A 136860-nucleotide genomic window follows, 5' to 3' on the forward strand; every position below is an offset into this window, starting at 1 on the left:
AACAAGTAAAGTGCTGCGACGAAATTCTTATTTTCTATCGGAAGCCGCAATTTCAAGAAAAATGTATACTTACTTTCTTTACCAAATCTAAAAAGGAGTATAAAGATCCTCCTAAAAGGTTCAGTTTTACCCGTTATAATATCCATTATATATATACTTCCCTCAACAGACACTGACAGTTGAAATTTCGCTTCTTCTTTGATAAGTTTCTTAAAACAGCTGTTTAATAAGAAAAATATTTTATGAATGTTAGATTTTATTTAAACAGAAATGACTGACAATCGACATTTTCGCAGCTGTTCGTACGACGCTTCAATTCAATTTCTGACAAAATATCAAATCTGTTGCCTCAACATGGAAAAACATGCATGATAGGATTCATATGAAAACATTTAAGAACATCTGCACAGTGAAGCAGAATATTTATCATTATTCTTGAATATTATTGATAAAAAAAGAACAATGAATTATGTTACGCACTCAAACAGGAATTCCTTTTTGACATCCAGTTAATTTATATCCTCTTGAAGCCACACCTCAAATATATTGAACAGTTTGTATAATTTTATCACTTAAAAAATATTTATGATTTTTTTTGTATACTTTTATAAAGTGATTGTCTATGCAAAAGTATAATTGATTTTACTCAAAATCTGAGAAGCCTATGCTTAGAGCTCGCTAAATGTAAAAATATTTTTTTTCTTTCTTTATTGTTAGATAGGGGGCATTTTCCTAAACAATTATCTGTTATTAACAAAAGTTGAATGAAATATAAGTTCAAATTTACTATTATATCATTATTTATTTATATTGTGTGTAATTTAAGAGCATTTTGTTAGTAAACAATTGGTAATTTGGTTTAAAGTTTCGTTCATGGGCCCTTGCCAGTTGTGTGCCTACAATTGCCAGTTGTGTTATTCTGGTTAAAATTTTCAATTATAAAGAAAAACATTTTTTTTAAAAATCAGGAAATTTGATTCAAGAAAACTTTTGGGCAGTTTAATGGCAAATAAAATATCTTATTATTTTAATCCAGCCAATTCTGTTTCATGACCAAAACGTGAAGAAACATGAAACATAAAATAAAATTGTCCTAAGACACATTTAAGAAAATGCTAAATATTAAAATTTATTGCAAAAGTAAAAAATAATAAAATTAATTAATTTTTTAATTAACATTTTTATTGCAATTATGGTTACTTCTTTTTAATCTACATATTTCTAAGTAAAAGTCGCATTTTCAGTTATTATTTAAATCTCAGATTTGAAGAAAATAACAAAAGGGATTTTATACCATTCACTCGTATACTATCGATAATTGGGCACTTGCACTTCAAGAAGACAACCTACATCCACGCATGTGACGTTAGCACCAGCTATTCTTTATCAGCAATATGGAGTATTAAAGTTGAGCTAAGTTTCTCTCCATAACTTAAAATATTAATTAACGTTAATTTAATTAAATTTAGAACCGTATAGTACTTCGAATTAGTTGAAATATAATTCATTTTGGTCTTCTTCTTTTACGTGACTTAAATTTATCATTTGTTTACGTGTTTTATTGTAACCGTGATATGTTTTGTGTACCTGGCAACTTCGATGCATAATAAGTTTATGTTCTGCGTGGCTTCATGCCTTTATGTAAAAATATAGTGCTAGAATTAAGATCTTTGTGAAAAAATCTTTGTAAAAGAATAGTGAATGTGTCACATAAGAGAATTGATACTTGACAGGCTTGGCTTACTCAAAATGGAATGAAAAGAACAGTTGCTAACGTAAATAAATGCCACGGTTCAAGAGCCAATCAGAATTAAGATACCCACACTCCGTCACTTGCAGGTATCCCATTAGCAAAAATTTCCTGTTTGGTATTAGCTAACTTATAAAAAATTTTAAAAATTGTCGGCGCTCAACCCTGACAGAAACGAACCATTTAGTTTATTCACTCAGTTTTGGACTGAGTATAAAAACTGAAGATAAAGTTGATATGAGAAAAATTGTGTTTTTAAATATGAAAAAAACTTTTCACAATTTCGAATCAAAACAAGATAGCGAGTTTCCGCACGAAGACATCAAAACTAATAAAGAGTGGAAAACTCTTTAGCCGATGATATAGCTCATACTTCTTCACTTTTTTATCCCGATCTGGACGGGCAATCCACATTTCTCAACAAAAAATATGTCTCATCTTTCTCCGTAACGTGCTTCACTATACTTCTTCACATAAACCAGGCCTGAATTCCAAGAAAATTCCAAAAATGTCGTCTGCTTTTTTTTTATAATCTGCCGTGGGGGTTATAAGTGTCGCAAAAAATTAAAGAAAAAGATTATAAAACTATATAAATTTCATTTGCGAAGTACTAAGAATGTATTTCGTAGACAGAGACATTCTACTTGGAACGGCATAATAATTATCAATTGGGTACTTGCAAATTGGGAAAAGAAAATGAGTGATTAGACCCAACCATGACCATGATGAGATTTAAATCCCATGCTTGGGCCTACTCACGTGGTTGTATCAATAGTATATAAGTAATAACATTCCATAGATGACGGTCCGTTCGGCTTAATCAATATTCATTCATCAATTCATCATTTGAAGAAGATGATATTATTTTAGAAAAAAAGCTCAACAAATTGTTTTAGCTATGAAAAAAGCACAGAAAAGCATAGTTGAAATCATGGGGAAAACCTCTGGCGTAAGATCTATTTAGGCGCGGTAAAATAAAATTCATAAATCAATCAACACATTGCATGCAGACACTACCTCTTACTTCAGGTAGCCTCCACACGATTTTCTATAAGTAGTCTGCGCAGACTATTTAAAAAGTGAACCAGTTGTGCGCATGAATCCAAATTCTTTTTTAAAAGTGATGGAGAGAAATTTATCATAGATATTTGAGAATTGAATCTGTAGTGTGGTTGACAAGTAAATAAGACAAACCAATCATATTCAAAAATTAAAAAAAGAAAATTGACATATATTTCCTACCACGATCTTATTTTTACTAGATTTTCTATTAAATGCTTCTTTCATAAACTTGTTTACGTTCAGAATGGTCTGATCGGGCTACCTACAAAAAGTAGCGTGAAGACTTTCAGTTATAGCAGGCATCTTTTTCGAAAAATTTATTACAGTTGTTAAAGATTAAAATTTCAAAAAATTGGTAGGCAAGATTTTATAAAAGTTGAAGCAAATTTCTCACTATAGCTACAACTCTAATTTTTATAAAAAATTATGACGAGCGATTGTAGAACTGATTACAGTTATGTTATCAGTTCTACAATCTCAATACAGTATTAATGTTTATGGCAATCACGAATGGATAGTTTTTTGAAAAACACAGCGGAAACGAATTAGCTCTGCTACCACTTATTAAGTATTTTTTCGTGACCCGCTTGCAATCGGTTAAGTATTCCAATCCGAATCCGAAACCACAGATGAGCTTCGTTCAAAGAAAACCAGAACGAAAGAATTTCTGTTCGGTTTATTTGGGTGATCATAATAAATTCATTGGTAGATGCAGTTTTGCAAGAAATTTGTAGGCATTTTTAAGGAAATGATATGCATAAATATTCCTCTTTACTTTCAAATAAAGCATAGGACCTCTATAACTGCATCTATCACTATTTGTGGTTGGCCTCCATCCCTGCCTTGATATTGCTTTTGATTCATGTATGAACGTTCTTCGCCACGTTGAAATAACATAATAATATCAAGTAGAACAATTTTTCCTATAAATTGTGAGGCACCGAATATAGCATATATATATATATATATATATATATATATATATATATATATATATATATATATATATATATATATATATATATATATATATATATATATATATATATATATATATATATATATATATATATATATATATATATATATATATATATATATATATATACCCTCCAATCTTCTTTTCAGACGGTAGCAAAATTAATGTCTTAATATTTAGAAAAAATTAATTTTAGCGTAACTTTTTTTTTTTTTTTTTTTTTTTTTTTTTTTTTTAACAAACAAATATAACTTTATTGAGAACAAAAACACATAAATACAAAGAATATATATTCGTCGTCAAGAGGAAAATCCTGTCCAGGCGACAAAGAAAAGTAATACAATAAATTTAAAATAGAAATTTAAAAAAAAAAAAAAAAAAAAAAAAAAAAAAAAATACAATCATAAATTATTTTGCTCATCAAAAGACGTCATATATTGTTGAACACTGTAATAATAGAAAACAAAAAAAAATGCATGAAACTATATATATAAAAAAATAAATAAATAAATAAAAAAAATAACAAAGGTAACATAAGAAATTCGTTTGGATTGGCACAAGACTGGTATAAAAAATCAAATGCTTCCTTTAAAGTGAAAAATAGAGATCTAAATCGTCAATGTTCATCACAAATTGAAATAAAGCACGCTTAAAAGAAGAATATATTTTGATGTTTTGCAACTGAAATGGTAATTTATTATATAATTTAGGTGCTAAGTAAAAAAACTGTTTTCGTGAAATTTCTTTTGTAAAGAAGGGAATCTCATACATTTCAGTTGGTCTCCTTTCAGACACATTAGTTTTTAATTTGCATATTAATTTATTGTTGTGTAAATAGAGTAAAATACGAAAAAATACATTATGGCGAAATGGTAATAGGTTAATTCTTGTATATATATTGGTAGTAGTTACACTTGAATTATTTATATTTAGAGAATTAATAATCTTGAAGCATTTATTCTGAACTGAGATTAAGGGAAGTAAATTAGTTTTATATTCACCGCCATATATTATCGCACCATAATTAATTAAAGAATAAAACCAGGAGTAATAGAGTGCTTTCACAAAATTAAAATGAATTTTATTCTTAAGGTGATAAAATTTAACTAAAACGAAACGCAATTTTTTAACTAAATTGTTAATATGTGTTTTCCATTTTAAATTAGAATCGATATATAGTCCTAAATATTTGATATTGTTTACAGATTGTAGAATATAGCATTGACAATTTTCATTAGTACTTTTGCAGGAGAGAGAGTGAAATTTTAAATTTAAGTTAAATTCTGATTTTCTTAAACTGAAATAAATATATTTAGTTTTATTTAGATTTAAATTTAAGTCATTTATTGTAAACCATTTTGAAATTATGCGCAAATCAGATTGAATTTGAAAAATTAGTTGATTTAAATCAGTGCAAGAATACAAAATTACGGAATCATCAGCATACGTTATTATCTTACCAAAAAGTTTGAGTTGACAAAAGTCATTGATGAATATAATAAACAATAAGGGTCCTAGAATAGATCCTTGAGGAACACCACGGTTTGAAAAAATATAATTACTAAAATTACTTCGGATTTTAACTCTATGTTCTCTGTTTGAAAGATATGAAACAAACCAATTTAACATAATTCCTCTGAAACCAGCAAATTCTAATTTTTTAATTAAAAGATTGTGATTGACATTATCGAAAGCTTTTGATATATCAAGAAATATAGCTACTGTTGTCTTATTTTCGGCAATACTATTATGAATAAATTTTGAAAATTCCAAAAGAGCTTTTTCTGTACTTTTGCCTTTAATAAATCCATGTTGATTAACAGAGAAAAAATTTGTATGTTTTAAATAATTGTACATTTTATCAGCTAGAGCTTTTTCAATGATTTTGGAAAAAACAGGCAATATTGAAATTGGTCTATAGTTTGATAGGCAGTTTTTATCGCCGGTTTTAAAAATAGGAGTTATGGTTGCTCTTTTTAAAGAAGTTGGAAATATGGATGACTTGATTGAGGTATTGATGAAATTAGTTATAAAATTTATATTATTGAGAGCAAATAGTTTAATTAATTTTACATTAATACCGTCATAGTCAAAGGAGTTTTTATTAGAAAGAGAATTTATTAAGTGAAGTACTTCACAATCATTCAATTCTAGGAAAACAAACGAGGTTAAACTTGGTGAAATATATATTTGCAAACTGTTTAAATTTGGGTTTGAGGTATTGTAGGCATTTGCAAATGATTTATTGAATTGATCAGAAGATTCATAGTCGTTTAAAATATCAGGTAAAGTAAGTGATTTTCTCTGATTACCAATAATACCATTTACAAGATCCCATTTTTGTTTATTTGAATCACAATTTAAAAATTTGAATTTGAAATATTCTGATTTTGCTGTTTTAATTAAGTTCTTAAGCTCAGAAACTATAGTGTTATATGCTGTTTTGTAAATAATATCCCATGGATATTTTCTAGTTTTTTTGAATAGTTTTTCCTTTCTTCGAATTAAAATCAAGATATTATTAGTCATCCAGTTATTTTTGGCTTTTTTGTTTGATTTATGCTTATATTTAAAATTATTTTTTAAATTATTGAGTTTGAAAACAAAACTTCGATATTGTTGATCAAGAGAATCTTGAGGATTGTAATTAAATTTGTAATTTGACAGATAATTATTGAGCTTATTATAGTTGATTTAAATTTTATTTTCAGCTTCCTTAATTTTATTTACCTCATCGTAATGAACACTGCAAAAGGTTGGATAGTGATCGCTTATGTCATTTATGAATATTCCGGATTTGATTGAAAATTTATTTGTTTTTACGAAGACATGATCAATGCAAGTTGATGAGGAATTTACTCTAGTTGGTTTGTCTATGTAATTTTGAAATCCAAATTGGCATAATAAATTAATATATTCATGAGTAATAAAATCATCACTTAGAATATCAATATTTATATCACCCATCAGTATTATATTAGGATATTTAAGCTTAGAGATTATTACTTTAAGTTCAGTATTAAAAAAATCAACAGTAAAATCATGAGATCTATATAAAGATAGAAATAATAAATCTAAAGATTTGCAATAAAGTAATATAGATTCTGCGGAAACAAAATGTATAGCTAACTCTGAAATATCAAGACATTTTTTAATAAAAACACAAACACCTCCAGAGCGATTATTATTTCTGCAATTAAAGAATGAATTATAACCATCTATTGAGTAAAAATTAGTTTCATTTTGGTAAATCCAAATTTCCGACATAATTATGACACTTATATTTTCAATCATGCTAGAAATATGTGAAATAAAATTATCAAAGTTGGCTCTTAAACTTCTAATATTTATATGTAAAATATTAATGTTTAACTTACAGGTTGAGGTAATAAAAAACTTTAAATCGTCCAAATTTTCAATTTTTAGGCAGTCCGGCACAGATAAAAATGTTTCTTCAGTTGGATGGAGTATTAAGGTCTTGAGATGATTTCACACGTATTATTTTGGACGATTCATCTTTTCTCAGGAATATTTTACCATCACGAACCCAACAAAACTTGAATCCCTTTTCAGATTTAGCCTTACGTGAAAGATAAAATAGATGCTTCAGTTCGGGAGTCAAATGTTCATTGAAGTAAACAGGCATTTCAGTGAATCTGGAGTTGACTTCGCAGGTTGAAAGTTTACGATTTCTCAGTTTCTTTAGGAGCTCATCACGTACAGATTTGGATTTAACTTGAACGATGATGGGTTTAGGTTTATCTTTATTAAAGCTGGGGACTCTGTGAGCGGTGATCAGATTTTCGGATATATTAGTATTCGCAACATTATCAATCTGGGATATTACTTGTTGTATGTCTTCATTTTCACATTCGGGTAAGTTACTTATTTCAAAGTTGGATCTTCGGGAATATTGCTTGAGTTCAATAACTGCTTCTTTTAGTTCATTCAGTTCCTTCTTTATTTCTGTGCTTTCTCTAGTTAGCTGATCATTTTTTGCTTGTAAAGTTTTGTTTACGTTCTGTAGCTCTGTGATAGAATTTTTCAACTCTTGAATTACTTCACTGTTGAATTCAATTGAACGGGTTAAGTCATTGAATTTGTTAGTTATTAACTCTTTTAGGTCTTTATTTTGCTGTAAGATATCCTCGAGAATGTCTGGGCTAGTTGCACTTTTTATTTTCGTTGGATTTTCCTGTGATTTTGAACATTGTGCGCAGGTCCACTTTTGTTTTTTATCAACAGTAAGTCTTCTAAAAGCTCTTTCAGCGAAACCACCACATTGAAAATGAAAAACAGAATTGCATTCACCTTTGCATGTTAATCCATCTGAGTCTTCCAGAATTGGTTCGGCACATGCTTTACACAAAATTTTTGACGAAGACATTGTTTGAAGCAATATTTATGTATAGAAAGCTTGCTTACTAAAACATTAAATTGATATTTTCAAATTTTTATAATTATAAGTGAAATTAGACTTAAAACAATGGGTAAAATCAAAATATTCAAGGAGCGAGAAAAAGCGTATGCAACAGAGGCTACCAGTTGTTGCCAAAAAAAAAAAAAAAAAAAAAAAAAAAAAAAAAAAAAAAAAAAAAAAACTTGTCCACTATTACTTATAAAAGTGCAGGCCATATGGCTAGATTCTTAAGTTCTGATAAAAGTTTTATGAGAGATCCATTTGCTTTAAAAATTTCTACTTTGGTTCGCTACCACTAGAAAGAATTATTTCCAAAATCCTCATAAGTTGGAGGGTATGCATATATATATCATGTTTATACTAACCGATTTGCATAAAAAATTGAGTTACTATACACTAATTACCGTTTATATATGTAGTAAGAACTCTCGCTTTTCAACGAGGATTGAATTGAGGGTGTGACTGACAAAAACGTGCGAAAAAATTTTAGTTTTGCGCAATGACAGTTTGGTCCTAAATGTGGGCTCTAAAGAAGCTAAAGGCAGTGCAATTTGTATCTCCCGTCATATTTAAAATGGTGACGAAAAACCCCTCATTTCTTACTCGACAATTTTTTTCGGAGCTTTTCGTGGTTTTCCATTTCATGTTTCATCAAAAAGTTCTTCATGCTGGCAGATTTCTCCCAATACTTGATCCAGAAGTTCCCTAGTCTTCTGGGCGGGGTTTAAAATTACAAGTCATTGGTAGTCGCAAACTGAAAATTGGGTCTGCGGTAGCGAAATTCATAATTTAGCATTCTATATTAAAGCATTTTGATCATCACAGAAATCTATAGAAATCTATTGGGTTGTTCGGAAAGTAATTTCGTTTTTTTTTTTTTTTTTTTTTTGAAAATGAACGCCAATTTTCGTATAATGAATAAATATTTTATTAAATTATATATTGTCCATTCTGGTCCAGCATCTTTCGCCATCTTTCTGGTAGTAGCATGATTCCACGCTCATAAAATTTTTGGTCTTTGGTGACAAAAAACTGATCCAGGTGATTTTTGACCTCTTCATTTGAAGTAAAGGTTTTACAGTTCAAAAAATTTTGCAGTAACCGGAACGAAGGCACCAGATCTGGAGAATATGGTGGGTGTGGCAGTGTATCCCATTCAAGCTGTGAAAGCTTTTAGCTAGTGACCAAATATGTAGGAGGTCTCGTATTATCGTGATGGAACACTATACGTTTTCTGTTGATTAATTCAGTTTATCCAGCTGACAACAGTAGACTTCCGAATTAATTGCTGTGTTGTCCGGTAAAAGCTCCAAAAAAAAAACTATTCCTTTAAAATCCCACCAAACAGACAGCATCGCCTTTTTTGATGGATATTGGCTTTAGAAATGCTTTGAACCGGTTCATCTTTTTTGCTCCATGATCTCTTGCGGTTGACATTGTTATAGACAACCCATTTTTCGACCCCAGTAATGATGCGCTTCAAAAATGGATCATTTTCGTGACGTTTGAGAAGTGAATCACAGACGTCAACGCGACGACGCAAATTTCTCTCCGTGAGAACATGGGGAACAAATGTATCGAGATTCGAGGTTAAATCCAGGCCTTTCAAGTGGTCATAAACAGTTGAATTCGATAAATTTAACCTATCACCGATCTCACATGTTGTTATTCGTCGATATGCATCAACTAATGCCTTTATCAGCCTCATCCGGCTTTCCAGAATGTGGTGCATCTTTGACATCGAAATTGCCTGATCGCAATTTTGCAAACCAGTTCTATCACTGGCGTACTGTCAACACATCTTCTCCATACACATCGGATGATTTTTTTCTGGCATGAACAGCATTTTTACCTTTTCTATAGTAAAAAAAGTAAAATATGACGAAAATGCTGCTTATTGCTCTCTATATATAAAAGAGCACCAACAAAAAACTACTGCATAGAATTAATTGAACTTTTTCACGCACAAGCCTTACTGTAAGCTCTCAAAACATATAATGATAATGCGGCTTAAGTGTGAAGTTGGGTTCGAAAAAATACAATTAAATCCACTGTCTGAAAAAAGAAATTACTTTCCGGAAAACCCGATACATATTCTTAATGAATAAAGTCATGATAACTTATTTGTTGTCAGTTTGAAGCCTCTTCAGATCCTGTTGTATACGTATTGTATATTAGTTTTATTTTAATCGTCTGTTGTTCTTTCCTATGCTTGTGTAGTGTGTACAGTCCGCAAAAAAAAAAAAAAAAAACGAATCACCCTGAATAACTTTCGTTCTAATGATCGGATTTTCACGAACTAAGTGTCAATCTTAATGGTTTCTGGGGGTGACCTTAAATATGCTAATTAATTAGTGCTAACTATTAATTAAGTTACGAAATCAGACACAAAAACGTACTTTCTCTGAATAAACATGCCTTTTTTTTTACATATTTGGATTTCTTATCTTCAAAATATAGGGGGTAGCCGCAATCTGGGAAATGTGGTCCTCATAGTTTGGTCAGGAGAGCGATTCAAAGTTCGTACCCCGTAATGTTAATTTCGCTTTTTGCGTTTTCAGTCATATTTTTAAAACTAATGAAGCAATTCAAAAAAAAATTGCACCCACTCATAAAACTCATTTACCCAAAGATAATTTCATGCAAAAAATAATTTTTAATAATTATTTATTATTTTTTATTATTTAATTAAAGTAAGGATGAAAAAATATTGAATTATAAGGTATGAATTTTTTTATACCATATTAATCTACATATTTTTCAATTGAAAAATCTAAAGTTTCAACTGTTTTTATTTATTAGAAGCTGAGAAAAATTAAAATTAATTATTTTTAAAAAAATAATTTGGCGACAATAAAGAAATGATTAAATGGGACGATTAATATTAAAATGTTAATATTAAATGTAACTTAAGAGGAACTTGACTTCGCGCGTGTAGTGTAAAATTTCATTCATACTTTTTTCGATAATAACCGTTTGCTAATCTTTTTATTTTTATTTCTTTCACACTATAAAATACGATGTTTCTTTTTTAGTCATTTAATAATTTATTTGCAATTTAGTAAAGAATTTTGAATAAAAAACACTTTATTCCACAAATGTCTAGTTTTAAAAAAGCGTGCTTCTGATAGAATACACCAGATTGTGCTTATTTAATGTGATTATTTTTTATTTTTTTTATTTTGTTTTTCAATAACTGATACAATTTCAATAATATACATATGTATGCATAGATTTGGAATAATATATTTATCAATTTCTTGAATATATATTTTATAAATATTAATAAAAATACGTAGTCAACATTTTTAGACATCTCTCACAACATCGCAAATTTCTCAACATCTTATAGGGTGAACTAAACAATGAAGGAACACTTAAGCTTAGCTTGCCTTTAAAAAAAATTCATAAAAATTTCAAAATTTGTAATTTTAGCTAAATGATGGTGTCGACATATTTGTTATTAAATGCAAATTATGTAAAAAAAAGTTAGATAACTTGCATAGTATTGTTTTAAGCTTTTGGTGGTTTAAATAATAAGTAGTAAGATGACCAAGTGAAGGAACAGTTCTTACCAGTGAATAAACACTAAATTTTCCAGTGAATGAACACTTAATTTTGAGAATGTTTGATGCTCGTTAGGCATCCATAGGCCACACAAATGTCTAAAAACAAGATTTTTCTTGGAATTACGACATATAACCATAGTTAATGTGGAAAATATTACCTTTTTTTTCAGTCATGGAATGGAAAGTAAAATATGTTTGAATACATAATTAAAAAAAAATGTTTTTCATTTTTTTCTCACAGTTTAATAGTCCGTTCTAAATTATGAATGTTTATCATTGTGTAATCCGATGATGTTTTTATTATTATTATAATTCGATCATTTTTTGTTTACTCTTTTCCCCATATTTTTTAAGCTTTTTTTTAAAATCTTTTTAAGTATTTTTTTTCTCTTCGTCATGAGTAATTTATTTCTTTTTCTTTTGATTTAACCTTCCTCTTTTTTCCAAATTTTTGGAAGCGTAAATGTATCTTCGAAATTTCTTTTGATTTTCCAGTTCCATTTCCAGAATTCCTCACTGGATAATAAATGAGAAAAAGGAGTTTCGATGTTTGAGTAAAACCAATCTCTCATTGACTTATATCTAGTAGTTACTTATGAAACCAATTGTTTTTGCAACTAACAATGCCTCAAGAGGACTTATCTCAAAATCAGTTTTCAAGATACTTTCATTATTAATGTTAGTTGTCTCAGCTTCAGAGCCAAAATTTGATTATACAATTGTTCTTTTTGAAATAAATTCATCAATATTGAGAAAAGCACAGGCTATTGGATAATTGGGAGATTAAACTTTTCTGTCAATGTTCCTTTAAAAATTTGCAACATAGCTTGTGAGATTTCCTTTTCAAGCTTCTGAAGAAATAGCGCATCGTTACTCTCGAAGCATGTGTTTTGTTGATAAGTTGTCTTGCTCATTAACTCTTGGTGTCTGTTTTGCATGCATTTGTTACAATCAACGTTTTCTACATCGAATGAAAAAATATCGCATTTCATAAAAGCATTTTAACTTCATCAGTTGATGCCTCAAATCTTATTTAAAAATGGATGTAAAATTTTCTAGACATATTGTTTTACAATTCTTTTGTTTTCAAGATCTAACGAGAGATTTCCAAGAATTAGGTAGAAAACTAAACCAGAAAATTTGTTTTAAGGAACAAAATTTGCTCAGTTTCAAATTAATATTAGATTTATGCCTATCCAGAAGAAGCAAAATATGGAATTTGATTGCATTTTTAATTAGCCATGGGTAGAAACATTTGCAATATGTTTGTAAAATGTTGCTGTGGTCATCGTTTCATTTCATGAATAGCTTTTTCCAATGAAGTATGTAGCAGGGACTGATTCTGTAATATCTCAACGAATTATTTTGTAAGGAAAAACTATCAATGGAGGTACTTTTTCTTTCCTAGGTACTTTAGAATATAAATCCTTATAATTTTAAATGCCGAAGATTTTCCCCGTTTAAGGGCAGTATTCAACTCTTGTTTCATTAGCATTGTAAATGCAATCACTTTATAAAAGGATGCCAGGGCTACTTGCCTCCTAAAGATTCTTCTGAAGTTCTTAAAACCAGTATTTCGAATATTATTCTCTAAGGGAAGTTTTGCCTTTTGAAATTATCTTCGCATTGCACTGAGTTATCGGTGGATGTCGCCTTAAAAAAACTTCACCCATTTTTCACCTAGATAATTGTCTTTAAATGGATTTTTCCTACCAGTTCCCGTTAGGACATTAAAGACGGCAATAAGATAATAATTTAGCTAATTATTGGCACAAAATCCTGCAAAGAAATTTTCCATTCAAGCTTTTATTATTATATTTAGTTGTTATATTTAGTTAATAAACATAGTTTATTAAGGTGTCTAAGGTATGATGTAATAACTAATCACTACATTTATAAAGATAAATAATAAATTAATTACTATTATAATTCTTTAAATAAATTTAGCAATTAAATTTGCATATTTAAATGAAATTGTTATAGGAACTATTCATACAACATTTAACTGGATTTTAGGAGTCCTCTATGTCGCTGAATGCTTTTCCAGTGAGGAACAGTGAAGAAGCATGCCTGTTCCTTCACTGTTTTTTTTTTTTTTAACATAATTTTGATTTATAATATGACAAAAGATACAAGAAAATTAAAATTTTTCTTTTATTTTCATTAACTTGAAAAAATCCCAGTAAAGGAACACTTGTTTATTCATTGGTTTTTCATCGTTCGGTAATCCAGCTAATAAACACCCCCTAATCTCAGTACTTGCTTATGTTATGATGCTTAAAATAAATAAAACGTAACTTCAATGACCATATTTTGAATTCTCTTTTTCACAATGAGAAAAAAAGCATTATTATATGCAATTAATTGTAGTTTAAACGGATAACAACAAACACTGACCTTATAATTTTGTCAAAGAAACAATGCGTTGAACAGATACTAACAAATTCAAAACTTTTTCCAGAGAAAACTCAAAGACCAGGTAATTAAATTAGATGAATTCCTATTATTAGGTAGTAAGCTACTGTTACCAATCAATCTAAATTAAAACGTTTAAAATCTTATTTCTAAAAAATATCTATGAAATGCTCCTTCATTTGTTGGTTTACCCTGTATCATCCTAATCTTAAAAGAAATTTCCGGAAGTGTATCGCAGAACTATTTTACCAACTACTTAATTAAATTTTAACATTGTAAAAATGTTATTCTTTACCATTTTACGTTTATTATTTCTTCATTAATATACTAATAAATTTTTTTAGAACTTTAATTTAGATTTTCTTTAATTTAGGTTTCCTTTTTAAATTATAGTCAAGTTTTTTTTTAAAGAATTATTGTCTGCTAGCTAAGAATAAAACCTTGTTAAGAAATTAAAAACATTCAGCTGTTTAAAATTATTTAAGGCAAAACAGCTGATTATTTACTTAGCATACTATTTTTTTTTGAAAAAAGAATATAAATTATTGATTGTCTTTTTTTGTTTTTGTTTCTTGTGACTTCAACTTAGATTATCTAAAATAGTGTTGATGTTTTATAAGTCACTACAAAAAGGATAAAGATACCGAACATAAAAAGCTGTGGAATACGAAGCCAATTTTTTTAGTGTCTTAAAATATCTCAGTATCTTAAATGTTGTCCTACTATCTTAGTTGTGAAATTAAACTTTTAATTATCTGACCACGTGTGATTCACTAGTTATTTCATTATATCTTTTACTCTTTATGGTACCAAGTAAATTTTTTTTCTGATAATATACTAAACTATTTTGTTTAATTTTTTACTATAGCACGATTTCCAAGATATTATTGTAGTATAATTTGTTATCAGGAAAATGCCTTATTTTGTTAAGCAGGAAATACTAAAAATTGAAATTTGTAAGGATTCCGAAGCTGTGCCAATTTTAGAGTCATCTGATTTTTTAAAAAAATGCTATAAAAAATACATAATTTCCGAACTTATTTTAATAAAAAAAAAATTAAAAAAAAACGTGGCAAGTAGGTTAACATACTTTTTACAGAAACTGTGAAAACTAATTTTTCCTATATTTCGTCAAAAGAGGATAAGAATGATATTGCTCCAAGGGACCTACTCAATAATTTCGCTATTTCCAGAATGAAATCTGTTTGATCGAAACATATTATTCCTTGAAAATTAAAACGAGGGAAAAATTAACTTTTATTATTTATCTAAGCTTATTCAATTTATTTAATGATAGCGGTATTAAGGTTAAGGATATGCGTTGGAAGCTCCGTTTATTATTATACTATAAATGCATTCAATCATGTAGCTTGAATAATTTATTTTAAGTAAATTATTTAATAATTTTAAGCAAATAAGGGTGTAAAAATAAACTCGATCGAAATACTCCGAAAGTATACCCTGAAATATATGTAGAATAAACTTTGGAATCGATATATAAAAAATACCTTTTCAAACAACTTCGAGTAGGACGGAAACGCTAACTTGTTTAAAAAAGTTGTCCTTGTAACTATTTAATTTCGATTACTGGTACTAGGGGACATTCCATTTTCACATTCGACTTTTGAAATTTCAATTGTAAGCGGAATTTTTTTATGACCTTAAATTAAAATGTTAAGGCTTGCAGCAAGAAAAAAATTTTTTTTTACTGCATTGATTTTTTTACAAAGCAGTGAATTATTATTTTTTCAATCTAAGAACCTGTGCCTATAACATATGTAAAACTTATTTTAATATCGAGTGAAATAATTTAATATGTTGTGTAACTAAATGGATAATCCCAAGAAAATGAATCGAAAATATAAAAACTTCATTGATTTAAAAAAATAATAGATGATAATAAAAATAGACATGTTTTGAGCGTCCAATAATAAAAGTCACAAGTTATCCAAGCCTGACAAGTCTTGAGAATGGGCGATTATATTTGAAATCTCGAAACATGTCGACTTTTACTTCCCTCTTCATATGTTTTGAAGCCAGTTGAGTTTTTATCGTCAATTATACTGTTTTACATTTGGGTCTTGATCATTATTTTGATAAGGATTTTACACTCGTTAAAGTAAACATATGCATTTTAATATTTTATCAGGATTCATGTGGTCTTTAAAAACGTAAGAACATCAATATTGTAAAAGTTATATTTAACTTAAAAATTAACATTTTGACACCAGATATTTTGAGTTAATGAAATTAAATATTTTATCTTTTAAGTTTTTGTGCCCCCATTTCAGTATCTTAAGGATCTTACGAGCTTTGTTTAAAAAGAGAGTATCAAATATATATTAGAAAACAAAAATAGCCATAGTAGCAGTATTTGGTGGTAAATGTAGCTTATCGTAATTGAAGAATATGCTGTGCGACATTTTATGGTGAATTTGCGAACGTATAAGTTTCAGAATGTATCGAAACATGAGGATGCTATTTGCTAATCATCTTTATCCAAAGAAAACGATGTAACCTAAATATCTAGTAGAATGAAGCGATTTTTTAAACAATGAATCCTACAATATGTAACATATTATTTCAATATCTTATTCTTAAACGTAACATATTTCAATCTTTTTAAAATGCCACTAAACATTCAGCAATTCCTTGAGTTATAGAAAAAAGAAATATCGTAAATTATAGAAAACCTTGTGAATGTGCATTAGAATTATTATACAATCTACATTTTATTTTTTAAGCACTTTTTTTTCCTTCAAACTTTCTTGCCTAGAAGACTCGATTAAGGCTGTAAAAATGATTATCCCTAAAATTTTGTATATAGCTATAATAAGTTATGTTCATTTGATTTTAGTATAAAATCCTCGAATAAATGTAGTAAAAACAGTGTAATCTAAATAATATCAGATAAAAAGTTCATGTATTTAAATTCTAAAAACTATCATAAATAATTTATAAATCGATTTAAATTTACTTTTCAGAGGAGATTAAAATAATTTTTCTTTTGCTTTTTGGACAGAAATCCCCTAAACAAATTGTTTATTGCCTAGAAACTTCGAGATATTTTCTATTAACAATAAATTAAACCTCTCCGAGCAATCACTGAACATTATTTCAATTTTTTTACTATCAGAGGTTGGTTGCGTAGCAACCTAGTAAAATTAAGCACTCCTCTTTTGAATTAGTCAATGGGTTATCTTAAAATATTTATTTGCGCAGGCGACTTTTTTTGGCGGTTTTCTGGACTATCGCCAAATATATAAACCTTTATTGCGGCCCAATTTACCACCCAATTTTTTTAAAATTTTGTCTACCCCCCCCTAATTCAAGTGTCTAGATTCCAAATATGTAAAAAAAATTATATGTTTATTCAGAGAAAGTACGTTTTTGTGTCTGATTTCGTAATTTAAATAATAGTTAGCACTAATTAGTTAACATATTTGAGGTCACCCCCTGGAACCATTAAGATTGACACTTAGTTCGTGAAAATCCGATCATTAGAACGAAAGTTATTCAGTGTGATTTTTTTTTTTTTTTTGCGGACTGTACACTGGTGAGCAACTTGGTGATGAAGAAGCAGCAGCTGTAGGTGAGGCGGGCCTACTGGCCTACTCTGCGCATAACATTTTCATTCATGTAAATTTAAAAATGTTTTGTATTTAAACAATCAATTTGAATTGAATTAATCAACAACAACATGCCAATGTCGTGGGTCCTTCTTCTTGACTAGTAAAATGTAATTCAGAATTTCGTCACAATTGAGATACCTATAGTTCCATCCCACTCGGTTTTGCCCCTCTGTACCCTATTTAGCTTCACTGTACCTTACTGATTTATTTTTCATTAATATTTTACATAGCAACATTTACGCTCGATTAGAAGTAAAACTGTCGATTAGAAGTAAACTGCTCGTAGAAGTAAAACTGTAATTGGAATAATAATTAAAGACAATTTTTTTTAATATAAACAACACCGAATAATTATTAATTTTTGCAAAATGTATGTTCAAATCATTCCTTTCTAATCGATAGTTGACATTGTCAGTTAGAATAGAATTTATAAAAGGCATAAATCGCCAAAACAAAAATTTTCTACAGGTTTTTTTTAAAAAAAAGAAAGAAAAAGGGAAGGAAAATCTAACGAGGAAATTGAGATTGTTGGCCGTTATGCAACAATACTTATTTAAGCCATAACATATACATTTCTAATGATTATGACGTTTTATATTTTTTTTTTAATTTTTCAACATTCTAATCCTTGTAAACTTTTGAAGTTGCTTAAAATCATTGTTGTTACCTATGAGACTTGCCAGCACCAGCCAGCCTGCTGTGGGAAATCACAGCAGGGGGGCAGAGGGTGCGCTTCCTGTTTTTCGGTGGCATCATCTATAGTCAGACCAAGAATGAGAATTCAGTCGCACTCACGTCACAACTCATTTTACAGGGCGGACCCATTCATTCCTTCGCAGGTAGTAATTTTGACCTGAACAAGAGAAAGATCAATCTCCAATTCAGTACCTCAAGAAGTATTTCATTTTATATTTAATAACCGTCTCTAAACAGTCGACACAATTTTTAAGGTTTACGACTATTAATGTTCAACGCCGTAGCGTTGTAATTTTGAATCCAATCCAGAAGACGAGGGAATTCCTGGATCAAGCATTGGGAGAAATTGCCTTAGTGGAGGACTTTTTGATGGAACTGACCCGCATTTGCGTTACAGGGAGAGGAAATCCACGAAGACCTCCCCCGGTTAGCCTGACGGCAAGGGGACTCAAAGCCATGATCCGTCTACCACTATTTTACGTCAGCACTGTGGTCGGTGCAAGCCGGATACGGAATTCGTATCCACTAGCCATCACTGGAATTAGAACCCGGTTCACCTCTTTGGAAGGCGAGCACTCTATCCCCTGAGCCATCACGGCTTCCCAAGAGGTATTTTCTTTTATTTTATAACCGTCGATAAGCAGCAGACCCAATTTTGGGTCTACGACTTTTAATGTTCAACTCCGTAGCCTTGTAATTTTGAACCAATCCAGAAGACAAGGAAACTCCTGGATCAGTACCCCAGAGGTATGGTTTGCTATTGGACCATGGAGGACTTTGAGACTGGTCAGATTTAACTTGTATCAATCACCATTTACTACCCTGGGGATCTTAGGCCGGAAGGGATCGAACCCACAACCTCTTGAACATGGGGCCAGTGCCCTACCAACCAGGCTATCCGAACCCCAAGGGTTATTGAATTGTTGTAAAAACTTGGAGGACTTTGTGACCCTGACAGATTTCACGTTCACCAGTTACCATTTAATACACTGGGATTCTTCAGCGTCTGGATTCGAATTCATATTCTCAAGAACTCAACTCTCTACCAACCCGGCTTTCACGGTCCTTGAGAAACGTTTTTAATAGTGGAAATAAAACTGTGATTGGAATAATAATAAAAATGAATATTTTTTTAATATTATCAGCACGTAAAACAATACCAAATGATTATTTAGCTTTCAAAATGTATGTTTAAATTATTGCATATATAAGTCGTCAATTTCATTTAAAAAATTGAGATTGTAAAATCAAGTATGAATTCTCAAAACTTATATTTTTAATAGATTTAAACAAAATGAAAAAAAAAAATTTTTTTTTAACGAAATTGAGGAAACACGGAATTTGAGAGAGGAACCTTATTGCAACAATGACTAATGAAGTGAAAACATTTATAATTCAAATAATTATATTTTATATTTTCTTGATTTTTCAACATTTTAGTGTTCGTAAACTTTTGAAGTTGTTTAAAATAAAATATAGTGCACTAAAATAAATCTTTTATAATAAAATTATGGCTGAATTTTAAAAAAAATTTCAAGCATTCGATTCTCCATTTTTTTAAAGATTTTTGCTTATAAGTTCTATGTTGGCTAAAAAAATTAATTTCTTTTTTTCATCAGGTTCAAAATAAAATAAAAGGTGGTAATGTAGTATTGCTATTTCTATGAACAAAAGAACCATAACAGAAAAAAAGTAAAAAAATTTAATGTCTTTTAAAATCTATTGATTCTTAAGTTTACTTCATTTTTCGAAAACAATATTGCAATTTAAGAAAAATATCGATTTTTCTGAAGGAAAAAAAAAACGGTAAATTCAGAAGTATGCATTTGACATATCACGCGCGTCCCACGGAATGCTAGAAAAAAACCAGTCATTCCCGATACCGTTATTTGTTGTAACTGATTATGAAAAATGTTGCTTTTATATATGTAAGTGTTATATCCATATATAAAAAAAAGAAATATGATACTTTATCATTCATTTGATAAAACTTCGTTTTTTCCATTGTTATTTTTAGCTTACATATACAGACTTCATCAGGTATTATTTCTTTTGTTGTTAACTGCCATGAAAAAAAAAAATGAACGAAGGAAAACAAGCAGTTGACATTTTTTAGTGAGATTTAAGTACATTTGTATCAGAAAAAAAAATATTTTCCTTATAATTTTGTGTTTTTAATGTCAAATATATTCTAAAATGTGTAGATAATCGCTTATAACGTAGGACTTCAGTGCATATGTGTCAGAAGGGAAAATATTATTATTTTTCTTATAATTTTGGGTTTCTAATGTCAAATATATTCTAAAATGTGTAGATAAACGCTTATAACGTAGGACTTTAGTGCATTTGTATCAGAAGGGAAAATATTATTATTTTTCTTATAATTTTGGTTTTCTAATGTCAAATATATTCTAAAATGTGTAGATAAACGCTTATAACGTAGGACTTTAGTGCATTTGTGTCAGAAGGGAAAATATTATTATTTTTCTTATAATTTTGGGTTTCTAATGTCAAATATATTCTAAAATGTGTAGATAAACGCTTATAACGTAGGACTTTAGTGCATTTGTATCAGAAGGGAAAATATTATTATTTTTCTTATAATTTTGGTTTTCTAATGTCAAATATATTCTAAAATGTGTAGATAAACGCTTATAACGTAGGACTTTAGTGCATTTGTGTCAGAAGGGAAAATATTATTATTTTTCTTATAATTTTGGGTTTCTAATGTCAAATATATTCTAAAATGTGTAGATAAACGCTTATAACGTAGGACTTTAGTGCATTTGTGTCAGAAGGGAAAATATCATTATTTTTCTTATAATTTTGGGTTTCTAATGTCAAATATATTCTAAAATGTGTAGATAAACGCTTATAACGTAGGACTTTAGTGCATTTGTGTCAGAAGGGAAAATATTATTATTTTTCTTATAATTTTGGGTTTCTAATGTCAAATATATTCTAAAATGTGTAGATAAACTCTTATAACGTAGGACTTTAGTGCATTTGCGTCAGAAGGGAAAATATTATTATTTTTCTTATAATTTTGGGTTTCTAATGTCAAATATATTCTAAAATGTGTAGATAAACGCTTATAACGTAGGACTTTAGTGCATTTGTGTCAGAAGGGAAAATATCATTATTTTTCTTATAATTTTGGGTTTCTAATGTCAAATATATTCTAAAATGTGTAGATAAACGCTTATAACGTAGGACTTTAGTGCATTTGTGTCAGAAGGGAAAATATTATTATTTTTCTTATAATTTTGGGTTTCTAATGTCAAATATATTCTAAAATGTGTAGATAAACTCTTATAACGTAGGACTTTAGTGCATTTGCGTCAGAAGGGAAAATATTATTATTTTTCTTATAATTTTGGTTTTCTAATGTCAAATATATTCAAAACTGGGTAGATAAACGCTTATAAAGTAGGACTTCAGTGAATTTGTGTCAGAGGGGAAAATATCATTACTTCTCTTATAATTTTAGGTTTCTAATGTCAAATATATTCTAAAATGTGTAGATAAACGCTTATCAAGTAGGACATTAGTGGATTTCAATCGTAGGGAAAGATAGTATTATTTTTCTTATAATTTTGTTTATCTAATGTAAAATATGTTTAAAAAATGTGTAACTAAATGTTTATAAAGTAGTAAGCACATAAGTGTTTTTGTTTTGGTAGAAAAATATATTTTTCTCAAATTTCTGAGTTTCTATTGTCAAATTTATACAAAAATACTTAAATAAATGTTTATAAAGTAATAAGGACTTTAGTGCATTTGTATCGGAGTGAAAAATATTGAATATGAAAGAATAATGTTTTGCTTATAAATATTAAGTGATTTTTAAAAAAACTAATTAACGTATAAATGTCCTTTTCAGACATAAACGGGATTCCACTTCCTGCATCTTAATGTATGGTGATTTTTGATGACTCAATTTTCTTATTTATTAAATATTCATTTCGTATTATAAAATATTTTTAGTTTAATTGGATTGATTGAAATATGTTCCATTTAATCTAGTTTTTCAACTTCAAACTTTAAGGCTGAAACTTTTTTCAACCGCTTTCAGAAGAGCAATTAAACCTATGAAAAATACATCAAACTGAAATTTTAAAATTTACTACCTGAGTTTAATCGAATGCAATAGAACACATTTCAAATCATAAAATTTAAAAAAAAATAAATCGAAAATACAAATTAGTGTCTTAAGAAAATTGCGTTCTTATAGTTAATTCTTCATAGATTAATATAGTAACTACCATCTATTTCCTGTCTGGAAAACTTAAAAGTAAAGAACTTAAAGAAAACGAATAGCTAAAACTTATTAGATAAACAAAAATTAATAGTCAAAACGATAATTATTAAAATTAATTAATTATTAAAATTAATTCATTAATAAGATTAATTAATAAAATTTATTACTTAATAAAATCAACAAATAAATAAAATTAATTAAAACAAATCAATAAGAATTATCTAATTAATAAAATTAATTAAAACAAATCAATAAGAATTATCTAATTAATAAAATTAATTAAAACAAAGATTAATAGTTGAATTTCGAGAGCCATCAGTTTTAAAAAGAATATTTCATTTACGGAGAATGAAATTCAAGGAGGAAAGAGCAAACATATTTTTTAAAATATGAAATTCAATGATTTCAATTATTAATTTCAAAATTAATCTAGTTAATCAGTTAAGCGCTAGCTTTAACTTTAGTAATATGTTCTATTAGTTACATAAAAGAAATATGCAATGAAGTAATATTTTTACAGTATTATCTTCGAGTTTTGATGGTATTACTTTTTGAACTAACCTAAGTACATGTTTTTTTCTAGGAAAAATCACACTACCCGGTTTTACCCATCACCTCCTATATCAAGAAGCCTCCACACAGTCTTTTATAAGTAGTCCGCGCAGACTGTTTAAAAAGTGAACCAGTTGTGCGCATGAACCCAAAAAGTAATTGAGAGAAATTTATCTTATATATTTGAGAATTGAATCTGTAGTGGTTGACAAGTAAATAAGGCAAACCAATAATATTCATAAATAAAACAAATTTTTAGTCATATATTTGCTACCACTTTCTTATTTTAATTAGATTTTGTATTAAGTGACTCGTTCGGTAAGTGGATATCCTTCACAGTGGTCTGATCGGACTACCTATAAAAAAACCGTGTGGAGGCTTTCAGTTATAGGAGGCGTTGTTTTACCCCATTAGTGGAGCAAAACCAGGTACACATGTTAACTCTACGGGGAAATTAAGAAACGCTAGATTTTTAGTGGTAAAAGTAGCAGACATTTATATTTTATATAATTTTAGAAAATTACGCCTATGATGTAGTCAAGACCGTTCTCAAGGGTGAGAAAGGAAAAGAGAGGGACAATTGTGCTGGAACTCGAGATGGCTGAGGGCCCAACAAAAATTCTTTACAAAAAATACTGTATTTATGACTGTTTCTTCACAAAAAAAATGGCTGAGAATTTCTTTATATCAGTTTAAAAAAGGTCCATTTTGCATAAAGGGTCTTAAAACATTTACAAAATAGAAAAAATAAGATTTTTTTGTGCTTTGAGGTGGTGGCCCGCGATAAATTTTGTCCTGCGACCGGTATAACCTTTGTTCCACTTTGGATATAGTTATCCTCAGCGACAGCTTTCGTGGAATCAGCATATACATACATCATGGGGGGAGGAAGCACAGGACCAGATAATAGCAAGTTTTACCAAAGCAGAAGTTATCGAAACGTAACAAAACAGTGTTGCTTATTTTCAGTGCAGTAACTAATTGTTTTCAGTGCAATAACTGCTAATTTTGAGTGCAGTAACTGCTTGTTTTCAGTGCAGTAATTGCTTATATTCATATTCCAGCCTCGCTATATCCTTGTTAAGAACTTCAATTTGCTAGCGTAGATCTTTTATCATTTCTATCAATAAGGTAAATTGGCCGAATGGCTTCTGTATCTAAAAAGGGTGACTTAGCAGGCTTCCAAATTAGCATCAACAGTTGTATTCACTCTATTTGTTTCACTAACAGCTAGCTAGGCACTACTAGAAGTCAAGAGGTATTTTTGTTAGTATAATAAATATTTATAAACATAATAAATATTTTTTCCATTTATAAAATGAACTTTATCATCACGGTATTTAAGTGATTCAAAATTGCCTATTGCACACAGCTTGAAACCTCTGGTTCACACCATAAATAAAATGGAGTCTATAAAGCAGATTATGAGGGAAAACTTATATACTATAGGAAGTTTGTGACAATTTTCTTTGTTTAACAGCAATTATATACAAGTAAGGCAAAAAATATATTTGCAAAATTTACAACTATAAGGCTGTAAAAAATGAAATAAATATTTTTACACAATTGAAATATTTAAATACACACTTATTTTACAAATACCGTCATAAATATTTACAAAACCAAAAGTATAAACAACTGTAGAGTCCAAATCACACTTTTCTCACTTCTGGACAAACAAGAACTGCTCGTAAAAGGACAGAGGTTATGTTAGAACTGCGTGTGGATTGTCTTTTTGGAGTTCTTCCAGTGTTTTTCCCTGGTATCCGAATTTGATCATCTTTGTAAAATGGTCTTCCATAGAAAGAAACTTTTTTGAATATACTTCCAGAAATTTAGATATTGGTCCTTGCTTACCACCCAACTCTTCTGGCAGTATTTCTTGAGGCACGTATTTGTAAAGACTTTTTAAGTTCGAACCATGCAAATGTAGCTGAAAAAGAATCGAAAAATAAATCCAACATCAGAGCATAAATAATTGAAATGTTAATAGAAATATAATAAGTTTTCCTGCACTAGTCATAATGTAAGTTTTCGTACAAATAGGCGTCAAAATAATACGAATACTGTAGAGTCCCGATTATCCAAGCTCCGATTATATCCCAGCTTTAACCCAGCTATCAAATATTTCAAGGATTTTTTTTTGTTCTAGATATCCCACAAAAACAAATTGATAATTTGTAAGCTACAAATCGTTTGTGGTCGCCCCCTTTTACATGGTGGACGCTAGAGGACGAGGTCTTGAACGGAGGGGGGACCACTCGTCTGGTCAGTAGAAGGGGAGATAAGGAATGATAGATTTATGAGGAATTAGAACGTAGAACGCCTTGTCTTAACAATTTGTTCTTGTGGAATATAACTTTCAATTTGTTATTGTGGGATATCTATTTCTTTGAGGGACGAAAAAGCTGGTAGTTCCAAGCTTGCGTTCTCCAAGGTCCATTTTATTTTTCACTAGCCGCCTAAGGCGGCCAGCTGTCCGCCACGCTGAAGGTTTTCACAAATAAAGTTTTTTAAAACATAGCAGGAAATCTGAAGATTAGTGGACAATTAAAGTGTTCCTGTCCAGCAATTTTGTCTTCATATCCAGTTCTGCTGCAAATGTATTATAGCTCTTGAGGATGTTTGAAATTATATAGCTACAACGCTTAAGAAAAAAAAAACTAAAATGCTAAATACATGAAAAGAACACGAAAACGAATAAATGTTTTATGGTATCAATTTCTATTTCTATATAATTTTTTATGGTATCAAATTCTATTTCTATATCTGTTACGTCAAGCACTCAGGTATTATAATTTGATCTAGTTGTGCTTGTATAATTTTGATCTAGTTGCGCTTTCTACGTCATTTTGTTAACATAGTTTGGTTTGTTATTTAACATCGTTTGGTTTGTTATTTCTAAGTTAACTTTCAAAAAATTGGCTGGCATCAGCATTTTTATTCTTTAAGTTGTTTATTTTTTCTTTTGGAATTCGTTCCTTTTTAGCGAAATGTTTTTCAACCTAATCGAATTCTTTGCCGACTGTTCTCTGTATATATAAAGAAAATAAAGTAAATATTTTTAAAGTGTTGTGAAAAGAATTTTTAGTTGTACAAAGTACTACAATATCGCTATAAAAATTATCGTCTTCGCTTCAGAAAAAAAAATAGAGCGTGGAAAGAAGAAGAAAAACTTATTATAACAATTATGAACAGCGACAAATATATCAAAGCGAAGCGTTCTATTTACGTATCGAATATGTTGCCGCATTTTTAATACGAAAGTTAAACTTTTCTCCACTTTGATAAATGTAAACTAATGCGAACTTAACAATTAAATTATTAATTCCTTCGTATATTATTGGTTTAAGTTGTCGAAAATTAATATTTCAATTGTGAGGTTCGCATTAGCATACATTTATAAGAGTGGGGAAAAGTATATGCATTTTTTAATAATTTATTGAATATGGCTCTTTGAAGACGAAAAAGCATACGAAAAGCATAGACTTACAAAATGACTGATAACTAAATAACTAATCAAAATTTTTGAAAAAGAAAAAAAATACTTCTTCATTATGTGAAAACACAATTATGGGCCGAGTTTCGTGCCCGGGCGAGGCTTCTGGGGCGATATATTGTGATTACAGACACACACACACACACACAGCCGCGTTTATTATTATGTATAGATTAGCCTTTCTGGTAACATTTTCTTCCTTTTGTTCGTGAATGGTTATTTACCAATGACCCTGATTTTTTTAACCCGTTTTGTCCCAACTTTATATATTGAAATGATACAAGATGTGGTTTTATGGAAAAGGTGGTAAAATATGTAATCGAAATTAATTGGTTTTTCTACTGTTAGGGCATTCAAAACGTCTTTGATAGATCAAAAAGTACATGCTCCTTTTAATTCTAGATCTAGTCAGAAATAACTAAATCATTGTGGTATCTGAGAATCTTTTAATTCACCCAGATTAATGAAAATTCTGAAAAAAGTTTCCCACCACTATGAATGTCTTCGAAAAAAGGAACTGTCCTAAATATATGACGCTGGGCGTTAACCGGTTAAGGCGCTGCACGACTGGGGGAGCAACACTAACACTTCAATTTTTTGTCAATTATGAAATTCTTGTTTTCGGTCTGGTGGATATGTGAAACGATTCAAAGTTTTTTTATTGTGAAGTTTTCTTTTCTTAACTTTGTCTCGTGCTTAATACGATAAATTTGCTGGAGATGTTTGGCTGATGAATTGCTGTGTAATGTCACCATATTAAAATAAAATAAATTTGCTATAAACAACAAATTTGTGATGTTTTTCTCAAATTCCACATCCTTCATTAAGTGTTTTACGAACTGTCACCTCTGTTACAAGATGAAAAATTAAGGGTATCAATCCTAGGGTGAGTAGATCAGTTTTATAATTTCTTCAGAGTTCTCTGTTTACTTCGTCCATTTAAATTTATGACCCAATGAACTCGGCCAATTTGGAAAGAAATTTGGAAGAAAAGAATTGGCGGCACGAACTTTATTGAGCAAATTTTATCTTCTCGCCCTTTATTATGTTACAATTCAAGGACTGTTGCAAATTTGAACCATAATTTGGTTCAAATCTAAGATATTTCTTTACAGTTGTGAACCTATTCATTCAAAAGTATATGCCATAATATACTCACTCTGCTTGAAAGTTTCGCTGAAAGAAATGTTCGAGCTATGGCGAGTATGATATTGAAAAAATATGGCTGATTTACTATGTGATAACCTTTGATTCGACATGGAATAACATCCTGAAATTGAAAAAGTAAATATTATTTTAGTATAACTATCAGGCAAGCATTTATGAAAATGTTGAGATAAACAAGTTTATCACTTCATATTGTATTTAATTTCGAAATTTAACAGTAGGTTTACGGGACGCGGTATTTTGATACATTTCGAATTTGATAAGGAAAATTACAAAACCCGTCTGCATTTTTATTTTATCTCTTGTAATGACTTTTATCCATTGATCGTGGTAAATATATATTTAAGTCTATTTTCTTCAAAAGCGCTCAAATATTGAAATTCTCTTTATGGTATACCCATCTCTACCAATTTGACGCAATCGTAATTTAGACAAAATTTTGAGTAAACATGCAAACATCACATCAATAATAAATAGGAATGTACCGACAATACTTTGATCAGTTATCCGATATCGTTATCTCCAATGAAACAAGCGATAAACAACTGTTGCCGATAAGCAATAACAGAAAGAACAAAAGCATAATGCCAATTGATGTCAGAGTGTCAGATTTAGATGGTTTCAGTTGCTTAGTTCGAGTATTCAAAAATAAAATACTAGAATATTTCATAAATCTCATTTTTTTTTCTTATAGCATATAATTACATTGCTTTCTAAGATGCCAACTGCTCCGGACACGCCAAAATAATTTTTAAAAAAACGGTAAATAACTTCTAAGAAAATTTTATTTACATTAAGTGGTGAATTATATAAGCCTACGAATTGTTTAGAAATAGTTGTGGATGAAAAATCTACTAAATTGAATTTATTAAACCAAGAATCACAATTGATAAACTACCACTTTAAAATATATATTTGCTGTCCGGAGCAAGTTGGCATCTCTGTAAGTGCTGTTATGCGTATTCGTTCTAGCGTCAAATTGACGCGTGTTCGTAGATATAGGTATATAAGAAACGTCCGTAAACATAATGTTAAGTAATACAAGGAAGTCACCTACTCCGCTTCTCCACTTAATTTCTTCTAATACTTGATTGTGGATTAAGTATCAGAAGAAACTTTCCTTCATGGAGGACTTTTCGATGGCCCTAACCCGCATTTGCGTTACACGGAGAGGAAAACTTTGAACATTTAAAACAATTCTCCCTTTAAAACAAAAAACTTTTTTGACAAATTTAAAAAAAAGTCAGATCCCGCCTAGTTTTTCTTTTTATTATTATATTCATATATTTGCTTAAAATATGTATATATCATAGTGACCAAATCCTTGTTCTATAAAATAGGAAAGTAAACATTTACGTATTTATTAGGCTTTAACATTATTTGTTTTAAAAATTTTTTAAAGTCTATTCTTACTCAAGTCTATTTTTTAAAAGGAACTCAAATAAAATGAAAAGAGATAAAACTATTTTCATTTTAAATTTTAGTTGCTTCGTTTTATTATTAACAATAAATTAAATAATTTCTTCTACTGCTACACGCCTAAACCAACCTTTTGACATGAGGCAAAAACAACTTAAAATATCAAAAATATTTACATCCAAATCAGCTTATATGTTACAATCAGTAACATATAAGCTAATTATGTTACAAACAGTAAACATAAAATGTATCCCGGAAATGTTGTAACAGACTTCTAAGGGAAGGCCTGGGTAGGGGTCAAAGAACTGGCCTTGCATCAGAAAGGTTCTTAGTTCGAATCCCGGAAGAGCATGGATGTTCTTTCCTTCTATGTACTATCTGTGTTTACTGTGGGAGCAACGTTGATTCACCTAGTATGGTGCCCCTAAAAGAGTGGCCAACAAATCTTCCCTTCAGATGCCTGTATAAGGTCATTCCCCAGGTGGTCATTTTATTTTATTACCGTCATAGAACAGACAACCCAATTTTTAGGGTTTACGACTGCTAATCTTCAACTCCGCAGCTTTGTAATTTTGAACCCAATCCAGAAGACAAGGAAACTCCTGGATCAAGTATTGGGAGAAATTTGCCTTAGCGGAGAACTTTTTTGATGGAGCTAACCTGCATTTGCGTTACATGGAGAGGAAGACGCAGAGAACCACCGACGGTTAGCCTAGCGGCAAATGAACTCTATCCCATGATCAGTCTACCATTGAGGATATTTCACGTCACCACTGTGGTCGGTGCGAGCTGGATGCGGATTCGTATTGACTAGCCGTAACTGGGATTCGAACCCAGTTCACCTCATTGGAAGGTGAACGCTCTATCTTCGGAGCCATAGCGGCTCCTAGGTGGGTATTGGAGGGCATGTGCCCTACTTATACGGGAAGTAGGGCACATCATAGAGGTAAAGAATTGCTCAGCAACCTATAGACAGAAGTGTTATTTTAAGCCGCTTAAGTCCCTTACCAATTATGAACCGGTACTTTAACACGTTGAATGCCAGGCAAATTTTACCAGGCTTGCCGGCCAAACAGAAAATAACAGCAAACTAAATCTGTAAATTGGACAGCTTTTGCTAGTTTTTTAACAGGTTTAGCACGACATAACTGAGAAACGTGGTGAATTATATAAGCCAACGAATTGCTTAGAAATAGTGGTGGATGAAAATCAACTAAATTGAATTTATTAAACCAAGAATCACAATTAATAAACTACCACTTGAAAACATTTATACGCTGTCCGGAGCAAGTTGGCATCACTGTGTATATAAATAAAACTTTTTTTGTGTGTTCTGTATTGCATTAATTTCTTCAAACGCTACGAACAAACTCAGTGCTGGTCACCGGGGACCCCCATGGCATTCAACGTGTTAATGTATCCAAAATATCTTAATTTTATGTTTTCTTATAGTTAGTGTCGAAAAGTACATTCGCATATGTTCATAAAGAGCTGCTCTATAGTAATTTAATGATTTCCCGAGCCTACGACAGAATTCCCGAGCCTATTTAGATGCAATTTTCCACATAAAATATTATAAAACATAAAATTAGCATTAAATTAAGATATTTTAGATACCATTTCAATGGCACATGGACAATACTTTCATAATAGGGAAGCGCCTCTAGTGGCGTACGATGACATTTCCGGTCATGGGTTTCTGTGCAGTTCTTAATCTTTCTGAAGTGCCATATCTCCCTAGAAGTTTGTCACAACCCTTATGGGACATGCTATATATGAATGAAAATGAAAATGATCGTTTTAATTTTAATAAGAAAATTATACTATGTTCACAACAATGATTCGTAATTTTTTTGGCAAATTTATAAAAATTGTTTAAGATCATTCCCCCTCTCCTAAATTTTTTCTCGGAGGTGAATATCGTAGAATCGTAATCGAATATCGGTGAATCGTAAATTTCAGAAATAACTCGTAATAATAAAAAGTATCGTCTTTTCGTACTTACTTGAATACATTGAATTACTCTGTATAAGAAAGTGGGGGAAGCGAATTGCTTCACGGTTTGAATTGTGACCCCCTCAAAGTCAAGAATGACGGCATATCCAGCCACTTGTATGGATTCCATGTTTATTCCGATTTCTGCCATGACAAGTATGCATGCCATCATTTCATCGGTAGTAATTTTTGATAAATCTATTTCACCTGTTAAAAAGAAACATTCTTTAAAACCAAAATTTAAATACTATTGTTATAACTTTTGTAACTTATTTTTAAATGTCAGTAACCATGCAAATTCCTGCTATTGCAATCTGATAAAAAAAAATTAAGTTATAATTCTAACTGATAGCTGCGTCGATGTTTAAAGGGTTGTCGACTTATTTGCTTTCTTCAACAAAGTGTTTTCATTACAGAAAAAAAATGGGAGAGAATTTCTCACCCTTTCTCAAAAACGGGGTGAGATTTCAAAAAGTTAAGTGAGATTTCTAAAAATTAAAAAAACCCGAATAGACTTTCAAAAAAAATATTTCTTTAATTATAATAAATTTTTAACATCTTCTGATTTCTAAACTATTGAACATTGAATATTTTTGCTGCAAATGTTCTGTATCTGCTTTTTCATTAGCTATTCTCATTAGGTTTGCTCAAATGCTTACCAATCGATCTGTTACAATATTTTGTTTTAATTCGGCTTGGGGGCTAAATAACCTTGCAACAGATGCTGAACTATTCGGAATCACTAATTAAATTTGTAGCATTGTGCGCACACTTTCCTATCCTCTACATCTGCCAGCATAGGTTCTTCACTTATTTCTGTTATGGAATAGTGAAGTTCGTTGAAGTTATTTCCATGTTCATACTCTTTGTCAGGTCTTCCAGATTAGTTTTCACAGACTTAAACTTTTACAAATTGCTCTAAATTGTCGATGAGGGAGTTTGGTAATTCATTATACAGCGAAAACTAGAGATAACTTTAAACAACTTATTATAAAGAACTCACTTTTTTTCTCAACACTTGTCGTAGCAGTTTTCATGTCTTTTTCAAAATGGCGGAAGACTGAATTCTTTCCAAAATTCGAGAGATTCGTGCATTTTAAAATTGATAAATTCAGTGCGCGAACTTCTCGCTTTCTCGCGCTGTAGTGAAAACACTGATATATATATATATATATATATATATATATATATATATATATATATATATATATATATATATATATATATATATATATATATATATATATATATATATATATATATATATAAACTGCTGTTTGTAGAAAATGCAACACCATGAAGGAATCATCAGAATCAAATGAAATTCGCAGCAAATGTCAATTATAAGATATTATGCAAATTAATAAAGTTTCAGAGCCATCGCGCGTGCGTGGCGCGCGCAGCGCCCTCTGAATTGATGCTGAAAGCGTATAAATAAAGTGCTGTAGCGGGACGTTGAAAATAGTCTATGATTATTTGTTAGTGGCAAACGTTTAGTGAGACCTGAGTATGCCTCCACGACGGAAGAATAAGAAATTCAAGCAACTTACGGAGTTTGAACGAGGGAGGATAATCGGCCTTCGAGAAGGAGGATTTTCCTATCGCGCAATAGCAGCTCGTATGCAGCGGAACAATTCCACAGTGATGCGAGTTTGGAAGCAGTGGACCGACGAGCACCGAACAACTCGAAAAACAGGCACTGGACGACAGAAGGTGACGTCAGAGCGCGATGATCGACACCTGCTCCGCATGGCGGTGAATGATCGCACAGCTTCCTCCAGGCAGCTGGCAGCACATTGGTCTACTGCTACAGGTGTACAATTGTCGGCTTCGTCAATTCGTCGTCGTCTGCTGCGCCGTGGATTGCGTGCAAGGGTGCCATTATACAGGATTCCCCTCACGGCGGATCATCGACGGCTGCGTCGGCAGTGGGCTCTTGAGCACAGAGACTGGCGAGCTGATTGGCACCAAGTTGTCTTTTCAGATGAATCACGCTTCAATTTGTGGACCCATGATGGCCGTGTTCGTGTTAGACGTTATGCCGGTCAACGCTGCCTTCCTGAGTGTATTATTGAACGACATAGTGGTCGAACACCCGGAGTTATGGTCTGGGGTGCGATTTCGTATCATGGACGATCCAATTTGATACGAATTGAGGGTAATCTCAATAGCAACAGATACGTCCGTGAAGTGCTACAGCCCGAAGTCGTTCCTTTCCTTCAAGGCATCCCTGGAGCTATCTTTCAGCAGGATAATGCACGCCCACATGTTGCGCGGACTGTTAGAGACTTCTGTTCAGCACAACGCATGCAACTTCTTCCTTGGCCTGCTTATTCGCCGGATATGTCGCCTATTGAGCACGTGTGGGATATGGTTGGTCGGCGTCTCACTCGTGATCCGCGTCCTGCAGTTTCCAAAGACGAACTTTGGTTGCGCATACAAGCGATATGGAATTCTCTTCCTCAAGCAGATATTCAACATCTGTTTGACTCCATGCCACGTCGTATAGCAGCACTTATTGCAGCGCGTGGTGGCTGCACCAAATACTGATTTCGGACGCTTAATTTGTTTCTTTTGTTTTGAAAATTTCATCATTTATTTGTATCAGTACAAGTCGTTTCTGCATTAAATTTCATTTGATTCTGATGATTCTTTCATGGTGTTGCATTTTCTACAAACAGCAGTTTATATATATATATATATATATATATATATATATATATATATATATATATAAAGTTATATCTTAAAAACTAAACTCAGTTTCGCGACAGCCCAGAGAAGGGCCAAGGCCTACTGTACCCATCTCAGTTTCCTTGACCTTGGGCTTTGGGGTGGTCAGCCGGTCAGCTTCCGGTTAGATGGTCAGCCGAACGCGATACGTGTTTAGTTCCCAAGCATGCTTGATACTCATTTATCGACCCACTGAAGGGATGCAAGGCTTAGTCAACCTTTCCCGGCCTGAGGATCGAATCCAGGGACTGTGGCACTGAAGTGCGTAATGCTACCACTCAGCAACGGGAGTCATATAAAGTTATATGCACTTTATATATTATAACTAACTTTAATAATATACATATATATATATATATATATATATATACAGTTCAGTCACATTAATGTGACCACCACCTATCTTGGACGTCAACGTGAAATAACCAAATATTACAGTCGAGTGTAGTAAAGGATGTCCTAGGGCATCGGAAAGCATTTCAAGCGTTGGCGTAATGCAAAAACGTAGCGATTTATCCGACGTCCAAAAGGGCATGATTATTGACTTTCGGGCCAAGTGTGGAAGCATTTCGGAAACGGCTAATTTTGTGCACTGTTTTCGTGCCACCGTGTTGAAAGTATACAGTGCATGGTAAAATGGCACTATCCAAAATCAGCGGCGTGCCACATGCGGTGCACCTCGGGCTATAGATGGCAGAGGCGAAGGAAAGATACGGAGGCGCGTTCGGGTGAATAGACGTGCAGCTGTTGAGCAACTGACCGCCCAGATGAACCAAGGGGCTACCAAGTGTGTATCCTCAACAACGGTTCAGCGAATGTTGCTGGTCATGGGCCTCCGATGCAGAAGCCTGCTTAATGCATATATGCTGGCTGCTATTCATCGGGGACGAAGGCTGGAATTTGCATGCCAGTAGCGCAACTGGACGTCCACAGAATGGCAACAGGTGGCTTTATTCGATGAATCACTTTTTATGCTCCATCGGACGGATGAACGCTGGCGTATACAGCATGAAACGTCTGAAAGCAAACACCCTGCAACAATTGCCGGAAGGATCCAGGCTGGAGGAGGGAGCATTATGGTTTGGGGAATGTTTTACTGGCATTCACTGGGTGCACTCATCATTGTGGAAGGAGCGATGGATCAGCACAAGTGCGCATCTGTCCTTGCGGAGCATGTCCACCCCTACATGCGAAAGATTTTTCCTTACAAAGATGGCATCTACCAGCGGGATAATGCGAGGCGTTATACAGCTCACAGTGTATGTGCGTAGTACGAAGAGCACAAGGATGAGTTTACCGTACTTCCCTGGCCAGCAAACTCTCCGGATTTAAGCCCAATCGAGAATCTGTGGGACCACCTCTATCGGGTTGCTTGCGCCACATATCCTCAACAGCGTAATTTAGCGCAGCTGGCTATGGCACTGGAGTCGGCATGGCTCAACATCCCAGTGAATACCTTCAGAAACCTAGCTGACTCACTTCCTGCACGTCTCACAGCTGTCCACTCTGGCAAAGGTGGTTATTCTGGCTTTTGACAGGTGGTCACATTAAAGCGACTGGACTGTGTATATATATATATATATATATATATATATATATATATATATATATATATATATATATATATATATATATATATATATATATATATATATATATATATATATATATATATATATATATATATATATATATATATATATATATATATATATATATATATATATATATATATATATATATCACGTCGTTAGATGATCATCGTGTTTACTGTGTAGTTAAGAAGAAAGCCGGAACAAAATGGCGTTTGATATGAACTTCTCAATCATTCACATGCAGTGGTGCAGAGAATAACTTTTAGTCAAATTTACATTGCAAAGAATCATACATTAAAACATAAATTTAGCTATCTCTAGAAGGAATTTTATAAAAAGAATATTTATTTTACTGTAATGTTATTATAATGGCTGAAATATTTATTATATTAATAAATACTATTAACATTTATATATTTTGCTATGAAATCGAACCATAATGCTTTTTTAAACCTAAAAAGGTGGGTAACAGAAAAAATACACAACTTGGTATAAACTTATATGTACTACCAATTTTTTGAAACAGCTGTTATTCATATCTTGATCACTTTTGTGAAATAGCTAAGATGATCAGATTTTAAAACCATGACTTATGAACAAATCAGCGGATCGTCCTCACAGCACACCCATATATTTATGTAAAATATTGATTTATCTATGCAAAGATTCCATTTTATTTTTAATTGATAACAAATATCAGGCTACCTTCTTCATCAAACTCTATTTCATTAATAAGCAGTTTTGACATATTTTATTATATTCTGCATTTATGTCATTATGTATCCACTTATTACACATGTGAAATGAGTGAGTACTTGATTTTTAAAATTTGTTTTCTTTTAAATCAAATTATTTTCTGACTAGCATAGCGTTTTCTTTTTAAAATAATGATTTTTTACTTTTCGCTTATATTCACTGAAATAAAAAATTATCCTTTTCAAAAATACACGCGTATTTCAGATTTTTTTTTATTTAATTATTTTTTCATTGGAAAAATTCGAGGACATTTGATTACATATGTTAAGATTTGAGGAAATTTTCAATTCTCAAAGAGTTCGGAAATTTTTTATTTCCTTTGATTATTTACTTATTTATTTTGTGATTGGATAAATTCGAGACCATTTGAGTACATACGTTAATATTTGAGAACATTTACTGTCCTCAAAAGCGTGAAAGTTTCCAGGGACTACTACTGAAATACGGGGACTATCCTAAAGATTTGGGGACGTCAGGTTAACCTTAAAATATTGAATTGGCATTTGGCTAAAGCAGAAAGTTTAGCAGCAACAGCAGAACATGCATTATAATTCAATTCTTATTTGTGTTAGAATAAATGCTAATTCTGAAGTTTTTTTTTTTACTAAATGAGAAATAAATTCTTACCCATGCGTATCACGCCGATTCCAGCATAACCGGAATCTCTATATTCCAAAGCGGTAAAATAATTCGTCTTCAAAATATGTAATACTTCGGAGGGCCTGAAGTCTGTCAAAATACCGGAGTAAGTTGCTTTATATGTGTAAAAGTTTTTTAAAGTCTTGAAAGCTTTTTCTACTCGATATTTCTTAGATCGAAGAAAGCGTAGCAAAAAAGTATCTTCCATACACGAATGGAGATCAGGTTCATCTATAGGAAAAGTAAAAAGTAGGAGCATAAATTTTCAGAAAAATATGTGGAGATCACTCAAATATAAACAAATTGCAGGATATATACATATGTATAAGTTCAAAATGTAGAGAAAACATGGGAAAAATTACAGAACAATGAAAAAAGGGGGGGGAAGAAAAATAATAATAAAAATAAAAATTGCAAGAAACCGGAAGGAAAAAAAAATCCGAACAAAAGAGGAAAAAAAAATTTTAAAAATACGGAAAATAAAAGATATAATCTTTTTATCAGCTCATACGATTGTATCCGCAAAAAATAGAATATTTTTTTCCTCTTTTTTTTCGGAATTTTTTTTTCCGCGATCTCGTTATTTTATTTTTATTATTATTTTCTTCCCCCTTTTTTTCATGGTTCTGTAATTTTTCCCATGTTTTCTCTACATTTTGAACTTATTTTATGAGTTCTATTTAATTGCAGCATATGCACAATAAATAAAACTTCATTGTTTTTCTTAATTTTTCTTCGTGTTCCTTTGTATTTATTTATTTATTATATATATATATATCTGTGTGTGTGTGTATACACATAATTTCGAAGCCTAGAAAGGCATTATTTTTTTTCACTTGTATTTTATTTTTGATAGATTTAATATGCACTGTTTCATTATTGAAATTTAATTTTATATTTAATACATAATTGCGTAAGAGTCGGATACGGCAATTCCGCGCCAAATCATGCCTGATGGAAATACGAAAGGAAATAGTAGTAGGCATTTTTTTCTGGTGATAGCAAATTTCATGTTTTACCCTTTCTGGTGCAGTGTAACCTGTCTGGTAAAACTACTTAAAAAAATGTTACTACCACTAGAAATTTAAAATTAATTGCTGTTAAAATTTTGTAAGCATTGTGTTTTCTTTTTAATTTTTGTTTTGTTTGTTAATTGTTTTTAAAATTTTGCTTTGTATTCATTAAACAACAAACAGCTATTATAGTATTTCAATTTAGACTGCTCTGTCTAAGTTGCACTGGATAATGTCCCGATTGACAAAATATTTCTAGCGAACTTTGGGGCTCCAGAAAGGATCAATGTATGATCATTAATGAAGCAATTTTGATTTAAATTTATGTTATCTAATTCTAGATGCATATGACCTAAAATAAAATACTACTTCGTATTAGTTTTCAGAGGAGAAGGTTTCAAAGAGTTGCAAAACTATTCACAGTTTTGAAAGTTGCAATTTTCTCAACTACTTTATAAAATCGGAATAACTTTTTTTCTCAACTGGTTAATTTACAGTTGAGAAAATATTATTTATAATCTCAATAAATACTACTAAGTTTGAAGAAATGCTAAGTTATTCTTTCTTTCTTTATTTATAAAAAAATTGGGCACCTGGGCCGCGCAGAAGGCCCATGTCCCATACATCATGAAATTGTATAAAAAGTTAAAATAAAAGACAATTTGAGTTCAGCAGTCTATGGGGTGGCTGTTACAGAAATTTTAAGTTACATACCTGTCAACTTTTTTTTTCATTTCAAAAGTTATTTTATTATTGAATAAAATTATTTTGTATTGAAATAAAAAATTCTTTACCTCAGTGATATTGAAATAATAATATTCTGTGCAATAGTGATATTGAAATTAAAAAGTTCTTTATTATTGTGATATTGAAATAAAAAAGTTCCTTACGACAGTGTTATTGAAATAAAAAAGTTATTTACTATTGTGATATTGAAATGAAAAAGTTCTTTACCATAGTGATATTGAAATAAGAAAGTTCTTTACCATAATGATATTGAAATAAAAAAGTTCTTTAGCATAGTGATATTAAAATAAAATAAAAGTTCTTTACAATAGTGATATTGAAATAAAAATTAGAAATTAAATTTTAGGAAAAAAAAATTTTATAATTTGCCAGAGCTTAAACACAAAAGACGATTATCATTTATTCGTATACACGTTCAATTCATTCATTTGTAGTGGAGGTTGAAATCAATTTAAATTAAATTTAAAATTCCAAATAAAGAGCAAAAAGTTTTGTTATAATTTTTAATATAAAACAAAAAGTTAACAGCTAAGTTTAATAAGAAAAACAACTATCTAAGAGAGTGACAGTTTAGCAATATTATTTTGTTTACACCAAATAGATATTTCTTTTTGTAATTTACCACTAGTGCTTTAACACGTTCACGCCGGGGTGACCCACTGGTGGGCCACGCTAGATTTTCTCATCTTGGCGACGCACCGGAGTAAAAACTGGTAACAATAAATTTAATTTTTTAGTTTTTCTTTCGGGAATTATAAAAATCCATAACTACCAATTGTTTTTAACGGATGCAATTTTTATATTGAATTGCTTCTTCGCCGTGATAAATTTCCTTACAGTGAATTGTTATTGTTGAGAATAGATTAACTCCTCCCGAATATTATCTAATATTGAAATAGTTCTTCTACCAGTATTTTCTCTTTTCCCGTATCAGTATTCTCACTTTTCCCGGCATGAACGTGTTAAAGAGAGACTAATATGTAATGTCAGATTCAAGTATAAATATTTATATAATTAATACATAGTAGTATATAGATAGTGGTAATTTCAATAAAGCCTAAATTAATGGCATGCTGTAGTTGCTAATCCTTCAAATAAAAAGCAAGCATTTTTACATTTGTGTCAAAGAAAGCAGTCTATCAGTCTGAAAACTGCGTTTGTATTAAATTATGGATAAGATAAAAAATTTCTAAGCTTGATACCTTTTAAATTGTTGAAATATTAATAAACAAGTAAAATCCACAGCTTATAGAATTTTTGGTAATTATTTTAACATTTTATGAGCCACACCATGGATGACTCAAAAATGAGTTTTATATAAGTTTTGAATTGTTTATATGCAGAGGTGTGGTAAGTAATTTGGAATCAAATTTACAATACAAAGAATAATAGTTTAAAAAAAAAACTTTTTTATCACTAGAAAAATTTTTCTCAAAAAGTTAAAAAAATTGCCAGTATTATTTAACGTTATAACATCGGCTATTAAAGTTTTAAAAAAAAGTGTAGAATAGAAAGAAGGAAGTGCCGGAATTTGGCAGTTTTTTTTATAGTAAAATACACTAACTTTTGATCAGACTTCTTAAATTTTTTAAGCTTTCTGCTCGGACCTCTTCACTTTCTCCCAATTCTACTTGAGCTTTTCTGGCAATTTCAGGTGGTATACCATCAATTAAATACTTCATATAAGTCATTTCGTTGTTTTTCTGTGGAAAAAAATGATTTTAGTGGTAAAATTATGCTTCCAAACTAAAAACCAGTAAATTATTTAACCATACATCTACAAAGCAATTGAACACGTTGATGAGATTGTATTATACAGCAATGATCCGCCCAATGCTCACCTATGCCTCACCTGCCAGGACAACGATACCTCAACATCTACTGAAGAAATTAAACCTATGCCGAAACAAGATCCGTAGAAAAATAACCTGTGCCAGATGGTTCATCCGGAATACCAATATACATACGGACCTCAAAATACCAACTCTATCACAGCATATATACGAGCTGAACGCAAATTTTTTCGATAAAGCCATAGAATGTAAAACAGCAAATTTTAATGAAATCTTTAAATTTGAAAATTATAGCAAAAATAAATGCTACAGAACAATAGCAGCACATTTCACATCCGACGCCTCATATCATAACTATCAAAACAAATAATTTCATCAACCTGCCTTAAAATAGCGTTTCCTCAGGCTGATATAACTCTGAACAACTCCAAAATCAAACTAACACAGTTTAGAGAAAGCTGCTCATTTTATTTTTTGATTCTTTTTTAGTTATTCGAGCAAAGTGCTTGAGACATTCATAAAAGCAACAACTCCACTGCCTGCTTACCTCAATGATCAATCAATACAGTGCTAAAATTCCAGATGAATGGGATAGGGGTCGCTTCGCTTCCCAGGTGCCCAATAAAACTAGTGTAGTTGTATTAGGAAAAACTTTTTTTCTAGTTGCAAGATTTCATCCCGTTATGTTGTCAATGTGGTCACGCGCAAGTCAAACACCCATTACTCTATTTAAAAAATATTATATTTGTATTTTATAAAGAAAATGCTTAGTCATTTGAAAATTCCCCTGAATTTCTTAAACTCAAAGGAAGGATTGTTTAACCTGTTAGTGCCCAGCGTCATATTTATAGGACAGTTTCCTTTTACAAAAACATATATTGTGGTAGGACAATTGTTTCAGTTTTGTCTTTTATCTAGGAGAATTTAGAGATTCCCTTTCGCCATAATTTAATATTGATTTAAGTTTCTATTACTAGATCTTATAAGGTGAAGGGACATTTCGAAATGCAATGGTAAAAAACAATTGATATTAGCCATTTAGTTGAATAACATATTATACCACTTTTTTCATAAAGCCACTTTTTGCACCACTTCAACATAAAATGTCGGGATAAAACGGGTTAAGGAGGATTGTTGAACTCAAAAGTGCTAAATAACAATTAAAAAATGCATGTGTATGAAAAGTAATCATGCATACGGATCATGCAAGAAAATCTTAATCTAAATTTTTTTTTCCATAATGCCCACCCGATTGACTCTAGTCATTTAGGTATCAGTTGGGCAGATTTGTTGATCACTCTTTCAGAGGCACCATATTAGGTGGGGCAACGACGCTCCCACTGTAAGGACAGATAGCACAGAGAATGCGAGAACTTCCATGCCTTGTCCGTGATTCGAACCCAGGACCTTTTTGATGTAATGTCAACTCCCTGAACCCCTTGACAGTCCGGTCGGCATCTTAATCTAAATAAAATCCACATAATTAAAAATAAGGTTTAAATTAAACCTGAAAATACCTTTGAAAATTGAAAATAATCTTATATGAAAATAGGCATGATAGTTTACAAAGGTCCCGGTCACCTAATTGTTAAATTTCAAAAATATCAGTTTTAATCAGTTAAACGAAAATCAGTTTTATATTTATGTTCTTAAAACATTTTGCTTTTTGATTCAAAATGTATAAAAATTTAAGGGCATTGTTAAAAATCTAAATATTTTCTGGTTTGACTTGGTAAAAATATAACCGCAGTGAACATTGCATATCGAATTGAAACTTGGAAGTACTAATAGAAAATTTTCATGTTTCAACGGAAAAAAACAGATATGATACTCTCGTGATACTCTGCAGATGAATTCTAACCAATTGAATGAGGCCTAACGTGCACACATAGCAAATATTTTGAATGCTGAAAATGTCTGTTGCTTCTCGTACTAGGCAGGGGGCGAGAGAATGTAAGGAATAATTCGAACTATATTGACAAAATTTATAATTAATTGTTCTCTTGTATTCATCCACATTTACGCTAAGCAAAATTTGAAATTACCAACACTGCTATCCCGAATTACTATTTTTCTGCAAGCATTTACGCGTTATGAATATATTGGAAAAAGAGAAGAAATTCTTACATTGTAATCCATCAGATCTCAGTAGCTTTTAAAAATTTTCCAGCATCAGAGATATTATGACCTGTTTTAATATGAAAATGACGAACAACTCCAGGAACAACTTTTCCAAGTCTGCGTTTCTTGGGAAAATTTATTCTAGTGGTAGCTAAGTTAATGCCTTAATGAATGTTTTAAATTTCAATTGCATTTCCAAACCACTGCATTTAAACGATGCAGAAGTTCATATAAAACGGTGCTTCAATATGATATTGACGGACAATCGCTCCTAAATTGTAAGCAAAATTACCAAATTTTTTAAATGCTTTAGTTCTACACGCCTGCGACTCTATAAAAAGAGATTAAAAAAATTTCGTGGAAGTTGGCAGACCTATACATCGTATCCCAATCACATGGTAGCATATTTGATAAAAAAAAGTTTCTTATCCAAAATCTATAATTGTTTTAGTCACTTTAATTGTTCAGGTATCAAATAGATTACATGCTATTAACGATAACATTTTTTTTAGTTTATGAAAGAATGTATTTAAAGGTAAATATCAGGATTGAAAACAATAATGGTATATTAAGGTGTCTTTTTTCACATTTTATCTGAATTTGGCAATGGCAAGACAGAATACCACATGATTATACACAAAGATAATAAATTTTTTTTCAAATCACCTTTTTTTAATAATTCGAGTAAATTCATCGCTTCCTACAACAAAACAACTCTACATGGTTTCCTAAAAGGATATATATATATATATATATATATATATACATACCCTCCAACTGCTACGGAATTTCCGTAGTTTCAGAAATCTTCTTTTCATACGGTAGCAAAATTAATGTCTTAATATTTAAATAAAAAATTATTTTAGCGTAATTTGTCCACTATTAGTTATAAAAGTGCACGCCATATGGCTAGATTCTTAAGTTCTGATAAAAGTTTTATGAGAGATCCATTTGCTTTAAAATTTTCTACTTTGGTTCGCTACCACTAGAAAGATATATTTTCAAAATCCTCTTAAGTTGGAGGGTGTGTATATATATATATATATATATATATATATATATATATATATATATATATATATATATATATATATATATATATATATATATATATATATATATATATATATATATATATATATATATATATATATACGAGATATTTCCGGGTTGGAGTATTTAAAAGTAACTCGCCAAAAATAGATTAACAGGTTCACGTCGGGCTTACGGGCGGTGGGTTACGATAGATTGTCTCATCTTGGCAGCGCACCGGAGTAAAAACTGGTAACAATAAATTTCATTTTTTAGTTTTTTCCGGGAATAATAAAAATCCATAACTACCAATTGTTTTTAACGGATGCAATTTTTATATTGAATTTCTTCATTGTCGTGATAAATTTCCTTACAGTGAATTGCTATTGCTAAGAATAGATTAACTCCTCCCGAATATTATCTAATATTGAAATAGTTCTTCTACCAGTATTTTCACGTTTCCCCGGCGTGAGCGTGTTAAAATAAATTAATTATCTCTAAGTACATTAATAATAGTCTGGTGCTGATATCTGGTTTATAAATTTAGAAATAAGCAAGCCTTCGAGCCTAAGAAATAGATTGTTTTAACACGCTCACGCCGGGGAAACGTGCAAATACTGGTAGAAGAACTATTTCAATATTAGATAATATTCGGGAGGAGTTAATCTATTCTCAACAATAACAATTTACTGTAAGGAAATATATCACGGCGATTCATAAACAATTCAATATAAAAATTGCATCCGTTAAAAACAATTGGTAAATATGAATTGATATTATTCTCGGAAAAAAACTAAAAAATGAAATTTATTGTTAGCAGTTTTTACTCCGGTGCACTGCCAAGATGAGACAATCTAGCGTAACCCACCGGTGGGTCACCCAGGCGTAAACGTGTTAAACTATGTGTCAGCAGTCATCAAAAATTTATATTTGCGGTATACCCAAAAGTGAAAAATGAATAGACAAATTATACATTTACTTAGTTTTCTGTAATGTTTTTGAATTAAAAATAATAGATATTATTATGTCCGTTTTCTTCAAAATCATGAGACCATTAAGGGATTAAAGTGATAGCGTAGTAATAATTAACATTTAAGAGTGATGAAACATAAGTAGTCCCGTTAATTTTTGTCAATAATATATGAACCACTAAAAATGTAACCTTTTAACCCCTTGAGAGCTCGAGTTAATCCGAGCGCTCTAAACAGGTCAAACTGCGCACACTCGAGATAATTCGAACGGTGTTGTATTTTATGCTGCTATAATTTTTCACACTTGAATATAATCGAGAATTGAAAGTAACAATGTGAGAACTAAGAAAAAAAATCGTTTTATTGATATTTATCATTTACATAAGATAGTAAGCTATAACACTTATTTATTCAAGAATAAAATAGTATACAGAGATGCCAATTTGCTCTGGACGGCAGATATATATTGTAAAGGGGTAGTTTATCAATTGTGATTCTTGGTTTAATAAAGTAAATTTAGTAGATTTTTTTCCACCACTCGTTCTAAATAATTCGTAGTTTTATATAATTTACCACTTTAGAGTACTTATGGTTATCTGCCAACTCTTCTAGATATTCCCAAAGATTTTATTGTCATATTGAAAGTGGTATTCATACTCAGGTTATTCCAATTAACTTTTTGAATTATGATGATAATTATAAATGATTTTGATCACCACTATATATAAATAATTACATCAAATCTATACATACCCTCCAACTGCTACGGAATTTCCGTAGTTTCAGAAATCCTCTTTTCAGACGGTAGCAAAATAATGTCTTAATATTTAAAAAAAAAATTAATTTTAGCGTAACTTGTCCACTATTACTTATAAAAGTGCAGGCCATATGGCTAGATTCTTAAGTTCTGATAAAAGTTTTATGAGAGATCCATTTGCTTTAAAAATTTCTACTTTGGTTCGCTACCATTAGAAAGAATTATTTTCAAAATCCTCATAAGTTGGAGGGTATGTATATAAAAGCATAATAATCCTTGCGCAAGCGAATTTCAACGGGATCAAAATATAAATATATTTTTTAGTCAGATTGTTTATCGTTTTACAACCACTCTGAAAATCCATTTTCGAAAAGAGTGAAAGTTGGCAGGTATGCTTATGTCTGTAAACAAATCTGTACTCCTTCTTCAAACCGGAGAAAGGACCAAAGGTGATCTCTTGAAACGGGAATTATATACACCCCCCCACACACACACACTGTATATTAGGACTATCACATCCAGTACAAACTGAATTGTAACTTCCGCTTCTGAGTTTTCGCTCGCCTATCAACTCATTGTCAACATAACAGGCGCCCTCGGACATAATAACAGTGAAAGAGTCAATTGTCGGCTTCGCGGACAGGCACTCTGTATGCAACGCCAGTTCAAGTTCCAAGCACTTAGGTCATGCTATACATTTTAAAAAGCAAGCGAAAATAGTCAAATATTTGCAAAATTTACTTTGTAGTTATTTACAGTATTTTTTATTATTTTGGCGTGTCTCGAGCTGTTGGCATCTCTGAATATAGCCTTTTTCCATGGAACAAAATCGCAGTGTATCAAAATTGTCCACCAAAAGAAAAGACAATGTCCTAAAGTGTGTTTTTTTACATTTAAAAAATTGATTATTTTTTTTTTTGGCTGGTTTTTTTCAAAAAAATCTGTGCGTTAAGGGGTTAAAATAAGAGGTCAAAAGAACAAATTATATTCGAATCACAAAAACACCAATCCAAAGTTATATATACTTTTAAATATAAGTAATACAAAACTTACATATAGCATACATTTTAAGTCTAGAGATTTCGGATATTTAAAATATAAATATAAACTCCGTTGAAGTGATGATTCTTACAGATGCAGGAGTAGATAAATAAAAAATTTGAATAGACAATACGGAAAGAAATTAACATTTGAATTAAAATTATATATTTAACACACAGATGACCAGCTACGAAATATATAATTTTTAATAATTTACGTCTGCATACTTCTATTGTCGTACAACAGGAATATATAATTTATCAAAATATTGATACACGGTGAAGTAAGGGCTATTTTGATGTGTGATTCAAATTTAAAATATTTAGTCGTAAAAAAAAAGTGAAACTTCATATTTTTTTTCAATAATTCTTTATAGCTACTCTATTTTAATAAGGAATAATTTCATTGATGAAAATTTGTCCGAAAATAATAAATATTTCAGCTTACTCGGTTTCGAAGTTTCTCCATTTGATGCTTCTGTATTAAACAATGAAAGAAGGACTTATGAAAACATCTGACCTACTTTCAAGAACGATGTTTTTTAATTTATCATTTTCATGCATTTTTTCGACGAAAAAAAAATGAACCGATTATCAATTTATCAGTTTCGTTTCAAGGTTGCGATCTCATTTTCATGCTTAGATTTGATATCGCTGAACACTTATCATAACATATGCCGTTTACATGTGGTTCTCTCAAAACTTTATTGATCTACTGGCTTGTTGTTGGTATTAGCCCGTTTTATCCCGACTTTTTATATTGAAGTGGTGCAAAAAGTGGTACAATATGTTATTGAACTAAATAGCTAATATCAACTATTTGTTACCATTTCAGTTCGAAATGTCCCTGCACCTTATAATTATGCATCTAGTGATAGAAACTTAAATTTTAACACCTTTTTGGATGAGAAACGCAGATCATATGAATTTCAAAATTGAAATGCATTTTTTTTTTTTTTTTTTTTTTTTTTTTGCTTTAATATAAGAAATTATGTGTCGTATGAAATAAAATTTTGAAGGACTAAAATTACATTAAAACATTAACTTTACCAACATTAGAATAAATTTTTACAATTAACGTAGGAGGTTAGCAGCCTTTCTTAAATTTCAAAGGCCGGTAGAAGTTGCTCTAGACTACAGCGTTGTATAAAGAGAGAGTGTCAGAGGTGAATTTTTCCGATAGCATACCTGCCAACTCTTCCGGATTTTCCGGAAGATTTTATTTTCATATTTAAAGTGGTAGCAATACTCATGTTATTCCAATTAGCTTTTTGAATTATGACAATATTTATAAATGAATTTGACCACCACTACATATAAATAATTAAAATAAATATATAAAAGCACAATAAATCTTGCGGAAGCGAGTATCAATGGGATCAAAATATAAATATATTTATGAGTCAGATTGTTTTTCGTTTATTGTTTTACAACCACTCTGAAAATCCATTTCTCAGAAAGGGTGAAAGTTAGCAGGTATGCTCTCGGGATTTGAATGTCAAGTGTACAAAGGAATTTGTAAAAAAATTTTCTGGCTTTTTACCGAATATTTTTCTCATATAATTAAACTGGTAACAAATTCTCTGCGAGCTACTTTTAAAAGGAGATTTTGCCCTTAAAGACGCACCTCGTTCAGGCCATCCAGTTAAATTCGATGAAAGGCAACTGAACCAACTCTTACTAGAAAAAAAAACAAAGAAACTGACTGAAAGAATGGAATGCCCTCACACACAACTAAAAGAAGAAGAAAAAAAAATGATGGAAATTTACAAAAATAATAATAATGTTCAATAATTAATAATCAGTTGACTAATATTAAATAAATAAAAAAAAGATTATTGTCCAAGATGGCAACTTGTACTGCTTTTAACCCTTTCGCGCCGACTGTCACAAATATGTGACAGCATAAAACCGCATCAATCAGGTAAAAATATAAAACTTGTAATCAAAGTATTTTTTTTAGCAGTTTATTTCAGGGCTCGAAATAACTCAGAAATTTTACCCGTCCCCGAGGACGGCTTATCCAACAATGTACCCGTCCTCCTTTGAAACTAACCCGTAGCTTCTAAATAAATAAAAATATAATTTTCTCTTATTTATTTCAAACATCTATATAAATTGCACAATGAATTAGTAGTTACTAGGATTACATCATACAATAATAAAAGAAATACTAGGTTGCTAATAGTAACCTAGTTAAATGAATCAAATATGACGTTTGCCAGTTTCACAATCAAGCCAATGATTTACAGAGGTCTCTGCACAGAAATCTGAAAGAGATTTTCCATTTAGGTAGATGTTCATAATTGCGCTTAACGCTTCTTGTTTAAGACCAGTACGTAATGTGTTTTTTTTTTTTTTTTTTTTTTTTTTTTTTTTTGTAAGTTCATTGTCGAAAAGCTCCTTTCAACCGATGCAGTACTCCCAGACAGAGAAAACATCAATTCCTCCAAGCACAGTATGTCGCTGTATTTCTAGATTAGAGCGTCATTTTGGAAGTTAGAGGCGCTAGACTCTTGTAAGATAACAAAAATTGAAAATGTATCACGAACATTAACGGGAAAATGGCCGTCCGCGCGGACGTCGGATTCGAGAAATTCGTTGTCCGCAGGGAATTTTTGACCGCCGAGGACGGGCGGACGGGCTGTTTTTCGAGCCCTGGTTTATTTTAAGGAAGATGGGATCTAGTTCCCACACAAGCAACATCTCTATTCGGAGCTCCAAAAAATCGCTAATAAAAGCGTTAAATATCTATTTGTTCTACCCAATTCTTAATAACAACAGCATGTAACACCCCAAGGCATCCCTGGTGAGTCTTTTCCGGCCTCTGGGAGGCCCCCTTTTCCGTTTTCAAGTTTTAGATTTCCGCTGTTCCATTGATTTAGGCTTAGAGTGTCAGATCGCCATTTTAACATGTCATTCACTGCAAGTGGTAATCATTGCTATCTTTGGCTTAAATTTTCATTAACTTATCAACTCTTTTCAAATTTAAAGCATTTCATTTCAATCCTCCATGCGATTCTCTATTCAAATATATAAACTTTTCATTTTCCAGTGGTCTGGTACTCTAATTATCAGTATCTTTAAATTTTTTTACGCTCCTAGGTATAGGCTATCGCTATGTTAAAAATAGTATTTCGTAAACTCTGACTTTGGACACTCAAATTTTTATCTTAGCGTTTTTATTTCTATCTAAATTTTTTATATGTTGTTCCCCCAAATGTTTTCAATTGTCCGCCACCCTGTTTTTAATTTTTCATCCATCCTTTGATTTTATATTAAATTTCAAAGAGACATCACTTTCCCATGTTAATGGTGTTCTATTCCCCATAACAAAATGTAAACAATTTCTATGATCGCAAACACAGTTAAGTGCTTTAAATCACACCATATTCATAATTCTTTAATCAATTAAATTTATAATCGACATTATTCATTTTAATAGCTTTTCCTATTCCATGCTGTTTTTAAGTTAATACCAGAGTCATTGTTTACAAACCGTTATTATATTGATTCTATCATACATTTGTTGTCTTAGTTCACTTTTTTTTCTTTTTACATAGATTAAGGCCATTTTATTTATCTTTAAGTGTTTTTTTTAATTATGTATCATTATATTATTGTCAATATTGTCTCCGAGTGCTTTATTTTGATTTTTCTTTGCATTTTTGCAATGTTTTTTCTAAATTAACAAAGCTCAAGTTAGATTTACATACTCATATATAGCTTAAGGTCATCTAGCAATATTTTGCATCAGCCTACCAGAAGTTTTTGGATACTACCAACCAATGGAATACCCAGGTCAACTCATCAACAGTAGTACTTATTAATACTTCGGTTTGTTTACTCTCACCATTTTTAAGCACTTAGAAATTGTTTGTTAACATAGCGATGGCCTATCCTCTCTTTATTAGTACATTTATTGATACAACTTTTACCGGCCTAGTACCAGTTGTTATCTACTGTTGCACCTTATCTTTTTAGCACTAAATTTGATATATAGTTAACTGTCTTAAATTATCACATATGTTTCTAGTTAAATTTTTATTAGGCAACTTTTAGTACTTGTATGCCATCGCCAGTGTATCCATTAATGAATGATCATTCTGCTTCAACCAATTAAGTTTCCTCACTCTGACTAGAGCCGCCTTCATTTCTCCTGCATTCTATTAGGTTTTCAGCACATCTAATACGCATTTATCCTCCCACACCTCTTTTCTCTGGCGGTGACATACCTTATCAATGGAGCATCGGTTCTCAATTAACTTCTACTCTGGGTATTCTCAGGGGCCAGGCTTTGACTTACCATTGCCACTCTTTTTAATTTGTATTTTTACATTAACTAACGTTTTTAAAGAGCTCTATTTACCCTTTCTGCTTACATATTGACTACCTTCTTTCATGGCTAATTCACAAGTTACAGACAATTTTCAAAATCCTGCAAGATCAGCAAGATCCCAACGCAGAGTTACACAAAACTTTCAAAGAGTTGACTGTAATATCTCACTCACAGAAAATCCTTCCAGATCAAAAAATTCTCATCGAAAAGATAATAAAACCATACAATGTCCTGATACTAATACATCACCTTCAGTAATCGTTGATCTCACTTCTGTCTATGAACATACTTCTCCGGTAACCAACGACTACATCATCAGTGATACTCCAACTTCCACCAACAAAAATACCTCCATCATGTCACAGACTAAAACGGATATAGAACGCCTTCTACGTATAATAGAGAAAAACGTCAACTACAGCAATCATGAGAAAATATTCCTTCCGCAAGAACCACGATCTGCTTGTATCAATGCAATTCAACAAATAAGGAAGATAACTTCGGAACAAGAAACTCATGACTTGATAAATTCTAGAAACTTCCAAACATCTTTGGACAAGAAAATTGACTATATGCGAATAAAACTTGATGACTTTTCATTAAATGTTCACTCCTCAAACCCACTAAATCAAATTGAAGAGAATCTAAAGACCATCGACGCAAGACTCGAAAAATTAGAAAATACCACTTCTATCAATGTTGATGTTCCACGAGTAATAATACCACCAAAACCAATAATAGTAAAATCACAAGAAGACTGCTCCACAACTGATATTGTGGAAAGGCTGATTCAGGAAGAACCTAAACTGCCCGTGAAAAAAGTCTATAGAAGCAGCAAGATGCTAGAACTAAAGTTTCATAACAATCAACATAAGGAAACGGTCCTCTCAACCTTACAAAAGACAGGCATCCAATATCACGACAAAGACGTAAAGCTGTTCTCTCTAATTCTTCTTAACACACCTGTCACATTCACAGAAACTGAGATTATTAACTTGATAAAAATCAATGGCAATTTCAACCCTGCCTATGATATCATCAAACTGACCAAAGAAATCCCACATAAAAGAGATAATTCTAAGAGACACATCATCATAAGAGTCAACAGAAAACTCTCCATCAAGCTTTCGAATCTTAATTATTTCTACGCTGGTCTACAACGTTGCACAATTAAAAAAAGACTGGTTTTATTAAGGTGCAGAAAATGCCAGACAATAGGTCATCACCAAAACACATGTATTGAGTCATACTGTTATTGTGAGAAGTGCGGATACAAAGGTCATAGTATCGAAAATTGCACAGAAAAAGAAGAATTCTGCATAAACTGTCACTCATCCAACCAAGACTCCAATTTAAATCTGGACTGTAATCACAGAGCCTCCTCACCTACCTGCCCAACTTACTTGCACGATCTAAAAAAGCTACGTCAATCCAATCAAGTCTATACACATCCCTACTAAAAAGACATATATATATATATTTGTTTATTAAGATTTCTCTATATCTAGTAATACTTTCATCTCTATTAGTTTTTTTAACGCTATATTTTTTTTTCTCTTTCTTTCTTATTAATTTATTTTATTCATTTCTTTTTACTAATTTCCCATTTCACATGCATTTTTTTTGGGTCTTATTTCTTCTTAAATTCCACACTTTAAGTAAAGAAAAATATATACATATTTTTTTTTAAATATCCTGTTATGTAGGCTCGAGTGGAGCTGGATTAGTGGCCAAGTCTTGGGCTATATGGTTAAGGGTTTTTCATAACCTAGGTACATGCCCAAGGCTTGGAGGAAAGAAAAAAAAAAAAAAGCCCTGGTTTATTTGTTTGCGGAGTTATAATTGTTTGATTTATTTAATTCACCAATACTTTGTTCAAAATAGAACTATTTAGTTATACTTTGAATTAAAATTGATTATATATATGATTAAACTAACAATAATTAAAGTAAAAGCGAAGTAAGTCTGTGAAATTAGCAACGACTGCTTTGAAGTTACCGTTTTTTATTTAATTACAACTTGATTCTGATTTTGTACGAATGCTTTTCTGAGTCACCCGTCCCCAAGAGGTTAAGGCAACGCCTCCTATAACTGAAAGCCTCCACACGGTTTTTTATAGGTAGTCCGATCAGACCACTGTGAAGAATATCCACTTTCCGAACGAGTCATTTAATACAAAATTTAGTTAAAATAAGAAAGCGGTAGTAAATATATGACTAAAAATTTGTTTTATTTATGAATATTATTGGTTTGAATTATTCACTTGTCAACCACTACAGATTCAATTCTCAAATATATACGATAAATTTCTCTCAATTACTTTTATAAAAGGTTTTGGGTTCATGCGCACAACTGGTTCACTTTTTGAACAGTCTGCGCGGACTGCTTGTAAAAGACCGTGTGGAGGCTTTTTGATGTAGGAGGTAATGGTTAAGGAGACAATCGATATCGCCCTACAAAAGTTCCAGAGAATGAAGATAGCGGGTTCAAATCCCGGCGAAATTGTGCCCCGGTAAAGGGTAAAACTATTGTTGCAGTAAAAGAAGAAAAAAAGGGTGAAAGAAACTTTTAGTATAAAAACATTTTACTATCAAGTTTGTTTCTGAGAGAGATAAAGAATCTGAGCTACAAAGACCTATTAAAAATTATAAGGAATGAAACGAATTGTTTCCTCAATTTAAAAATAGCGGGGTCCACCAGCCGTGCATTATTTTTTTATACATTGTTTGAGCCGTCCATATACTACTTTATATGTCTAGCCATCACCTCTTACATTAGAAAGCCTCCACACGATTTTTTGTAAATAGTCTGCGCATACTATTTAAAAAGTGAACCAGTTGTGCTCATGAATTCAAATTCTTTTTTAAAAGTAATTGAGAGAAATTTATCACACATATTTTGAAATTTAATCTGTAGTGGTTGTCAAGTAAATAAAATAAACCAATCTTATTCAAAAATTAACCAATTTTTTAAACATATATTTGTTACCATTATCTTATTTTTACTAGATTTTGTGTTAAATGCTTTCGCAAACTTGTTTACCTTTACTGTGGTCTCATCGGACTACCTCCAAAAAACCGAGTGGAGGCTTTCAGCTATAGAAAGCGTTGGTCTAACCCATGGGTGAAAGCCCTTATATAGCAAGACGGAAAAGAGAAAAACCTGGGACGTAAAACATTTCATTACAGCCTTTTTTTCGAAAAAAATGAAATATCTGTAACTATCAAGATTTCTTTTATAATTCTGGCATATATATAAAACTGCTTCTTTTCCAAGATAAAGTAGATATTTTTGAAAAATTTAAAAAAAGAATAAGTAAACTCCTCCCCAAAACTAGCTATAACTGAAATGATTTTACTACCAGCCTTTCCTCTTTTCCGTCTCGCTTTCACCCCTGGTCTAGCCATGTCGTTATTTTATCTCTTTAAGTTATGTCAGATCCAATAAATCAGTGAGAGTCAACGCCTCATATAGCTGAAAGCATAAACACGGTTTTTTATAGGTAGTCTGATCAGACCACTATGAATTTAAACGAATGTAAAAGAGCCATTTAAGAGAAAATCTATTAAAAATTAGCAAGTGGTAACAAATATATGTCTAAAAATTTTTTTAATTTATGAATATGATCATGGGTGAAAGTTCTTATATAGCAAGACGGAAAAGAGAAAAACCTGGTACGTAAAACATTTCATTCCAGCATTTTTTTCGAAAAAAATGAAATATCCGTAACTATCAAGATTTCTCTTATAATTCAGGCATATATATAAAACTGCTTCTTTTCCAAGATAAAGTAGATATTGTTGAAAAATATAAAAAAAGAATAAGTAAACTCCTCCCCAAAACTAGCTATAACTGAAATGGTTTTACTACCAGTCTTTCCTCTTTTCCGTCTCGCTTTCACCCCTGAATATGATTGGTTTGTCTTATTACATATCAACCACTACAGATACAATTCTCAAATATGTATGATAAATTTCTCTCAACTACTATTAAAATAGAATTTGGGTTCATACGCACAACTGGTTCACTTTTTAAATAATCCGTGCAAACTACTTGTAAAATCCCGAGTGGAGGCTTTCTCATGTAAGAAGTGATGTGAGAGTCCACCAGGATTGGAACCTTTCTAATTGGAAAATAACTGGTATTATATTAACTGGAAAATCTTAGTATTTACGGACTTTTATTCCTTGCGGAAGTAAGATAGAAATGAAATGGTTTTACAATGAGTTTTGTTCCCTTTCCCAGGTTTTAAACAGCCCTGATTTGTCATTATGCTATTATTCGATCAGATAAAGGCTTGTTCACCGTATTTATGTAATTAAGCGCTCAAGCCAGCATATATATACATTCCCTCAAACTTTTACGTTTTTCAAAAAGTTTTTTCCTAATAGTAGAACAATGCCTTTCAAAATGAGATTGTAATTTGGAGTTTCATTATAACTTGGACACATTACATATAGATTTAAATGAAAAAGTAGGCAAAATAATTTAAAACTGCATTTAATCTATTAAAGATGAAGTGTGAATGTATAAATTTCGCTGCCACGATAAATATTAATTTAAAATTTTCCTGAAAAATCTGGAGGAGTTGACAAGTAGGTGCACTAATACATAAAATAAATAAATGCAGAAGATCATAAGTTGAAACTTATCATTTTTCTAGTAGGTGCAAATTTTATAGGTAATTATACAATTTTGGTTCGATAAATTTAGCTCTAAATTATTTTCCCCGTGCCTTTGCACTAAAATAATTTAAAGGTTCATATAAGACGTGTTGAATTTTTCAAAGGACAAGTTTGATTTTCCAAACGTGATCCATGTACTACCTATCATGACTACCTTGGGTCTATCTTGTCAATCACAACCTGGGTTTTTTAGGTATATATTCTTGAATTTTTAAAAAGTCATTATGATCAAAATCATTATAAATCAAATGTTAAAAGCATGAAGTTTATAACCATTTTAAATATTCAGGGAAGTCTAAAAGTCGAAGAACTTGGAGGATTGTTACCATTATGGAAAAGGCTGGAACTAAGAGTGGCTTATATTTCGAGGTAAATTTTTTAGAGTTAGCACTATTGACATTTCTGGGGACAGAGCCCTCGCCTCCTAATGAGGTGACCACAGTGCTAACGTAAAATGTCCTCTGAGATAAACGGATCATAATATAGAGTCTTCAAGCAAGTCCCTTTGTGTAAAGCTAACTGTGGGGAAGGGGTGTTTTAAGATTTCTATTTCATGTAAAGCAATTGCGGATTGGTTCCCTCAAAAAAAGTTATCCGTTAAAGCAAAATTCTTCCCAATACTTGATCCAGAAGCTCCCTTGCTTCCCGGATTTGATTCAAAATTACAAGGTTATGAAGTTGAACATTGGTATTCATTCAACGACGGTTATAAAATCTCTTAAGAAAGGAGAATACCTGTCAGTCAATAAATAATGCATAAAACTAAGTGATGAATACAGCCTTACTTTTATTTGTGCTCTTATTTTATTTTTGCTATGGTTTTCTGCTTTGTCTATTAATACACACAGAAAAAACGTACGATTTACTGAACTTTAAGCTTCTCTTATCTAATTTGCACTTCAATTTTCCTAGCATCAATCATCTCATTTTAATAAAAGTTTTATCTAAAACAGCTATAAATATCTTCTGTTTATTTAAATTAAAAAAAGTCACATTCTTGAATAAAAATAGGGAAATCAATGATAAAAATACAAAAGAAAAACTTTTTTGAAAGAATATTTTAAGAAAAAAAAACAATGCTTAATTCAAAATTATTTTTAAAAAATTGACTTATAAAGTAAAAAATACAATGAAAGAACACTCACGAGAAAATTCACACAAAAATTATGTCCTATTGTAGAAGTCTTTCTACTGATTTATTCTTTTTCAAATTTAACTCATTTTGGGAATATGCTCTATTTTTAAGAAACATACAGAGTGGTTACTTTTCAAAATCAAAACATTCGGGTACACCATAATATAGTACATATCATCTTTTTGTGGGCAAAAATTAATCAAAAACATTAATGAGGAATATCCAAGAGAATTGAGGTTACCACATGAACGTCCGCAATGTAGCGATTTGGTTTGTCTTAACATTTTTCAAAATGAAAAGTGATTAATCAAATAACGCGTTGCTTAAGAAAATAAAACTATAAAAAAAATTTAATGGTTTTTATTGTTACGCAATTTCTATTTTATAAACAGCATATAGCTCAAGTAAGTCATTTTTAATCAGAATTTGAAGTCTACGATCACAATTGCTGCCTGTCTCAAATTTGTAACTTTCTACTCGATATTTTTATGAAAGCAAATAAAGAAAGCTCTAAAAACTTGCATTCACTAAGCAGATGTAAAATGAGTGTAGAGTCGCTGTTATTCGAGACCAACACAGTAAAATCCTACTTAAAAAAAATTATAACATTGCATTTAACCTTATATTGTAAGTAATTTTCTTTAATTTAAAGCTATAGATAGTACCTCGATATAATTATAATTGCTAACTCCACAGTCTCAGATTACGTTTTGTACAATGGTCGACCAAAATATTTAAACGGGGAAATATATATATATATATATATATATATATATATATATATATATATATATATATATATATATATATATATATATATATATATATATATATACATATATATATATATATATATATATACATATATATATATATATATATATATATATATATATATATATATATATATATATATATATATATATATATATATATATATATATATATATATATATATATATATATATATATATATATATATATATATATATATATATATATATAAAGCAAATTCTAAAAATTCATTATTTTATTTTGATAAAATATGTTTACCAATAAATCATACAAGCAATTAAGCTTTACGTCTCGTTTATTGTTTATAAGCTTTAAAGGTAGTCATTAATAATCAAAAGAAATTTTTAAAACGGTGTTTTTAAAATATTAAAAGGAATTATATATGCAAATCTGCAAATTAGAACATTTTGTGATTGTTATAAATACCTGCATCATGAAGTTTTCCGTAGGTGCCAAACCGAAGAAAGAGCGATTTTAAGGAAACAAATTCTCACAGCAGGAAAAGTTATTATAACCTTACCGACGACGAGGATGATAGTTTTGAATACTTGGTAATTAGCCTCCCTTTAAAAAGACACTATGAACTTTAAGTCTTATTTTACACCTACTGCAATTCATCACATAATATCTCCTTTTTTACTTTCTGTCATATGAAATTACTAAAACTGATTTAGCAAGAGCTCGTCTGTCTCTAAATTAATTAAAAATACAGAAATTAATTTTCGTAAATGTCAACTTATGCGCTTAAATTTTTTTTTTCTATTTGGAGTGATAAAGAATTTTATGATTTTCAATTTTATTTTTGATTTAAAAAAATTTGATTTACAATGATAGTGGCCAACAATGCGTGCTATTAATTGAAATAACCACATTTACAGGGGTTGGGTTCAAACATTGAAAAACTTTTGTACTCTATCTATGGAAATATTTTTTCTTTTAGCTGCATAGGCTTTAGCTGTTGGAGTTAAGCTGTTTTTCCTAGAGACCGTCTGATTTAACCATTGTTTGGTTGTATGCCATGTATCATTCTCGAAAATTCATAGATGTACTACTTTTTTTTATAAATTATTCTTTTCTATAAAAAATCAAACATTACCTGCTTTAACCCACAAACCGAGAACATATGTTCCGATTGGGTTCACTTGTTAACTCTATGGGAAATTTAGAAATGCTAGAATTTCAGTCATAATTAGCAGGCATTTTTATTTCGTATGACAATTTAAGAAAATTATGCATAAATTTACTAGTAAAGTTGTTGTTGTTGTCATCGGTCATTAGGGCTAGAGGTGCTGCGTTTCTTGTTTTCTAGTGGGGCCATCTATGGACAAGAATTCGACATCTGCCACACCCATACGTTACACCCATTCATGGGGCAGATTCATTCTTACATACGTTCATTCATCCACAAATCGTAATTTCGACCTTAACCAGAGAACGATCAATCTTCAATTCAGCACAACCAGAGGTATAATTTGTTTCGGGAACGCGGAGGACTTTGTGACCAGTTGAGTCTTCGGCCGGCTGGATTCGAACTCCAGTTCTCACGAACGTTAGTCCCGCGCCGTACCAACCAGACTATCTCGACCCCACTTGTAGAGTAGCTAAGGGCATACTCAAAGGCGGAGGAGGGAAAAGAGAAGGACAATTGTCCCGGGTCCTAACTGAAGGCCCAAACGAAATTGATAGCTAAAAACATCTAGATATATATCACTTTTGCTATCACTTCAAAAAAAAAATTCCTGACCATGGGAGCCCTGTCAGAATACCTTATAAAGTAAATTGATGATTTGTTAATTTAATTATACTGCACTGCAAAAAACAAATTAAACCAAAATCTTAATTTCTCTTGGATCAAAAACAAAACCTTACGTTTATCCTTTGCATAGGTTCTTAATGAATGCTCTAAATATTTTATGAATACGAAAGATATATAAACAAGCCACATTTAGCCTCCAGTGAGGTAACATTTCAAAATTATCTTGTACAACATATAGATTTTAATAGTAACCAAGCTGGATTCACAGCAAAACCGTATTTAAAAATTCTAATTCTTCAACCCCTCCTCCAATCCAAACATCTTAATTAGTTTTAAATAATATGTTAACCAAACTTTTTCACCGCCTAGCTGTTGTCCACGGCTTGGCCATCACCTTCTACATCAAAAAGCTTCCACGCAGTTTCTTATAGGTAGACTGCGCAGACTATTTAAGAAGCGAACCGGTTGCGCGCATGAACCCAATTTCTGTACAAAAGTCCTAGTCCTAGTGTTTAGATTTTACTGGGCACCTGGGCCGCGAAGCGGCCCCTATCCCATTCATCTGGAATTTTTGAACAGTTTTGGTTGAGCAATGAGGTAAGCAGGCAATGGAGTTGCTTTTATGAATGTTTCAAGCTCTTTGCTTGAATAACTAAAAAGGAATCAAAAATAAATTGAGCAACTTGCTCTAAACTGTGTTTGTTTGATTTTGGAGTTGTTCAGAATTGTATCAGTATGAGTAAACGTTATTTTCAGAAAGGTTGATGAAATTATTTGTTTTGATAGTTATGATATGAGGCGTCGGAGGTGAAATGTGCAGCTATTGGTCTGTAGTTTTTATCTTTGATATAATTTTCAAATTTAAAGATTTCATTAAAATTTGCTGTTTTACATTCTATGGCTTTATCGAAAAAAATCTGCGTTTAGCTTGTATATATGCTGTGATAGAGTTGGTATTTTGAGGTCTGCATGTATATTGGTATTCCGGATGAACCATCTTGCACAGGTTATTTTTCTAAGGATCTTGTTTTGGCATTGGTTTAATTTCTTCAGTAGATGTTGAGGTATCGTTGTCCAGGCAGGTGAGGCATAGGTAAGTATTGGGCGGATCATTGCTGTATATAGTAGCTTCTTTAGTTTAAGTGACATATTCTGATTATATATTAATGGTTGTATGGCTATTATTGCTGCATTTGCTTTATCTATTGTGCTTTTGATGTGATCATTCCAGGTGAGTTTGCTATTAATTATAAGGCCACGATAATTTGCTTTTTTAACTATTGGTATTGGTATGTTGAACATTTTTGGTTGAAGTTGTGGAAGTATTTTAATTCTTCTTTTTTGAATAATTAATATTTGTGATTTTCCAGCATTTACTGCAGTTTTCCATTTTAAGCACCAGTCTTCTATTTCGTCTATATGGTCTTGTAGTTTTTGAAGAGCATGATTTGGGTTTCTGGATTTAATAATAATACCGGTATCGTCTGCGTAATAGGCTGTTATGCTGTTATAATCGGCTTTGTTTATAGGAAAATCATAAGTGTATAATATGTATAATATCGGTCCCAGAATGCTGCCCTGTGGTACTCCGGCTGTGATGTTTCTCTTTGTGGATTTTTGTTTTTAATGGTGAATTGAAATGTTCTATTAGAAAGGTAGCAGGATAGGAGTTTGATTATGCCGGGTGGAAAATTCAGCTGTATGAGTTTATATATTGTACCAGTGTGCCATACTTTATCAAATGCTTTGGATATGTCGATCATCAGGAAGGCTATTGTTTCTTTATTTATGATTGCTCTGCCAGTATAGTCTATTATTCGGAGTAACTGTTTGGTGGTATCTAGTTTTCGTCGGAATCCATACTGTTCGTCGGGGAGGGCTGTAAGAAGTGGTTTTATTCTATTGTAGATGATTTTTCCGTATATTTTTCCAAGTATGTTAAGTAGACTGATTGGGCGATAACTCTCAGGGCAGCTTGGGTTCTTATTTTTCTTGAGAAATAGAATGACTGATGCGTTTTTCCAGATTTGTGGGTAGTAATTATGCGCAAGGCAGACATTAAAAATATGCGTGATTTTGCAGATGTAGTTGTTTGGTAATAGTTTTATCATCTTATTCTTTATCCCGTCCTCACCTGGAGCTTTATTGTTTTTCAGTTTTTGTATGATGCAGTTAACTTCTTGATTATTGGTTGAATTTATTGTTTCTGGGATGAGGTGTTCAGTTTGAAAATTATTAACTTCTTCTGTGATGATATTGTGATGATTTTTGTCAGTGTTGATATTTGGTGAAAATTGATTTTGAAGTGAATCTGCGAATATTTCGATTTTTTCTGATATTGTGTAAGCTGAGCCTGATGGTCCATTTATTGGTCTGTCTATTTGAGGAGTTGTTTTCAGTTTCTTGGCCATTTTCCATATAGAGTTGTTGGTAGTGCAGAAGGAGGCGATTTTTGCCTGCCACAGTTGTTTTTTATATTTTTTACTGTGTTTTTTAATCTGGTTATTGAGTTGTTTCATTGCGTCCAGGTGTGCTGGGTCGTAAGTTCTTTGGTACCATTTCCTGTGCGAGTTCCTTAATCTTATTATATTCTTTATTTCAGGTGGTAATCTGTAATGATGGGTAATATACTTGGTTTCTGTGGAAGCGTTTTTAAAAGCATCTGTTATTTCATTCTGGATTTGCTGTATATAGTTTTCTATTGCAGTTTCGTTTTCCAAGGATGGTAGGTCTGTTCCATTGATTGTAAGAGTATTTTGAAAATGGTTCCAGTCAGTTTTATAATTTGGTTTCTCAGATTGTTCTATGGTTTCCCCAACGAGCAGTTGAACTAGCAGATGATCTGATGACAAATGGTTATGAGCGCAGGCGAGCATAGGAACATGCATGTTTGTTATTGCGAAGTCTAGTATGTCCGGACTATGGTTAATCCGATTTGGAATGTAAGTTGGAGTTGTTGGTGCAAATACTGTTAATTGATATTTGCTAATAAGATCTTTCAATTTTGAACCACTGTGATTGAAGTTGTTGCAGCCCCATATTGGATGTTTGGAATTAAAGTCACCTGCAACTATTGTATCTAGGGTGGCTGGAAATAGGAGGTCCATATCATTATCTGATAATTTATTTTTTGGAGAATTATAAATTCCTGTGATTTTGATGTTCTTGTTTCTGTAGCTTAATAAAATAGAAATTTGCTCATATCCATTATCATCTTTTGAGTTAGATTCTGTTGTTAATAAGTTGGTTTTTGCTAGAAGTGCTACGCCGCCCCCTCTGTACCTTCTATCACATCTGTAGATTGTATAGTTGGCTATTTTAAGATTTTGGGTTGCATTTAGATGAGTTTCTGTTATTATGAATATATCAGGATTGTGTTCTATTATAAAGTTTTTTAGTTCATGCTGTTTTTCGATTATACCATTAGCGTTCCAAAAATAAATATTGATGGTTGTTGTACTAAAGTGACTGAGAGAATATTATCATATGTATTTGAGAATTGAATCTGTAGTGGTAGACAAGTAAATAAGACAAACCAATCATATTCATAAATTAAACAAATTTTTAGACATAGATTTGCTACCACTTTCTTATTTTTACTAGATTTTCTATTAAAGGGCTCATTCGTAAACTGGTTTACCTTCATAGTGGTCTAATAGGACTACCTATAACAAAAACCGTGTGGAGGCTTTCAGTTGTGGGAGGCGTTGGCTGGGCCCACTCGAAAGCATTTGTATTTGAAATTTAACTATTTTCAAGAGATGTTGCCAAAGTTATTTATGTATTGAATTTTAGTAATCATGTTCAACAGTCACTAAATCACACAATGTTCTTGGACATTTTAGCATAGTAGACAGCAGAAATATTAAAATTATTCCCATCGTCAAATAAGATAGAATGCTCATCCCAATACCCCATTACGTGCTGTACTACATCCTCACGCACTTCACATGCCATAACTTGAGTATCATATAATATATAAATGCTATTGCTCTAACTCCGTCACTAATAACTAGTATGACAGTATGTGGCACCATATCTTTATGTTTAAAATTTCTATAGGCATTTATGAAAGGATCAAAAATAAATTTAAATAATTATTTCGTACGTAAGTTTTTATTCCGGTAAAAATACAAAATTATTCTTAATAAATACTTAATGTATAACTAACTATTCAACGCTACATAAATTATTCCTTCTAGTGAGACTGATGTTTTCTTACACTTTTTAATTGTCAATTAAATGGCATGAAAAATCCCAAGTATCACCATCAAAACAATCACAGCACCCAGCTACTTACTGTCTGCTTATTAGAAATAAATTTCGCTGAAGAAATCATAAGGCTGCTTATCTATTACTGCAATTACAAATCTTTTTTACGAGCTTTTTTGGTAGCCTAACTACAATTTTAGTTAACTCAATTTATTGAATTTTAGGAGACTCCAACTATTTTAGGTTGTTGCGAATTATTTTTTTTAAATTATTTTTTAAGTTGCTGCAAATTTTTTTTTTAATTATTTTTTAAGTTGCTGCGAATTATTTTAACTACCATTAGTACAAGTAAACTAATTTTATATAAAAGAGCAATCTATCGAAAAGAAATTGAGTATAAACTGTGACAATTGAAAAAAATTAAAAAATAATGTTAACTACAATTGCATTTCAATTAGTCTTTTAATATATATATATATATATATACTGAAGAGTCATTACATTATGGCCACCCTGCTAATAACATGTAGGACCACCTTTAGCCCTCAAAACTGCTAGCACCCGCCGTGGCATTGATTCCACAAGGTGCTGATAGGTAGTCTGAGGTATCTGGTACCAAGTGCTCACCAACTGGTCCTGCAATTCCCTCACATTGCGAGGGGGTAGCGTGGCAACACGAATTTGGTTTTCCAAGTAGGACCACAAATGCTCTTTTGTATTATGATCAGGTGAATTTTGGGGGCCAAGACATGATTTGAAAGTCACTGGAATGTTCCTCGAACCAATTCATGACGATTCGACCCTTATGACGTGGTGCATTATCCTGTTGGTAAACACCATCCCCCGCAGGAAAAACTGTTGCCATGAATGGGTGAACTATGTTCAAGTAGCTACGAACGTCAGGGATTGTTCTATGCGGATTATGGATCCTAATGTGCCCCATGAAAACATTGTTCCTGGGCGAGAAACCATTGTTATAGATGGTGGTATATATATATATATATATATATATATATATATATATATATATATATATATATATATATATATATATATATATATATATATATATATATATATATATATATATATATATATATATATATATATAATTTCTCAGTGGTTGCTGCAATATTATAGGTTTTTGACGTATTAAATTTAAAGTTTCAAAAATATTTTAAACCTACCGCGACAAATGAATAATTAAAAAATACGAAAACATATGATCTATTTGTTGACATATTTAGCTCTTAAATATTTAAGAAGTTTAATTTTTTGGAAAATATTTTCAACTTTAAATGTTGTTTTATTACCACTTTGTAAAATCTTTTTTAGCGACGGCACAGGATGGCAGATATATATATTTGAAAGTTACATTTTTAGAAGTATCTCTAGTCCTTTTAAATCTAATTTGTTACAATATAGATACATTACCTTGCTACCACTAGGAAAACTACTTTCTGAAACTACGGAGAATCCATAGTAGATGAAGTCTTTGGATTTTGAGTGTGTGTAATCGCACTTAAAAACTTCTCTGCACATTTAACAGATTTTATATATATGTTTAAGTTGTTTGTATCTAATAGTGAAAGAAATTAATTTCATTTATTAATCAATAATTTAATTTATTAAAAGAATTGTAAAATGTTAAATCTAAAATTAAATAACCCTCTAAATATTCAAATAAAAGTGTTCCGTTAAATTACCGCATATTAGACAGTCAGACGATATAATTTTTTGTAATCTTTTATAAAATGTAAAATCTACTTGTAATCATTGCAAAATTTAGATTTTACGGAACTTTTGTAAAACAACAAACAAAATTATCAATAAGTTAGCTTTGATGGTTACGCATTTAGGTACTATTTTCTAAAACAATGGTGGAAACAGCTGTGTGAAAACTAAGGAAGACAAAAAAAAAAATCTACTTATTATCTCGATCTCATTACTGTGTAAACATATAGATAAGTTCATTGTTTCGAATAGTATATATAGACATGAAAATTTATTAAAATTTTGATAGTAAATAATTTTGATGTTGATTGTATGGTGTTCCTTTTTTATTATTTTAGTGTTTAACTGTTAAGAAAATGTTTTTCAATTTACAAAATACTTTTCTTTCTTTTATTGAAGTTTAGTTCAATGCTGCTAACTTCTATTAAAAACAAAACGTTAGTAGTAGAAACAATTCTTTGATGCTCTGATTTTAAAGAGAGAATGAATTTCCTGTAAATACCACTATTTATACAATATTTATCTGCTTATACAATATTTATCTGCTTTTGTTATATAAAGTAAAATTAATCTGAATTTTTCCCTTTAATGCTTCAAAAGTGTAATGAAATTATATTTATAATATAGTATTTTTACAAAAATTTGACTTAAAACGATTGTGACCACCATTGCGAGAAAGTTAAGGAATCAAATATATAAATACAAGTATTGTTTTTGATGCAGAGCCCTAACTGCACTACCGGCTGCTGCGAGTTATTCTTTTCTTTTTAAGTGACTGTGAATTTTTGTAGAACTTATTGAAACATACAGAGCTTATATTTAAAATAAATGGAACCTTAGCATTTGCTAACCTGCCAACTTTTACGCATTTGGAGTAAAATTTTATTTCTATATTTAAAGTGGTAGTAAAATGTATGCTTTCTGTAGAGGCAGTTGGTTGCGACAGCTGAGATAGCATGAAAAGCCGAGGTAGAAGGATCGAGTATTGGATCGAAGACCGAAGGTAGGAGGACGAACCGGAATAGTTCCTGCGCGGATGAATACTCCATTAAATTCATTTTTTTCCTCGTGGTGAAACTTTTAAATTTTATAACCGACGTTGAACAGCAGACTCAATTCTGAATTTACAACTATCAGTGTTCAACTTCGTATCCTTGAAATTTCGAACCCTACCCAGAAGACAAGACAACTCCTGCATCAAGCATCGGGATTAACTATCCTTGGTAGTGGACTTTTTTGATGGAAATACCCCTCATTTTCGTTGCATGAAAAAGAAAAACCTTCCATGGTTAGACCGACTGAAAAGCGATTCTAACCCATGATGCGCCTACCACTGAGGATATTTTACATCAGTGCTGTGGCCGGTACGAGCCGCAAGCAGAATTCATTTCAACCAGTTACCGCTGGAATTCGAACCTACACCTCATTGCTCCATCCCCAGAGCCACTGAGGCTCTTTGAAATTCATAGCAAAATTGCATTTTATATATATATATATACACGAAGGTATATATATATATATACCTTCAACTATATAAAATGCAAAAAGCGTAGTCTGGCGCTTTTTACATATGTTTAAATGATTTATATGGCGATTTAAATTATAATTTATTCACTGACAGAAATATTTTCATAAGCTTCCAAAATTCTGTAAAAATTTCAAAGCCTGTGCAAGAAAAAGCTTTTTGAATATAAAATTAAACCTTCGTCCTAACATGTAGATTAGTTCTATTTAAACCTTTAAGAATCGTTAAATTATAAGAACAGATTATGCTTTTATTTTGTTAATCCTTGAATAATTAACAAGATTGTATTGCAAGTTCATTAGTGAAAATGTTCAATAATTTTATTCAGAGTTATGGACATAAAGTTAGCAACAGGATAATAATTAAATTCAAGTTGAGGAATCAAAAAGGAATTACGTATAGTATAAAGAAACTGTTACTAATACTTTATTTATTTACTTTACGACAAGTGTAGTTGAATTTAATGAACTTTGACTTCCTGTTGACACAATATTGCACGTGATGCAGATGACGGTGCTAATATGAAAGAGGGGGTAAAAACGTGGCGAAACGTTTTCTTTCTTCATAAGGCACGTGATAGATTTTAAGTATTCGTTCTACGAAAAATAAAAGCAAAGGCGAAACTTGGTAATTTTTATCAGCACTTCTCAACAACGAAATTTCAAAGTGAAGGATTAACATGAAATGCATTTGAAATGTAGGACAAATTTTATGAACTCAAAAGAAGAGCAATTGTCCCAAATACTTTTGTTTTAAATGAAAAAAAAAAAAACTACACTTGAAGAGAAAACAAAACTTGACTGACTACTACTACTTGATAATTACTACAACTACTACTGCTTGACAATTACTACTAATACTTGACAGTTACTACTACTTGACAATTACTACTGCTTCTAATTTGCAATTACTGCTACTGCTAATTTGCAATTACTGCTACTACTAATTTACATTTACTTGTACTTAACAGTTACTACTATTATTACTTGAATAAAACAATATTTACTGAACCATGCATTTTGGAAACCATGCAGAAGTATTTTTCAATAATATTAATAATTATTAGTTAATAATGTTTAACGATAAGTTTATATCATATAACAGTGCAATTGTTAACAAGCGCAATTGTTAACAGAGCAATTGTTAGCCAATAACAGTTCAATTGTTAACAGTGCAATTGTTAACAAATAGCACTGTTATATCATATAACAGTGGTATTTGTTAACAAATTGAAGACAGTTTTTATCTCGTTTCAGCCTTTTATATTTTAAAAAATTTCGATACAAATGTTAAGATTTATTTCTAGAAACATCTAATTTTGTCTTTATTTTGCTATGTAATTCTCTTTTTTTTTATTAAGTTTGGCATCACATTGTTCATAAGCTTATAAAATGAAGATCACGAGAGAAATAAATTTTTCTACGACAGTGGATGAACAGTCATTATTTAAGCAAAAAAGTAGGAAAAATTGCAGTAAAACCGCATCCAATTTCAAATTAGAAATTAGCATCCAAATTAGAATTTCGAAAAAAAAATCTCAAATTAAGTTCACAAATAAAGATCGTAGTGGATGAACCATGTAAGTGACATTTTCTGGGATATTTAGTAATCTGAGAAAAAAAAACATAAAATGGTCGCATCAATATGGATATGTTTAATGTAACAAAATTGTTTTTGCTTACACTTTCATTTTAACTTAACTAATCCACATTTGTTTTGAGTATGCTTGCAAATAGTTTGGATGTGACTGTTTTTCATCTTACCCTGAATATAGCCAATCGGAAAATGTCATTTATCTGGTTCATCAACTCAGCTCTTCAAATAAAAATGGCTTTTTAGTTAGTCCATTTCAAATCTGTAGTGCCCCTTTCTAGACTGCAAAGTGGCCCACAGGGTATTTTTTACAGAAGATTTAACAGTTAGTTATTCTCGAACTAATTAACGAATATGGAGTTTTTTTTTCATCAAAATGTATATTAAGCTAAACAATGAAAACAGCAGCGACGTTTACAATTTTTTAGGGAAAATAGTTATGAATATATGCAGATTTTTCTATACAATGTTTATAAAAAAATTAGAATCTTAATAGTAAGAGCAATTTTAGAATAATCTTTTAAGTTATCTGCTCTGAAATAGGTTTTTACGGACAACCGAAAAGAATATGTACAGGAAAAACTGTTTATTATGATAATTTTCGACTATCAACTAGACTCGAACAAAATCATTATGTCAAATCGTACTGATTATAATCCTTATTTTGAAAGGATAAACTTCTAAAAACCTATTTTACTTAATTTCATAACATAAAGCTACCGGAAAGGGCAACAAATAATAAAAATTTAAAAAAAGGATGAATTGTTTTAGCTTAATTTATTGTATTTGTATACAGGAGTGGAAAAAATAATGGAAACACTTCAACACTAATACACCTTTCATATTTCTCAAGAAATACTCAAAGAATCATTTCATAACTTCAGAAGTGTTACGATCATGAGATTTCTCATCTCTTATCAATGAAGTTTAAATCTTTTAGTCATTTGAGGGACCGACAATAAATTACAAACGGAAAATAGTGTTAATGAACACCCTATGCCGGAAAATGTAGCAATTGTTTTGGTTATTATGTGTAATGATAGCACAAAATTTCGTGAGCCGAGCTTAAACATTTATGGAGATAGGAACATTTGTATAAAAACCTAATTTTTTTTGTCTCACGCTTTTTTTGCTATAACTTTAAAAATATTCAATAAAATTGAACAAAATCCTTAGAGCAATTTAAAATTAGTTACAAATTATTGCTTTAAAATTTGAGAAAATTCATTCAAAATTGCGCAAGATATGAGTGATTAAAGTAGTTCTTTAATACTGCGAATGCGGGGGGAAAATGTGAAGTTTTTTTTCTTCTTAATTTTGTAGAAAATCGTATTTGGGATCTAATAAGAAAAAGTATGACTTTTGAAGTTATAAATTGATTCTGCAAGTATTTATTGAGAAATATGAAAAAATGCATTAGCATAGAAGTTTTCCATTATCTTGTCCACCCCCTGATTGTCTTTCAGCTTTGTGTGTAATTTCGCAGTGTTGAGTAATACTGATTTATTGATTATTTACTTTTTTTCGCACTTTACAGAGAACAGATATTCAACTAGCAATCAAAATTAAATTAACTTATAATTTTTGAAACATTGATTTTTCCTAACTTTTACACTGCGCAAATATTAATCAAATTTTTTTTAATGAAAAGTGGAAAATTAACTAAAGTAAACACTTTTTAAAACTTATCAGTTTTGTATACAAATCCTGATTAGTGACTGGTTATTACATTATCACAGAAATTATAATTTCTCCACAATCAATACCATAATAATGCTTAAAAGAAAAATCAAAACTGAATATTAAATTATATAATAAACAAATTCATTTATAGCATATTTTCTATGTGAATAAAAATAGTCTAACGTGGCAATTAAAAGCAAATAAAGAATTCACCTTTCCCAATAAACACCTGGTTTTTATTTGTTTATTTATTTATTTTGTTACTTATCACCTAAGTGTTTTGGCATACAATCCTTACGATCTGCCAAAAGTTGCGGCGAAACATTACTTTAAATCAGGCCATTGCCTTGACATAGCACTAGTTTCATATCTAATCAATGGAATATTTTGATGAGTCCTCGCCAATCAGTCGAAGTTGGAGAAGGCTATTTTACTCGATGAATGAAAACGCATCACAAAACTAAGTGAAAACATAAACAATCGGTTTAAAAAACTGAGTTCAATACCGTTTGCAATTAGATTTGCTTGACTTGGTCAAGGTCAGGGTCAACTTTTACTCTCTCTCGTAAAATCTCAACTAAGAATCACAGTAACAAGATTGGTGAAACAGAAATAAAAAAAAGAGATACATGCAGCACTACATCCGGTCATTCAAATATTCACGTATAAGTACTTTTTTAAGACATGCGACACGAAAACTATTTCCCGAATTACTGCATCATATAAAGCTCCACTAACCGCATTTTCAAAAAAAAAAAAACATTTTTACTCCTATCTCAAATTTCACAATAATGTAAAGAAGTACATGATACAAAAACAAAAAAAAGTTGTAATACAGTGTGCAATAATAATAATGTAGAGATGCCGAATACTCCGTTTTCGGCAAAAGTTTTAATCATTGGTAGTAATCAAAAAAAGTTTTAATCATTGGTTGTCAACAATAAAAGTTTTAATCATTGGTTGTCAACAATAAAAGTTTTAATCATTGGTAGCCATCAATAAAAGTTTTAATCATTGGTAGTCATAAATAAAAGTTTTAATCATTGGTAGTAATCAATAAAAGTTTTAATCATTGTTAGTCATCAATAAAAGTTTTAATCATTGGTAGTAATCAATAAAAGTTTTAATTATTGGTAGTTATCAATATATTGCTAGTGAATTAAACAGTTGTAGCTTATTTACGTCGCACTAGAGCTTCACAATGGGCTATTGGTGAAGGTCTGGGAAACATCCCTGAGGATGATCCGAAGACATACCTTCACAATTTTGATCCTCTGAGGAGGGGGTAGCATCCCCGCTTCGGTAGACGGACGACCACGAATTAAATAGTAAAAGTTGTGGAATAAGTATGATTGCGCTTACTCCTTAGAAGAGCCACAAGACAAATGAAGTGAAGTTGCATTTCATTTGATACTTAAAATTTTTGATTTGTTGCGGTGTAAAAATTACTCAAACTGAAAAATACTAAACTAAAAATAACTTAAATTTCGTTACCAGTTGAAAACATGTTTTTACAAAGCGGGACAAGTTGGTATCTCTGATAACAATAATAAATAAATAAATAAACGGACCACCCTTTCTAATTTTTAATCGAATATTCACACTAGGGCTCAATCTTAGTGGTACGGGTGACCTCAAATATGCTAATGAATTAGTACAGACGATATTTTAAGTTACGAAATCAGACAAAAAAAATCGTATTTTCTCCGAATAAGTATAACTTTTTTTTCAATTGATAAGGATTTCTTACCCCGAATTGTACGGGGTAGCCGCAATCTGGGAAATATGGTCGCCAAAGTTTGATCAGGTCAGCGATCCTATGTTTGAACCCCTTAGTATTATTACTTTTTGTGTATTTTGCCATATCTCGAGAATTTTTTAAGCGAACTGAAAAATTTTTGCACTTAATTATAAAATTTCTTCATCCAAAGATAATTCATTGCAAAAAATAAACTTTAGTAAGGAATTATTATTTTTATTATTTTATTTGATAATAGTCGAAAAAATTTTTAACTGTAAGGTATGCAAAGTTTTACATCATTTTGCAATTTTAAATGGAAAAATACAAAATTTGAGTGAAAACGGTTGAATAGTTTCTGAGAAATTAAATTTTAAATGTAAGACTTTTTTAAATTTGCGACTTGTCCTCTGAAAGTATTCAACCGACTTCTCACAAATTATTCAAATCGTTTATTTAAAAATAATTCCATTAAACAAATAACTTTTTGTAAATATGTATTTTTTATTATATTATTTAATAATATTTTCAAAAAATTTTGAATAGTTAGATACACAATTTTTGAATAGAATTAAAGAATATAATTTTACATGGTAAAATACAAAATTTGTGCGAAATCGGTCGAATTGTTACTTAAGAAATCGAATTTTTAAGAAGTCGTTTTTTAATTTTTATTCATTGATTAAATTAGTATAGCTGTAAAATATTCTAAAATACATTTTATGACCTAAATTACTAGTTCATCTAATAATTTAGTAATAACTAAGGAAAAAAAAAAGAAATATCTGAAAAGTGGCTAGAAAATTTCATTAGCTTAAAGTATTCAACAAGAGGTATGTTAATTTAAATCTGGAAATTTTAAAGTAACTTCTTATAAGAAAATTAGTTGGTGGCAAAATGATGTTACTTTTATTATTGATTTTCCGTTGTATATTGATTTAATAATGTATTAAAAATATTGATATCGGCACTTATACAAAACACTATAGCATACCTGACGTCTTTCGCTCTTACTAAGAAATATTTATTCTTAGTTGTAGTGAACTGAGAATGGAAAAATCAGTTGCTCAAAATCACTTTGAAATTTTGCCAGAACTTAAATTCACCGTAAAATATTTTCCTTACCTGTTAAAAAAGCTGAAGACCCGATAAAACATTACATCTGTTATCGTAAAAAAAAGTTAAGGAAGAATTTAGATAACTTATTTTCAGATACACACTGAGATATTTTGAGCAAATTTTTATCTCTGCTACAGATTTCTAAAAACTGAACTTTCAATTCAAAAGGGCAATAACTGATGTGAATCAAGTGTTCCCATTTTGAATCTTTGCGCAGTTCGAAACAATAGTGCTTTCACCTGTGGTTATCAGATGAAGTCATCAAAGAAACTGAGCCGATATTTTTTTCATTATTCATCCAAGATAACCATTTCTTTAATATTTAATATGAAGCCGTGATGGCTCAGGGGATATAAGCGTGTGCCTTCCAATGAGGTGAACCAGGTTCGAATCCCAGCGATGGCTGCGATACCAATTCCGCACCCGGCTTACACTGACCACAGTGCTGACGTACAGTATCCTCAGAGTCCCCTTGCCGTCAGGCTAACCGTGGGAGATTTTCGTGATTTTTCTATCCATGTAACGCACATACTCATACTCATATGTGATGGTTATCTTAGCATCAGCCCCGCTAGGGGCTCTAACTAATTCATCTGAATGGAAATAAATAATAAATCGCCGAAGCGCAACTGAAAGGTGAAAGTTGGGGTTCAGTATCTTATACTGAGAGAAAATTAAAATGAAGTAGTGAGATTGAACAAACAAGTTTAAGAGAGAGAAGAGGTTTTGTGGCAGACTGCCTCGCCTCCCTTCGAGGTATTATGTAATGCACAGGGCTGAAAGCATGTATATATACCAAGACGGAAAAAAGCAAAAACTGGAGCGTAAAACATTTCATTCTAGTATTTTTTTTTCGAAAAAACTGAAATTCTGTAACTGTCAAGATTTTTTTATTACAGCATATATATTAAACTGCGTCCCCCCCCCCCAGGAAGAAAAGATATTATTAAACAGCTTAAAAAAAAAATAGATTTACTCCTCCCGGAAACTAGTTAAAACTAAAATGGCTTTATACCAGTTTTATCTCCTTCCCGTCTCGCTTTCACCCATGGTAACGCAAATGCGAGTTAGGTCTATCAAAAAGTTCTCCACGAAAGGCAAAATTTCTTCCAATACTTAATCCAGGAGTTCCCTTGTCTTCTGGGTAGAGTTCAAAGCTATGGAGGTGAACATTAGTAGTCATAAACCCAAAAAAATTGGGTCTGCTGTTCAACGACGGTTGTAAAGTGAAAAATAAAATGTTTAATATGAAATTTTTTTTTTATTTAATTGTGATGAATAGGGAGAGGACAGGACGAGAAATGAATCAAAGGTCAATTAATGGTAGTCCGAATAAAATATTCACCGTTTGTTCACATCTAAGGATTAAGATATTACTTGTAATTACTTTACACTTCTAATATTTGTGTCGAAATGTAAAATCGTTATACTGTTGCAAGTTAAAACAAAAAACCATTATCCCTATAAAGAGAATCTGTTTGCATCATAGTGCAGGCCAAATAGATGCCAAAGCTGTTAACGCGAACGTATATCAATATCGCCATCTCTTGAAACGATGTTACACAGCCTTTTTTCTTGTTTTCTTAATCATAATAGTAACAGTCATTTACTAATAATCAATTAACAAGTAATAAGAACTTTTAAAAAATGATATCTGAAAATCGTAACAAATATACGTATTTCTGTTCGTATTTTAACACGTTCACGCCGGGGTGACCCACCGGTGGGTCACGCTAGATTGTCTCATCTTGGCGGAGCACCGGTGTAAAAACAGGTAACAAATAAATTTAATTTTTTAGTTTTTCTCCGGGAATAATAAAAATTCATAACTACCAATTGTTTTTAACGGATGCAACTTTTATATTGAATTGCTTCTACGCCGTGATAATTTTCCTTACAGTGAATTGTTATTGCTGAGAATAGATTAACTCCTCCCGAATATTATCTAATATTGAAATAGTTCTTCTACCAGTACTTTTTCTATTCCCGTACCAGTATTTTCGCTTTTCCCGGCGTGAACGTGTTAAAAGATAAAAGAATAATAAATATTGCTTCTTGTAGACGATTTTCTTCTACAACAAAACAAAAGAAAAAATTCTTTATCTCGCATTTGATTTGTTAAGAGCATATCAACATAAGACGTGCCATTTTCAATGGTCCAATCAAATCCCATGATTTTGCAAAGTCATATAATTGTTTCTTTTTCATGAACGAATGATCCTTATTTATCGAAATATGTCGCCAAGTCCAGTATTCTAGTAAGACTACGAAACTATAACCTTTTTTTTCAATAACTCTATAATATATAAAATAAAAGATAGCTCGAATTAAATTTCTGTTCGACGAGTTTAACTTTTAAAAATTATTAGTTTGTAAAGTGTTTTGAAAGCATATTTGTATATTTTGATAACGAAATAAAAAGAAACTATATGCAGTTACGGATGGTTACTTAAATCCTATACCGCAATGGTCTTTTCTTAACTTGCAACGGAGTTAATTTCAGTGCGCAGCTGTTATACTTCGTAATGTTTCATACCCAAGCACCTTTAAAATATTTTTCGTATTTATGTTCCTCATAATTTCCTAGCATTTTGTAATTAGAATATTTACACTTAAAAGCATTTTAAGCCTTTAAATTAAAACAGTATTTTAATAATTACCTTTTAAGAGTCTCAACATCTTGGCAAAATAATATAACTTATCAAAATATGAAAGGAATACAAATTCTTTAACACGTTCACGCCGGGGTGACCCACCCGTGGGTCACGCTAGATTGTTTTATGTTGACAGCGGAACGGAGTAAAAACTGGTAACAATAAATTTCATTTTTTAGTTTTTTTCCGGGAATAATAAAAATCCATAACTACCAATTGTTTTTAACGGATGCAATTTTTATATTGAATTGCTTCTTCGCCGTGATAAATTTCCCAGGCGCCCAGTTATATTTCGATGATGATGATGATAAATTTCCTTACAGTGAATTGTTATTGTTGAGAATAGATTAACTCCTCCCGATTATTATCTAATATTGAAATAGCTCTTCTACCAGTATTTTCTCTTTTCCCGTACCAGTATTTTCACTTTTCCTCGGCGTGAACGTGTTAAGTTATATTTTATGTAATAGGCGGATTTCTAAGAGTTGTCTTAGCAAACTCCATGAAGTAAAAACAATCAAAAAAGTATCTTTCTCTGCATTCTATTACAGTGCATATATAAAACAAACACGGAATTTTTTTATAAAACATTCAAGCATGATCATCCAATTTTTTTCATAGAGACTGAATTAAAATATATGATTGCTACAATTCTATGAATTTTGCATATAAATCACGCAACAATCGAATATTTTTTTTCTATTTGCTAAATATCTACAGAATGATTCATTGCTTAAATTTATGGAGGTTTGCAAAAATTTTCTTTATTTGTCTGGAATGTTAAGAAGAATGTTTTTGAAATTTATTCTATAAGGAAGACCTTTAGAGATTTCTAATAATTTACGGGCGAATATAGATTCCATTCCTAAAATTTTATTTGACTTGGACAAGGCAAACATTTTTACAAGCACAGGTTTGATAATCAGCAATAAATAGTTCATGTTAGCTGATTTTTCTAATATTTATAATTAGGGACCAGCGTTTGGTTGTTGTTGTTGCTAAAGCTACTTTCCAATACCAGGAAGCCTGCTATGGGACTTCAAGCTGTTTTAAGATGCGTTTGTGAAGGTGCGTTTGTTGCTTTTTCAGTGGCACTATCTATCACCAAGAATACGACTTCATCAACACACAAGTTACAGTCCGATTTACAGGGAAAACCCATCCATACTCCAAGCAATAATCCGCAAATCGTAATTTTTGACCTGAACCAGAGAACGACCAATTTTCACTTCAGTATCACCATCGGTATTGATTTGTTATGGGAACATGGAGGACTTAAAGGAGCATGGAGGACGACGACAGATTAAAAGTGCACCAGTCACCATTTAATATATGGGGATTCTTCGGCGGCCGGGATTCAATTTCAAGATCTCACGAACATGAGCCCAAAGTCTTACCAACCCTATCCCAGCCCCTTTAAACCAGTTATTTACGAATGCGAATAATCATTTTGACGCTAATTTGAATTCAAAGTTTGAACGTTTCGAAATTTCTAATTAATTTATAGAATAATATACATTCTACTCCTAATTTTTTTTTTGTCTTGGACAAGGCCATTTATTTTTAAGTACGGGTCTGATAATCAGAAATAAATCCTTTATGTTTCGTTGATTTTTCCAAAATTTATTAATGGAGACCAGCGTTAGGTTTTAGATCAGTTATTCACGCATGCAAATCATCATTTTGAAGTTAATTTAAATTACTGATTTGACGAATATGATTCCAACTTATTTAGTTGATTTGAATCAGTTTAAAACTCGATTCAACAAAAAGAAACAATTTTCTATGTAAATTCGAATTAGGGATTCCAGTTCGCTTATTGAAACCAATGCCGCTGATAGGAATTAGTGGTTCGAATCAGTATTACATTAGATCACATCGATTTATTCGAAACAATCTATGTTCTACATCATAAGTAAATAAATTATCTTGTAATTCCTTCAATCCATGCTTCAAATCAATGATTGCTTCAAGTGAACTGGTTCGCTTAGTTAAAACAATTCTATTTTCACCCCTTCCCAAGTTCTAGTAGATTGCACGGGACGAAAAGATATTAAGAGACGATAAATTTCACACAAAAGTCATTCATAATTACCTGATGAAACTTCAATGTACAATATTCTCGAAAGTCAACGAGAAACAGAAAAGAAACTATTAAGAAATCAGCTATTTAAGAACGTGAAAATTCCTTATTTATTTATTGGAAGAAATTAAATTGCACAGCAATTAAGTGATGTTTTTCGACATCAAATTAGTTTGTTATTTACCCAGAAACTTTAAGGAAAAAAACACATCTAATCAGTTTTTTTGGTAGGAGTATTAATGATGAACAACAATCGCTCGAATCCCAATTGGGTTTTAATATCCTCAACGATTCCTCAATACATAATGTCCTCAATACATAATGTCATAAAGTATTTAATATTATAGAGATGGTGATAGCATGGTATTATTATATGCCGTTAATGACGTCGTGTTTCTAAATTAGAATAAATTTTAAATAAGTGATCTGCGAATAATATAAATTTACATTAATTACCCAGATCTACAAATTTAAAAATTTGAGTGACTTTATCGTAGGGCTGAATATCATATACTTTACTTATTAAGAAATAAGTCATTACTAAAATGGAATGCCACCTCATTGTTCTATATTCTAACTAATCTAAAAAAAAACTTTTTTTACCTTTGATGAAATATTAAAAATATTATTTGTACGGAACAGTCGACCGGCCTGTGTAGTGATTAGAGAACTGGCTTTGCATCAGAAAGGTTCTGGGTTCAAATTCCGGTCAAGGCATGGATGTTTTTTTATTCTCTGTACTATCAGTTCTTACTGTGGGAGCAACGTTTGCCCACCTAATATGGTGCCCCTGAAAGAGTGGCTAACAAATCTGCCCTTCAGATGCCTGTATGACGAAAGGTCATTCTCCAGGTTGGCATTGGAAGAAAAAAAAATTTGTAAGGAACGCATAAAATCTTGCGTAATTGTTAGATTTTTTATTATATTCTAGTTCCATTAAGATTAGTCAGTTTTTAATTATATTTTATTAAAAATCTATGCCATTTTTATGCACTTATATTGAACCTTTACGACCTAACATGCCCAATTGTGAGGATCAGACATTACTTTAATATGTAAAAAGTGAAAATATATATTGTATTCCATGGTTATCCTTATGGTATGGGTTATCTATATGGTATAAGTTATCTTTAATTTCTTAGAAAAATGTTCATTACAAATTTACTTTCCTATCACTTATTATGTTTAGAGCTTTACTTATAAATACTTTTAAATAGCCTCCGGTTGTAAAGACGTATGATATAAAGAAGTCGTAGATATCATGCCCTGCAACGATTCAGCGATGCCAACTTGCTTCGGACAGCAGATAAACATTTTCGAGTAGTAGTCTTTAAATGTATGATTCTCTGTGTCGTAAATTCGATTCATACAGTTTTTACTCATCATTACCTCTAAATAATTCAAAAGGCTAAAATAATACGCCTCTTAATTAAAAACTAAGCAGTGCTGAGTTTTCTCAAACTTTGGCAAATTAGACGAAAATCTGCAAATTTTTGTTTGAAGGGTTGCCACAGACGACTAAAACTCAATATTTTATTTAAAGAGACGAGTAACATGCAAATTTTTTTAAGAGTTTGTTATTGTAAATAAATGATAAGACGAACTAACTAATCAAGTTTTTCAGAGTACCTATCCAGGAATGGATATCTGCTTTTTCATCTAAATTGAAGAATATGTGGTGGAAGGGAAGGGGGTGCTGTGTTAACATTAAGTTAAATCTCAGAATGAACAATAATTGATAATCAAAAAATCAAGTCTGGGTTATACATAAAAATAAATCGATTCATAATAAAGGGAACAAATTGAAGATAAAGAAAAAATATTTACACTATTTACAAAATAAATGATAAGAATGTTTTAGCTTTAAATGTAAATAAATTGGAATGCAATTTATAGTGATGAGTCGCAGAAGTTCATAAAAATGGAATGAATTTCTACGACTTCCTGTATTTGTTGTTCTTTAACCCCTTGGGGACGGGAGATGCAGAAAAGCATTCGTACAAAATCAGAATCAAGTTGTAATTAAATAAAAAACGGTAAATTAAATGTAGTCGTTGTTAATTTGACAGACTTACTTTGCTTTTACTTTAATTATTGTTAGCTTAATCATATATATAATCAATGTTAATTCAAAGTATAACTAAATAGTTTTATTTCGAACAAAGTATTGGTGAATTAAATAAATCAAACAATTATAACTCCGCCCACAAATAAACTGCTAAACAAATACTTTGATTACCAGTTTTATATTTTTACCCTGATTGATACGGTTTTATGTTGTCACATATTTGTGTCAGTCGGCGCGAAAGGGTTAAAGCTTTCTGTAATATTTTGTCGTTTACAGAACACTAAGCATCATTAAAAATCATGAAATTTTATTATTCATTTTAAATATTCTAGTAGTGGTAGCTAATTCAAAATTTTAATAATTTTAACTTACATATAAAATGTCAAATTCACTGATGTTCAGTTTATAAGTTCTAATGAATGTTTTAACAAACTCTTATTTGTATCAAAATGTTTGCTTTTATTTACTACCACTGGAAAATATATTTCACTCAAATGTTAGATGATATGCGATATAGCGCCATCACACTATAGTTATTCAGGGTTCCCGTGGTCCTTGAAAAGTTTTAGTTGTGGTAGTAAATTTAGGTTATTACTAAAAGATATTTCTTACTTTAATATACCACTTTATCAAATTATTAATTGATCGACCCAGCGGCTGAGACCCTGAAAGAGTTGAACGCTTACCAATAAATTATTATGATGTTAACCGTGTATGTTAATTAAGAAATTAACACTTTCATGTCCTGTGACACCAACGTGTTGTCACATGAAAACCAAACGTTAGCTGCCGGTGACAACACGTTGGTGCCATGTCCAAGCCAAACGTTAGTGGCCGATGACAACACATAGATGTCGCGCGTTGCAACCTGATATTCATGTGACATTTTGTCAAAGGACAATAGAGTACAGGGATGCCAAATGCTCCGCTTTCTGGAATAGTTTCAATAAAGTGGTAGCAAATTATATAGTAAAATTCGTTAAAGAAAGAAAGTTACGCTTACTTTTAATATAGTAACCAGTAGTTTGATACTTTAACGTTGCATTTTATATCATACTTATAATTTTTGATATTTAGTCGTGAAAGAATTACTTATAATGAAAAATACTAAACTAAAAGTAACTTAAAATTCGCTACCACTAGAAAATACTATTTTACAAAGCGGCGCAAGTTGGCATCTCTGAGAGTATATATAGAGGCATACCCTCCAACTGCTATGGAATTTCCGTAGTTTCAGAAGTCTTCTTTTCAGACGGTAGCAAAATTAATGTCTTAATATTTAAAAAAAATTAATTTTAGCGTAACTTGTCCACTATTACTTATAAAAGTGCAAGCCATATGGCTAGATTCTTAAGTTCTGATAAAAGTTTTATGAGAGATCCATTTGCTTTAAAAATTTCAACTTTGGTTCGCTACCACTAGAAAGAATTATTTTCAAATCTTCATAAGTTGGAGGGTATGTATAGAGGGATAATGGAGCAACTCCATTGCCTGCTCACCTCATTGCTCAACCAAAACTGTTATAAAATTCCAGATGAATGGGATAGGGGCCGCTTCGCGGCCCAGGTGCCCAATAAAATCAGAACACTAGGACTAGGACTAGAGGAATAATGGAGATATAATATTTAATCTATTCGACTAATAAACTGATGAGCGTTTTGTTTTGATATTTTTTAAACATATCCCTTGATAATGGCAGACGAAAGAGAGGATACTTTTATAGATGAATGCGTAGATAATTTATTTGATATTCCTCTTGATAGTGATGACTCAATAATTTTAGAAGATAATCCAGATTGTGCAGAGTATTCAAGTGGTTCAGAAATAGAAGTGCAAAGAAATCATCGAACGCTACCCTTGCCGAGTGATTTAGAAGAAAGCGATCAAGATACGGAGGATGTCTGGTCGGATTTTGATCCACCTAAAAATAATGACGATTTCGAAGGTTTACTTGGACCAAATGTATTTCCTAAAAATACAGATAAGATAGAAGATTTCGCCGACATTTTTATTGGGGATGATTTATTTAAATTCATTGCTACGGAAACAAACAAATATCACGCACAAAATTCCCATAAGTTCAAAGTTTACAAAAAACTGCTATACCCGACTATAAAAGTGGTTTGCTCTAGTAATTTTGATGGGCCAGACAAAAAATCAAGGATAAACGATTATAGATCAAAAAATCTTTTGATTGAGACTCCAATATTTTCTAAAACCATGACCCGTAATAGATTTAAGCAAATATTAGCATTTATACATTTTTCGGATAATAATAATGTTCCTGACAATGCTGGCTGGCTCTTCAAAATTCAACACATAATAAACTATTTTTCAAAAAAATTCCAAGAAAATTTCAAACCTGGGCAAAATATTTCCATTGATGAGGGCATGATACCATGGCTTGGAAGACTGAATTTCAGAATTTCGAAAATTACAAAGTATGGTATTCTTATCCGGATGCTATGCGATTCTACTACAGGTTAAATTTCAAGTTTTAAATTATATTCTGGTGCAGGGCAAAGTTTAAATACTACAATCTTAGAATTATTGGCACATTCATTGGGAAAGTGGCATCATTATACATAGACAACTTCTACAACAGTGTAGAACTCTCAAAGATTTTACTTCTAAATAAAATCAGAGTTTGTGGAACAATTCGACGCAACCGAGGATTTCCGGACTCTTTGAAAAAGACAAGGCTGAAAGTTTTTGAAACTGCATTTAAACGAAAAGAAGAAATACTTCTACAATTACGAAAAACAGCGAAAAGTACAGACATAAGAATGATTTCTACTATTCATAATGCCGAAATAATTGATACCGGAAAAATTTGCAGAAAAACCAATCGTCGAATTCAAAAACCACAATTTATAATTGACTACAATCATCATATGAAAGGAGTGGATCGAGCTGATCAATATCTCAGTTACTATCCTATACATAGAAAAACGATAAAATGGACAAAAAAAAGTAGTATTATACCTTTTCAATTGTGCTTTATTTAATGCATTCAGAGTTTACGAACAAACTTTATTTAATGCATTCAACTTTATTTAATGCATTCAGAGTTTAAATGTGAATTCTACTAAAACATTGAAGTTTCATGATTTCCTACTACAGTTATCTGAAGCTTGGATTCAGGGTAATTTACCAGATACTGAAGAAAATATGGATATCCCAACTACGTCACGTGGTCCACATCATGATTCAACTCAGAGGCTATCCAGACAATTAAAACAACACCAATTGATTCAAATTTCTGAAACCAATAAACGTATAGGAAGAAGGTGTCGTGTATGCTATGCAAATAAAATACGAAAAACCACCAATCTTATGTGTAAAGTTCCCTTACATTTAAAATATTGCTTTGCTTCATATCATTCGAAGAAGAACTATTGAATGAATGTTATATACACACAGCACTGTAACTTCACTTGTAAAAAACCTTGTAACTTTAATACAAATGTAATGTGCTTGTAAAATGTAATGTAAGCTCAATGTAAACTTCTATTTAGGAATGGACTATATCATTAAAAAATTTATGGTATCTATATGAGGCTATTTAAATTACAGATTTTAATTTTCATACTTTTCTGATTGGTTAATTCATTTATTTTAAATAAAATGTAGTGTAAGCTTCATGTAAACATGTGCTTATTATTTGCCGATTACACTCAAAATCAACTACCTTCTGCAGATTTACACCAAATTCTTAAATATGAAATTCTCTTTATTACGAACCTATGAGAAAGTATAATATTTCAAAATTGTAATATTTGAAAAATAACACTTTTCAGTCAAATTGTCATCATCGTTTATTTTTTTTGAAATCTCTTGTACCTAGGAGCTATGTCAAAGCTCGATTTTGGAATTTTGACTTCAGGTTTTTGCCGGCTACTGAGGTGGTTTTAACAAAAATAAACACCGGTTACATGGTAAACTTATCACTAAATATATGCGGACCGCATAGTGTTGTATGAAAGTGCTATGAGGAATTTAGCGGGTTAAGTTGAACACCAATATTTAGAACCACATATTTTTTATTTATATTGTTTGCATTGTACAGTATTTCGTTTAGCTCGAATATTTCGTTTAATTAAAAATAAAATGAATTATATCAAAGCTCCTTTACCACTATTTTAATTTTAATAGAAGGCTTCGAATCATGCAGAAAAGTTCCAATAAATGTTTTTCTAGAGAAACTAATCTAGAATTCAACTAAATGAAAAGATTTTTAAAACTAAGCCTTACGCTGTGTTTTTAAATCCTGGGTTACAACGTGAGGGGCACCAGTGGGCGTTGAAGACTTCTAACTTACACAAGAAATTTTTTAAATGTTGAAATTAAGAATAAAAAAAATTTTAATTAACTACCAATTTTTTTAAATAAATTTAAAATTCATAATAATTTTACATTTTGCTTGCGGAAACTGGACTTGCTTACAGAACTCTCTTACAATATTAGCTGTCTGACTATGAATCACTGCAGCAAATGTATAAGTCAACATTGATGTAGTGTATGTAGCTCCATTTCGGCTCATAAATGTTTTTACAGATCCATATGAAATATTTAAAGGTAAACTGCATGGCTGACTTAATTTTAAATACAAATCAGTCTCTTTTATGCAAAAACTTATAGCTTTTACGTATCGTCTATTTTTATGTATAAGAAATACTTTAATTTTAAGTTAATAGGAATTGTCAATAAATTAACGGTGTTTTAAAAGAGATTTATATAGAAAATTTTAAATTAATCAGAGAAGTGAGTTGAAAAAAAAACTTTTTTTGCAGGAAATGTTTTGTCTTTGCGAAATGGGAGATGATCCAAAAAAAAAGTTTGGAAAAACTACGCTCTAAATAATTGTTGGATTTTGATACCTTAAAAAACAGTAAAAAGCGAATTGAAAAGTCTTTTACTAAGTTTCATGAATTTTACTGAATAAACAAGTTAGAGCAGTTCTAGAGCAACAACAAATCCACTTATCAAGAAGGTCGAGAAAATTAACTTTCATTGCACGCAGCTGACCTGAAGACTTTTATTCCCTCTCGTATTCCGAATGTGAAAAGTGGATACCTACACGTTTTACGTGTAACTCAGTATGTTAAAAATCAATTGTCTCTGGATAATCACATAATGCAGATAAATGAGACAGTTAGTATTAAAGGCACCCAAAATCGCCAAAGAAAAAATTATGCAATTTTTATTAAAATGATTCCAATAAACTTCTACGTGTAAGTATATAATTGTGAACAAACAAAACACTTCATTGTTTTTTCTAGATTTGATCTGTGAAATCATATAAATATTGGTAAGTATTTATCAGGTATTAACCCGGCTTACAGCTTTAGTTATGCAATTTTTTAGGACAATTAATAAAGTTAATTAAAAATACTGAGTACTTTTTCTCTTTTCTTAGATGCATGATTAGAAAGACTGTATTGAACACACCCAAACGTAGATTATTAAATTAGTTTTTGATTATTTCAAGTATAAATTCTACACACCAAATAATTATACTACTTTTAAGTCGTAAAATTGAGAATTATTTGTATGCAATGTTCCTTACTGGCGCAGTTTTAATAGTTTGGCGACACTTATTCCAATAATATTGTAAAACAATAAAAATGTTATTCAGGGCTGAAAGCCTATATATACCAAGACTGAAAAGAGCAAAAACAAAGGTATTTTTTAGCATTTTTTTTCGCGAAATATTCATACCTACATTCATATCTTTTACGCATTTTGCGTAAAATTTTATTAGGACAGATATTTCTGCTAAACCATTTAAAAAAACTAGCAAAATCTGTCTAATATTTGCAAATTTAGTTTGTAGTTATTTACCGTTTGGCCAGACGGGCAAGCCATGTAAAATTAGCGTAGCATTCAACGTGTTCATAAGTTTGTACACGCAACCATACTTAATATTTCCAAGTAAGTATATCTAGTAACAAACACCTCGAGAAAAGAATTTTTAAATTTAAAGTGAACGTTAACAAAGAGGAAATCTGTAAGTTCTTTAAAAGTATATTAACACCACTTTTTTGAGCTTCCAACGGACTGGACTAAGCCTGCGTATAAGTCCTGATAATCTTTCTGTTTTTACTTGTGAATAAACTTTCTATTATGTTTTCGTTTGCCTTCCACGAAAGAAAACCGTTCTCGGAAAGAAGATAAAATTCGTATTTATGCATTAACCCTTTCGCGCCGACTGTCACAAAAACGTGCCAGCATAAAACCATATCAACCAGGGTAAAAAGATAAAACTGGTAATCAAAGTAATTATTTAACAGTTTATTTGTGGGTGGGATTATAATTGTTTGATTTATTTAATTCACCATTACTTAGTTCAAAATAAAATTAATTAGTTATATTTTGAACTAACATTGCTTATATGTGTAATTAAACTAACAATAATTAAAGTAAAAGCAAAGTAAATCTGGCAAATTAGCAACGCCTACATTTAAGCTACCGTTTCTTATATATTTACATCCTGATTTTGTACGAATGCTTTTATGAATCACCCATCCCCAAGGGGTTAATGTAACCTTTAACTTTTTAGATCCTATTTATTTAAATTCCGAACTAAGAGGAAACAACCAAATTAAAAACCTAGTAATAAGTTTTTGATTAAAAAAGTTTTTTTTTTTCTAAATTGTTACCTAAAATAATCTGGCACCTTCACTAAATGCTTTGTCATTTACAAGATGTAGCAGATATCAATACATTATTTCTTTCTGAAATGGACTGACCGCAAAATATTTTACTCGCCACTTTTTATTTATTGGTAATAAACAATTAACGAGTCTTATTCGTCAAATGTACCCAAACCGTTAATCTGGAGACAGATTTACTTCGTAACGCGATTGATAACTATACGCTATATGAATAACATAAAAATATTGCAACCACTTTTTACTTACTTTATTTACCTGGGATCAGATTAACTAATCAGCGTGATTTGACAAGTACTTATAGGTAGTATGAAGTATACTTTTATTTAAAACTATGCTATTCTGTAAAAAAAAAGGGTTAAATAACACCAGAAAATATCAAATTAGTTTAAAATCCAAATAGTACCTCAGGAAAATATTTCGTAATTCTCTAATGAAAACTGTTTTATTTCTGAAAATTCTTAGCTACCACTCCATTTTTTCTAGATCGTGGAAACCTCTTACCGATTAAGCTATAGCTACCATTTATCTCAAATGGTTGCTATTCAATTTAGTTGAAGGAGAAACTGATGAATAGTAAACAAGCGACTAATAAGCAAAATTTTATTTATATATAAATAAAATCAGTAAAATAAAACTGGTATTAAAATAGAATTTTAAAAATATAAAATGAATTATTTTTTTAATTGCCTAATTGAGCATTATCACCAACTTAAGTGCCAAAGCGTTCTTGTTACTATATTCAATCGGATAAATAATCGTTTCCCTTTACATTTTTGAAATTAATTACCTATAAATAAGACATTCATAATCCCGAAAATAAACAACGGGATTTTAATATTAAATTCATCTTAAGCAAATAAATTTGTCTCTACCACAATACATTTGTAATAAAAAGTTCAAACGAATCGGATCTCATATATACTCGCGCGGGGAATCCAGCGAAAACTGAATTTTTCACCAGATTTTCGAAGAAATTAAGTTATATACCAGACAGGGTTTTCGAGTCTTCATACGGAACAAAATCGAATTATGTAATTTTTTATTGAGCAAATAGTTAACAAAAATTAATTTTAAGTAGATTTTTCTCAAGCATACGTAAATTCGAGCACGTTGTTTTAAACATTTCAAAAAATTTAAAGCTATAATTTAAAAAAGTTTTTTTTTAAGCTTTTGTCACCGATCACGCGATATAGCGTGATGATATTATATCTCAGATATTGCGAGAATCAAACAAATCCAGCTGTTACCAAGATGCATATAATCAATCATCCAACTGTTTTTGAGAAGAAAAAAATCTATATAGATAGATATTTTCTTATGAAAATAATATATTGTTTTTTAAAATAAACTAATCGCAACATTTGATAAGTAAAATAGATTTTGAGGTAAGAAAATTTAATTTTGATTATATATCTCTAGATTACAACTCTTCGATGATAGATATAATATAACCATCACATGCACTCAGATGAGAATAACAAAATGTTGTGAAAACTGATTGAAGATATGGTCTTAACTAACTAACTAACTAACTAATCAATTTTTTTTCAGAGTACCTATCCATGTATGGATATCTGCTGTTTCATCTAAGTTGAATAATATGTGGTGGAAGGGAAGGGAGGTGCTGCGCTAACATTAAGTTAAATCTCAGAATGAACAATAATTGATAAAATCAGGTCTGAGTCATACATAAAATTAAATCGCAAGTTGATATGGTCTTAACTGCCACAGGCTGTTTATCAAATCTTTTTTTTCTTTTTTTTTTAGTGGTTTTAAATTAAAGCAAAAATATTTAAAACAAATCGAATTTTTATCAGAACTTAGAAATGATTTTGTCTACTTAAACCTTAAACATGTCAATTTAAATCATTTTTATATAGTGATGTAGTGTTTGAAAAACAATTCTTTTAATCTTTATTTATTTCTAGCTAAATACTCGTTCTTCTCACCAGCTCAGTCAACGCCTCCTACAACTGAAAGCCTTTTTTATGGGTAGTCCGATACGTGGTCCACTATGAAGGTAAACCCGTTTACGAAAGAGCCCTTTGAAGAAAAATCTAGTAAAAATAGGAAAGTAGCAAATATACACTTTTAAAAATTTTTTTAATTTATGAATATAATTGGTTTGTTTAATGCAACAACAAAAAATTTGCTTTTACTTTAACCTTAATGCAAGTAACCCACATTAGTTTTTAGCATGCTTACATGATTTTTATTTCAAATTAGGAAGTGGTAAATAAAATAAAGCAAAAATTTATTATTGCAGTCTTCCAACAAATTGGTAATAAAATAATTCGGATGCAATTTTTTTTCTTCTGAAAATGCCACTTGCCTGGTTCTTCCACGAAATTTTCCAATTACCACACCTTAAATAATTTAAATTTTTTATTTAAAATTATTTTTTTCCCTTTTTGGTGGCTTTACGTTATTGAATTAAGCAAGGCTCATATTTTGTAGGGCATCCCTTGAGAATAAAAATAAAATGTATTTAGCATCACTTGGCATGATGCTATTACTTGCGGCCAACGCATAATAGTCAAAATTGACCTCTATCAGTTAATTTTTTCCGGTACATATCACTTTCGAGGGGACGTAAAGCACTTATTCCAAAAAATCGACATTAAAACTGCTTAGTTTTGAAGCAGTTTTCATAATCCCCAAATATATTATGACTATTATTATATTTTATACTTGTATATTTGGTACTTATTACATAAACCTTCAACATTCAAGTTTCACGGGCTGGGACGGTCTGGATGGTTGGGCATTTGACATGTTTTCAAAAGGGCATGAGTTCGATCTCCACCGGCCGAAAACTCTCAGTGTAGTAAATGGAGACTGGTGCACGTTAAATAAGTCTGGTCACTAAATCCTCCATGTTCCCATATCAAATAATACCTCTGGGGGTACTGAATTGGAAATTGATCGTTCTCTGGCTCAGGTCAAATTTACGATCTGTAGATGAATGAATGGGCCCACCCTGTAAAATGGGCTGAGACATATGTATGGCTGAAGTCGTATTCTTGGCCATAGATGGCACCACTAAAAAAACACGAAACCTACCCTCTTCCTTAAATTAATCAGAAACAAAAAATTTAAGTTTTGGGTGAAATACAGTTGTCAGTGGCAGCCATTAGAATTCTTATTAGAACTTGATAAGGATTTTGGAGCAGGACTATTTCTCTATCTTATCTCCACTTTATCGTTAAAATATTTATAAGCAGTGGAGGAAAAAAGTTATTTTAATACTAATTCATTAAAACGTTTATACACTATCTTTGCTACCATTGGAAAAAATATTTTGTAAAACTACGTAAAACCCGTTGTAGAATTCTTATCAAAACTGCGCCGATTACCATAATACCAGTAGTACATATTACTGTCAGTAGTACATATTAATTAAGCGTCATCTACGAATGACGATTTTCTACGATTTTCCTAAACAAATTTCCCATTACCCTTTTCTCCATCAACTTTGCTTTTTAGAATATAGCTTATTTTTATTTTATTTCAATAAATACATATTATCAATATTAATTAAGCATTAGAGTCAATAATAATATGGCGATTCTTTACAGTTCCCCAAAACGAATAAGTACGTTTTCTCCATTATGTTTGCTTTTTAGTACATCAGTTATTTTTTCAATATTTCTTGAAGCTACTGAATTTCCATAATATGTAGTTAAAAAGTGTGTGAGAGAAATTTCTATCCTACCAAACCTTAAACAAAACTCGTTAACACTCCCGGTTTTGCCGGAAGATTTTATTTTCATATTTAAAGTGGTAGTGAAACTCATACTATTCCATTGAGCTTCTAAATCAGTTTGACTACCACTACATGCAAATAATTAAAACAAATATATATGAAAGCAAATTAATAAATTACGAAAGCAAACCGTAAGCATATCTGCCAACTTTAAATCCTTTCGAGGATGATTTTCCCCAGTGGTAGTAAAATGGAATTTAAATTACAAATGTACGCAGAAACATACACTGTATTTTGGTAAAGTTTAGGTGGACTATATTTTAAGTATTACATGTTTATATATCTACTTTATTTTTTTAAAAATAGTGGTGGTCAAAAAGATTATAAATTAAGTTTTTAAATGCAAGGAATATGTAGAAGGCATACATTTTACTACCACTTTAAATATAAATATAAAATTTTACGCCAAATGCGTAAAAGTTGGCAGGTATGCAAGGCCTCAGACGCCCAGTTCCACTACAACGAATGAACGAAAGCTAACTTCTTTTTGGTCAAAATAAAGACATATTTTTGAGTAAATCTGTTTTTCGCTAATTGTTTTACTACCACTTAGAAAATCCATTCTATGGTAGAATAGGTATGTGTTCATAACATATATCTGCCAAACTTTTACAAAAAAAAAATTTTCCTAGTGGTAGAGAAATAATTGAAGTTATATTATAGACAATTATTTGATACTTCACTATTATTTAAGGCACCTGCCGGTAAGATAACATACCGACAGACGCGCAGTGTTTTTAAAAAATTTAGAAAGTGGTAGCAAAGGGTATTATAAATTTAAGGTAGTTATGTAACTTCAAGTCCATCACTCTGCTTAATTATTCGAAAAAATCGCATCTAGTAATAAATTTGCAGTATTTGTATAGTTAATATTAAATTCAAAGCCTTAAAAAAATTATTAAAATATTTGTCACTACTTTTCAATTTAGATCAATATTTTTTTTCCATATTTAACTGTAGTGATATTTATAATTAATCAAGTTTATTACAACAAGAATCGAGCATGAATGCAAAAATTTTGATTCATAAAAAAAGGAAAACACATAGCTGCCAACTTAGTTGTTAAATAAGATTTTAGAGAGTGGTTGTCATAAAATACTTATAGTATTAAGATTTTTCTAAAATATAAGCTATCTTACCAATACTCGTACGGACATTTGCTTAACTAATCTATCTTATATATATATATATATATATATACCTGCCAACTCTGCCGGATTTTGCGGGAGATTTTATTTTCATATTTAAAGTGGTAGTAAATATATACTATTTTTTCTTTTATAAATTTAATTTTTATATGATTTTGATCACCACTATTCTTACAAAAATTAAGCTTATATATTAATATGCGTTACTAACAATGGTTGTCATCTTAATTTTTTTCAAATACAGCGTATTTGTTTGCTTAAAATTGAAGTTTTAATTCCATTTTAATACCACTGGGAAAAATGATAATGGAAGAGATTAAAAGTCGGCAGGTCTGTAATATATAAACGTTTGAATTATTGATTTTTGGATGTAGATAAAATATATTATCATTAATTCTTGAAAATTAAGATTTTCACACTAATACATACCTGCCAACTTTTACGCATTTGATGTAAAATTCTATTTTTATATTTAAAGTGGTAGTAAATATATACTATGTTTTTTTATATACTTAATTTTTAAATGATTTTGATCACCACTATTCTTAAAAAAATTAAGCATATATCACATATATATTATTATATGTTACTATTATGTTTGTCAGTTTAAGCTTTTTCAAATACAACGCATTTTTTTTTTTTTTTTTTGCTAAAAATTGAAATTTTAATACCACAGGAAAAAAAATAATAATGGAAGGGCACGTATGCTAATATACAAACATTACTACTACTAAGAAAGACGTTTCTCAATGCCCGGCCCTTATGTAATCATATTAAACTAATGCAATATTTAGTATTTAAGCAAATATTTAAGTGTTTATTTAATTTATCTGTAATGGTAGTTAAAATCCTCTGTTATAAATTTTATTAAAATAAAATAACTAAGCAAAAGTCTTACTATCACAATATAACAACTAAATCCTCCAAACAATTGCGAAGAATCTGCAGATATGACAGGTGTGTCTTTAAAAAAACTAAATCCCTGCTAGCATTAACGTGAATCTACTACCATTTCTTTAAGCCTGCATTGTACCGGCACACAATACAAAGTAACATGTCAATAAATGCTCTAACTCACCTTATTCATGTTGAAGCAATCTTTCCCGGTGCTCTTGAACGATGTGGAAGTGAAAGGATTCCTTCACTCTAACTCTCTCCTTCCTAAGGAACTGGTTTTTTCATAAACAATACCCAACTAGAGAAAGGAAAAAAAAAGAAATACCTTCCCATCGGCGATTCTCTTATAACATGTAACAAAGAAAGAGAAAGGAAGATATTAACCTTGAGTTCAGTTTATAAGATATGAAAATATAATATTCCAAAGTCACGTGGAAGAAGTACCTGGTAGTATTTTTGAAGTAGCGTCACGCCTAAGTAAATGAATGTAAGACTTAAATCCCACTTACGTTGAAAAGTGTGATGTTAGCATTATTAACTAACACACCTGTAAAGTCCTTCATAACTATCCCTCTTCTTTTAAGTCACTCACTATACCACTTTATTTAAGAAGAAAACTTGTTACTTGTTTCACTTATTTATCATACGGTTTCAAAAAATTTCTTTTATAGAAATAATGTGAATTAAAAATATTTTTATTTACTGATGCTTTTTTAAATGATATACTACGGGCATCTTGAATAACTAAAATATCTTTCATCTCAATCATTGTCATTGAATTAAAGGGTAAATATATCCTACCACTTTCTTTAATGAAAGAACTTTTTACATTACTATAAAATGACGCGACTTTCGGTAATCCTAATACTTAGCTGTTCCGTTATTGCGTTTTTTAAAATTATAATCGTCGTTGAACAGCCACGTAACTTTTGGTTTACGACTACTAATGTTCAACTCCGTATCCTTGTAATTTTGAATCAATCCAGAAGACAAGGAAACTCCTGGATCAGAACCTCCCCCCCCCCAAGGCATTGATTTGTTATAGGAACATGGAGGACTTCGCGACTCGACAGATTTAGCGTGCATCAGTCACCATTCTCTTCACGGAGAGTCTGTGGCCAGCTGGGATCGAACCCACGAACTCTTGAACATTGGTCCAGTGTCCTACCAACCAGGCTATCCCGGCCTAAACAACCAGGATATCTGTCAAGAAGAAGGACGGATAGATGGACATCACGTACGGTTACGGTGGGATTCGGACCCGCTACCTCCACACTTCGCACAGTGTTTGGCGGGCTATACCGCTCAGCCAGGGAGGCCCCTATTTAACAGTTCTTATTGGTTTATTGGAATTACATGAATTTGCAGGCTTGTGTTCGCAATTTAGGATTATAAACCTTTGTGAAATAGAAGGACAGACAATACGATAGTAAAGAGGGCAGCACGAAGATCCATCCAGGGTAACAGCTTGAATCGAACCCGCAACCTCCACGCTTTGCACAACGTTTGTCGGGTGATACTCCTTGTCCAGTGAGGCCCAATTTAGCATTTCCAAAATTACAAATTATTATACGTTGCACAAAATAATTTAAAAAGTGGTACACAATTAAATATTAAAGCTTTCAGAATTTTTGGTAATTTTGCCAACATTTTAAAAGCCTTACGTCGAGAGAGCTAAGTGGCGTAAAACCTAACATAAACATTACATAAACTTTTAAATGATTTAAGTTATGGTGGGGGGAAAAAATTTAAACCATATTTACAAAATAGAGAATCAAACATCAAAACATAAACTTAGCTACCACTAGAAGAAAGCTTTTCAAAATGCATAGAAACTTGTTGATTTTGATTTAGAAATCCAAGGCCCTAGTCTCCAAATTTACATGCTGTACTTTTACTAAGTGCTTTTACACTTTTTATAACATGAGTAAATTATAATATATTTAAAAATTTGTGCAAATATATATTTCAATTTCTGTTATTTATGATTTTAATAGACAACTCTAAAGGAAAAATGCGACAAATATATTAGCAACATTCAGAGGGCCCCCAGGCTTATGGGGACTCTAAGCACTGGTCTCTCAGACTTTATGATAACTCAGACCCTTGAAATACTTAAGTTAACAGTTGTTTAGGCTGCTTAATGCTAATTTCACCTTACGCGAATTTTTCTATATCTCAAAAACGTTTTATGGTAACATTTTTGTCCACAATTATAAAATGTGCTTATCCATCACCTCCTACATCAGTAAGCCTCCGCCCGGTTTTTTATAAGTAGTCTGCGCAGTCCATTTGAAAAGTGAACCAGAAGCGCGCAGGAAACCGAATAAGTATGTGAGAATGAGTATGTTTTATAAGTATGTGAGAGAACGTTGTCATAGTATTGAATCTTTGGTGGTAGACAAGTAAATAAGACAAACCAATTATATTCATAAATTTAAAAAAAATTTAGACGTATATTCGCTACCACTTTCTTAATTTTATTAGATTTTGTATTAAATGGCTCTTTCGTAAACAAGTTAACCTTCATAGTGACCTAATCGGACTACCTATGAAATACCGTGTGGAATCTTATCCCTAGATTATTCAATACAATAATAAATATACAAATCAATACAATAACAATTTAGTTTTTCGTTATATTATTTACTAATATTTAAAAAAATTTGAACATTAAATTCTACATATTATTACATCATTTTAAAGTATGTACTTTTATGAAACAAAATTTGAACGAAATCGGTCAAATAGTTCTTGATTTATAGCATTTCGAAAAAGAGATATTTTTAAACTTTCATTTCTTATAGAATATTCACAAATTTCTTTTAAATTTCAAATTTTGTCGTTTAAAATTTTATATTTAAAAAAAATGTTTTTACCTTACAATTGAAATATTTTCCACCATTGTTAAATAAAATAATAAAAAACAATAAATAATTATGGCAAATTACCTTTTACATGGAATTGTTTCGGGAAGGGCAATTTTTCTTCCTGTATTTTTGTGTGAAGCAAGATATTTCTACTAATAGGAAAAGATAACAATTTGTGTGATGTTTCTTAGCTTTGTATTTCATTGTTTTTAGAACAAAATGAAGAGCTAAAACATACTTATCTCGTTAGTTTTATATATAATTGGTTCGCCTCTTTCATTTTTATTAGATTTTGTGACCTTGCGATCGTACATATTTTATAACATAATATGGGGAATAAATATATAAGTTAAATGAACAAAATCCACCATTTTGTAAACAGTTTATTTGTGGCCAAACAACAATAGCTTGGCGTATTTTATTCAACAGTGCTTATTTGTGTTTCAAAATAAAATCATTAAGAACATACCAAGAATAGATATGAACTATTTATATAAAAATAGTCCCAGTGCTTATTATTATACATGGATGCCACAGATGACTAAAAACCCAAGAAGTGGTAAAAGCTCAATTTAATTTCTTTAAAAACAATGAAATTCGCTTGAAATTAAGGGTATTTTTAAGGCAGAAGGTACGTTTTTTGTTCTTTCAGTGGCGCCATCTATTCAAGGTTGCCATCTAACTTATTATATGTGCTTGATTTTCCGAATTATCGTGATCAGGGATGTTTTATGTTTACCTTTTTAACGTGAAATAAATTTGATGACAAAAATTTATATACCACTAGAATACTTTTGAGGGTACATTGGACACAAATTTTTGTATACCAATTTCCAAAAATAATAACTCTTTGAAATGAAGGCAGAATAAAATGAAATAAACATACTTCTGTAAATAAGATATTTTAAAATGTATTAATTAAATTAATCTTAATTTAAAAGCAATCAGAATGAAGATTTATTCGTGATAAGTGTTTAAACTGCTTAAAAGATGTAGCTACCAAAAATAGACTTATAAAATGTTTTGGGCATAAAATGTTATGAAATGTTCTGGGATTCTGAGAAGCTGCGCTAACTTTGGATAGATTATTGCTAAGTATTGAGGCACGCTTTATGCAAAGAAAAAAAAGAACTGATTTATTTTTTTTTCCTTGCCTAATCCTTTATACATGCACTAAAACTACTACGGAATTTCCGTGGTTTCAGAAAATATTTTTCTCGGGGTAGCAATTTTAATGTATTAATATTTTAATATGCTTGAACTAAAAGAATTTTGTCCATCACAAAATACAAATAATTTAAACATATATATAAATGATCAGGCTATTTTCAGAGATATATCCCTAGCTCACTTTTTCACAAGTGATGCAAGTCTCCTAACCAAATTTAAGCATTTGAGGTGGTAGAAAAATGCATGCTTTCGACGGACCTGCCAACTACTACACTTTTTGAAAAATAATTTATAGAACAAAACCAAAACTTCCAATATCGTTGGCAATATTATCAACATTTTAAAAGTCTCACCACGATAGAGCGGTAACAAAGTTACGCTGCTATGAACTTTTAACTGATTTGAATGTAGTGGTGTTGAAAGTAAGTTCAAATGAGTAAATACTAATACATTAAAACATAAACTTTGTTACCACTCGAATAAATTTTTACAAAAAGCGTAGAAAGTTGGCGAACCTGTTTCGACTTATTTATTGGATTTCTAAACAAGTCTGAAATTCTAAATACATTAAAACGGAAATGAGCAGTTGTTGTTGTAGTTCATTTACGTCACACTAGAGCTTCACAATGGGCTTTTGGCGACGGGGAAAAGAGCAAAATCTGTGTAAGAAAGACATTTCATTCTAGCTTGTTTTGAGGAGGAATTAAATATCCATGACTTCTAAGATTCTTTGATAGTTATATGATATACAGGGTGATTCTAAAAAGATGGGGAAAATTTTAGGAAATGATAGTACATACCCAGACAAACAATTTTTATCAAAGAATGCATGGTCGAAAACAAAACGCAAAGGTTCTGGCGCATTTGGAAAGTTTTTTCATGCAAACGAGAAAGCTCCATTCCTATTGCGAGTTACTGCGCTACGTTATTTGTCGCCAAGCTTTCGGCCGCTGCAGGGAAAGTTCGCCTTTCTTTTCTTCGCCGTTGTACCAGCATAACCGCTGCCGACCACTGTTTTGAACACTTATTGTAATCACATGCCATTAAATTTGCTTTTATAACTTAACTTCATAGTTCTTTGTGTGTTTTTGCCTCATATAAGAACATAAACCTTGACGTCCTCTAGCGGTTTTGGGTTTTGTTTTCGACCATGCATTCTTTGATAAAAATTGTTTGTCTGGGTGTGTACTATCACTTCCTAAAATTTTTCCCATCTTTTTAGAATCACCCTGTATATAGGAATTCTTCTCCGATAAAACTTTTTTAAAGCAACCCCACTGCCTTCTGATTACAATGAACAACCTCAAACTGTGTAACGTTTCACGACAAGATTGATTTAATTTCTTTTAATGGTTGTCAAAATCATATTAAATTAAATGTGCAAGTCCAAGAACTAAAAAGAAATTATAATTTTCATTACCACTTTAAATATAAAAATGCAATGTTACGGACAAGCCGTAATTTTTAGAAACTATGCATAACTAATCCACATTAGTTTCGAGATTGCTTTTATTTCAAATTAGGTTGTATTAAATAAAATAAGTCAAAGAATTATTTGCCCCTTCTAATAAATCTATAACAAAACAGTTCGGTTATTATTTTTTCTTCTTACCCATTACAGCACTCTGAAAATGTCACTTGCCTGGTTCATCCACTCAACTCGTCATTTAACACGTTCACGCCGGGGTGACCCACCGGTGGGTCACGCTAGATTGTCTCATCTTGGCAGCTCACCGGAGTAAAAACTGGTAACAATAAATTTCATTTTTTAGTTTTTTTCCGGGAATAATAAAAATCCATAACTACCAATTGTTTTTAACGGATGCAATTTTTATATTGAATTGCTTCTTCGCCGTGATAAATTTCCTTGCAGTGAATTGTTATTGTTGAGAATAGATTAACTCCTCCCGAATATTATCTAATATTGAAATAGTTCTTCTACCAGTATTTTCTCTTTTCCCGTACCAGTATTTTTATTCTTCCCGGCGTGAACGTGTTAATACAGACATAAATTAAACCATTCACTTTTTAACCTCTTCGAGACGGGCTAGTCATACACGCCTTCTCAAGGTAGCGACAATCAGGATGGAAAAGATAAAACAGGTAGCGAAACTATTTTTCTAGCTGTTTATTTGCTGGCTGGATAGAAATAGTCAGAGAATTCGTAATGAATCCACGTCCTTTTCCTTCAGCTATGACAGTGTATGAGCCTTAATAACTCAGCTGTCAACACTTGGTTTCGGACTACTATCAGATAACTTCATTGCTCTTCATGGCAAATATGCCATGATTTCAAGTAAAGTAAAATTTGGTAATTTTATCACAATAGACGTAAGCACATTTTTGATCTTACAAAGTCTCTATTTTTATATTTAAAGCGGTAACAAAATTCCCATTTATATGTTTTAGTCATAGTCATTACTCATAGCTTTTACCTTTTCATCTTGATTTGTGAAGTCGCGAAGCAATATCCATCCTGAGTTTTGAAAACAGAAAGAAAAATAAAAGGAAAAATAATCATGACATAGGAAAAAAGTAGAAATAATTTTGAACTATTTGCTGCAATTGCAACGCCATTAGCTGAATCGCAGCACCAGTAAGAAATCAGAGTTGTGCACAGTTAGAGAAAAGACTGCAGCGCCAATCGCTTACAGTGTTATAATTTAAAAATTAAATTATAAGTATCAATAGAAGATTAAAAATAGGGAAAATTTAACTGAATTTATCTGATAAAATAGCATCGCTAAGGAAAAAGTGGGTTAGGAGTCTGATTTTGGAATCTTTAATTAACATTTCTGCTTTAAAAATATTGTACTTTGCGGTAGTGCATCTTTGTGCTTTTTTATAAAATTATTTGTTAAATGTCTTTAAAATTTCAGTGAGGGTCTTTAATTTAAAATCTCTGTATATCTTTGTTTCGAATAAAATATGGGACTCTACGCATTTTTCTTAGTAATTTATTATGGAAGAAGTTAAGTTTTTTAGCAATTAAGTTATTGTCATTTCACTAGACAAAGTGTGCATAAGTAATTATAGGTTTGATGTACCGTTATTATGTTGTTTTTTGTAGCAAATTTAATGCTAACTACATTAAATTCACTTTGTTAACGGTAATAAGAACAATAATAAAGTAAATAACATTAATATTGTTTGATATTGTAGTTATTATTAGATGTCTCATTGTTCAGAACATCGATCTATGAGTGCTGACTACGGTAGTAAGCACTCATTGATTGACGTTCTTATTACCGTTATGATAACCAGAGCTACTATAAGATAACTTACTAGGATAAGATAACTTTTTCTTAACTATGTTTCATTGTTCAGAACATCGATCTATGAGTGCTGACTACGGTAGTAAGCACTCATTGATTGACGTTCTTATTACCGTTAGGATAACCAGAGCTACTATAAGATAACTTACTAGGATAAGATAACTTTTTCTTACCGAGAGCCTCAAAAAATCTATTATTTTTTTCTATATAATCCAAGTTTTTAAAATTTAACCACTAATGTCTAGTATATTTTGCTATTTTTTTGTAAAATGACTCAGGTTGCAAGACCCTTCCCAAAAGAAAGAGATTAGCAAAACAACAACAAACGAACTCAAAAGCAACAGTTCCCATTTTTTTTTTTTTTTTTTTTTTTTTTGATGCGGTACCTTGAATGATCTACCTCCTTTTGATTGAACCCCGACTTCATAAATAAAGTTCATTAACACGCTGAATGCTGTGGGAGTCACCGGTGACTGGCACTGAGTTTGTTCGCAGCGCCACGAGAGACACCGGTGAAGCCAAGATTATTAGAAATGCATAATTCGAGTAAATTTTTAATTTTTTTTTTAATATTATTATCGTTACTAAAATTAGTTTTATATATATACACAGAGATGCCAACTTGCTCCGGACAGCGAATAAATATTTTCAAGTGGTAGTTTATTAATTGTGATTCTTGGTTTAATAAATTCATTTTAGTAGATTTTTATCCACCACTACTTCTATACAATCCGTAGGCTTATGTAATTCACCACTTTTTTCAGATATGTTAATTTAAACCTATTAAAAAAACTAGCAAAATCTGTCTAATATTTACAAATTTAGTTCGAAGTTATTTTCCGTTTGGCCAGACGGGTAAGCCATGTCAAATTAGCGTTGCATTCAACGTGTTAACCCTTTAATGGGCCAATTATTTCTAGTAAAGGAAAATTAAAGTATTTTTGGAATTGAAATTGATATAGACAGTTTATAAAAATGCAATTTTTTTGGTGGTAAATATATTTAACACGACCTATTATGAACTTATTGACTTTTATTTTTCGTTATTAATAAACTAAATTTTATAAATGCTACAAACTTCAACAGGAATTACGTATTTTATAATTTTATGGAAACCTAAATTAAAAATGGTGGTAAGTATACTTCCCACGGCGTTCGAAAGGGTTAAATCATCTTATAATCGTAATCATTTCACAGTTTCATTTCACAGTTAAATCAATTTCACAGTGTCTGTAAAAAGTATTAGAATTCTTGCAGCGTTTTTTTTTTTTTTTTTTTTTCATCAAAATATGTTCGGAAATTGCGTATTTTTCATCGCATTTTTTTAAAAATCAGATGATTCGAAAATTGGCCCGGTTTCGAAATCTTCTTACAAATTTCAATTTTTAGTATTTCCTGAACAAAATAAGGCATTTTCCTGATAACAAATTATACTACAATAATATCGTGGGAATTGTGCTAAAGTTAAAAATTAAACAAAATAGTTTAGTATATTATCCAGAAAAAAATCTACTTGGTATCATAAAGAAAGAGTAAAACATATAATGAAATAATTAGTTGGATAGTTCTGTGAATCACCAGTGGTCACAGATAATTAAAAATTTAATTTCACAACTAAGATGTTAGGACGCCATTTAAAATACTGAGATATTTTAAGACGCTTAAAAATTTTGGCTACGTATTCGACAACTTTTTATGTTCGGTATCCTTATACTCTTTGCAGTGACTTATAAAACATCAACACTATTTTAGATAATCTATGTTAAAGTCACAAGAAACGAAAAAAAAAGACAATCAATAATTTTATATTTTTTTTTTTTTTTTTTTTTTTTCGAAAAAAATAGTATGCTTAGTTTTAGCTGTTTTACATCAAATGATTTTAAACAGCGGAATGTTTTTAATTTCTTAAAAAGGTTTTATTCTTAGTTAGCAGACAATAATTCTTTCATAAAAAAAACTTGACAATAGTTCAAAAACGAACTTTACTTTAAAGAAAACCGAAATTAAAGTACTAAAAAAATTGATTGGTATATTAATGAAGAAATAATATACGTAGTACGGTAGATTTTTAAAAATGCTAAAATTTAATTAAATTGTCGGTAAAATAGTTCTGCGAAACACTCCCAGACAGGTGATTAAAAAATTTCTTTTAAGATTAAGACGATATATAAGATATTGAGAAATTTGCGATGATGTGAGAGATGCTTAAAAATGTTGACTAGGTATTTTTATGAATGTTTATAAATATATATTTAAGAAATTGATAAATATATTATTCCAAATTTATGCTTACGTATGTATATTATTGAAATTGCATCAGTTATTGAGAAAAAGAAATAAAAAATAATCACATTGAATCAGCACAATCTGGTGTATAATCATATTCTATCAGAAGCACGCTTTTATAAAACTAGACATTCGTTGAATAAAGTGTTTTTTATTCAAAATGTTTTATTCAAATTTCTTTACTAAATTGCAAATAAATTATTAAACGACTAAAAAAGAAACATCGTATTTTATAGTTTGAAAGAAATAAAAATAAAAAGATTAGCAAACGATTATTATATAAATGCAATATTTTATAAATGCTGACTCTCTTCGTAATTGATTCAATATACTGTTATTAGAAATAGTATATTTTCTTTCAAAAAATTCCATTTTTTTTTTCATTTGATATAATTTCTTAAAGGCAACCGAAAGATTAAATAAATTATGAATTGTAAGTTGTCTCTAAATATAATTGGAGATTTCAAAACTCATCACTGTTTATAAAAAGTACTCGCCGAACCACTTTAACCCTTCCACGGCACACCATTTGGAAACCACTGCTCTAAACTTTTGCTAATCCCAAGGACCAGCTCATCGTAAAACTAATAGAGATCTTGAAAATTTAAGAAACTGTTCACTGTCACTATAGTCGATGAGAATTAGAGGAGGCTCCTTCCGTCTGGCCAGACATTTTTACTGGATTGCTCTTGATTTTAATCCCACGTAGAACTTTTCCTTTTCTTGGAAACCGAAACAGATTTTATAACCCTAAACAAATTTATAGCCGAAACAGTTGGTGCTGCTTCGCGGTAGATGTTGAGACTCACACTATTTTGCACACATTCACAGAGCTGCCAACTTGCTCCGCTTTGTAAAAAAGTATTTTTTAGTGTTAACTTAATCTAAGTTATTTTTAGTTTAGTATTTTCATTTTAAGTAATTCTTCCCCCGCTACACATCAAAAATTCGAAGTAACATATAAAATGCAACTTCAATTTATGCGCACCACTTCGTGGTTACATAGGCGTAATTATCTTTGTTCTACAAGTTTTGTAGATGGTGCCGGGATAGCCTGGTCGGTAGGACGCTGGGCCCATGTCCGAGAGTTCATGGGTTCGAACCCCGCCTGCCGAAGACTCCCCGTGTAGTTGGTGACTGATGAACGTTAAAATTCTGCCGAGTCGCAAAGTCCGCCCATAACAAATCAATATTTCTGGGGGTACTGGATTGGAGATCGATCGTTCTCTGATTCAGGTCAAAATTACGATCTGTGGATGAATGAAGGGATGTCTGAATGGGTCCGCCTTATAAACTGGTGTGACGTATGGTGTGGCAAAGTCGAATTCTTGGCCATAGAAGGCGCCACTGAAAAACAAGAATCGCACATGCCAACTGTTTAGTTGGCTTCCATGATCGAACTCATGCCCCATGGCCTCCACTATTAGAGTAGGAGAAATATATTTACCTGTAGTTGTAGTCCAACTGTCATCTCACTACCACTAACAAAAATCAATTATTTGTTACTTTTTACCATGGCAAAGTGCCATTCTTTTTTCTCTACCTTAACATGTGCCGTTATTTGTTGCATTTTATGTAATCTGTCTTTTGTTTTTGCTTATGTTCTCATTACAGGATGAATGGGGAAAGGGTTATTATTGGCCTCAAGAGCCCAGCTAGACCAGATCAGATCATAGAAAACATCTTCAATAGTAAACTGAAAAAAATATATTAGAAGAAGTTGCTAATGGTAATCACTTTTAATAGATTTTTGATTTTACTATTAATCAGCACTTTATACATTTTTAGTGACCTGTGGCATCGCAGTTGTTACCCAGAGATGCAAACTGTTCCACTTTCTGCAATAGCTTTAATAACTTGGTAGCTTAGTAAATATTAAAACTTGTAGAAAAAGGATAATTGCGCATACTCTTTAAAAAGAGTCCCTACGATTAAACTGCAATAAAGTTTTATTATATATGATCATAGGTGCCAACATAGATAGGAAAAAATCCAATAGATTTTACGAAACAATATAAATTTCATGATAATTGTGCAAATTGTATGGAAAGAAAATGGAAAAACTGCAAGATTTTCCAGTTACGATTAACATTAAATGAACTTGTGAAATGTTATGTATTATATTTACTAGTAATTTTGTATAGTAACAGGCATTTAATTCATCAAAGATTCTTAACTAATTTTTATAAATGAGGCTCGCTTCCTTAATAACACTTATTTAAATATTCAAGCAAGCAATAATCTGAGCAAAAATTTTATTTCTAAGGAAATTTTATTTTTAAGGAAATTTACTCAATTTTAGGAAATTTTCTAAAAAAAAACACAAATCTGGAAAATTTTTATTAAACCAAACCAGGAGAAACTGGCAAAATCCAGTAGAGTTGGCAGCTATGTATGGTACTTTGAATATTTGAAATGCAGTGGTGGAAAAATTACTTGAAAGGGAAAAATACTAAACTAAAAATAAATTAAATTTCATTACCACTAAAAAATATTTTCTTACATCGTGGAGCAAAGTTGGCATCTCTGGCTACCACATGCTGTTTACGATTCCGAGTAATGCACGGGGCTGAAAGCGTATATAGTGTAAGACTGAGAAGAGCAAAAACTGGTATGAAAAACAAGTCATTCTAGCATTTTTTTCCTTTTTTTTTTTTGAGAAAAATAAAAAATTTCATCCAAAAACTACTAAGATTTGTGTTATAAATATAACATATATATAAAACTGCTTCTTTCCTGATAAAAAGTAGTTATTGTTGATTAGTTTTGAGAAAAGAATAGAGTTACTCCGCCCGAAAACTAATTATAACAAAAATGGTTTAAGTACCAGCTTGTTTTCTTTTCTTTCTTTTTTCGCGCCTGGTAATGCGTTGGGTAGAAAACAGGCTTATTATTCATAATATACAAATAGAACATTAGATATAAATGAGTGTCTTATTCTGGTTTTCAATACACAGTAAAGTGCGATTTGTTTAAAAATTAATCACGTGCGAGAGGGTTTTAAAGTCAAATCCCCCAACAGAGAAGAGACTTGGCTTTGTTTGCCGATTTATTCGAATTCGACATATGAATCCTCCCGAATAATCAGCTGGATAAACAGTCTTCAGTAAAAAATATTTACCAACTATCTTAACTCACATTTCATGATACTTAAATTTCTACAAATCACAAACTTATCACATTTAAGCACAATACTAATGGACAGTGTAGCAGTCAGGCACAAGCCTAAGCAAGAGGGTACCAAAACAGGAAGAATAAAATATGCAAATCATGATCGGCTGATATTGAAAGAAGAAATCACTAACCTTACTAAGACTACCCCCCTGAAATTGCAACTTGGCAGCACAACTAGGCGACTGTACCTAGAAATTTTCTACTCAACTTAGTAAAATGTTGCAACAACAAGCTGAACTTGAAATAAACGAAAGCAACACTCACGGTGGTCTGTCGTGCTCCGGAGCAAAAGCGGTATGAACCAGACCCTGTTATCGAAATATCAAGAAAATAAATTTAACAAAAAAAGAGTGCTGTACCAAAGATTCATAAGTCAAGCTAAAAGAAATTCTCTTAGCAACTTTCTGGAAAATCTAACTACAAACCGATTCTCAAGGAAGTCTTACAACATAGCTAGAAATAGAAAGATTCGAATCGTCAACGTTCAACAAATAAGATGGAAACGTAGAGTTGACCAGTGAGGTGAGACGAGCAGGGGTGCCACTCTAAAAAAATTTCAAGACTGAACTCATTTTTTGACCAAATAATACTGTCTAGAGTTGTTCACCAAACTTTTTAGAAATTTATAGAACACTGACACTAAAATTTACCTTTCCTTGATATTAGCCTACATATTAAATCAATCATTTGATTATTTTTTCTAATTTTTTATTTTATGTTTTTTTTATCAAACAAAGTTAAAATAACAGCCAACCTTGTATATTTTTTAACAACTATTACTGAACAACCTGAAACCATTCGTATCCCTGTTTTTCACTTCACCATTACTTATTTTTTGCTCTAGCACTATAATTTCTTTCTTTTTTTAAAAAATAATCTTGATTTAACTTTGACCAGCATGACGATAGGTTATGGTGGAGGAAGCAAACTAGAGCAGACTTAGATTCATTAATAGTAGTACAAAATTTAATTATACAAGTAGATAAAGTTCAGTCAATCCCATTTGTCAAGACTTAAAAGAATGAGATTTAGTGAAGCTGACAAAAAGAAGATAAATTAAAGTCCTGACATCAATACCATATCATATGTTTTCATTAAAATACAATATTTTTTTATTTCGACAAAAAAAAATTTACAAATTTCTAATGAAAAAAAAATTTTATTTAATTGATAGAATTTATTAGTCTATTGATTTTTCTCAAGACTGATTTCAGTCCCTGGGACTGAAGAGTGGCACCCATGGAGACGAGGCAATCAAGACCCTCTGAATCATCCTTTTCCAATTACGCAATGCAATAATTGTGTTGGAACACAATCAAAGAATAGGCAAGATTAACGACAACCAACGATTTTACAGCAACAAAAGTCTCAGACGTCACACACAAAAGAGAAAGCAACAAAAGAAATCATCTAAGAACTCTTCACCGCAAATGAAGGCTGGGTCTTAGATCTCTTAAATACCTGTCTGAAACTCATCAGTCATATTTTCCAACCCGGTGGAAAAAAATAAGGAATTAAGGAATATTTTTATCCGGAGACTTAATAAAGGCAAGCAAAAAGCATATTCATACCGGTCGATACTCTTCCTGTCCTGCTGGGGCAGAGTGCTAGTTAAATTATTAGCAAACTGCTACTCCCTACTCATTAACACATCCTTTAAATTTTGATCACGATGATTCAACGTCATTTTGTTAAAATGTCTAATAAGTGCAAGAAACTAGTTGAAAACTGTTGCTTTTGAGCTATTTTTATAAATTGGCTTGATTTTTAAGGTTAAACGTCTTTTGAAACTTTAAAATACTTGAAACCTAATGGCAACCAGAGACCACTAGTACCAGGGCTTAAGAATGAATAGAAAGGCTAGTTCACTCCTTTGAAGAGACTCATGCGGCTCAAGCTTCTGATTTCAGTTAGTGGCGGCACAGCCTCAACTTCTCGCTTTAAAAATAAATTGTTTCCTATGTAACAAGCATTTTTTTTTTTTTTTTTTTTACTTATTTCGCTACATTCATTGTTTTCCACAATTTTTTATTTTTAGGTGATTTTCTTCTCACCTGATTGCAAAATTTTAACAGTCATAGTCAAATATCAGCTTGCGTGGCTGGTAAGAGTTATTATAAAACACAAAATGAGGAAACTTAATTTTCCATGTTTTACTTCAGAAAATATAACATATGTAATGATATCAAATGAATTATAAAATGCACTGGAAGAATTTATCCTGCCGTGAATAAAAAAGCATTATGTTTTTCGTTTAGACGTTTAAGAACTTTTAACAACTTTAAACAGAAAATAAAATCCTGATCTTCAAAAATAAAAGCTGCTAATGCTTAAAAAAGTTTTTCTAATTTCAAAATGAATATATTTCTTAATGTCATTATTCAAAATCTTTATGTGTTTTAGTTATAACTCCTTAATTTTAAATATTTATGTGTAATATTTCCATTATTACATGCTCAAAGATTATTTTTTTTAGTAATCAGCATTTAAAACTTTTGTTTCTTAGGAATAATGTATAAATATATGAGAATATATTAAAAGTAGATATCCCAATTAATAAACTATTGTTACGGAAGAATATGCTACTATAAAAGAGTTCTTATATGCTTTCTTTTAATTAACAGCAAAGTAAAAAACTAAAATTAGAAAACAATAATGAAACAATGACGACAAACAATGAGAAATTTTTTCTAACTTTAAAATGTTATTTTTAATACTAAAAGAAAATGTATGAATACTATATTTTTGAACAGAAATAATTTGTTAACAGTGAAAAGTTTGATCTATCAGCTATAATCAGAAAAATGTTGAACATTCAACTCATTTCAAGTATAAACAAAGTTTTCATGTCCTTTAGTTGTGATTTTCGAGATCTGTGTGCAGCGTGACGTCATGAGGTGGGTAATCGTAGCTTCAGCTTTAAGTAAGGAATGAACCAGCCCTCCTCTTTAGCCCAGCACTAGTACAAGGATAAAATTATTTATTAAATATCAAAAGGATTTTGATTTATAATGAATAAAAATTTTTACACCTTATAAAACTAATTTACTGTTGCAAATTATTTAGGGGTAATCACACTTAACTAGCATACTATAAGACCCATGACTATAAGAATAACATTAGTGATAATAAAACTAATTTAGCTACCAAACTCTGTAAATAAAATGCAATAATTTCCATATTATAGCTGCTTTTTTCATAAAGTTGTAATCGGCCTTTCGGTGTGTTCAAATTAGAGACCTACAAAAGCAAACAGACTATTGACAACTTTCTTTACTTATAGGTAATATTAAATTAATCAAAAATGATAATAACTTTCTTTACTTAATTTCACAAGAATAAAACGCTGTGCTTTTTCCCATTGCATAATATGCAAGGCTCTTAAAATATTGAAACAGGCTCATTGAAATTTAAAGCTTTTAGACCCATGACAATGTGTTAGAATACAAAGCAAAGATTTTAAATACATGTCACATCTTTACCTTCTTTAACCATAGCTTTTCTTAACATATTGTGTAATGGGATCAGGAAGCACATCCAACTTATTAGCTTTTTTGTAAGATATGATCACATTTGCAATCAGACTCTAGGTCTGCTTTTAAAAAATCTCACAGATTTTCAGGCGAAACTTTTACTGAATTTTAAGATATCATTTAATTTTTCCAAATTTCAGTGAATTTATGCTGCCTTAGTCATCAATGTTTTTTTTTATGAAAGTTCAATTTTAATCCCATTGAAAGCACTACAATCAAATTAATCTAGCATGAGTTTATTCTGATTTGAGTCGCCATTTCAACATGATCAGCCACTATTAACTAATGTTGTGATTTAGAGAAAAAGCACACAATTTATTTTTCCAAAAGAAAATTGCTAAATTAATAACTAACTATTTTATTCACTACGATATCAGAATATAAAAAGGATTTTAAAAAAATGTTCACTCAAAATGGAAATAATATCTATGAACAGCAGGGAAAAATCAAATTAAGCAATTGAAATGCGAATATTAACTTTAGAATATAGCTTCAATACATGTCTCTAAACAAATTGTTAAGATTGCTGATAACACTATTCGACGTGTGGCAACTGAACGGTAGTGTTTTGAACTCACGCGCCAAAGGGTTCAATCCTCGGACCAGGCATGGTTGACCTAGCGTTTCATCCGTTCAGTGGGTCGATAAAATGACTATCGAGCATGCATGGGGACTAAACACAGGGGATTCCGCGTTCTGCTGACCACTCAACCTGAACATCTGCGTCTGCATCCCAGGGCCCAAGGTCAAGACTGAGATGGGTACAGTAGGCCTTGGCCCTCTATGGGCTGTCATGACACTGAGTTTAATTTAGTTCTGCTAACACTATTCACAGTGTAAAATCAGAATATAGGAAAAATGTTCACACAATTTGGAAATATCAATAAACAGCAGTGAAAAACCAAATTAAGTAACAGAAATGTAAATGAATTGAACAAATGAAATATTGGAAAACCTTCAAACAATGTGGTAATATTATCTATGAACAACAGTGAAGAATCGAATTAAGAAATTAAAATACAAATAATACCTACCGAATTAAGTCTTTAAAACATGTCCCCTAACAAATCGTTCAGATTACTGCTTATACTTTAAAAACCTTTAGAGTAATCAGCTGCTCATGAATCTTTACATTCAATTGAGACATTTGATGTTTTTCTATTGAATGTGACAATCAATAAAAATTCTCATACAAATTTAACAAAGTATAACTTTTGAAAAAAAAATTTTAGAAATGACTTTTAAGGCAGTTTTAAAGAATATTTCAAACTTTAAAAAGACAAAAAAGAAAGACAGTGAAAATAAATTTATCAAAAACAAGGAAATGAAAACATGTCAACTTTATTTCATGATATGTTTTGCATAGACTATACACCTCAAACTGCAATTAATATTAAAAGATAGATCAGATAACAACATTGAAGGTCGATAAGAATATCTTTCAAAGTCATATCAGGAAAATAAGTCAAATTATACAAATACTGATCAAAATGGGTTAAAAAAAAATAGCACATAATTCATTTATTAATAAATACAAATCAGTAAAAACAATTGCATGCAACTAACTACAATTGATTAGAAAAATTATGATGCAACAACAGGTTTTAAAAATAGTCCAGCAACACATCATGGGAAGAACATGGGGTACGTATGAACATTTCAAGAATTAAGGAACCAGTTTAAAACGCAAATACTGGAACAGTTTAGAAAAGATCAAATTATAATTTGGCCCCCGCAACTTTCTAAAATGTAATCTCATTAGGTAAAAAAGTTTAAATCAGTTACAGCTTTCTCTTTTTCAATTATATAAAGTTATTCGAGTTGTACGATATTTTGATAGAGCATTACACATTTGTACTTGAATTATCTTGAAGTTATAAATCATCTAATTATATGCCAACTAGTATGCAACACAATAATCATTTTAAATTGTTGAATATCTTTGCTTAAAAAAGATATTACCCTACAAACATAACTTTATCCTTGGATTTGGCATTAAGAAATGTCCTACGGATACTTTCAAAAACTTTATTAGCATCTAAGGCAGCATCTATCCGAGTATGAATATTTCGCTTTTGATAATAATCAACCAGGGGTTTTGTTAGCAAGTGGTATGCATTTAGTCTCTTTTGTAAAGCCTCAGCTGTGTCATCAGACCTCCGAACTAGAGGTTCTCCTGTTATCTGAAAAATAAAATTTATTTTATTTTCAAACTTAGGTGAACAAGGAAGAAAAATGCATAAAATAAAGGAATTAAAAGAATGCTACTGAAAAACAGTTGAGAAAACTATTTTGCATACAGCTAATTTATTAACAATATTTCATTTTAACTGCTGTCTTATGAGATTTAATAAAGTATCAGTTAAATGGCATAAAAAAATAATTCACATTAACTTTTAAAACTAAGAAATGGGGAGACTGGTATATTATGCAGGGTTACCACTCAAATCTGAAAAAAAAATTCCCTGTGTTTTCCCTGTACATGTTATACGCAATATATTAAGAGGAAACAACAATTACTGTGCTCTGTGTGAGCTATATTGGGCTAACTATATTTATTAGTTCAATTGCTGGAAAAACTGCTGAACATACTTAAATAATACTGTGGTAAATGAAAGTTCGGTATAGCTGAAATATCATGGTTAAATATCCCATAGATTACACTTTGAGTGGTCACCGTTTTTTAAAAGACCAAAATAAAAAAAGAAAATTCCCCTGTATTTTCCCAGTTTGTAAAGAAAAAATCAAAATTCTCTGCATTTTCCCTGTTATTTTAGCTGATTTTTAAATTCCTTGTATTTTCTAGGTTTTCCCTGTGGAGTGGCAACCCTATTATATTATTAATAGAGCATGAGGTCAGAAAACTGAGCACTGCTAAAATTACTTTGGAAAAACAAAATTTAAGAATGTGTTAATAAAATGTGAAAATAAAATAAGATTTACCACATAAAACAAAACTATAAATTAACACAATAAAAAATTTTTAATAGCATTGCCCTACCTAAGTGTTTTTAGAAAGGTGGCCTGGTCTACCTTTGAACCCTATAAATGCACATTCGTTGCCCTTTTTATAAAAATAAGTCAACATCCCTTAAAAACGCTGCTTTTTTTCATATTCGATTTTCAAGAAAAATTATTTAAGTGTTAAAATAATAATTATACACAAAAACTATCTGTGTTTATTGGTTTAATTTTGATTACTATTAGAAACATTTACTTTGTTAGAATTATTCTTGACTGGTAAATTTATATAGGTTTCTCATTTTTTAAGTGGTATATTAATAAATTTATTACATGATTTTAAATTTTAAAATTATTTTCTAAATAAATACTTTTTTTTTTTTAAAAAAAATGCACCTTTTAGATGTTCACTTTCTAATAATTTTCAGTATAAATTATAGAGAAAAAATCTTAGCTGTTTATCAAAAAAAAAAATGTTAGTTTACTTCTTATTTGAAAAAAAATGTATGCACAGATATTGTCTCTTAGAATGCCTTTAATTATTTATGACTTAACTACTAATTTCTCTCCTATTTAGATGATGAGTAAAAATTACATTTTGAAATATACACATAAAATAATAAGTTAAAAACTGCTGAGCATCGAATTCAGTTATTACATGATATTACACATTTAGATACATTTTTACAGTATTAAGAGAGTGCCCATTCAAAACTCAAAGTTCCCTTTTTTCCATTGAGAAGCACGTTGTATTTTTTTATTCCTAGGGAAACTCTGAAATAGCAAAACTGACCACAGGAACCCCAGTTTAATTGACAAAACTTACAACTTTACAAAAATAGTTTAGTGAATGGTCTACTAACAGATTACATTCAAAAATTCAAATTAGCAAAATATGACTAATTTTATCAGTCTATAGATTTAAAGTTTTATTTGATCAGTTATAAAATTTTTTTAAAAGTATATGATTGGGGGGGGGGGAATTTAACAGTGTGATTACTTATAAAGATTTTCAGAAGGAAAATTCAGAAAATGAGTAAGAGAAAAGAAACAAAAAAAAAACTTTACATCATCTGTCATTTCTTTTTTTGGAGGATGAAATTCTTCATGGTAAGATCTCCCACTCGGATGATGTATAAGTCTTCCAGTTATTCTTCGAACAAGCAAAGAATCATCAATTCCAAATTCAATGACAGAATCTAACTTAGACTTTCTCTTCTCAAGAAGAACATCAAGCTAAAAATCAAGCAAAATTAATAATTAATCAATAATGAAGCAAAAAGTAAAAAATTCAGAAATTAAATGATATTGATAGTAAAACATGCAAGCTTGAAAAACTGGTTTAAAAAAAAGCTTTTCATTTTATTCATTTATTATTATTTTAGCTTATAATTTACATGATATATTTTCATTTTCACTTCTGCATAGCTGCCAACAAGGATAGGAAAATATCCAGCAGATTTTACAAAATAAAATACTCTTCATGATAATTGTTGCATAATGTACAAAATATTTTACACATAGGTTATTTTAGGTATTTTTAGAATCATCAAAATAGAAAAATTGCTATATTCTCCAGAAATGATTAACATCAAATGAGCTTCCATTGTTATGCATTATGTTTACTCATAATTTTGAACAGCAATAGGCATTTAATTCATCAGAGATAGTAAAAATATTTTTCAATTAACTTAAAAAAAAAGAATTCTGAATAAAATAAAATAACAATTTTAGAATAAAAAAAGTTTTTAACTGATTTATATTAATAAGGCTCGCTTCATTATGTATTAGGTAGTAATACTTATTTTAATATTCAAGCATGCAATGATCTGTGCAAAAATTCTATTTCAATAGGGATTTCGTAGAAAACTTACTCAATTTTAGGGAATTTTCTATAACGTACAAAAACAAGAAGAATTTTTATTGAACCAGTAGACCAGAAGAAACAGGCAAAATTCAGTAGTCTACTGAAAAATCCAGTAGAGTTGGCAGCTATGTTTCTGTAATTTGATTAAGCCTCCATTCAAAAAAATATTTAAAAATTATTTTACTTCTAGTAAGTAAAAATAGGTCCTTTGATCTATAATTACTACAAAATACTACTACTTTGATCAATAAGTATTTTTGGCCGGGACAGCCTGGTTGGTAGGACGTTGGTCTGGTGTTCATGAGATCATGAGCTCCAACTCCTGCCAACCAAAGAATCCCCGTGCATTAAATGGTGATTGGTGCATGTTAAATCTGATGGATTCACAAAGTCCTCCAAGTTCAAATAACAAATCAATAACGTTGGGGTTACAGAATTGGACATTAATCCTTCTTTAATTTAGGTCAAAATTATTTGTAGATGATCTGTAGAATGGAGTATAAAAGGATGTTCCGTTTAAAACAAGCTGTGACGCATGTGTGCGGCTAAAGTTGTATTCTTCACCATAGATGGCGCCACAGAAAAAGAAGGAAACGCACCCTCCGCCTTAAATTTGCTTGGTTTCCTATCGTTGGATTGCTGGTATATTCAACACAAAAATGAACGGTATTAATTCAGCAGTTAAATGAAATTTCAATTTTTGCAATTTTTTTTTTAAATTAGCATAAATCAAACATGTTTTGTTTATTAAATTGTCAGGCATTACAATAAACAGAAAAAAATGAGGCAGAAGTATATAACTTAATTCATTCAACTTCGAAAATGTTCGCGTGTTTATAAAACTTTTAACTACTTTTTTATAAAATCAGAATTCTTTTTTTTTTAATAAACAGATCTTAAAAAATAAATGATTTTGACATGTGGCAAGTATGAACGGATTTTATGATAGCTGCTTTTTGGCAAATGCATAACAATGTAAAAATATTATTTTTTTTTTCATCAAAATTAAAAACTTGAGTATTTTTAAAGCTTTAGTTGATCTTTTAGGTTTCAAAGTGAATCCAGTTTCATTTTAAATGAAACTTTTCCTGTTTAAGTTCTATCTTAAATAATAAATTATATGACAGAATTTTTATAAATAGTTTTACCTAAAAATAATGCCATTAAATAAAAATATATGTCTATTATGTTCGTTTTTCTAAAATGTATGAAAATAATAACTCAATTTTCTGTGAAAATCCAAACATAAGATTGAGAATTGAACTCTAATAATTATTAATCACAGAATTCATTCAGCTACATTAAAAGTCAAAGATATGTGAAAAGTGCAAGCAATAAAAGGCAGTTGTGTGTTAGATTTATTAAGCAAGAAAATATTATTAAACACCAAAAAAAAAATTTGTAATTGTTAAATTGCAGTTTAAAAGCAAATTCCTTTGCTCTAAAAAAAAGTGTTAAAAAATGTACTGATTAACTTCAAAGGAAACAATTACAACTTTAAGTAAAAATCACATTACCAACTAAAAAATTTAGATCATTATATATAAATACACCATCAATATACAGTCAGACCTCGATATAAGGTCACCCTAAGGGACATTGCACAAGTGACCTTATAAGTGGGGTGGCCTTTTAACGGACTCATTAGCAGTTCGTAACTAAGCACGTAAATAGTACACATTATGACTTTTTAAAAATGGTAATACAAACGAAAACAATAGGCCATAAATTAAATATTTAAGTCAATAAATTTTAACAGAATTATTAAAGAATTAAAGAAAGTTGTCTGTCTCGTTTTTGGTTTTATTTTTCGAACCATGTTTTCTAGATTTTGTAACTTCTCAAAATGTTCCTCAGCTCCCTCATATTTGTAAACAAATTTCCGATGACATTTATTGCATTAAAGGTTTCCACTTGGGTTACAGCTATAGTCTCAGGATCATTGTCCTCACTGTCCACCACTTGTGAAACAATTTCAGAAATTGTAGCTTGTTCGTTGGCTGCAACATTTTCTTAGAACTCGGGAGGGGTAATCGCCTTGTAAGGAAGTTAAATAGGCTTTTGTTAGAAAAGAGCTTCCCTCTCCTCAGATAAAAATGACCTTATAAGCGATAATGATTTTTAAAACTTGACCATATATCCGATAATCTGTAACATAGAATTCCTATTCAGTGAGCCGGGACTTATGAAAAGTGATCTTATATGCGGATGACCTTATATCGAGGTCTGACTGTATAAGTAATCCTCAAAATAAAATTAAAAAGCGTGAAAGTGAAAGATTTAAAATACAAACAGTTTAAAGAGCATAACTATTATACTCACTTTCTCAGCTTGGACAACTGTACGAGGAAATCCATCCAACAAAAATCCATTTTTACACTCCTCTTTGTCCAGATTTCTATCAATTAAATCAACCACTAGAGCATCACTCACTAATTTACCATCATCCATCACTTTTTTCAAAGTTTTACCCAAATCAGACCCAGAAGCTACTTCAGCACGAAGCATATCCCCTTAAAATTATAAATTTAAAAGTCAAACACTTACTCAAATTAAGAAAAAAGAGAACAAAAATTTGTCACAACATTTTTAAAATATAAACTTTACAGTGATGAGAATTAAATTCTAGGGGACAATATTTGAAGCAATTCACTGCAACAATTTTTTTTTTTTAGTTTTATAATAATTTTATTTTCTACTATTTTGAATAACAGTTATATCCTTTAGGAGCAATTCCATTTTGGATCAAAAATCATATTCTACATGAAATTATGTTTAGAAATAAAGTCTCTAATCTTTAAAAAATCTAAAAAAATCTTTAAAATTGGCAAAAAATGTTTATAAAACAAATTCCCTCATTTGCCTCATCCTATATATTATTTCTTTCCTAAGTTTATTTTTGTTTAAATATAATTGTATACTAAGAGAAATTGAGATGCAATTTGCATTAAAGTTACAAATAAATTTTATATCTGAAAAACATTAGCTTGTTTTTTAAATAACATAACTACTAAATAAAATAAACTGCAAAAATAAATATTTAAAAAAAATAATACAAAAAAGTTACTTAAAATAAAAAGAAAATTCTTATAAAAAAAATTTAAAAAACTCTTGTCAAAATACTAACAAATTTCACCAAAATCAAATTAGTGAATAATACTGGCTAATATAATTACTAATTGTACCTTCATATGACAAAAAATAAAGTTGGGGAGCAAATATAGTACCTTCAGGGTAGTTTTATTTGATTCACTTTAAAATTAGTCTATTTGACTTCAATTGTATTTTTTTATGGGTGATTTCTTTAAGAAGCATAGATATCGTGCTCAAATATATATATATAAATACATTACAACACATTAATCAATCTACAATTCCTTGAAAAAATATATAACTAAAGAAAATTTGCAATCTTACAAATACTTATTAATTTTTAGTTTAATACCTAATCTCCTTCATCTTCTAAAATAATACTTCTTCTTGCAGATACTTTATCACTGGCATTCATTTAGACATTTCAAAAATGTAATTAATTACTTTTCTTTTTTATTTCAAGGACATTTTCTCTTTTTCTTCTGTTTTGCAATCTCATATGCCAATGCCTGTTTTATGTTGAATAACATTTTTTGACTATAATAGTCTTAACTATCTTCTATTAAATTAGCTATTGTAATAATAAGACATAAGTAAAGCATTAGCAAGCTCATAATATTTTTTGATAATAGAATTATTTTATTTAATATACAAAATCAGTTAACTAATTAATATTTTTATTTATTCTTGACAAAAAAAATACGCATATGTACATGCACATTAACATTAAAAGAACATTAGTGAAAGATTAATATTAATAGCTATACATAAGTATGAAATTTAAGAACTGCATTCATATACAGTAATTATCATATTAAGTAATATAAGTAATTTCACTTCAAATGAAATTATATTAAACGATTGCCCACTGTCACCGCAATCGTTTAATTTCGTAGTAAAGCGATAATTGTGTTGAGTTGCATTGTAAAAAGGAAGTCGTCCGCTAATCTTCGCGCTACAGCGGCAGTTATATCTCTTCTCTTTAGAAGCAGCATGCATACAACTAACAGAACATTGATTTTCTTCTACCTTGCATAAATCATGATTACTTCGTCTGCTTTTAATTTTCTTCCCCTTGCAAACTTTTTTGTTTGCCCATGTGAATACTTTTTTTGCAAATTTGCCACCAATGTCTCTGCACACGACGTGTGTCTATATTATCTAACTATGGTAATTGTGTACAACAGTAACATTTAATTATATGCAAACATAAACATTGACATATGCTATTTCACATCTCATTTTTTAATTAACTTTTTAGCATATTTGTTTAAGTTGACTTGGAATTAAAATGCATGCATAATCTGCAGAATGTTTTCACTTATTTATATGCTTATCGCAGAATATTACCACATATCATGGGGTTGGACTGATCATTTGCTTCATTAAAAATTCTAGTTTTAATACTCAAGTCTACTTTTAATCTATTTTACAATTTAAGGAATGACCTTAAAATCCATCTTTACTAAAATGAACAAAAACACTAACACTAAAATATTAAATAAATAATCTTAAGAAACTGAAGAAGGTAAGATATTACTTCATTAAAAACTTCATTTGCTTTGAAAATATATAAATAGCGAATCACAGTCAACTTATTTCAAGTACTTCAAAAGTAGTTGTCGATTTTTAAGACTTGCCAGATGTGAATGAAAAGAAATAAAAATGATTTGAAATTTTAAAAAAACGTGAAGTTGTCAACAAAAATGGAAAAATAAAGATGAGAAATAAAACCAAGAAAAGTCACAGTGGTAGAGAGAGGCAAATGAGGGTAAAATGCATCTCCACTTACTATGCAGAGGTGTTGAGGAACTAATATCATTAACAAGAGAATCAGCAGTCATATGAATAAAACAAGATTCCAGGGAATCAAGATGTGACTGGAGTGGAAATAATTTCGGCACTGTCGAAATTGAATTTATGGCCAAGATTCCAACCATGTGTAGCAATTGATGGTTTCTCTAATTCATGTTGTCCAAGTATAGATATGCCTGTTATCATTAAAGTAAGAAATCATCAATTGCTAAACATTGTAGGAATCTTGGACACTAATTCAATTTTTACAATCCCAAAATTTAATTAACCCCAGTCTCATATATATCTTACCAGAAAATATATATATATATATATATATATATATATATACATTATTACCAATGTAGTGACTTTAAAACCATAAATATTGAAAAAAAATTATAAATAAAAAATGCAACATATACAAAAACTATGGAACATACATGGAAATTATGATCCTACAAAAGTTGTATACATAATGGAATCTAGGCTTAAACCCAGACTGTTATCAAATTCAACTATATTTTAGTAAATCTATTGTGCTTAGCAGTATTCAAATCTTCAAAATTATCACCAAAGCCATTGAATCTTTTCCAATGCAACTAATCTTTAAATCCGCATAAATTCCACAACAAACTGGACCTCCAACAATCTAAGAAAAAACCTTTAAATCATAAACTGTTTCAATTGATCAGAAAATCTCCTACTTGCAACCTTTTGCAACATCAATGCTTTTACTCTTTCTACTTCAAAAAATTTTTCGACGTGCAAAGCTTAAATTCAAACAAAGCACCTATTATGCTGGAATAAAAAATATTTATTAAAATAAACTCTAGAGTGCTATCATAGCTTATCAATTAATGAACTTATTTTTCAACATGTACTTGCATGAAAAGAACAGGTTTGTTTCAAATAATGATTATTATTCTTTAGAAGAAAAAAAGAAAGAAAGAAATAAAAATACATTGCTTATAAGAGGCCTAAAATTTTATTTTTTTAGACAGCAACTCTTCCTTAAAAATAAATAATCTAGAAAAATAATAATTGCAATTTCTGTTTCATTAGTAATTGCTATATAATAGTAATTGCAATCTTTTTGGAATCCCGAACAAAAGAAATAGTTCATATGCAACTTACCACTATGTGTATCATATTTAAAACAAGTGAAGTGCAAAACATTCAGCAAGACAAATTGAAAACTTTGAAGAAAAAAAAATTATAATAATTAATGTGTTAAAATAATAAAAAAGAGTTACTTAATACAATATACCTGTTGCTAAGTGGCAGACACAGAATTCTTTTTTTAACCTTGGAGCCTGAAATAAAAAATGAATAAATCATAATAAATAACCATAATCATGTATAAAATTCATTTAACCGTAAAAGTTGGTATTCATGAATATTAGATAAAACATAAGAATAGGGTGACCTGGGGTAATTCCTGACCAAAAAATGCAAACATCTATTTTGTGAAAAAACTATTCAAGATAGAATTTTAATATTAACTGGAAGTTTGAGGGTTTATGAGATGAGTCACATAAACCCTCAAAGCTACCTTCTTTTGTTTGAAAATCTAATAAGAATTTAAAAGATTTTAAATTTTTAGTGATCAGGAATTACCCCTTCTCTTGATCATTTCTGGGGTAATTAATTCCTGATCACTTGTGGGGTAATTACTGATCACCAGTTTTTATAGTAAAGAGGCTGTTTAAAAATAATTATACAAATGTAATTAACAAATAAGACATCAAGATCATGCAAATAAACCAAAAAGATATGTTTAGGCAGCTAATAAAACAATTTATTTAAAAGCAAGAATAAAGATTAACACTTTAAATTTTCCAAAAACCTTTGCATTGTGCCATACATTTTAGTCAAGCAGTCAACTCATTCTCATGTTCTGCAGGAATATAAAAAAAGAGTGCCCACATGGGTAACTTTTGTTGGACTTTTTAACTTCATTAAGTGAAAGTGTAAAATTAAATTAGGTATGTCAACAGCTCTGACAGCAGCTCTCACACTGAAATTTTCCATCATTAAAAGAAATTTACTGATTTTGCTTTCTAAAAGCTTAGTATCCTTTTTAGGCTTATAATTTCTCACCATATTTATATTAAGTTAATTTATAAACTTAAAAATTATTCAAACAATGTACACACATAAATTTATTACAGAAGCAAGGTAAGACAAACCAGAACACATTTGTCTTGTATAGAGTTAAAAACAAATTTTGTGATTACAGTTAAAATATATTTTATAGTTGTTCCACTTAAAAAATACGAACTGTTATCTAAGAGAAGACAATTAGCTGTTTAATAGCTATTTTTTATACCATTTATAAGAAGAAATGACAACATTTGATATAGTTTCCTATAATCAATAATAATGTTTACAGTAGATGTGAAACAATTAAACAAAAGCTTACACTATTTTTATATCAAAGAAAAAGAAAGTAACTCAAAATATTTATTATTAATGTGCAAATTTTGAAACCCATCTTTGAAATGGGAAATACAGAAAGCAGTTTAAAAGATACTTATTTGGTTAGATTAAACAAAAAACTATTATTAAGTAAATGTAGTTATACTTTAGTAAAGTGTATGAGCATTCTTGTCCATGTCTTAAATTTAAAAAAAAAAAAAATTTTAATAAAACTTAGGCGATCATTATTTACCCAAGAAACAGAGTGATCGTGAATTACCCCGGGTCACTCTACTTACAAATATTCTAATTTTATAACTTTTTCATTTTACCATGGTTTTTCAAAGGCCTTTCATCAAGGAAATTTTTTTGAAAAAAGCTACAGTTTAAGTGCTATACACTTGTAGCTAAACTATAGTTTTTAAATATAAATTTCATCATACAGTGAAGAATTATCCACGCCTTAGAAGAGACAAATAAATTTAGTTCAAAAGTTAATCAACGTTTTTAAAAATTGCCTATTTGGCAACATTAAAAAATAAAGTTATAATAAAAAAAAGAGTAACTTTTTATAGAATGATTCTAGAACTTTGATTGTTGTTGAATCATTCTTTAAAAAGCATGACTGGCAAGATTTCCACAATTATATCTTCATCAAAATAATGGCCAAGTTTTGACAACAACCAAGCAATGAGAAGCCAAAAACTATTTACTAATACGTAATTACAATTGATAATTTCTTTCTCATTTCTTACTCTTTTCATTCTATTAATAATATTACTGACCAAACTGTAATTACCTACTCACTATTACACTTTTCGAATTTTTCTTTTTTATAATCGAAATGTGTGAGGGGTTTTTAAAGAGGAGCTAAATAATGTCTGGTCTCTCAATTTCTGATGAAATTGACTCATAAGAGTAGAAGTGCACAACCTTTTTGAGAGAAGGGCCATTTACATAGCAGGTCGATTAGACAAGGGCCACACACATATTTAGTCATTTTATCTGCAAATATGATAATTTTTGTATAATCATTAGTGTTCCAAGCACTAAATATTTTTATCAGTAAACTTAATAAACAAATTTGCAGAAAATTAAATGTTTAGAATTATTTGAATTTAGTTAAAACTAAAAAAACTCATATATATACCTATACATGTTTGTGTAAATATTGGTGAGGTTATAAATTCTAACCAAAAAGAAGCTTACATAATGTAAGTGCAAATAATTTGCACATTTTATTGAGTAATATAAATTTGAATTAAATATTTTATTTAATGAAATTTTATTATGTTTAACCAAAACCAAATTAAGAGAAATGTTTTTATTATATTTATTATTTTATAATAGAAATGTCTATTTCCTTAAATTATATTTTTTGCATATTTATATCATTGCTATTTAAAAAGGTAAAATAAAGGTGCAAGATCGACTGATTTAGTAGTGCTTTCTAGAATAAAAATGAGAGAAAATGAAATTTCGTATTTATGCCGAATAGCTAGGCAAAATTAACTAAATTATGGAAATCTTTGGGAGACACCAGCACCCTGGCTCACATTCATATCATTTATACCTATACAATGAAAAAAAAAATAATTAGTATAAAATTATGTTTACCTGTGTTCCTTTGCCTGCACCTGGAGGTCCCAATAAAACAGCATTTATTCCAATTCTCTTTGACCAAGTACTTATTTCTTCTTTAACATCAGCTTGGGGAACAGAACTAGTTGCAGGAGGCATAATGAAAGATGACTTGAATCAAACCTCTGTCAAGGCTATTAAAATTTAAAAAAATATTTCATTTTTAAGTGCTGTATGAATCAATATTAAAATAATTCACACTAAACAAATAAAATAACGGATAAAAACAAACAAGTAACAAGCATAATTTAGTTTAATATCATTTAAGAGGTTAAGTTAGTAAAATGTACCAAGACAGTTACAATCTTAATGCAAGAATATTCTAATCATGGAATCATCTAATTCATCATAATCTATTCTAATCATCACAACAGAATTTCTAATCAAAGAAGAAATAAAAGTCCCTATATCGGAGAAATTTACGAGTTAATAAAGCTTATTGATTTTTTTTTTTAAAAATGTATATTTTTAAATTAATAATGATCAATAAATATTTAGAATTTGCAACTTTAAAGAAAAATGAATTCTTGAAAACATTTTAATACTTTTTACATTTACATATTATAAATATTTCTTAAAGGAAATAGAAATTAAGAAAACAAAGCTAATTTTGCGATCAATAACTATCACACCGATGCATTAACAGAAAAATAGAAACAAAAGAACATTGGCTTAACTTAGGAATAAAAAAACTTTTACAAAAAATATCACTTTAATACTAAATTGATGACATTATTACCAGAATACACAAATAAAACCAGGAAATTATCAAATAAAACAATGCAAGACCACGTTTCTCTTCCGATCAAAGGTCGCTACCGGCTACTGCCACAAATGATAACAAAACAGAGTATTTTCAAATTATTTCTATTACTACACATAAATGGTTTCGAACCGTTCCACTTCGTAAAGAAACTTACAGTAGTGCTCTTTTACTCAATAATAAAGAACGAAATAAACTCAAAAGTTGGAAATGTTCGGTGTGTAATGTCTAACAACGCTCACATACCAAAATATATTTCAGAAAACAAGAATTTTCCGATTACCTATTTCTGCTAAAATAAAGAAACTTTACAAAAAATGCAACTGTTTCTATTTAAAACCAAAAATAAATGCCAAAGTCAACAGCTGCAATTTTTCAAGTAAAAGTACACATGCTTCAAAAAAGTAGCTTTTTTCACAATGAACGTTGTTGCTGTATCTTCGATCGCTGCTGAGAGGAAAGGGGAACATAATTAGTGAGTTCGTTGATGTCGAGACAAAATATATAATTATTAAAATATATTTACAGCAATCGGGGTGCGGCAACAGCATTCGAAATGAAAATAGGCTTGACATTGGACTATAAACTTCATGAGTTTAAGGTCCCGCAGTGGACTGATCGTTAAGACACGGTTCCCAGCAGATCACCGAAGTCAAGCATCACTGGCTACGGTCAGTGTGCGGGTGGGTGACCACTTGGATCAGCCTGCGTAAGGACCGAGGGTGTGCGGTATGGGTCCTCGTTAAACTGTTCTACCGTAAAGTGCTCGACTTCGCGTGCAGGTCGTCGGGCTACCGAAGCGGGGGTGCCATCCCTTCTGCAGAGGATCAAAATTGCGATGGCATGTCTTCGGATCATCCTCAGAGATGTTTCCCAAACCGTCGCCAATAGCCCATTGTGCAGCTCTAGTGCGACGTAAATGAACAACAACAGCAACAAATCATGAGTTTATAGAGGATTTGATTGTTTTGGTAGTATTGGAGGATTTTATAGACTTATAGATGGGTGGGCCATTTATAGATGGGTGGGCCATTTATAGATGGGTGGGCCATTTATCTTTTATGTAAACTCTCTGAAGGAGACTCGTGAGTGGCTTGACTAGTTAAAAATCAGAAGTTCTTCTCAAGTTTATATTCAGCTCCAATTTATTAGAGTGGGCTTACAGTCAGCAAGTGCAGAGCAACGATTTTCAAAATTTGGCTGAGAACGCTGGCACAAAGGATGTTGAGACGTTGACATCGGTGCTCCCCTTAACGGTGTGTAAAGAAAGAAAAAATACAAAATTAAGTTTGAATCGTAAATGCTGGAGCTCAAGGATGACAACTTTTGAGTTGACAAGAACTGGAGACATAATAAATGTTAATTTGAATCAGACAGACAGCGGCAAAAGTCCTGTGTTTGTAGAGGGTTGAGAAAGAGAGGGATGTTTGTAGGCGGCTATAAGCTGGACCTCTGCTGGTGCCAAAGCTCGATTCTCTAACTAACATAGAAAAACGTGTACACCCAAGTCCCGGGTGAGTTAGAAAGCTTGATATAGTGGTTGCCAGAGGTTCATAACCTGCATTTGACTTTTTTTCATTCTTTTTCTTGATATTTGTGATGAGAAATAAATTGTTTAAATTCAAACTAGGAAAATAATATTCTGCTGTGCAGGAAAATTATATACTTTGGTGAGCGTAATCAGTGAATGTACACTTACATAACTTCAACCTTTAAATTCTTCTAGAGATGAAAACAAAATGACATGTTGATACCATGTCTGACAGTAAAAATTCTATTATTTCATAAAATAATAGCGTCACGTATGGGCATTGCACTTAAAAAGTCGCTAATCTGTCAAAATTCCCTCCCATATCATAATATCATGGAAATGAAGACGTTTTCCACCAAAACCAAATTGAATTGCAATTGATTAGACAAAATGTCTGCACTTAACCCGTCAAAGCCACAAATATTATTATTTGAAATCGCAGAGAGAAAGGACACCGAAGTATATGAGTAGCAGTTATTGTTTAATTCGTTCGGAAAATTCTAAAACATTAAAATAGAATAAATCAATATATATATATATATATATATATATATATATATATATATATATATATATATATATATATATATATATATATATATATATATATATATATATATATATATATATATATATATATATATATATATATATATATATATATATTTGTTTTTAGATATATTGATGACTTAATTATCTTTAATTTCCTAGATTTTACTGTTTTATTAAGTGATATATACCCTGAGGAATTAATCTTACTTCGTAATCATGATGATAACATTAATTTCAATTTTTTGGATTTGGGTATTATGAAAGTTGAAAATATCTGCTTTGTTGATTTATACGATAAAAGAAATGATTTTAATTTTAATATTAATAAACTAGTTACTTGGAATTCTAATGTTTCTAGGAGCATCTATTTAAATACCACTTTTAATGAAATGAACAGAATTAAAAGAATATGTAGTAATATTTATTTATCCAAAAAACAAATCGATAAACTCTTTCAAAATCTGATAAAAAAACAATGGATACCCAACTAATGTAATAAAATTTTATATAAAATCATTGAATTAATCGTATATTTTGGTGGATATATTTATTAAACATTTTTTTGTTAATTTTTATGATTTTCCCATGTGCAAATCCATTTCAGGTAAATCCATTGCCAAAATTATTTCTTTGTTAATTTGTATAATTTTTCCATGTGCAAATCCATTTCGGGCAAATCCGTGGTTAGAATTATTTACTAAAAATTCCTTTACTAAATAATTTTCTTTGTTAATCTATACAGTTTTTCCATGTGCAAATCCATTTCGGGCAAATCCGTGGATAAAATTGTTTGCTAAAAATTTCTTTATTAATTTATAAAATTTTCCATGTGCAAATCCATTTCGGGCAAATCCGTGGCTAAAATTATCTACTAAGGTTTTTTCTTTGTTAATTTTTCCATGTGCAAATCCATTTCGGGCAAATCCGTGTCAAAATTATCTATTGAAAGAATTTTTTCTTTGATAATTTAAATAATTTTTCTATGTGCTAATCCATATCGTGCAAATCCGCGGTTAAAATTATCTGCAAAACAGGCAATTTATGTTTCTCTTTTCTATTTTATACTTTTTCTTAAATAAACATCTATCTTCTAAAACTATTTATGATCAATTTTTAAAATTATCCAGTATAATATTACCTTGCGCACATCCATTTCGGGCCCATCCTTGGTAACTAACAAATCAAAACTCAGAATAACAAATCACTTCAGTGCAGTAAGAATGACACTTTAAAACCCTCTTGTTACACTCAATTTGCGCTTTTGTTTTCATCTTTTGTTTTCATATTTTGTAATCTGGCAATCTTTCTGCGAAAACATTTTTAAATCATTCTTGAAAAATATCCGTCCATGTAAGTTGAACTGATTTTGCTGCTCGCTTTATAGTCCCCCCTTTTTAATGTTTTTTATTTTTATTTTATTTTATTATCTGTTTTTACATGTTATTTTTACTTATTTGTACTTTTTGTGATCTATTTCATTTGTTGTTATTTTTTAAAAAAATTTTTTGAGTGCTCCTCACACTATTGTATTAATTTATTTAGCTTTGGCTTTATTGATACAATATCAGAAAGCACTCTGTTTTGCGGATATAATCGTGTGGGCTGAAGAAAAGATTATATCCTTTTTTTTCCGGTTTTTTAATTAACATTTAATGATTTTTTTTTTTTTTTAATTTTTTTACTTATTTTTTTTTTATTTATTATTATTATTATTTTTAATAAACTGTTGTTTGTTATTTTTTACTCATTATTTCCCCCCCCTTTTTCATATGTCTATTATTTTTCTTTGTTTTATTCTTCGTTATGAACTTATATATATATATATATATATATATATATATATATATATATATATATATATATATATATATATATATATATATATATATATATATATATATATATATATATATATATATATATATATATATATATATATATATATACACTGCTGGACAATTGCTAAGGACGGATAACACTATCATCCATAGCAACCACAAAATGAAAGGAGGCAAAATGTGGAAAATTATAATAAGTGCGGAATATAGTAAGAAGAGGTATGCGTATGCAAATTTTTTTTTCCACGTCTGTTCATCACGTGATAGCGCTGATAAGAGCTTTAAAGGTTTTGACGCGTGTGGAGAGTTGTTGTTTCAAATCAAAGTTTTACAGGACAGATTTAGTTGACGAACTTGAAATTTTCGGCATGTCTTCCCGATATCACTTAGATGATTTTAAGCGTGGCTGAGTTATTGGAAAGATCGAAAAAGGGTGAAAAATAACAGATGTTGCCAGGGAGTTCGACATCGCTCACAGCATTGTTTCACGGCTGGGGAAATCATTTAAAACTACTGGAATGTGTAGTAGGCGGCACGGGGGAGGTCGTGTTAGAAGTACGACGCCTGCAGAAGACAGATACATCGTCCTATCAGCAAAAAGGAACAGGCGCACCACAGCTCAGCAGGTGGCAAATCAGTTTCTTGCTACCACAGGAAAGCATATCTCCCGAAAAACTGTTGCCAGACGTTTGAGGGGAGGAGGACTATACTCCCGCAGACCTGTTGTGTGTGTCCCATTAACCAGACAGCACCGTACTGCCTGTTTGCAGTGGCGTCGTGAGCATCACAATTAGACTGAACAGGACTGGGCATGCGTACTATTCTCAGATGAGAGTAGGTTCAGTCTGTCATCGGATTGTAGACGCCAACTGATCTGACGCGAGAGTGGTACTGGTTATTATCCAGAAAATATCCAGGAAAGGGACCGATATCCGACATGCAGTGTCATGGTGTGGGCCGGCATCATGATCAATGACCGCACGCGTCTACATGTGGTTGCGAATGGGACTATGACGGGCCAACGATACATTGATGAAGTTCTACTTCCTCATGTTCGTCTTTTCCATGGTGCTGTCTGTGATAAATTTGTTTTTATGGACGACAACGCACCATGTCATCGAGCACTCGCTGTTCAGGATTGTCTAGACAGCGAGGGTATTCAACGCCTCGTATGGCCATCACGTTCTCCAGATCTAAACCCCATTGAAAATGTTTGGGATGCTTTGGGGAGGCAACTTGCTGGTCGAAACTATCCTCCGACAAACAAGAACACCCTCATTCGTGCATTGACAGAGGAATGGGATAAATTGCCTCAACAGCTGCTGGATAATGCTGTGCAAAGTATAATACGACGTGTAGAATGTTGCATCACACCCCACGGTGGATATATCCCGTACTGATACCTTTCTTCAAGTTGCCTGCTGACATTTAGATGCATTGGTCCATTTTTCCGTACGCAGCATCAAATGAACATTTTTTTTCTTTCAGATGTTTCATAGCTTTTGTACTTTCCAGAACTATGAATATTCTTTATTGTAATGTCTGAACAGTGTGGCAACTATATTTTATTCTACTAGGCCTCATGTCTCGCTTAATGTTACGCTACATTGCAATTTGTGATCCGTCCTTAGCAATTGTCCAGCAGTGTATAAAACGTGGAAAATAATAAGGATTAATGAAAAGAGAAGAAATAAAATATTTTTAAAAAATTAAAAAATATATATTTTATAAAGCTGGATACAAAAAAATGAAAAGATATAATCGCTCCATCAGCTCACACGATTATATCCGCAAAAAGGAGTGCTTTCTAATATTGTATAAACATGGCCAAAGCAAAATATATCAGTACAATAATGTGAGGAGTACTCAAAATTGAAACAAAATAGAGCACATTAAAAAAAATATCGAGCAAAAAAAACAGAAAATAAAATATGAAGAAAATACAGAACAAAACACAAAATGAAAAAATTAATTAAAATTTCCCAAGAATCAAAATCGCAATTAAGGATACTTTTAAAATCATTGTAATAACTCAAAAGAAGATCTTTTAGTTTAGAAAGGGGAACGCTGTTGAAAAAATCCTGAAATTTTTGCGGATATAATCGCATGAGCGGATAAAGAGATTATATCTTTTTATTTTTTTGCTTCCCGGCTTTTTATTATATATATATATATGTGTGTAATAACAGGGCTCCAACCCTGTTATCAGTGTTGTATTTAGCTTGAAATAATTGCAGTCTTAAGCCATCAGACGTTCTAAACAGGTTTATTCAAAGGTAGGCTGGTATTGCTAACAATTCACGTCCCCACTCCTGCAAAGGAGGGGGAGTGGACAAGACTCCGGACAATCCCGGAACAGCTTATCAGGATCACATAATTATGAAAAGGACACGCAAAACTATGCGCTCTAACGTTTTATACCAACACAGATTTGAGGTAAAAAGGCACCTTCGTACATTCCTTGTATCCTTACGCATTAAGGAAAATCATTTCTGCTTCCTTATATGGAATTGAAAAAGGGAACGATTCTAAAAATAACTCTTCCTTTGAAATATAAATCTATTTATATTTCAATGGTATGTTTTCAGCCTTGAATTCCCAAAATAGAATCTCTCTACGCTTATTCTTTAACAAAGACATTTTATGAAAACGAAAGAGATTTAATTCTTTTATTAATACAAAGTATTTACTTTTTGTATTACATATATATATATATTTTTTTTAAAATATTTTTTATTTCAATATTTTTTTTTCAATATATATACATATATACAGTCAAACCCCGCTATAGTGAACACGACTTATAGTGAACTCCCGGATATAGTGAACCAAATGTTCGGTCCCGTGCCTTGCTGTACACGCATAATGTTATTTTTTGTGGATATAGTGAACCAGTGAACCAAAAAAGTTAGGAAGTTGGATATAATGAACTTTTTTCTGTCTTCGACTGATTTTTTTCTTCATTTTTTTTTTTTTTTTTTAAATATTTTCAGGGAATATAAACTATCCAAATCTGAAGTTTGTAACAAATGGAAAAATAGGCAATTAATAATTTCTGCTCATGAAAAAAATTTAGATGACAAAAAAAATTGAGAAAAGCAGATCACAAGGATGTTGAAGAAGCATTACTGAAGTGGTTCACCATTAGAAGAAGCCGCAATCTAGACAAATGTGGATAAATTTGCTAAGTGATTTTATGAGACTACTTTCATGTGCTCGAATGGCTGGTTGGACAGGCTTGAAAAACGGAATAACAGAAATTCAGGTGAAATGATCTGAGAATCGGGAAGTGTTTCCATAACTGATGTAGAGGATTGCTCATTAGCTAAAGATTACTAATTTTTTTTTGCACGCGAGACGAAGAGTAATGAAAAATAACGCATTTTTTTGCTACTACATAATATTTTTTAGTCATTTATTTGAATAATGTGTAATAAAAGGGAGGAGTTTGGGAACCATTAGTTAAATTGCCTGCGTTACGGATATAGTGAACACCCGGTTATAGTGAACTGAAATTTCGGTCCCTTGAAGGTTCACTATAGCGGGGTTTGTCTGTATATATATATATATATATATATATATATTTATTGTGGAGAGAGATAACGAAAGTGTCAGCTTGCGAGCTCACAAATTACTTCCAGCGGCTGAATTCAAATGAAAAAATTGAATAGAAATTAAAATCAATTATTATATAACATCCACATTTTTTTTTTTTTTTTTTTTAAACGTAGAATACTTTTTGGTTTTAGCGTAATTATGATCTAAACGATATTTAGTAACTGATTAAATATTATTGCGTGCTTTTAATATCCGCTATTATTATTTATAATGCTGAGGTAAATTTGGTTCTAGTTAAAATCTTTTTATTCTTAAATATTTGAATTCTCATTTAAGTGGATCATAATAAACTAAATGGAATTTTTTTCTAAAGACAAAGTTACTTGTAGAAGCAATATTTACTTCAACAAAGTATCTTATAAGACAAATAGTTAAAAAAAAAATAGTATCTTCTTATAATATATATTTATAAATTGCTCTATTTATGCTTCGGAATAATATTATTAGCGTTTGTTTCTTGCTAACTTTTCCGCCCACTGATTAACAACTATTTTTTTTTAATGTGTAATTCTTACAGTAATTTCTATCTGATTTTGAGCAGAATTGTTTGACAGAGTAATAAAAATTGAAAAATAGATTAAGAATTGAAAAGCAGATTTTGTATTTGCTCATTCATTTTTTAATAATTATATGGAAATGACAAATTTAATATTAAAGAAATAAAAGTTAGGTATAAAAAACGATAAAGGCCTAGTATCTGCAAAAATACAGACGAACATATCAAATAGTTAGGATTGCAAGTTTGTCGCGATATTGACTTCTACGATATCTTCTGCAAATAGTCTCATAAATCCGCAATGCTTTTTGGGAATGCTACACAATTTTTAGTCAATTTAAACATAGATAGCGAGATTTTGTTAATATTTTAGGTTCTCAGGATACAGTGTTCTCTTTCCAAGGAGGTGATTTAGGTTCGAGTCTCAGCTGCGGCTGGTTGGTATGAATTCTGTACCCAGATAACACCAATCACTGTGCTGACGCAAAATCTCTTCAGTGGTAGACTGAATCTTCTTGCCGTCTGATTAACCGTGGGAAGTTTTCTTCTCTATGTAATGGAAATGTGGGTTAGTTACATTAAAAAGTCGTTCGCGAAGGCTAGTTTGCCCAATGCTTGAACCATGAGTACCCTTGTCTTCTAGGTAGGGTTTTAAATTACAAGGCCACGAAGTTGAGCATTGATAGTCGTAAACTTGGAATTGGGTTGGCAGTTTAACGCTGGTTATAAAATAAAATGCATTATGATTAAAACATTTTAGAAACAGTCAATGAATGCACAACGCGAACGGGTTGGAGCCTCTTTATTGTTTCGATTTGATGTTTATGTTTGCATCAGAACCAGAACCTCCGAATAAGTACTGTTTGTCTAAGGTAGGTACTCCGACCGCCAATAAGTCTGCGGCAGTCTGGTGCTATGGAAATAGGAAGAGGCCATTTTAGGGAGGGTAGCTTCGATGAAAGAAGTCTCTTCTCTCGCCGAAATCAGTTCTAAAGAGGGACCCCGCACCCCTACTTGAAATTATCATACCTCGTTACCATAGTCACCGCTACAGCTTCAGACGAATGTCTGGCAGAGTACCTATCTTAGACAAACAGTAAGAAGGTGATCTCCGAAGCAAGGGAAGAAGTTCAACCAGTTCTATTACGTAACAAGATTTGCTTTATGATGAGGATAAGCAAAAACTTTTTGCACTCTTTTGAACCGGTCTCGTTAACATTCAAAGCAAAGAAATGGCTTTTATGAGGAAAATATTTGCGTTTCGGCTCAAAACTGGGTTAACTTAGCTACGTTACAAAATTAAAATTTGTCTAGTTGTCCATTACACAATGGCGAAGAGAAAGGATCTAAAAACTAAAACAGGCAATATCCCAAACATTACAAAGCTATTAGATGTTTGTCGGAGTATTAATATAAAAATGCGTTAAACGCTTAACGGCGAAACATAAGCTAGAATATATTTCGTTTATATTTCATAATGCATGCATTAAATATTTTTTTTTATTGTATTTGTGATATCAGGAAATTTTTGATCACAAAATCATACAAATCTACCACAAATTTCTGTCCTTCTATCCTAGTTAAAGTCAATCGAAAAGAGGCTGCACTAATACCCTTTTCTCCATTTCAGATTTAATCATACGAGTAATAGCAGAGTTTATAAGTAAAGAAAAAATCTGAATCGATTTTCTTACTTTCACAATGATGTTGATCATTTATTCCATTGAAAAATATTCAATTCAGTATAATAAAAAAAAAATTATATCATGTGTTTATCCTTGATACGTGTGATGAAACAATTTAAAAATATAAGTCATCAATAATGGCATTATATTAATGTTTCATTTAAGAAAAATTTATATGTAGCTATAAAAGCGAGCAAATAATCGATTTTTTAAATGCATTTTGTATTATTTTAAATGAAGATAATATCGATTTACTCTCTTTTATTGATTTCTTTTCCTTTTATATTATTAATAAAAGTGAAAATACTTCACTATTGTTAATTACAATTTGCAGTTGGTCGTCTTCGACTTCAGCTTTGCAACGATTTTCCCGCCATTTAATTTGCTGTCAGAGATAATCATAACCTTATATGTAAATATGCTGTCTTTAAAATCAAGATCAAAATGGCATAATCGGAACACTATGACTGGCTTTTTATACGGAACTATCTTCGTACTATTTCGCGTGAGTTTCATCTTTTCTCCTATTTTTAATTCTGGCAGAAAAGTTAAGCAAAGGTTTTTAAAACCAATAATTTTAATTATTAGTTATTTTCCCGTTTTTATTGCTTGTTGCACTCTTGCTTCAGAAATTCTAACTATAGAATGGAGTCCGGCAGTTTTAGGATCTTTTTTTACAATAATATCTCTTACCAGTTTTCGCATCCTAATAGTTTTAAAATTTCTTCTGCTTCAAGAAATTGCCCAGCGTTTGAAGATGTTTCAAGTAACTGTTGCGAAGAAATTTGCAATTTTCTTTATAACGTGGATTATTGCGAGCATTTTCCTTACGATGATGATTTTAAAATATAATTTAGCAGTAACGATTCACCCGAAATTCGTACAGTCTACATTTTTCGAGATTGAATTCGAAAATTTCGATTACTATATTATTGTGGGTGTAATTTATGTATTTTATTACATTTTGAGTCTTCTTTTACCATTGAACTCTTTTTCGTTTTTTTATGTGTTCGTGAACTATCAACTGAAAAAACTCTTTGATCGCTTAAAGAACCTCATAGTATCTGAAAAAGTTGCACGTTATGGCGTTTTTACCGAAAACTACGTAACATTGATTACATTGGTTCACGACGTGGATAGTGTTTTATCACTTTTAGTGTTTGCGGCAATAACCATCAATGCGTCTGTGGTTTTCTACAGCCTGTCTACAGTATTTCATATAGAAGAAGATTTCAATCAGTCAATGAGATTTGTCATTTTTTTATCATTTTTAAATCAGTTCTTAGCTTTTATTGCGATGTCAGCTTCGGCTAGTATGGTATCAGAATCAGCCGAAGACATTTATTATGTAGTTCGAATAATACCTTGGAGTAATCAACACCCAAATGAAGAACTTAAAAATTTGGTTTCCGTTTGCAAAAAAAAAGTTTACCTGACGGCATGGAAAATCGTGCCTTTAAAACGGAGCATCATTTTCGGTGTTCTAGGAGCAATATTTACTTATGCCATTCTTATTGATAATTTAAAGTTTTTTCAAAAGAATTTTAACTGAAATGCAATGTTTATTCTGAAATGAAAACTGTGCGGAAATTTGCTTATTTTGTATTATGTTGAAGTTACAATAATGGAGTGTATTAAAGATACAAGAAATCTTTATTGCTGACTCATTGTGAGGGGATATAGCAATGAATTTCAACTTTATTTACATTGGATGTTTCTCAAAAGTCACATTTATTAACGTAATTTCAGAAATAAACACGAAAAAATAAAAAACTTAGCAACCACAAATTAATATTTCTATGGATCACACCCTCCTCGCTCCGGACGCCGACCCCCGTTCATTATTCTCATGCATCTTAAACGTCAATATTTTCGACAAACACAGAACATTTTGGTTACAAAATATACAATCACTTGATTTTTATGCAAGAACATTTTGTTAATGTGCTAATCGTAACGAAATCGACGATTACTTAGATTTGAAAAGTAATCATATGTACGTATTTGAAGAAAAAAAATTAATCTAATGAGAAATAAAACCAGTAAGAAAAAATAAATCGGAAGCAGTTTTACTCGTTGAAGCGAATTATAACAATCGAAACAGGGAACGCTTTTTACAAAAATTTATTGAGTTTCTTTCCTTCCATTTTTAAAAAATTCACTATGAATGTTAAGATTTACTGTAATCTTTCTCTCTTTTTCCCTCACTTTTGTCTGGCATCTACTCGAGCACATTCTAATAAAATAAAAATCTCGCGAGGAAAATATAAGTTTTCCACAACAATGAACAAATAGTCAATATTTAAAGCAAAAAAAAAAAAAAAAAAAAAATCGTGAAAAAGCAATCAAATTTGCAATAACTTTTGAACAAATAGGAAATTAAAAAAAAAAAAAAAAAGCTCTCGTTAAATTAAAATGCAAAGCGGCTAAGTGGCCCTATCAACAAATCATATTTCAACTCCGTATTTGCATTTCAGCGGACAGTCGATCGACCACCGTATTGTTTTTTTTTTTTCTTCATACGAGTTTAACAGTTAATAATTCTCTAACTAATAATCGAATCGCAATTTTTTTTTTATATTCCATCGAACTCGTTGTAGATTTTTCTATGCAACTTCGTAATTAAGAGTTTCTAAGTCTCATGGGTCTCTTTGTGGATTGATCGTAAAGACACAGTTCCCAGTAGAACACCTAGGTCAAGCATCACTGGCAGCGGTCGGGATGAAGGATGCACGGTATCGGTGCTCGTTAAACTGTTCTACCGTAAAGTGCTTAGCTTCTCGTGCAACTCGTTGGGATACCATAGCGGGAGAGGAATCCCATCTGCAGAGGATCAAAATTGTGATCTTCTGAAAAATCTTCGGATGATCTTCAAGGATTTTTTTCAGACTCTCGCCAATTGTGCAACTCTAGTGCGACGTAAATAAATTACCAACCTACACAAGTCTTGTAGAATTCAAGAAGCAAAACAAAATGCAACGTAAAGTGCAGAAAATTTTTTCAAAAAAGTTACTTACATGTAACTACATTACTTTAAAACAAATTAGAATTATGGAAAAAAAAAACTTATTGCATTCCTATGACCTGAAAAGTGGCCACAAGATGGAATGTTTTCGAACTAGTTTAATAATTCGCGAGTAACATATCAAATATTAATTTTTTTTAATTCATAGTAATTCATGTACACCTTTCTACACACACTTAAGTAATTTTAAGTTTCTAAATCCTATACTTTCACGCAGAAAAACAAAATGTAGCGTTAAGTTGATCACACAGAACAGCAGTGCCGCAGACCGCTGTTATTATGATTTATTTTTTTAATATAGAGAGATAGAATCAGAATTTAATGAGCATCATCGAAGCCGATTACAGTAAAGGTGTTATTGGAAGCATTTAAAACGGTTAATTATCGAAGTACCGAAAGTTTTCAAACACATTTAGTTGTAGTTATCTTATGCTACTTGTCAAGCCTATTTTAAGACAGATGGGCGCGCTTCTTTTTGTTTTCCAGTGGCGCCATCTATGGCCAAGAATGCAACTTCTGCCCCATGCACACATACGTCACATAACGTTTTCCAGGGAGGACACATCCACACACTATCCATTCGCAGATCGTAATTTTGACCTGAACCAGAACACGATCAATCTCCGATTCAGTACCTCCAGAGATCTCGATTTGTTATGGAAACTTGAAAGACATTGCGACCCAGACAGATTTAGCATGTACCAGTCACCATTCAATACACGGGGAGCTTTCGGCCGGTGTGGATCAAACTCACAACCTCCTGGACATAGGCTCAACGCTCTATCGACCAGGCTATCCCTGTCTACGTATTTAGTTTTTATAATAAAATAAAAAATATGGTACATAAGGCCTTCTGGTGTTTTTCTATGCAGAGTTTAAGACAATGACGAAGCTTGAAGAACAAAAACCAGGTTTAAAAAATACAACCTGCTTTGCCATTCGTTAAATAAAAACGTAACTGTTGTAGATTACTATACTAAACATCATTATCATAGTGATTTAAATATCAGTATTAGATTGATAAAAACTCCTTGAAATCTGGAACGA

At 30.7% G+C, this 136860-nt stretch overlaps 2 protein-coding genes and 1 long non-coding RNA gene across 12 annotated transcripts; 1 reads left to right on the plus strand and 2 right to left on the minus strand.

Moving 5' to 3' along the window:
* The first annotated feature begins 343 nt into the window (after positions 1-343).
* On the plus strand, positions 344-107307 carry LOC139426493 (uncharacterized). Its single transcript, XR_015433655.1, has 3 exons — positions 344-553; positions 103436-103550; positions 107034-107307. It is a non-coding gene; the product is annotated as an uncharacterized LOC139426493 (long non-coding RNA).
* Positions 24825-95318, minus strand: LOC107453131 (alpha-tocopherol transfer protein-like). Of its 8 annotated transcripts, none has more exons than XM_016069825.4 (7): positions 95172-95318; positions 92402-92563; positions 40464-40602; positions 37128-37370; positions 31427-31623; positions 27995-28105; positions 24825-25269 (listed from the first exon to the last, which is right to left on the minus strand). In XM_016069825.4, exons 2-7 carry the CDS (start codon positions 92408-92410, stop codon positions 25042-25044), a joined length of 927 nt encoding a protein of 308 aa, XP_015925311.2. In that variant the 5' UTR covers positions 92411-92563; positions 95172-95318; the 3' UTR covers positions 24825-25041. The 8 variants fall into 8 exon arrangements, with proteins under 8 accessions (XP_015925311.2, XP_071041711.2, XP_087019695.1 ...); XM_071185610.2 differs by having other exon boundaries at positions 92402-92518; positions 95172-95298; XM_087163569.1 differs by lacking the exon at positions 92402-92563 and having other exon boundaries at positions 95172-95238.
* A 2546-nt stretch (positions 107308-109853) lies between the features above and the next one.
* LOC107453132 (adenylate kinase) lies at positions 109854-123489 on the minus strand. 3 transcript variants are annotated; one of them, XM_043053148.3, is made up of 6 exons: positions 123226-123489; positions 122282-122439; positions 119514-119559; positions 115679-115869; positions 112558-112725; positions 109854-110711 (listed from the first exon to the last, which is right to left on the minus strand). In XM_043053148.3, exons 2-6 carry the CDS (start codon positions 122402-122404, stop codon positions 110487-110489), a joined length of 753 nt encoding a protein of 250 aa, XP_042909082.1. In that variant the 5' UTR covers positions 122405-122439; positions 123226-123489; the 3' UTR covers positions 109854-110486. The 3 variants fall into 3 exon arrangements, with proteins under 3 accessions (XP_042909082.1, XP_015925315.1, XP_015925316.1); XM_016069829.4 differs by having other exon boundaries at positions 123045-123337; XM_016069830.4 differs by lacking the exon at positions 123226-123489 and adding an exon at positions 123045-123177 and having other exon boundaries at positions 122282-122442.
* Positions 123490-136860: the final 13371 nt, after the last annotated feature.

This window comes from Parasteatoda tepidariorum, chromosome 5, assembly GCF_982258835.1.
Source record: "Parasteatoda tepidariorum strain Cologne lab strain chromosome 5, Ptep-v5.0, whole genome shotgun sequence".
Taxonomy (NCBI): domain Eukaryota; kingdom Metazoa; phylum Arthropoda; class Arachnida; order Araneae; family Theridiidae; genus Parasteatoda; species Parasteatoda tepidariorum.

Bases quoted from the DNA above. Each gene is read 5' to 3' on its own strand.
- LOC107453131 (XM_016069822.4), bottom strand. From the start codon at position 47,082: ATGGAGAAACTTCGAAACCGA. The intron at 31,624-37,127 runs GTAAGAATTTAT...TCTTTTTAACAG, and splicing joins AATCGGCGTGATACGCATGG to GTGAAATAGATTTATCAAAA. The intron at 28,106-31,426 runs GTAAGTACGAAA...TTTCAATTTCAG, and splicing joins GAGTAATTCAATGTATTCAA to GATGTTATTCCATGTCGAAT.
- LOC107453132 (XM_043053148.3), bottom strand. From the start codon at position 122,404: ATGCCTCCTGCAACTAGTTCTGTTCCCCAAGCTGATGTTAAAGAAGAA. The intron at 119,560-122,281 runs GTAAACATAATT...TTTTTATTTCAG, and splicing joins GTGCAGGCAAAGGAACACAG to GCTCCAAGGTTAAAAAAAGA. The intron at 112,726-115,678 runs GTGAGTATAATA...CTTGATTTTTAG, and splicing joins CAGTTGTCCAAGCTGAGAAA to CTTGATGTTCTTCTTGAGAA.